General features: G+C 41.7%; 2 protein-coding genes and 1 pseudogene across 5 annotated transcripts; 1 reads left to right on the top strand and 2 right to left on the bottom strand.

Annotated features, from left to right (window-relative positions):
• Positions 1 to 20,747: 20,747 nt before the first annotated feature.
• On the bottom strand, positions 20,748 to 70,832 carry LOC147628196 (putative phospholipid-transporting ATPase 9). Of its 3 annotated transcripts, none has more exons than XM_086813246.1 (11): positions 69,870 to 70,832; positions 52,681 to 54,032; positions 52,401 to 52,511; positions 41,997 to 42,273; positions 41,808 to 41,896; positions 41,594 to 41,702; positions 41,289 to 41,498; positions 22,402 to 22,527; positions 22,097 to 22,195; positions 21,821 to 22,012; positions 20,748 to 21,728 (listed from the first exon to the last, which is right to left on the bottom strand). In XM_086813246.1, the coding sequence occupies exons 1-11, from the start codon at positions 70,302 to 70,304 to the stop codon at positions 21,030 to 21,032; spliced, it is 3,699 nt and encodes a 1,232-aa protein (XP_086669372.1). In that variant the 5' UTR covers positions 70,305 to 70,832; the 3' UTR covers positions 20,748 to 21,029. The 3 variants fall into 3 exon arrangements, with proteins under 3 accessions (XP_086669372.1, XP_086669371.1, XP_086669373.1); XM_086813245.1 differs by having other exon boundaries at positions 41,778 to 41,896; positions 69,870 to 70,831; XM_086813247.1 differs by lacking the exon at positions 69,870 to 70,832 and having other exon boundaries at positions 41,778 to 41,896; positions 52,681 to 53,883; positions 53,958 to 54,032.
• LOC147628197 (uncharacterized) lies at positions 55,118 to 59,931 on the bottom strand (annotated as a pseudogene).
• A 56,405-nt stretch (positions 70,833 to 127,237) lies between the features above and the next one.
• Positions 127,238 to 139,968, top strand: LOC147628198 (ERBB-3 BINDING PROTEIN 1-like). Of its 2 annotated transcripts, none has more exons than XM_086813250.1 (10): positions 127,238 to 127,416; positions 127,573 to 127,695; positions 127,948 to 128,032; positions 131,041 to 131,190; positions 131,438 to 131,591; positions 138,286 to 138,501; positions 138,681 to 138,817; positions 138,960 to 139,051; positions 139,156 to 139,335; positions 139,603 to 139,968. In XM_086813250.1, exons 2-10 carry the CDS (start codon positions 127,602 to 127,604, stop codon positions 139,674 to 139,676), a joined length of 1,182 nt encoding a protein of 393 aa, XP_086669376.1. In that variant the 5' UTR covers positions 127,238 to 127,416; positions 127,573 to 127,601; the 3' UTR covers positions 139,677 to 139,968. The 2 variants fall into 2 exon arrangements, with proteins under 2 accessions (XP_086669376.1, XP_086669377.1); XM_086813251.1 differs by having other exon boundaries at positions 127,267 to 127,466.
• Positions 139,969 to 144,179: the final 4,211 nt, after the last annotated feature.

Here is a 144,179-nt window from a genome sequence, read left to right on the forward strand (position 1 = left end):
CGAGAGGGAGCTTGTTGGAAAATTAATACCATAAAAACTGGTATTGACCAAACATGAATAGCATTTATACTTTGTACACAACTTAAACATTATTTCTTTCTTTCATAATCACAAAAATACAAAAAAAAAGTGAAAAACAAAAAACAGTAAGAGAAGAGAGCACTAATCATGACAAGTAGGCATGTACTTCATAGTCTTAGGCTAATCAACATGTGTAGAGCTTTCCTTGAGGATTTTTATATATTTATCATGATGCAACATCAAAGTCTTCTACAACAGCAGATACAAAGTACTTCACCAAGATCAAGAGTAAAAGGATAAGCAATGACTTCACAAGCTTCAAATTGAACAAGTGTACTCGAAACTCGCTCTTCATACATATCTCTTTTGAAAATTTATACTTCAATTGTACCCTTGAAGAGCATAATTGCATTGCACTTTTTGGTTTACCTTTCTCTTAGTAGCTTCCAAGATGAATATTAATGCTAGCATCTTTTCTTTTAAATCATCCTAGTCTTACGATTCTGTATCTAAAGATAAAGTATGCCAATTACTCCATTTTACATTTATTAAACTATCTTTAGCTATATACTAGCTATCTACGTAATGTGTGAGTGAAAAAGATGGTTGTTACATTATTTTTTTTTTCCAAAAACATGACCAAGAAGATAGCCATCGCCATGTGGAATCCTGGTAGGTCTTTGGAAAAATAGTAATAGTACCATAAGATCGATGCCTTGATTTCCCATAGGGTGGAACATTGTGTCTTAGCTTCACTAATAAACCATCATCGTCAGAGGCTCTTATCGGTTCTTGATATCCTTGGCGAGAGTCATTGGGCCATTGTTTTGGTCTGCACGGGGTGAAACGATAAGATTTTTGTGGGGGGGGAGCATGTTGAGTGTGCCGTCGAAGACTTCTATGACAATGCAGGTTGGCCACCACATATTTTGACTGGCCTAGGCACTAGAGAATTCATATTTCTCTTGTAATGGATTGTTTTACATGTGCGATTGCTACTTGTATATGAAAGGCACTCCATGGGATAATAAGGTTAGAGTTACTAGATAGGACAGGGTGTTTGCACTAGTGTGTAGGCAGTCTTGTATGCACTAGGACCTCATTTTTAACATTGGCCGGTCAAGTGTGAACACTATGAGCCAATTATAAAGGTCAAATTGTAACTCTAAATCCTCATTCTTGTATGCACTCTTGTATGCTCTCAAGTAAAGATAGTGCTCTATTCTTCTCTTAAACCTTGCCTATCTCTTGCCTTCACTACTTATGTGAGTGTGTGTGTGAGGAAGGGAGTGAGAGAGCTACATTTGAGGCATGGTGGTGGCGGCTTTATTGAGCTACTTTGGCGTGCTTCCATTGATGTAGCTACCACGAGGAGTCCTGATTCAAGCAAACGAGTGGAGGTAAGTGAGAGTTGCCTCATTAATTCATTGCATATTTCCCTTGGCATATTGAGTTTGGGTTTGGGTTGGAGTCTAGGCTCCCTGAGACATGAGGAGAAGAGTCCCATTGAGTGGCCGAAATGCCCGACAAGGCTATAACGCTTTTCTACACATGGGAAATACAAAATCAACACTAAAAGTTAAGATCAAGAAGCCTTGCATGTGAGCGGCAAGTACCTTGGTATTGCACCAAGCTCTACTTGTTGGGAGCACACTTGGTCTTGCGCTAGTGTGGTGCACTAGTTGCGGGGACTTTGATCAAATCAAAACACTAAAAAATGGGGAGAATATGTGAGTTGTGTCATAGCAAGGATCTAAATCACATAAGAATAAAGGCAATTAAAAATCTAACGATTTCATGATCACATTAAAGCACACATGTGGCATACGACATGTTGGCTTTGATGATCCAACTCATCTATGCCTACTGTATGGAATATATGGAATGCATCCTTCACCTCAATGGGAAACTCAATGTGGACAACCTGATTAACTTTAATGGTAAGTAATTGGCCAATTCTTGAAGTATTGTCTTGAAATATGGTATCAATGAAAAAAATGATATTAATATTGAAAGAATGAAGCATGAGAGGGCCGGAGGAGACGCTTAGTTGAGGATACTACCGAGATAATTATAAGACTGAGTGAGAAGGCATGAGGTATGGAGGAAGTCTAACAAGGTCCCAACCACAATATTAATATTGAAAGAATGAGGCATGAGAGGGCCAGAGGAGACACTTAGCTGAGGATACTACCAAGACACATGTAAGACCCAGTGAGAAGGCATGAGGTCTAGAGGAAGCCAATGCGAGGTCCCGACCGCGTCACCTGTAAGTTCTACAATGAGGCATGAGAGCTAGAGGAAGAGTTTTGCATTGAGGATATTACCAAGATACCTATGAGACCAAGTGAGAAGGCATGAGGTCCGGAGGAAGCCCAGTTTTGAAGATCCCTACTGGGTCGCCTATAAGTCCCGAATAAAGAGGTATGAAAGATAGAGGAGAAAACTTAGTGAGATACCTGCCAAGATGCCCATAAGACCCAGTAGTAAGAAGGCATGAGGTCTGGAGGTAAAGCTCATTGAGGTCCCTACCGGTTTGCCTATAAGGAAGAGGAACAAACAAAATATAAACCAAAACGGAAATGTTAAAAGCATAAGAAAATGATGTAATAATTTCTACGATGCAATTACTTGTTGGATGTTGTAATTTCAGGATCTAAGGGAGGACTCACTTTGTGGACTTCTACAAACAAAATATAAACCAAAACGGAAATGTTAAAAGCATAAGAAAATGATGTAATAATTTCTACAATGCATTTACTTGTTGGGATGTTGTAATTTCAGGATCTAAGGGAGGACTCACTTTGTGGACTTCGAGAGATAAACCTGACTTTCTAGACACATGGAGTAGAAGCAAGTGGCTATATCAACATAGACGGTAGCACACTTAAGTGCTCATGGATAAGATTCTTCATCAGCATATACTTGTGGACTCTTCATCATATTGGTGGAAATTATCTTCCCACCATCACCTTGGTTTACCATCAGTTTTTGTGGTTCTACATGGTATATTGTATAACTTGAAATGGCTTGCATTGTACCTTCTGGCAGCTACTTATTCACGTAATTTCATGATCTACTTGGCATTGATAAGAGATAGTATAACCCCAACTAAACAAAGGGGAAGATAGGTGTTGAGGTGTGTACACCCCCTAGCATTTTGACATTATCTTGGGTGTGAACACCCCTAGCACTAGTAGCATTAGCTATGGGATTTGGTTATTAAAAGATGTCATATCAAGAAGTGGTTACAAGAGGGCTAGTGGGGAGTTAGGATCTTGTGGAGTTTATGGGAGCCTAATAGTCACATGGGTAGCCCAATAGTCACATGGCTGGATAGCTATATAAATCCCCCCTTATATGCAAATTGTGCATGATTCTAGCACACACAATACATATGATTCTTATATACACAATACACAATATATTAGACATGATTCTTGGATACACAAAATGTGATAAATGGAATTGGAATACACTATGATGTTTTGCTTGTATCTTTATCTTGTGTCTTTTATCTTTTTTTTGATGTCACGAGATTTGGATGGAAGCAATTCTTTATGCTACCTATGTGCTGATGAACACATGCCTCACTAAAGCTTTGAAAACCATCAATCCTTATAAAGCTTAGTTTAATAGAAAACCTAAGGTTGAACACATATGTGCCTTTTGGTTGTTTGGCATATGCACATGTGCCTTCTCATATCCAAACTAAGCTTGATGTGACAAGGTAGTGAAATACATTTTTATTGGCTATAGTGTAGAAAGAAAAGATTACTATCTCTAAAACCCTCTAACAATGAAAACCATTATCAGTAGGGATGTTCTTTTTATTGAGGATTTTTTCTATCATATGATGGAATTCAATAAACATACTTATGCAAATTCCCCAGACATGTTTGACGGTTTGTTACCAGTGCCACTATCTGTTGATACTCATTAGATTTTGCCTATTGATCCTCGTTTTGTTGTAAGGGAAAACGATACACCAACTTATCATTCAGTAGTAGGAAGATGAAGCTAATTCTGAAAGATTAATCTAGGCTTATGCTTAAATGGGTTAGAAGAACCTTGTAGGATCGCAAATTGTATGTACCTTTTTGATGTACCTTTTTGAAGAGTAAAACCTAACCGGTGAACCAAATATGGTTTTAAAACCATCTCTTTAGCAAATATTATAGAGTATTCATTTCTTAGTTCTCTACATGATGTAGATGAACCTGAGTCTTTTGAAGATGCTCCAAAAGATCCAATTGGGTTGAAGCCATGCAAGATGAAATTAAAGTCATTCAAAAAAATGGCACTTGGGACTTAAAAAAGTGGTAAGTTTGGTGGATCTACCTCTTGGTAAGAAATAAATTGGTACTAATAAGTGGGTTTACAAAGTCAAGAGAAAGGGACGAGTGGATAGTTTCAAGGCTAGACTTGTTGTAGAGGTTATGCCCACCACCAGAAAGAGACTGATTATGATGAAATCTTTGCCTTCGCTTCTTGTATGACCACTATTAGATTTGTTATTACTTTGATAACCCACCATGGATGGAAAGTGCACCAAATTGGACATCAAAACAATATTCTTGAATGGTGACTTGCAAGAAAAAGTTTTTGTAAGTCAACTAGCTTAATTTTTTCAAGCCGATCAAGAATAGAAGGTATGTAAGCTTAAGAAAGCTTCATATGGTTTGAAACAAGCCCCTATGGCTTGATTCCAAAAGATTTATACCTACTTGATTGAACAAGGATCTCAAAATAATCCTACAAAAATCACTTAATATGTTAAAAAGAATAAGTTGGATTTACTTGTTATCATTCTTTATGTTGATAACATGTTGTTGGAACCAAAGAGGATTCTATTACAGCTTTCAAGGTTGACCTCACCTTAAATTTTGAGATATAAGATCTTGGTATTTTGCACTGCTACTTAGGCATGAATTTTATACAACAAGATACATTAAGGCATTGCTTAAAAGGTTTAATATCAAAAGTTACAAACCAATCTCTACACCAATGGAACCTAGTGTAAAGCTCTGCCTACAGGATCCCAAAGAACCATTCAACATAACCACTTATGATCAAGATGTTGGATGCTTTATATATTTGTGCAGCTCACGGCCAGACATTTAGTTTAGTGTGTCACAGCTTTCAAAGTTTATGCATTGCCCAAGCACTCAGGCAGTTAAACGTATCTTTACATACTTACAAGGTTCTCAAGACCTTGGATTGTTCTATACCACGGGGATGATTTAGAACTCTACATGAATTTTTGATTCTGATTGGGTAGGTGATTATGATACATGACAATCCACATCTAGATACTACTTCTTTCCTAGAAACTCATGTATCTCCTAGCTAAGTAAGAAGCAACCAACTGTGGTAACTTCATCTTGTGAAGCTGAATATAGAGAAACATTCAGTGTGACAATTGAGTGTGTATGGTTGAGAAGAATGATGGAGGATCTTTGTGTCTCAACAGACACCCATACTCTATATCTCCTAGATAGTCAAAGTGCAATCATGTTTTTCATGCTAAGACCAAGCACATTGAAGTGAACTACCACTATGTTAGAGATACTCCATGTAGGTTAGATCAATTAGATCTATTATAGTACACATGACAAAGTGGTAGATCTTTTAAATCACTAAAGCCTTATCACGTGAAAAGTTTAAGGCCTTCCGCAAAGCTTTGAGCGTCATCCCTTTGAGAGACTAATCTTCAATCTATGTGTATCTCACATTTGTACTATATAGGGGTTTGTTAGATATTTATGGTAGTACTACTGTAAGGTTCTTCCTCAGCCCCTAAACATGTATAAGTTCTCCTTTCAGTCCCCTATGATCATCCCCTTTTTCAGAATGCAAGAAGGCATTATTTTCCCTTGTTTTTGGCCTAGAGAGAGAAAATATTCTAGAGAGGTAACAAAAATTTGAAATATTTTTGGATAAGTATTTTCTTCTAGTCAATAGAAAGTGATCCCCTGAAATAGAATTTTAATCAGAAATTTCTAAGTTGCATTAGATTTGGACAATGGGTGAACCAAGGAGTCTCCTAGTTCAAAGTTCTAAGCCTTATTAAATTATTTTGAATTTAAAAATGTGATATCCTTATCCATTAAGGTTCAAAAATAGAATTAAAATAAAAATAAAAATTTTTAAAATTATCCATAAGAAAATAGTAAAGAAAGGCTCACATGAGGTGAAGATTCAATAATCATGAGTTTCAGATATTTAAAGGAGACTTTTGGGAGGCCATGTGACACCTCAGGGGGGTGGGAGGAGGCCATTAATGAGGCACCTAAAATTCTCATCATTTTTCTATTTTTTAATTCAAAAAAATCAGATATTTCATCTCTCCTCTTCCAAACTAGATCAAAAAAGTGGGCCTAACTAGTCTAAAACTTGTCCAAATTGGATCAAACTAAAGCTAGAAGCCTTTAGATCCTAGTTGGGCTTGGTTGGTGGCATCCCTCACCTACATATAGAACCCCATTCCTTTGTATTTTCATCTTAGTATATTAACATGCTAGTGTAATTCTCATTTTAGTGTATTTCCTTCATCCCTCTACCTTGCCTCTCCATTGTGAAGCTTTGGTGCTTCATTAATCCTCTTCTTCTCTTAAAGATTACCCTCTTCTCTTGGTGGCCAAGCCTCTTCCTTGAGGATTACACATCTCCTTAAAGAATCAAGCCAAAATCAAGGGTAAGCCTAACCAATGATGTTTACTCTCTTCTTTTAATGTTAATCTTCTTCCCAACCTCTCTACATGCTTGGGAAGCATTCTATTTCATGGTTTCTTCTTAAAACCATGCCTTTCTTGATTTATGTTGTTTAAATGAAGTAATGTGAATCTCCTATGCTTAAATGTATTGTTTTTTATTTGTAATCACTCTTTTTGAAAGAATACTCACTTTTATGGTTAAATCCTTCTTGGAAGGATAAATCTTAATTCTAATCTTATTTTCTTACCCTAAACTCTAAGCCTATCAAGCTAGAGATGAAGGTTAAATATTTTTATGTTTATTAACCTATTTGGAATGAGGTTAATTCATTTAAGCTTGTTTTTATGATAAGAAATCTTATAATTATTCATTTGATGAAAGAGAGCTTATGATAACATTCATATATTTATTTTCATATGGAAGTTATATTTGAATATTTTTAAAAATAAACAAGATTCTTAGATGTTTAGGTTTATGCATTAAAAAAAATTATATTAAAAGAGGAAGTCCCACCATATTTTTATGTAATTATGTTTATGCATAAATTTAATAATGCAAAAAGAGGAATTTTCATGATATTCTATGCATAAACATTTTAAATGCTAAAAGAAGGTTTTTCGTTACATTTTTTGAATATACATTCATAGTATGTGTATGCATAAATATCTAGATGTTAAAAAGAGAAATTTTTGTTATATTTTAAATATGTATATTCATGATATGTAGATACATTAATATTTTTGTTTATCAAAGAAGAATTTTCATCGTATCTTTGAATAGGAATATGCATTAATTTTGGTATCAAAAAGAGAATGTTTCATCATATTTCTATGTAGATAATTATGGCATGTTGATGCCTAGGTTCAAATGGAGAAGAGAATATTTAAGAATATTTCTATGTGAATATTTTAATAAAATGATGTATGCATATTTATTAAAGGATAATTTAGAAAAAGAAATATCCTTGTTAAATTCCATTATCACGACTAGAATTATTCATAGTTCTTTTATATCCAACGTAGAATGAATTTTCATATTATTGGATGTTTATCTTTACGATTAGAAATCATAGTTATTTTATGAGATAAATGGAGAAATATCTTCAGAAAATAGATCTAGGAATAAATTCAAGTAATTCGGTGCTAGACCATGACCATTTGAGAAAGGTGGGTCAATAAGATACCTGCCCATATCTTGAATCGTAAATTAAGCCAAGACTTGTCACCATTCCCATTTCTTCAGTACGAAGAAGGGATAAACATCTGATTTAGAGAATTTTCCCTAAGACCCGAAATCATCTAGAAATAAGTTAGAAATTCATTTGTAATTGATGGATCACCCAAGATATGAGATTCATGATTTTCATTGAGGAAGTCTAGGTTTTGAAAAAAGGGTCTTGTGGAACCAGTACTAGAGATGTTTTCTCATAAAATGGCTTTTCGTGAGATGAAAACAAGCTCAATGGAAAAATCCTACTTGCATAGAAACTCTATTTTTGTAAAGGACTGTCTTACGCCAGAATGATGGAGGAAGCATTTGGTTTATTGTTTAATCTAAGGAGAGTTTACGTTGCAACAGCCGGTGGGGAGTCATCAAAGGATGTCTCTCGCCCGGCAAAGCTTGCCAAGGTCTTCACTAGCCTTGGTACAGTTAAAAATGGTATGCTTCCGGTATGATGGGCAAGGGCCGATGAAACGGTCCCTAAGTGAAGTGCTAGGACACCTAAGGAGGATCCTAGAGGGTTCTGACCAGGCGATGCTCGGGCTCGCGGTTGCCGAGGACACCCATGCGTATGTCGAGGGAGATCATGGATTGGCAAAAAATTTACTTAAATAAACTGGAAACTATAAAATTGGATCTCGTTGGTTGACTAGCCGATCTTCAACGGAGAGTCCGGATGACACTTGATTGGAAAACAATGGAACTAGAATACTGAGAATTATGATGGAAACACTGTGGTTTTATTTCAATTATGTCTTGAAAATAGTTGAATCAGAGAAAGGCAATGTCATATTGGGTGCGTAAGTGGTGTGTTTACTTAATATTTTTGCATGAATGCCGACTAGGGGGCCTGGGAACTCTTTTCCCTAGTACTTGAGACAAAACACAACCAAATTTTTTTATAGAGGGATCCCACCAATACAGAAGTTGGGTGGTTGGCTGACCCATGGGCCGGTTGGGATTAGGCTGGATCGGTGGATTCCTACAATAAAGTTCAGTTATGTTCAAGTTACGATAGTTGAAGTAAGTCACAGGGTAATTCTTATTCTATGGGAAAGAATCAACGGCTCTGCAGTCACAGGGTAATTCATGTTCTATGGGAAATAATCAACGACTGTGCCTTACTTGAGGGGAAAAAAGCGACGATCTCTATGAGCCAAGTGTAAGTCCCTCCTTGATTCGGCCATGTGACCCGTGGGTTCGGTCAAAATACAAAGGATAGTTAAGGCTCTTGACCTCGTTAGATAAATTTTTGTTTTAGAAGATTTTCTTGGAGGAATCGCCTATGCTTTCTGGGTGAGGAAAGTTTTCCCGATTTCGGTTTTGGAAAAACCGTCGGCCTAATCCCTTGCCCGGACATTCGTGGGCGAGGCCCCGAATGGGAAGCTCTGCCCTCGCAAGAGGTTGCTACTTCTGCTCTGCTAGCATTCCAAAGTTCGATGTGCAATGAGGACAGGGGTCTCACAACTACAGTGAGGCCATGTGCTAATGCCATGGGTATTTTTATCCCACCAGATTTTTCTCCACATGGCCATCGAGGTATGACCAAATACCTTAGGATTAGCTAGTATATAAACAACCTCATCCATTGTTTAGGGTTGCTATTTCTCCTTTGTACTTACAGAGAGCTTCATCTCTCTCCCCTTTAAGCTAGATATTCCCTCTCACACTCTACATCCTTGTGTTCTTGTTAGCATTGTGTGTGTGTGTGTGTGTGTGTTCAGTTCTATTGTGAGCTAACAAGAAAGAGTAAATGTACCTTCTTTACTGTTGACAAGGTTAAGTATCTTGGTCATGTGGTTTCAAGGGAATGGTTAACTCTAGATCATGCTAAGATCTAAGTTGTGATTAATTAGCCTACTCCCAAGCTAATGAGGGACATACAAGGCTTCTTGGTATTAACAAGATGGTGTAGAATTTTTGTAAAAGACTATTCCAACATAGCCGCACCGCTTACTTCTTAAATTAAGAAAGAGCTGCCATTCTAATGGATACCAGAATGTCAAAGTAGTTTTGATACTTGCTTGTCAACCTATATTAAAGCTTCCAAACTTCAACAAACCATTTGAGGTGGTGAGATTGATGCTAGTGATTTGTTATTGGTGCTTTCTTAATGCCATCTAGTTACATCTGAATCTCTATAGCTACCCTATCCATGATTGATGCTAGTGATTTGTTATTGGTGCTTTCTTAATGCCATCTAGTTACATATGAATCTCTAAAGCTACCCTATCCATGATTAGGAGCTCTTAATTATTTATGACTCATCTACTTAAGCTCAAGAGACATTTCTTGCTAGGACATACATTCCAATTAACTATTCATCATAAGATGTGAATCTTCTTTTAGCCCATTCTTAACATCAAATAGAGCAGATGGATCAAACGACTTCAAGAATTTGCTTTTGAAATTAAATTCCATTTTGGTAAGAAAAATGTACTATAGCTATGCTCTTAGCTATCAAGATTTTACAAATTAAGGGTCAACCTTATTAAGATTCCCAATTTTTGTCAAGGATCTAAAGCTTGAAGGCTTTACCTTGGAGAATGGATGCCTATTTTATTATAGAAGATATGCATTCATCATAATGAGGAGATTAGAAAGAATATTCTCTCTAATAGCAAGGATCTAAAGCTTGAAGGCTTTACCTTGGAGAATGGATGCCTATTTTATTATAGAAGGTATGCATTCATCATAATGAGGAGATTAGAAAGAATATTCTCTCTAAGGCACATGATAACCCTTTAGTAGGACACCGAGGTTATGCAAAGACTTATGCTTCTATTAAAGAGGGATGTACTAAATTATGTAAAGTCATATCTCTATCAAAGTTGGAAGAGTTAATCTTCCAAGGAAGCTTCATCCCTTGGAGATTCCTTAGATAAAGTGGAAATGTGTCAGTATTTACTTCATCACTGGGCTCCTAACTCTGTAACTTTTTGGGACATAAACCTTTTCGGAATAGATTAATTTGAGAGATTTTGGTTAGTTAACACTTGCATGTAGAAGCCCATACTTTGGAATAGATTACTTTGAGAGATTTTGGTAGAGTGGAAACACTTGTCTCTAGAAGATGCTACTTTGGAATAGATTACTTTGAGAGATTTTGGTAGAGTGGAAACACTTGTCTCTAGAAGATGCTACTTGGGAAAAGGCTGATGATATCCATCGCGCTTATCTCCATTTCTTGAGCTTAGCACAACTTTTCTTTTTAGGGGAGAAGGATGCAAGGTCCTCTCTCTACGAAATAGATATTATCATTTAGGGGACAAGGATACAAGGTCCGCCCCTCTTAGAAATAGATATTATCAATTATTTTTTAACACAAGATACTTGTGTTGTAAAAATTAGACTTGAGAATTTTTACTAAGAAACAAGCTAGAAAATTTCTTAAGCTAAGCATTATAGGGGAATATGATAATAATTCGAGGTGAAAATAGATCATACCAGTTATTTTTTAAATTTTACAGGACAACGGTAGTGTGAAATATTGGAAAAAACATTACTCAATAATCAACTAGAAAAAATCTTAAGCAGAGCATTTATAAAGAGTCATGTGATGATAAATCTTGATTTTAAGCAAGGCAAGGTGGATTAGGGATTTATCCAAGAAAAATAATAAATTATCTTAAAATTAGAACAAAAAAGGTTCTCTTGGGAATTTCAATAAAGGTAAAATTTTGGCCAATGTAATCTTAGCTATTTAGATCTTATTAATAAGGGGCTAGCCTAAGAGGAATGCTTACCCATTCTCAACCATGTGTCCCTATACCTCATTCTAGGATGGGAGGGATGCTTCTTCCCTCACCTCTTGCCTTCCTTATTCTATAGGAAGCCACCACACCCATCCCCTCACTTCTTGCTCTCCTCATTCTATGGGAAGCTACCACAACCCTCCCCTACCTAATTAAGCTTATCTAGATACTTCCCTTTCCTCCTCCCTGGCTGAAAATTTTGCCTACTTCCCTCTCTCCTACTGTGAGCTTTCAATAACTACTAAAACTCTCCTCGACTAGTACTATCTCCTTCACTCCTTGGTCCTTTTGGAGCCATTATTCAAGTAATGGCACGACTTTCTTCTCTCCCAAAGTGAAGTTTTGTGTGTTGTTATAAGTAAAAATTTTAATTTTTAGTTAATTTTTACATATTATTCATTAATCATGCTTTCTCTAGAATTTGATTGTGCCACTAATGTGAGTTGTAAATTGTAGTAGAGTGCCTAGGGATGCTAGTTATTATAGTTTTCTCAATCTTCTCTCTATCTTCCTCTCAATTTTTAATTAAGAAACTTTTCATAAAATGAATAAAGTAAAGTTAATTTAGTAGATTAAAATTATGCTTAAGGATTACAATATTATGAGAAATAGAATTGTGTGAAATTTGTGCCATAATGAATCTCTTGGTCATGCTAGACTGCTTTTGAAAATCCCCCCCACAAAGATTTTTCCTTTTCTTATGATTTCATAATTAATAAGTATCTTAATAATCTCTCTAATTATCTATTTTCTAGTTTTTATTCATGGAAAGATTAGAGATTGATCTAGTTCTCCCCTTCTCCGAAAGAATAGAGTATTCAATGGTTTATATTGCTAAATTTATAGGATAGTATCATCAATTAGGTTAGGTTAAGTTTTATATTCTCTTTTTTATACAGAAAAGATGTGTTTTCATGTGAATGAGTTGGGATCGAGTGAGGCCAATTTATCCTTGTATCGAGCATAGTGCGAGTTTGGTTTTTCTATGATTGTATTATGAGTGTAGCAAGAGCTTCTAGTAAAAGGGTTGGTGTGTGTGAGTTAAAGGATTTGTCTTCTCTTAAACTTAAGATTCGTTATTTCTTCTAACCTTAAGTTATGATGTCGAGAAATTTTATTTTGAATGTAAAGGCTTCTCTTTTAAAGATGAATAACTGTATAGGTGAATTAAAAAGAAAAGAAAATAATTATGTCAAAACTCTATGTGAATGTCTTTTTCAATGATGATTGTGATGATAATGTAAAGATTATTAAAGTTTCAAAATATTAAAAATAATATCTTTGCACAATTGTTATCTCAATGAAACTATATTGAATCTAACAATAAGAAATGAAACCAAAGTTGACTGATGACATTGACCAATGTAGCATGGAAAGAAGCGAGTCTAGAGTCTAACCAACTCTAACTTTGGTCCTTCCGCTTAGCATGGCTGAGGTTAGGACAAATGGCCAAGACGGTGCATCGAGTCACTGTTGAGAGTCGTTCATGCAAAGCGACCCCTAGGTGTCAAGCTCCCTAGCTGGGTCAACCCCATAACCCATGTGTCATGGAGTAAAAATAAAAATAAGAGAAGCAAGGAGGCTGACGTACTAGCCCACAATTGGGTGGACCAAATGATTCTAGTGCTTTTCTTTTCCAATACGAATAAAGTTAAAAGTATTTGTAAGAACCTTGCATGAGCATGATGTACAAAATATAGCATACTTACATTAATGTTGGTTTGATTTTCTACTTAATTGTATTCTCTTATGCTGAAGAATGAATGAAATAAATGATATCTATGTTTTTGAAATTGTTTCCATGCGGATTCTTGTGCTATGAGCTACCCCTTGGGCTCAATAATTGAATTCTCGAACCCAAATAGAAGCAACCCACGCATGCCAAGTGGTCGAGGATCTAAAGACAAGTGGATCAAGGCCCCACAATAAAGATATCAAGAAGTTTTATAATATATTTACTTATTAATATAATAATATTTCTCATAAAATTAATTATTATCAAAAGAAAAAATAAAATATTAAAAAATAACAATTTGGTATGCACTCCAAAGTAGCTAGATACATTTTAGATTTCCAAAGAATCATATAGAGATCTAAAATGATACTTTAACTAGACATTAATCCTAGAATTGATTAGAGACCAATATGCAAGAGCAAATTTAGAGATGGATGATAATGGAGTGTTTCTTGACATTTGGTAGTCACTTAATTGTTTGTATTGACGTAAATACAAGGCAAATGCAAATATTTACTTGTCCTTTCTTTTTATAGCATTCCAAATTCAATTCAAAGGAGAAGGAAAAGAGAAAGAAGAGCTATTAAGCCAGTCAAAATCCAATCTAATCCACCCAACCATGCCAATCTTCCACTCGGTACTCCTATTTTTGGACCCTTCCCCTTTTAATAGCCTATTGGCCCTTTTCATGTGCTCGGCCACTATTATTAGTGCCTAGCCACCCTTGAGTCCATTACCAGTCATATTGGCTCCCCTAAATCCTGCGTGTGCCTTGTCCAAAAAAATGATTGAGCTCTCTAGGCTCCCAGAACTCCTGCCTTAAGAACTATTGTTGTCCGTGACATTACTCCTGCCTTAAGAGGAGTTTTCATCCTTGAAAACAAAATTCGAAACCTTCGTCTAAGTGTGCTTACCTTTTCTCAAGTAGAACCTTCTTCTGGTCTATCCTTCCACTTCACTAAATACTCCTGTTGTACACAGAGTGTCGAGTCCTTTTCTCTTGCAAATCTAAGACTTTTTTTGGTACATGTGGTAAGGATGGGGGTTCGATAAGTTCTACTAGAATCTCTTGACTGACGAGATTATCATCATCACCCAATTTCTTTTTCAGTCTACTCGCGTGAAAAACTGGATGAACTTTAGAGCTTTCTGGTAAAGCTAACTTATCAGCAACACTACTTACTTTGTTAAGTATTGTGAATGGACCACAATTCCTTGGAGATGGCTTCGGACTTCTCCCCGTTTTCAACGATTCGGAGTGTTCAGGAAACCTTTAAAAACACTTTGTCACCTTCTTCAAAGATGATTTGTCTACGATCTTTGTCTGCATAATGTTAAGCACGGTCCTATGCTCACTTAGCATTATCTTTGGTAATTTTTATCATCTCCTGGAGATCTTGAAGAAAACCTTTAACGTTTTGTATATTTTCTTTCTCAATTCCAACGGCCACTAGGGCTCGTAGTTGAAAACCATACATCAACATGAATGGGCTAAATCATGTTGTTGAATGTTTGGCACTGTTATAAGCGAATTCCAATAGGGGTAAATATTCTTCTCAATTGGTTTGCTTTTTGCTTACATATGCTCTTAGCATGTCTTCCAGGACTTGGTTGACTCTCTCGGTTTGACCATCTCTTTGTGGATAATCAATCGTACTCATACTTAGCATGGTGTCCAATCTCTTGAACACAACATGCCAAAAATGACTATTGAACTTTGTATCTCTATCACTAACTATATCGGCTAGTAACCCATATAGTCGATAGATATTCTCAATCAATAGTCGTGCTAACTCAAGCGTACTCACTGTCATTTTTGTCGGAATAAACTGAAACATTTTTGTCAACCTATCCATAACTATCCAAATTGAATCATGGCCTCTATTTGTTTTAGGTAATCCAACTATAAAGTCCATTGAGATGCTCTCCCACTTGCCATTTGGGATCTCTAGTGCACTTAGTAAACCACCTAATTTTAGGAGTTTTGCTTTATTGACCTGGCACTTTTGGCATTTTAAGACACAGTCCTGGACATCCTTACTTAAATCATGTCTCCTTGAGGCATCTCTCGTCGAGACTTACCGCCGCTAGTGGAAGTGTCTATAATGAGGCTATCTTTATTTATCGTCGAGGGATCCCTCTTCTCTACAACACTTCACACGTGGGCATAATGTGGATCATCAATGCACTTCCCCTTAAGTGATTCCAGAAAATCACTCTTAATTTGAGTAAAACTCAACTCGTTAACCACAGGCATGTGACTCAGTGAATCAACTATCACATTGTAACGTCCTTTTCTATATCTGAGTTGAAAGTCAAACTCCTGGAGCAACTCTGCTCATCGAAGTTTATGTCCTTTCAACTCTCCTTTGACTAGATAGCCATTTGATGCTCTCATGATCAAAGACTATCTCGAATCTAGTACCATATAAATAATTCCTCCACTTCTTTAAGGCGTGAATTATAACATATAACTCCCTTTCATAAGTTGAATAATTTTGTTGAGCTTTTTCCAACTTTTTCCTTTCAAATGCAATAGGTTTTCCTCCCTTGTAAGAGAACTGCACGTACTACATCGTTACTTGCATCCGTCTCTAGCACAAAGGGTTGATTCGGATCAACCACTTTTAGAATGGAAGCGATAGCGATAGCTACCTTACATTTTTCAAAACTTCTTTGCTGGGAATCCCCCCATACGAAGATCTTTCCCTTTCCTTTAAGCTGATTCGTCATCGAAATAGCTATCTTAGCATAATCTCGAATATACTTTCTATAGAATCCAAACAAACTAAGAAAAATTTACAATTCTTCTAAGTTTGTGGGATGTTGCCATTTCAATATGGCTTCAACTTTCGCTAGATCCATACGAATGCCATCTTCTAAGATTATGTGTCCCAAGTATTGGATTTCTTTTATGAAAAATTTGCTCTCTTTGGCATAAAGTGAATGCTTCCTGAGTAATTCAAATACTTCCCATAAGTGTTCGAGATGTTCTTTCTTTATGCGATTATAGATCAAGATATCGTCTAGGAAAACCACGATAAATTTTCCTAAATAAGGTTTCAAGACACCATCCATGAGCGTCATGAATGTGGCCAGAGCATTAGTCAAACCGAAGGACATGACTAAAAACTCGTAGTGACTGAACTTAGTTCGAAAAGCAATCTTTTGGACATCTGCTTCCCAAATTCTCACTTGATAATATCCGGATCATAAATTGATTTTCGTAAAGTACTTTTTCCCTTAGAGTTGATCAAACAACTCATCTATTCGTAGCAAAGGGTACTTATTCTTAATCGTGATTGCATTCAAACCATGGTACGCATAGTCTCATAGACCCATCTTTTTTCTTCACCAATAGAATCGGTGAAGTCCAAGGCGACGCATTTGGTCGAATGAATCCATGTTTAAGGTATTCCGTTAACTGTCGCTCTACTTCTTGTGCTTCCTTTAAACTAAGCCGATAAGGAGGCTCATTTACTGGCTTTAAGCCAGGTACAACATTGATCGAGTGCTCAATGTCTCAGACAAGTGGTAATCCTTCCAATAATTCATTTGAAAACACATCTTTAAATTGTTGTAACAATTTCTTTAAGGATTCATTAACCTTTTTATTATTAACATGCTTTGCTTGAAAACAAGTCATGTAAACACTTTTCTCACTTAAACCACATGTTTTCACATGCGAAAAAATAAAAAATATCATCACTCAAGAGTCATGTAACACAAAAAGATATATTCTACTTTATTAGCTTTTACAGTTTGATTGAGTTCCATAGAGCCATCTACTTAAAAATCAAAAGAATTATGCAAATAACTTCTAGACAAAGGTGGACCAATGTTATATAACTACTCTCCACCTAAAATAATATCAACTTGAGTGATATGCATAACCTGAAAATCCAAATGCATCTCATGACCTTGAATGACCAATGGGACATCGCAAACTATTGTATCCCATACATCTTTAGCATAACCGCCGTTCATCAAAGAAACCACGTACTTATGGTCACTCAAACTTTCCGACAACTTTAATTTCTTAACTAAAGTACAGTTCAAGAAATTGTGCATGGCACTATCATCTATCATAACTTGTACCTTGTGACCCTTGAAGTGACCATGCATACGAACCAACTCATCTGGTCCATACGTAGCACCCACATCGATGATGTGACACAACACTCATGCGTAGAATCAACATGGCAAACTTGAACCTCTTTAAACTTACGAGAAGTCTCAAGAGGGAGCACCTAAATAGTGTGCACGTGCTTTTCTTTACTTTGATCACCCTGATTCTTCTCATTCTCTTTAAGTTTAGGACATTGTAGTTTTCTATGACCTTTTCCCATACAATGAAAACATAAATTTCCTTTTTTAGCTTTTTCGAAATCCTCATGCTTCAAAAATCTATGTAGTCTCTTAGGCTCCTTAGATTGGTCATTCTTTTGGTTAGGTCCCTTCATTTTATTTTGGCCTTGAACACGTTACATGTCCATTAGACAATATCGTTGTTGAAAATCTGGACAAACTTAATTGCTTCTTCTAAAGTTCTTGGCTCAATAAATTCGTGAATCTTTTGAAAGTCGTCCATTCCTTTCAGCTTGAGACTGATTTCTCGATAATTGGAGATGTACTGAGTCAACGTGAGATTTCTCATCTCACAATTGTTCCATGTTTCCCAATTACAATCCATCTCATTCTCAGGCAAAAATTCTTTCATGAACACATCTTCAAATTCAGCCCACGCAGTAGGTCGAGTTCCAGACTCTCCCAGGCTGATCCACCACTTATATGCTTTACCTCCTAGAGTTAAGCTCACTTCAAGCACGCATATCTCCTCTGGAGTTCGACGCAATCGATGCAAATCCTACCACTTTTGTAAAAAAAGTGTTGACCGCATCCTTATTGTGTTTCTTCTCCTCCCTACTAAAAGTCGGAGGTTTTAGATCTTTTAGAATGGCAGTAGCATCTCTAGGTTGAGACGTACGGACATTCATGTTGCCCCTTGGGCGGGTACTACTGGCATCCCTCCCACTGAAGTACTCACGATGGTGGAAGCTTGCATATTATTCTTTATAATTCCTGTAGAGAAAGAAGTATCTTATAGTACTTAGCCTCAATGTCCAAAGTACGGGACACTAGAGCCTTAAATTGTTTAGTACTGACATCGTGGCATCGGGATCAAACATTGCCTTCCCCGTGTCCAACAAACGACTAGGACCACCACTTCCAAACTCATTAGGGTTATTAGATTCCATATGGACCCTATAAATGTGATGCAAGAGAATGAACACAAGAACCGACCTCAAGTCTAAGCTCTTGGAAATCAATCGCAATTATTAGCTCGAAGTAAAGTTATCGGTGCGATGCTGGAGTCTGAAAGTCGATGTTGAAAAGGACCTTCAAATCTTTGTAAGAAGAACCCCAAGGCTCCACAAGGACAACCTTTAAGTCTCAAGGATTCAAATCCTTGAAAGAATTAGTAAGACTCCACTTTAAAGCTTCACCGCCTCCAAGTTCCAAAGGTTTAAGCCTTTGAAAGACTTATTCTTTTAAAGAATTTGATTTTAAAAAAAAGAAAACTTTAAACTATTCATTCTATTGCTACCTTGGGTTATGAAGGACGTACATACGCTGGCCGACAGCTATGTGGCCCTGGCTTAGCTACGCTGTGAAGGAAGAAATACGACGACCCTTACGAAGTCATAAGATGGTCTCAATTGTTGCGACAGTCGACCAACGCTTCGCCTTTCTCCTTCTTGTAGTTAAGGCTCTTACGCATGCAAGGAATACGAAAAAAGATTCCCAAAGCTCTGATACCAATATTAAGCCGGACCCTCCTCATTTAATAACATATTGGCCCTTTTCACGTGCCCAACCATATTATTATTAGTGCCCGACCACCCTCCATTATCGGTCATATTGGCTCTCTAGACTCCCAAAACTACCGTTGTCTCGTGACATTCTCTAATACCAATATTAAGCCAATCGAAATCCCAAAGGACTGAGAGCTCTGATTTAATCCACCCAACCACGCCAATCTTCCACTCAAGAGTCCTATTTTGGACCCTTCCTCTTTTAATAGTCTATTGGTCCTTTTCACATACCTAACCACTATTATTAGTGCCCAGCCACCCTTGAGTACATTACCGGTCATACTGGCTCGCCTAAACCCCACTCGTGTCTTGTCCGAACAGTTGAGCTCTCTAAGCTCCCAAAACTACTGTGGTCATTGACAAAAGCAAGCCACACAGTTGACGGAATGACGAAATTAATACGTGCAATCGAAACAACTTGCCTCGTATACCCTACATGTAAAGCTTTAGATACTAGACAAGCTTTCTAAAGTTAGATATAAATTATGCATGGAAACGGCAATCATCTAGGTGAGATACAAAGTGTATTATTGAATTGGAAGAGATTATCAAGTGTGCTTGCATGGAGAGAACTTCAAAATCAAAAAGGATTCCAATAATATGGCACCAAAATATTTTATGCATTTCGATTAAATATATTTTGTGAGATTTTCAAGAATAAGAGTGATTAATGCTTGAAAAAGTCAATGAAATGAAGACCCCCTCATACCCTCTCTATTTAAGGCAATGAAATGACGCCCCCCCATAAAATTCCTATTTGCATGCATTCACCCTTCCATATCCTCTATTTAAGGCAATGAACCGATGACCTCCCATACACTTTCTATTTGCATGCATTCACCCATATCCTTTCTATTTAAAGTCCCACAATTCTTTATAAAAAGCCTCAAAGGGCATTCAACGAGTAGAGGGAGGGAGAGAGAGAAGGAGAGGGGGGTGGAGGTAGGAGTAGGGGGAGCTCATGTAACTAAGGTTGTGTTAGTGGCATTTAATTAATACACCTACAAATAGTAAATTATACACCTACATACATACACGTACAAAGGATTCCAATATATTTAGAACAACTTATTTAAGTGCAACACCTTAACGTAAGAACTGATGATCTTTACGTAAGAATTGATGATTCACTGTAATATATATTCACTTCTGAACTCCACAGGAGTCCCAAGGTGGATTCATCGTCAGCAGTAGACCTGCAATACAGCGAACGGTTACAGTAGCCCACGCTATCATACTAAACTCCATAGGCACCCAAGCCTTCCAATGGTGTTTGGCGATAGAGAACGAGAGGATGTGAGAACTAGAAGGTTGCTGGAGGGCTAAAAGACATATGATGGATATCATGAGAAGACCTCAGAGAAGGAGAGGATTTGATCACACGAATCATGGTGAGTGCCTGCTATTTGGTGAGGTACATAATTTTCATAATTTTGCAGATCTTTTGATTATCCAAAAAATGACGATACAAATGAATAAATTGCCACAGTCTGCAGTGCTTTCAACAAGTTAGCAAAACATTAGATTACAACAGCATGGCCATCAATGCTCAACATGCTCAAAACTTATCTGGTGGCAGAAATAGTTGCCCTTTCCAGATGTAGAGACATCCATACCAACCACCAAGATGATACTCATCACGTTACAAACCTGTTCTCAGGAGCTGTTCAAGATTAATTTTCAGTGAAGTACTGCTTAGACATCTTAAGGCTCGAGCAGATTCAGTGTCAATGGGCTAACCTTCCCACTTGAAACTGGGTGCCGACTTTTAGGCTTTTGACTTTCTTTCTTCTTATCATGTTGTTGATGTTTTCGATGCGCTCTGGCTGTGATACCTACAGTCACCTGAAACGTGTTGTTTGCCATGACTCTTTTCAACCAAGTTGGGTCTTTGTCCTTCTGCTGATGGGAGAACTCCTGAATTATTTGATCATCTATGGGGAAGAATGTGTTTTGGAAGGCTTTATACAGAAAAGATGGAACAAGGGCTGCCGCAGTGACTAGGAGTACAAGGAGCCAATATGATGGCGATGGGGCACACGCTTCAATGAACACTCTGTAAGCTGTTGTTGAAAGGGTGGGAGGAATATAGCCATATACCACCAGAAATAAGTACCAAAGGAGAATGCTGCCCCAAATGCAAACATGTTGAACCCACGTGAAATACTTGGTAAAAAGTGCAAGCTGGCAGTTGACAATCCACACAACACATGTATATAATGTCGCTCCCAATACTTCCAGGCCTGAAACTTGGCCACCCTTACGGAATGCCTGTTGCTTCAGGATATTTATGGTAAAAAAGAAGACTACAATAGAGCTAACTACTCCATTTGCCATCCATCCAAGAATTCGAACCCAGCTGAAATGCAAGTTCTTTATTCCTTGCTGATATAAATGTGGAAACTGCAACAAAAAAGTACCCCACACACTTGCCTTACAAATTGAAATCCTTCTAAAAACTGCACAACAGCAGCAAGAGAGCTAGTACTGCTTACCTGTAGCTTCAACCGTGCAGCAATGTCCTGCTCAAGCACACCCAAAGCAATTACTGGAAGGGATGTAAAGAGTACGTTGAACAGGGTCATGTACCAGTCATTGTATGCTGCTTGTCCTGAGAAAGCTGCATAGGCTTCATAGTAAAAGAGAGTGAAGCCAAACTGTATGTTTTTGTAGAAGAAATAACAGATCTGAAGAAAAACAAGTATTTAGTCCACTAAGGCATACATTATGATCATTACAAGGCTTAGTTGCTGCACAGAATGACATTGTACCATGTGTGCAATCCGTTTGTAGCACCAGCTGCCATGTACTAGCAGCAAACGCTCCAAGTAGCAAAATTGTGCTATGGCAAAATCACTTGCCATTGTTGCCTGGAATGTATCAAATTTAGAGAGAAAAACAACCGAGGTAAGAATCTGATTCTGAAGCGCACATTGGATAAAAGGTGAGCAAACAAAGCATCTGATAAATCAAGCTTAGTTGCTCAAGAAAGTTCCATGCGGCAAAGGCAACCTTTACCAGAGCTATGGAACGAGACAGTACATAATAGCAATGACAACCAACAATCAGAGCTCACCTGCATGCCCTCAACTCCACAGATGCCCACACCAACATGTGCCTCTTGTATCATACCCACGTCATTTGCACCATCCCCAATACCTAGTGTAATGCCTCCTGTACTTCTCTTAACCAGATAAGTTATCTGCAGCGAATTCTTGCCGTAAGTTGCATAAAAAATGTAGCTATCAATATAAAATATGTATAAGAACACACTTGAAAGAACCAGCACTAGACCATTCACAACCAAGCTAACAATTGTCTGCAAGTAACTGAATCTTGCAAGAAATAAGACAAAATCCCGAGGTAGAGGAAGTGGATAGAGACCATGGAGGTGGAAAATGCACTGCAAGTTTGGAGTAGTGCCACAACAAGTGCAATCATGGAAATGGACTTTTTTTGCACAAACACTAGCCACATATGAAGCGCTTGAAGCACATGCTTGAAGATACCAAGTGCATGGAGTGCCATCGACACAATGCAAAAGCTAGATACAGTGGAGAGCATTCTCAAAGATCACAGGGCTGGGACTGGAGCAAACTTATCTGTATGTGTAAATATATTATGGTACTTGTTCAAAGATTTGTCTTCAGAGGAGCGCATGCATACTTGTTTTCAAAGGTGTGCGTGAGTGAAAGCTCAAGTGATGGGTGAACCATACCTGAATGCCAAATCTGGCGATTGAGTAGTTGGCTGGTATGCTAACCCATGGGCTGAAAAGGGTTAGGCTCAATCCATGGATTTGCGCGGTTGTGTGTGTGCATAAATGAAAAACAACGGAGGAGTAGAAAAGTTGACCATAGAAATAAATAGTGACAGAAATTGTCTGATTAACCTGAGGTATCCCCTAGAATTCTTGATAAGGGACTTCTCCAGTTGAGCCTCAGGGAACTCTGGGATAGCTACTCATCGTGGAAATTTCCTCGAGTGAGTCACTCTGCCCCTATAGAATATTTCCATTGCCCTATAGCCTAGAGTTAGGGACTACGGGTCACAAGCGGTTTTTGAATTTTGAAAAATGAAATGTACAGTGTTGTCATTGGGTTTCTTTCTCAAATGGCTCATCAGATGATGAGGCCCACGCTATCCGAGGACCTTGGGCTTTCTATGGAGAACGACATGATAACATTTTCTTTCAGTACCTTGCTTCTAAAAATTTCCAGGCTCAAGTGGATGTTGCAAGACGTTTCCAGGACCTATACTTTCCCACCCTAGCAAAGCAGGGACTTGGTCTCAAGTGGTGGGCAAGACAACGAGTCCTTGCCTGTGAACAAGAAGGCCATTCGAAAACTCCAACACGTCCGCTCTTAGGATCATGAGGGGATAAGATCTGAGCACCTATCACATGCTGCCAACACCCTTGCTTCCCTCTTGGCTTACATGTTTAACAGGGCACTCGTGGAAGGCTTTCCCCACACTTGGTCCTCACACATCATCTCACCCATACACTATGAAGCCCAATAACTACAGGACCATCATGATCTGCCATACCTTGGCCAAGCAATATGGATCCATGCTGGAGACAGAGCTCAGCTCATTAGCAGAGAGAGAGTGGGGCATAGAGCACAAGGCTAGGCAGGGTTCGGGTGGACCTTCTCCACGCTTGATCACATCTTCACACTCTAGAGCCTCATTGAGCAGGCCAAAACTAATGGCCGACGCCTCTATTGTTGTTTTGTGGATTTCCACAAAGCCTTTGATACTATGCCACATGATCACCTACTACAGCACCTACAGGCATCCCTAGCAGGCATACTTGTGTCTGTTCTCTTATATGCTGATGATATAGTGCTTATTGCAGACTCACAGCAGGGACTACAGAACATGGATGCCCTACAGACTTTTGCAGAGGGACTTGTCGGTTAACCTTGGGAAGACCAAGGTCATGGTCTTCTATACTTCCCCTAGTGTGAAGAAACATACAGAGAGATCAGCTACATGGGCAGGGGTGGAGGCAGCAGACTCATATGTCTACTTGGGGGTCACTTTCACGAGCTCCGGCAACCGCTTCTCCATGAGATAGGCATCATAGGACAGATTGACTAAGGGATACACTGCACTTGCCAACCTCAAGAGACAGTACCAGCAGACACACTTCCAGGAGCCAAGGACGAAGGGCTGGCTTTTTGACGCACTAGTGACTCCGGCGATGATATATGCATCCCCATTCTGGGCACCTGTTTTATCAGCAGCAGATTGGCAATGCTTAGAGCGTCCACAGATTTTCATGCTAGCCAAATTGATACACAGCAAACCATCTGTCCCTCACCATATCATTCGAGCAGAGTTCGCTACAGCACCTGTGGTGGTAGAGACCTTACTCCACTGGAGTGTCACATACTGGCGACGGATTTGTCACGGTTACCATACCTAGCACTACAGTCTTCTCGGGCGATAGCGGAGAGAGGGGTGCATCCATCCTGGTATGCTTCTGTCCTCACATGGTTCACCACAAACAGGCTACAAATGAGCTCACTACCCCCATTTCATAATGACCCAAACAGGCTACAAATGAGCTGACTACCCCCATTTCATAATGACCCAAACCCCCCCTACACGAGGCTCACATATGTGGATAGGATTCAAGATACATGGATTACCCGAGGGGAGCCCCTACCACCCCAAGATGCAATACTACACTGACCATTTTCTGAGGCTTAGAGAGGATGGATTCATACAGACGCCAGGGTACCTGGATGTTTTTATGTCACATGGATAGCACAGTATTAGCACTTGGTCAGCTCCAGGTCTCATCCTATAGGCTCAAGATTGAGGTTGGCAAAGCAGCAGGGACCCCTAGAGAGAGGGGACTCTGTACATTGTGCCATGGAGGAGTAGAGTCTGAGGAGCATTATATTTGTCAGTGCCCGGTGTATTATGAGATTAAGGGGAAATTCCACTGCCTATTCAGAGAGAGGTTTGGGCCATTATCTCGGGTTGTGGAGTATCCAGATCAGCATTGTCTCGGACTCTTCCTATTGCAGATCCACGCACAGAGAGTTACTATTCAGAGATCCTCGACCCCAGCACCCATCTCAGTCTACCATCACCCGCCCACGTGAGGAGGACACTCAGACAGATGAGGCCACCACAGTAGCGATGAGGGGCCCACCATCTCGCCCCTCAACTGGAGTTACCGTGCCTCATGCCACACCACTTCGACAAGCCAATCAGCCTCACCCTCCTGGACCTCGAGCACCCCAAGCTCACCAGCCCCAGATTGATGAGATCCTCGCCTGCCACCGAGCATCTGTAGCTGCTACCTCATCCCAATTTCTCCTCGGCCCTACAGATCTAGGGGCCTTACTCATCCCCTTGCCGATGCTAGACATCCTTTATGGACCCCTACCGCACATCGATGGATAGCTCCCTCTCCACACTCACACCCCTGTATCCTCTACACTTACTTTTGTATCCACGATGATGAGGATGGTAATCCTCCATGATGATGATGACAATGATGATCCATACATATTACATTCACCTAGGGATTAGTGATAGTTTTTTTTGTTATGTTGTCTTTTTTTTCCATGATGAGATTCCATGGCCTTTTGTCTCATAGATCCGTTAGGTCTTTTGCAAGGCATTAATATATATCTTCGGGAAGGTTTAGTGGCCACAAAGAAGGAGATGGGGAAAGGATGGGCCGCAGTGGTTATTCAAGAAGTACAGAAAGAATGCATAGAAGTGGTGAGAAAACACCCCACACCCACCCCCTTCTTACATGATAACTTGGAAGAGGAGAAGAGGAAGAAGGTCCACGCTCTTGTGAGGGTGACAGGACTAAAGGAGCAAGAATCCCCCAAGGCTCACACTCTAGCCCTATGCGAGACCCCTTATGTGGACACATGGCGTGTGGGTCGGGACACCTTAGGGACGAGGGGTCTGTGGGACCATACACTTGGAGCTGGCAGTTTGGAACTGCAATGGGACACTATGGTCTAACATTGGGGGACTTAGGGAAGCTTTTACAAAGAGGCACGTTATCTTCTCCACCACAGAGACCCACCAGAGCCCGGAGAGAGGGCTACCACATATTTCAGGCTATGAGTGGGCATCCTCCTCTATCGAGAGGAGACACGCACACGTGATGGGGTACGCAGGTCTGGCGGAGTGACGGTACTATTCGGGACACATCTACAGCCCATCATCACCATTGTCTGCACGGACACAAAGGCACGTTTATGTGGGTGAGGCTACAGGTCACACTGGAGAGATGTATACACATTGCAGTATGTTACTTCCCACCTAGGAAGTCCTCACAAAGGAGGGATAGCAGTTTTATCCCCTCCATGTAGACATCATTGAGTTCTCACGCTTGGGTGAAGTTCTTCTTTTAGGGGACTTCAACGCCAGAACTCGGAGCAAGCAGGCATCTGTATTGACCAAGAGGAGCCGACCATGCAAGAGATAGACTCGGAGGAGATTGGCATTCAGTGGGCATCACAGGACAGAGGGGACATTACAGCATCAGGGATGCTTCCCACATGGTTGACACTCGAATATAGTGGATCACCTAATGGGATCTCCAGCTTTAGCCATATCCATACATGCCTTCACCATCCCCACTCGTCCCCTTCCACCATTATACGGACTTGACTTACTCTGACCATCTCTACCGACATATGTAAAACACAACCTCCCACTAGCCGACCTCACCTCTCAGCTCACCACAATCTTACACACCTCCGCCATAGCTGCATTTCCATCCACCAGCCGATCCACCGCCAGACCCTACCGGCACCATGCCCCAGAACGATTGGTATGACGAGGAATGCCGCACAACACGTGAGCGTCTCCTGCGTGAGGTTGCAACTAGCTAAGCCTGAGAGCAAGAAGCTCAAAGGATTAACCAATACACAACTACACGTAGGAAACACATATGCACGATCCTTGTACGAAGTACCAAACCTTGCATTGCGAATTTCCGAAAAGCACTTGGGCAGCCCAGTGGAGATTGCACACTCATATGTGTACTTGGGAGTCACTTTTACTAGACCGGTCTTCTCGATGAGCCATGTTGCAGAGGCTAGACTGATGCGAGCATATGCTTCTCTCGCTCTCATGGAGAGACAGCACTTCCAAGCCCATTTCCAACAGCTGAGGACCAAGATGTGGCTATTTGACACCTTGGTCACTCAAGTATTGATGTATGGAGCACTCTTTTGGGCACCTGATCTTACAGCTGCCAAATGGCTGAAGATAGAGAGGCCTCAAATCATGATGCTCTCCCGTATGATACGCAGAAAACCATCAGTCCCACATGCTATCATCCTGGTAGAGTTTGGTGCAGTAACCGTGGTAGTAGTGGCACTCTTCCTAACAGTCACATACATTCATAGGATCACTGCTATGCCCCCCAGGAGACTCCTGAGGCTTGCCCTGCAACCCCCCCAGCAGCTAGCAGCAAACACGTGTCATGGTATAACCAAGTATGCACTTCACGAGGCAGGGACTCAGGATGGATCGCCTCCCCCCACTCCGGTAGGACCCGGACTCCCCATTCATCGGGCTCTCTCAGGATGACAAGAGGCCCCCTCCTCCTACGGGGGGGTTAGCTCCATAGGTTGTATGATGATGATGGTCCCACTTTGTATCATATGGCTCGGATTTGACATTCCCAGCTCATAGCTCTATTCTTCCTTTTCTTTCGTACCATGATGAGATTACATGGACACTATTGTATCACTTCTGGTCCCATAGACCCATTGGGTCTTTTGAAGACGTTTAAACTCTCTCTCTCTCTCTCTCTCTCCTAGCAGATCTGCAGAGGCTTCTCCAAGCTACGCCCATCTCCTCCTACCGAGGGGTTCCCTCCATAGGCTGTATGATGATGATGGCCCCATTTTGTATCATATGGCTCGGATTTGACATTTCTACCTCATAGCTCTAGTTTTTGTTTTCTTTTGTACTGTGATGCAATTACATGGACACTGTTGTATCACTTTTGGCCTCATAGACCCATTGGGTCTTTTGAAGACGTTTAATCTCTCTCTCTCTCTCTCTCTCTCTCTCTCTCTCTCTCTCTCTATGTGGATGGATGTACACCTATCACATGGGATACGTTGTGCCATTGGACAAATCCGAACCTCATCACACCAGCTGCGGATTGAGACAGGGCGATATGTGCATCAGATCGTGGATGACCGCATTTGTCAGCTATGCTACCAGGAGGTAGAGACAGAGGAACACTACATTTGCCGATGTACAGTCTATTATGAGATCCGAGGGAGATATCACTACCTCTTCCGAGAGGGTTTTGGGCCGTTTACGCAGGGTCATGGAGTTTGAGGATCAGAGATGCCTGGGATTGTTTCTACTTGAGCTCATGAGACACAGAGAGACCCTCTTGGCAGACAGGAGACCGAGCCATGATGTACCTAGACAGAGGACCCTGACAATTTTCTTCGGCACCAGCACCAGCAATCCAGCCCACACACCTCCTGATACCCCCTCCATTGGGCCATCAGAGCACCGACCACGCTCCCAGGGAGTCACCACTGATAGAGAAGTTATCTTATGTCGTGCTTGTCGGCCACGCCCACCGGGATCCCGACCACGGCATCCTCACCATCGCCAGATCAGAGCCATTATTGCTCGGTATCGGAGGCGCCTACCTCGCTTCTATGACCTCTCCATTCTAGACAGCCCCATGGCGGAGATACTTGATCTAAGGAGAGGGCAACACTTCAACTGATTAGCATACATGGATCTACCTGATATACATTTTTCAGTATTTTCTACTCAGTATCATTTGGGAGTCTTACAGTTCTGTTCTTATAACTGTAGGACAATCAGTTTTATTGTACTTTTTAGTCTCATTTAGTTGTTCTCTTTGATGAGACACCAACTTCAGATGTACTCTCAGTTTTGGGCTCATAGGCCACTATGGCCTCTTAGAGACGTTAATATATCATTTCATTTCATTTCTCTCCCCTTGTATCACCCATGCTAGATATCCTAGATGGCCCTTTACCCACCCTGGGGAGATGATCATACTAGCTCTGATGATGATGTTTTTTCATGGCAGTTTCTAGGCAGCTCTTTCATTAGTCAATTACATTTTCAGTTTCAGTGTCATTTTCTCTTTGTTTGGTTCCATGGCAAGATATAACATGGACTATGATGTAATCTTTTGGTCTCATAGGCCCTATGGGTCTTTTGAAGACGACTAATATAACCCTCTTTTGATGTGGGGCATATACAGGCTATATGAGCAGGTCTTTGGGAGAGTCCGATGCCCAGGAGGCTTGTCTGACACAATTGCTAGCACCATTGGTGTGAAGCAAGGGTGCCCGCTCTCCCTCACGCTCTTTGGGCTCTATATTGATGAGGTGGTCGACTACATCACACAGGGAGGAGGCTCCGGGGTTGAGCTATCAGGTATTACTGTCCATGTTATGCTTTATGCTGATGACATCGTCCTGGTATCCGACACGCAAGTTGGGCTTCAAAGACACCTTGTGGCTCTTGATGACTTCTACGCACAGCAGGGTCTCATAGTGAACCTTGGGAAAACCAAGGTTATGATCTTCCACACCTCACCCGCAGTCAGGAGCCACACTACTCTCACATTAGCAGGAGGGCGGGTCGAGGTGGTGAGCTCTTATGTTTACCTTCGCATCACATTTACTAGCTCAGTTGGACGCTTCTCCATGGCTCAGGCAGTCCGAGACAGAGTGACCCGGGGGTATGCAGCTCTTGCTGGCCTTGAGCGTCAGTGTCATCAGGCACACTTTCACGAACCCCGCACGAAGGGGTGGCTCTTTGATACATAGGTGACACCAGCCTTGATGTATGCAGCAACGGTTTAGGCACCAGGGCTTGTAGCCTCCACATGGGTACAGCTTGAGAGACCACATATCTTGATGCTCTCGAGGATGATACGCAGCAAACCATCCGTCCCGCACGACATTGTTCGAGCCGAGTTTGCTGCACCACCTATGGCAGTGGAGGCATTGTTCCAGACGGTCTCCTTTATATACAGGATGAGGGAGATGCCCACAGAGAGATTATCCTGCCGAGCTTTTGAGGCATCCAAACAGCTGGCCGAGGCTGGACACACTGGATCTTGGTATGCACAGATGCTACAGTGGTTCTCACATCAAGGGATAGACAGAGTGATGAGACGGGACATCATGGTTTGCTCCACGGGGTTACCTCTCTCTCAATGAGAGGAACAGAGTGATGAGACAGGACATATGGCAGCGCTACATACAGGAGACATGGACAGCACCAGAGAGCCCATTACCACCGAAGATGCTGTATTACAGAGATCACTTTATGAGCATCTCAAGGGATGGGTTTATACAGCGACCGCGGTATATGGATGTATACATGCAACACAGCTCTCGCGTTGCTATTGGATAGATACGAGTCTCATCACATCAGCTAGAGATAGAGGCTGGGAGAGCGGCACGGGTTCCCAGAGCCGAGCGGATATGCAGATTGTGCCGCGAGGAGGTGGAGACTGAGGATCACTTTGTATGTAGATGTAGAGCCCACCACGGAGTCAAAGATAGATATGCAGGATTGTTTGAGGAGCACTCTTCACTACATCAGTTGATGGAGGCCTCGGACCAGCGACAGCTTGGCAGACTACTACTAGAGCTTCATAGTTCTCGAGAGAGACTCCTCCAGACACCCGCTCCCACTAGGGGTGGGAGACAGTCCCAGCTCACAGATTTCTTCCAGAGAGCTATGCCAGTGCCAGCTGATGTACCACGTGGGGTGACCGCACAGAGATCAGAGGAATTGAAAGCCAGGAGGAGACCTAGACAGACTGGACACAGACCACCCCGACTCCGTCACCGAGAGATAGCAGCTATCCGGATGAGACACCAGATGGAGACATAGGAGAGGCTAGCTCGCTTTCATTCAGACTCAGGGTACATGTTCACGCCACTCACACCCTCAGCATCGGCAATGTATGATATCTTATATCCCTCTTATGGCACTGGATGGAGTTAGACATAGATCTGCATAGCATGCTTGTACTACCCCTTCAGCATACAGAGATGCATCTTGCCTTAGCACTCCATCCACATCCCCACCCCCCTTTATATTGTTTGTATATGGGCTCCACCGATCCATGATGATTCACAGTTGTATCCAGACACATGCACACTTTTTCTTTTCTTTCTTTTCCTTTTCTTTCTTTTCCTTTTCTTTCTTTTCCTTTTCTTCCGATGACCGGAAGAACACAGTTGTATTCTTTTTTGTCTCATAGGCCGACTTTGGCCTCTCGTAGACGTTAATATCTCTCTCTCTCTCTCTCTCTCTCTCTCTCTCTCTCTCTACACACACACACACACACACACTCTTCTCAACAACATAAAAACTAAACACAGTATAATGGCCACCTAGTTATCATTCCTTCATGGAGTCAATAAGAGGCAAGATCAGATAGCCATTGCTTACGAAAGGTTGTCCCACAACCCTCGATTATCTAGAGTATGTGTTATGAAAATGTGTGAGATAGCCTTTTTATTTCAAGATCCTGAAAACGCTTTACGTAGGAAACTAGGAGAGATCGAACCTCAAATAGATTTGTTCTTAATATAGACATAATCTCTCAAGCTTATGGAAAAATTAACGCTGATAAAAAGAGTTTATTTTGAGAAACCAACGCTTGACTCTGGACGAGTATTTTAGAAGACTCAATTATTTGAGCCTATAACTTCCGCATCATAAGTTTACTTACAACGATAGGGGAAATGAACTTGCCTTGGTATGGATGCAATACTGACAAATCATTAAGGTAAGAGACCAGAACTCGGATCTTTCCAATCACTTGGGAGTACGGAACTTGACATTAAGAAAATACACTAGTTACAAGTAGACATTTCGATATATAAATGGGTTGTGAATGGTTGCAAACTTTTAATTATGGCTCTGGACCAGTCTCTTACCCTTGAGCAACTGCCAGGCATTTGCCTCTGCTCATATATTCCAGATAGATTTAGATTTCATACCATATTATACCTCTAATGTATTGTTAGCTATGATTATGGAAAGCTAGATCTCCTAGAAGAGTATAGAATAGCCGGACAGAGTTTTCTTCCTTTGCACAAATATCTCAATCATCCCAGTTCGTATCTCCCATAAAAATCGTTTGTAAATGAATGTCCCTATCAATGTTCCCGACTATTCAGAACAGGGAATTAAGCTCCAATTGATGTAATAAGAGTTTTTACTAAATAAAGAAATTTTTCAAGGGGTTTCTTATATCAAAGTCTTGTATTACTAAATTAATTCTCAAGCAAGAGGAGATGCCTTGTGGTCCCCATCAGGTTGATATATCCTCCATAGAAATCTTGGATAATTACGTCAAGGAAGCTCTCCAAAAGGCTCAGCCAGGACCTTTTAAAGAGGGAAAAAATATGGAAGAGACAATGGAGGCTTGGATTGATTCTATGAACGAGTATTTTGATGTGGCCGGTGATAAAAAAAAGAAGTACATTGGCTCTTGCCCGAGTGAAGGTCATAGGAAATGCCAGAATTGGATGGAAGAACTATTGGGAATCCAACTACTTAGACCAGAATCACTTGTCTTGGGAGGTTATGAAGGGATATCTTCATCAAATATTTTGCCCTCTGGGCTTTCAAAAAGACAAGATGAATAAATTTTTGGAGTTGTCCCAAAAGGGGAAAAGTCTATAGAAGAGTACCATAAAGCATTTGTGGGACTTCTCCGATTTGCTCCTACAGTATATAAGATCACTCTTCCCAATTGGTTTGTTCGGAAACTTATTCCGCCTTGGATCGCTTGGTCAAGAATGCAAAAGCTTCCTCGATCTCTGAAGCTGTAACCATGGTGGAAGGCATTTCCGGTGGAAGCCACTCAGAGAAATGAGATCTCCCTTCAGCTTCAGCAAAGAGGCCCCTTGTCTCAGGAAATGCACCCAATCCTCCCATGCCTAAGCAGAACCATGGACCAAGTCAAAGTCAAAGTCCAGAGTCACGAAGAACTGGACTAGGAGGGAGACCTTTCTCTAAAGCAATTGGATCAAGAGGAAAGGCTTTCTCTCAAGCGCCTGCCATGGATATGCTTTTTCAACTTCTAGGCAGCGTGGCAAACTAATAGATGTTTCAAATGTCAACAGCACGGCCCTCAGATCAAGGATTGCCCAAATCAATCAAAACCTACTATTTCTATTGAGAGCAATCAAGGACCTCCTCCTAAAATTCCAGGGGAAGAGCCCATACTCAATAAGCCGCTCCCAAAGCTATCTCCATTGCAGATGAGATAAAGAAATAGAGAGGCTGGATTCACACCGCACTAGAGCACCGAGGACAAAACCAATAGTTCTCGGTGATTCAAACACCCGCAAATTATCAAGGTAAGGATTTCAAGCTTCTACTCCATTCTGTAGTACCCATTCATTCATGCTGCCCTGGATGCCTGCGAAAATTTAGTTTTAGATCAAAGGCAAGCCGCAAGGAAAACCAATGCAAGTGGAATTGGCTAGTGGGAAACTTCTTTTCACTCGCCATAAAACAGACACGATTCAATTCTTGCTAGATGGGAACTCTACCGAATGCAAATTCAAGGTCTTACCCTTAGGATTGTATGATGGAATACTTAGAATGGACTGGCTCACTCAGAACCAAGCCAATATCCATTGTCGCAAGGGAACTATTTCCTTTCTAGATATTAGCAAAAAAAAAGGTGCAGGGGTTTGGAACATCAGGATCTCCATCACTATAGTCAGTAAAGGCTGCCAAATTGCTGAAAGGGCTTAGAAAGAAACAAACAATATATTTGTCAAACTAAATCCAATAGACATAGAGGCAAATACCAAGGAGCCAAAATGGTTGAGTATGCAAATGTATTTCCAGAAGAATTAATGCTCATGATGTACACCATGAAATAGAGATTATGCCTGGAGCCCAACCTACAACCAAGCGAGCTTATAAAATGGTTGTTTCTAAAACAATAGAACTCAAGGAGAAATTAAGGCAACAATTGGAACAAGGATTCATACATCGTAGTATGTCACCATGGGGAGCACCAAGTCTCTTTCAGAAGAAAAAGCAATAGAACTCAACTCTTGGAATAAGGATTCATACATCCTAGTATGTCACCATGGGGAGCACCAATTCTCTTTCAGAAGAAAAGGGATGGGACGCTTAGGTTATATATTGATTATAGGGGATTGAATCAATTGACCATCAAGAACAAATACCATATCCCTAGGGTTGATGAACTTCTTGACCAACTACATGGTTCTCATATGTTGACCAAGATTGATGTGAAAGAGTTTGATTTTGAGATCAAATATAGACCACGAAAGGAGAACATGGTTGCATATGCACTCAATAGGAAGTTTCCTTACTTGAGTGACAATAATTTCTTTTCCTTTGCTGAATAAGTGAGAGACAAGATCTCTCAAGATAGTTTCTTCATACCCATCATCCCCTTACTCATGGAAGAGAGTGAAATGAGGACATGTCCACTCTTGAAGAGGGAGACAATGTAACATCCCTTCCCAAGGGTACCCCAAATGTGTGAAATGAAATGAAATGATATATTAACGTCTTCAGAAGGCCAAAATGACCTATGAGACCAAAAAGGTTACAACAATTGGTGGATCTGATACAATGTCTGTGTAAGAAAAGCTAAAAACAACTAAACAACTGACTGAAACTGAAACAACTATGAGGAAAAGTACGGTACTAGGAGCTCCTAATGGATAACATCTGGGAGGAAAACTCCAGCAACAAAGGTAAGCATCATACACATCACTATCCAAAGATGTCTCTCATCGGTCGATGGCGGATATCCTCAATGTCCTCCATGGTGAGTACTCTGACTGGACGTCTCCCATGCCGTGCCAGTATGGTCCTGATCCTCTGTTGTAGTCTCCGCCGGTGTCGAGATGGGTCTCTCATCTTGGGGCGCCTGGACCGCCCCAGCTCTATAGCCCAATCAATCAGTGTACCTCTAGTGCGGCTATACTCTGGGGCTAGCTGCAATGCCTGCTGGCCTGACTGCTCAATCTCTGGTCGAAAGAAGTCTATAATCTGCCTCTGTAGGTGTCTCTCCCTCTCTGATCCCCTCCCTCTCAAGAGACCCTCTCTATGTCTACGCAGCTCCAGCAGGTATAATCCGAGGCATCTCTGATCCTGGTATCTCATGACTCTAGAAAGTGGTCCGAAACCCTCTCTAAACAGGCAGAGAAAACGGCCTCGTATCTGATAATATACTGGACAGTGACATATGTAATGTAACTCTGTCTCTGACTCCATCTGGCACAGGGCAGGGCGAACAGCGAAGAGGGCAGGGCAGGGCAGGGCAGGGCAGGGCAAGGCGGCGCAGGGGCGAAGGGGCGAAGGGCGGCAAAAAAGAGAGAGAGAGAGAGAGAGAGAGAGAGATGCAAGCGAAGAGAGAGATTCAGGCAGCGAAGAGAGAGAAAGATGAAAGGGGCACAGAGATGGAAGTAGCGAAGAGAGAGAGAGAGAGAGAGAGAGAGAGAGAGAGAGAGAGAGAGAGAGGGAGAGGGAGGCGGGGTGGGTGGGAAGAGGGAGGCGGGCGAACAGCGAAGAAGCGAAGAGAGAGAGGGAGAGGGGTAAATAAAGATCTTTTGCAATTAACATTTCTAGAGAGAAAATATTTGTCCAGAGAGAGAGTCTGGTCTAGACAAAATATTCAATTGAAAAAAAAATCTTTATTTGGTTGAACTCGTGTATAAGCTTGGTTTTAAATTTGAGCTTCATTTGACCCATATTTTTATGAAATTTTATGAAATCTTATCTTCTTAAATATTTGAGGACTCCTAGAAAAGACGGGATTTAATTCCAAACTCCCAAACCTTGAATAGTAGAAATTGTGCATAATTGTAAAAAAGAGGATAATAATAAATTTTTATGCAAATTTTATATTAGAGAAAAATAATAAATTTTTGGGAAATCATGGATGCAAGCCTCTCACAAAGTTTCACAACAACCAATGGCCACCCCAAACTCTGGGAATAAGTCTTGGTATGGTGTGCACATACCTTGCATGAGATCTAGTTAACAAGGGCTCTAGTACCTACTCGAGCCACCATTTTAACCTATAAAAAGGCCCCTTTCCCTCCTCCATTCTCATGAGTTTTCCTCTTGGGTTTTGAGGTACAATTAGCTCTTCTTTTGATGCACAAGCCCATGCTTGGAATTGGGAATAAGGTCTAGTCTCTTTCCAACATTAAGAGGTGCACAGTTTTAAGGTTCTGAGCAGACTTCTACGCCCTAAAGTAGGCATATATTTCTCATCAAAGGAGGGAAATTCTTCACTGGAATTTTCCAATTCAAAAAGGAAGAATGGGGGAATTCTCATAGGAAAAATGACCCAAGTCCACTACTTCCAATAAAGGTGCATAAAGAGCAATTTGGAGAAAAATACAAAGAAAAAAAGGTTAGATTTGACTTACCTAAGCTTGAACTTGGTATAGCAAACTAGAATCGAGCTTAGGTAAGGTAAGTCAAATCTAACCTTTTCTTCTTTGTATTTTTCTCCAAATTTCTCTTTATGCACCTTTATTGGAAGTAGTGGAGTTGGGTCATTTTTCCCTATGAGAATTCTCCCATTCTTCCTTTCTGTTTACAATAAATGGAAGTTTTGCTATCTAAATAAATTATGGTCCCCTATACTTTCCTTCTTTAAAGATTTCTTTTTCATGAAATATTTTTCTAGATTGACCTCAGCCTAAGGTTTCGATAGATGCCTTTAATTTTATAGCTAGATTCTCTTTTACCCTTTTGAGTTAGAGGTTGGATATTTTTGAAGTGGAAAATTTTTTCCCTTATCATGAACGTTAAAAGAATTGGTAATAAGTTTAAATCCTAATATGAATGAATATTTTAGGAGACAATTATCTTGGGGCTTAGAATTAGAGTGAAATTGAAATAAAGGTTAAAGTGAAAACCCAATAGTCTTTAGGTACATGTGCACTTAGTGGCACATAGTTTTTATCTAATGAGGGCTATTAAATGACTATATTTGGGTGGTCAAAGTTATATATTTAAGATAGTATAATCATGTTTGTACCCTTTACTTTGGGTTAGCTTAAGCGCACCGCCCCCCAACCAAAAAAAAAGCCCGAAACTTAGGTCTAATACCCTAATAAATGAGAAGGATAAACGACGATTGTGTGCATAAGAAGGTTGAGAGTGGTGCCTTAATTTCTTTGAGATGCTCTTTTCCGTGGGGCGCTCCATACGAGGGCAGACGGCCGCGATTTTCTCCCCACATTCTCGGTGAGGTGAGTTCTTGCGATCCTAGAGAGGAGCTGCTTGCCTCTCTATCTTGCCTATCTGTATAAGAACAAGCACAAACACACACTTCCTCACACACACACCTTCAAGCCTTCAAGGAAGTTCAAGTCTCTTGAGTCTTTGCTCATTGCTCAAGCCTCAAGCTTCAAGCGGCAAGCCACACACACAAAAGCACTCTAGTCTCTCTCCCTCAAGCCTCTTCCTACTTCCAAGCCTCACACAAGCACTCTAGTCTCTACTCTCTCTACTATCTAGTCTCTCTCCCTCAAGCCTCTTCCAACTTCCAAGCCTCTCACACAAGCGCTCTAGTCTTTAGTCTCTCTTCCTCAAGCCTCTCTCCCTCTCTCAGGCAAACTTCAACCATGGCATCCTCCTCACGTGGTGGGGCTTCCCGTAGAAGGACGACGGGATAGACATGGTGGGAGGAGGTTAACTACACCCCATCCCCGCTCATGGAGGCGATCGGTTCTCGGCCATGGGCATGCAAGCTTTGCCCGTACCTGCAAACGGGTGCCGCCAACAAAGTGCAAGCCCACGTCTTGCATGAGAGTGGTCATGAGGTGCATTTTGCACGAACGGCACGCCCGAAAAGAGACGGGAACTTCTCAACAAGCTTGCCATCTACGAGACAGTCGAAGCGGCAAGAAGGACACCACAAGTGGCCGTGGATCCCATGACAATGGGGAGATGAACTCAAGCCTCTACGATGGAGTCATGTGGTGGATTGGGATCATGCACGCCATCACTTTCACCATCGAGTCGGAATGTTGCTCCATCCATCATGCTGGCACCCTCCATCTCCACGGCCTCTCAACCCTTGCGCGGCCCATGGTGACAATCTACACTTGGGGAGAATTGGAACCCCAAGTTCAAGGAGGAGGTGGATATGGCGGTGGTCTGCTGCTTCTTCCACGACCACATTGTCTCTCAAGCAGCTAGGTAAGTGCAATCAATCATCGCCAATTTATCATTCATGTTTTCATCATACTAGTCCCCTTCTCATTAGTAAATTGCTTTCTTGAATAGGTCGGAATACTTCCAAGGTCGTGGTTAAGAAGATTGGGGAGTATGGCTCAACCTATACGCCCCCCTCATCCGAGAGCTTACGCACTACATTACTCAAGAAGGAGAAGCGCATTGGAGAGCAAGTGGCCAACAACACAAAGCGGTAATGGGAGAGGAACGGAGTCTCCCTCATTGTGGATGGATGTAACGACACCCGCAAGAGGAGTATTCATGGCGCAGATGTGCTTGCGGCGGAGTGGACTACCACCATGGAGATCATTGGCTCCGAGAATGTAGTGGGCTTTGTTGCAAATGGGGAGCCTTCGAATAGGGCGGCGGGAGCTATCCTCCAAGGTATGTATGGACATGTCACGGTGTCCTTTTGTATGGCTCATTGCCTAAACAACCTCCTCAAGGACATAGGAGCATTGTCATGGATCAGCCCACTCATTTTGGAGGCCAACACCATGGTCTCCTTTGTCCTCAACCACCAACGACTTCGGCATGAGTTCAACAAGAGGTCCTCTCTCTCTCTCCTCAAATATTCCAACACCCGGTTTGCCTACAACTTCCTCATGTTGGGCCGGTTGAAGGATTGTAGCAATGTTTTGAGGGGGCTTTTCCTTAGCGACAAGTTTGTTGACATGCAAGAGTCCCGTACAAACACCAACCGAGAGTGTAGGTTACGGGCGGATGACGCCTCTTGGTGGGAGAGTGTGAAGACCACAGATACTATGGTGAGACCCTTAGTCCACCTATTGAGGATTGTAGACACTATGCAACCATGCATAGGCAAGGTCTACAAGGCCATGGATCGCATGATAGAGAAGTTGAAAGACTTCGTACCTGACGAAGACAAATACGAGGAGATCCATGCATTGTGTCTAGGAAGGTGGAATTCTTACTACTCTCCATTGCATGCAGCAGCTTATGTGGTCGACCTAGAATTCCATGGCAACAAGCAGGAGAGCGACCGGGAGGTGAGCGCTAGGTGGAGGATCATCTTGGACCGTCTTGTGCCTGATGCATTGATTAGGCGCAAGATTAGGGACCAGCTTTCCATGTACAGATCATTTCATGGCTCCTATAGTTGTCATGATGCACAGATTGACCGCTCCAAAGTTGGTGCCACTCTATGGTGGGAGGACTTTGGTTCGGATGGACCGGAGCTACGGCAGTTGGCCATGCGCATACTTAGCCAAGCCGTTAACTCCTCTTGCTTGGAGCAACTTTGGAACACCTACAGCCACGTTGCCTCTAGAAAGAGGAACCAACTCGGGGTAGAGCATGCCAATGACCTTGTCTTTGTCAGCGCGAACTTGCGAATGCTTTGCAATAGCGTAACCAAGAAGAAAAATCCCTTCACCGAATGGGAGATGAGTCAACAAGAAGAGCAACAAGAGGATGAGGTGCAACAACAGCATGCCAGTGAGGATGAGCTTGATGTTCCTTTGGCACAAGCTACCCATGACCATGAGGCGAGCACTTCACGTGGATGATCATTCATGGATCATGATTCATGGGCCTTACTACTTAGCTCTAGGCTTTAGCACTTTTTAGTCTTTCCATGCTTTAGCCTTTTTAAGTTTTTTGTCCTTCCATGTATTGTGCCTCCTTAAGGCTTAGTCCCGACTCTTGAGTCATGGCACATTTTGTATCTACTTAATTATTAATACAATCAACCATCAACGCCTTCTCTTTGATCGGCGTATGACTCAAAAGCTTACCATTTTGGTGTAAATTTGTGCTCATTTTGATGTACTTCCAAAGTAGAATAAGTGTAGAGTAGAAAAACTTTTTAAAAAAAGTTTTTTTTAAGTGTCATTCCCTCCCCCGTCTCCATTCCCTACTTATGGCCGTCCCCCATCCCGTTTTCGTCCCCCAACCCTTGTGACTATGTCAAAAACAGTTAATTTCATCTTATGCTAATTTAGTAAGGCCTCAAAAGCTACACTTCTTGCCAAAATTATCTATGTTTAAGATATAGGAACCTCTGGATCCACAAAGACACAGAGGTTTGTGTTCTACCTCCAACTAATGGTGGGTCCAACAGGAGGGCTACATGCCTAGTCCTGAAAGAACGGCTCCTCGAGCCATACTGCTTCATTATGGCCTTCATAAACATGTAAAACATCCTGTAGCCTTCTTGCCCACAGCCTAATAAACGCCTAAATCTACACAGAACTAGAATTAAAACCTTCTAGTGGCTTCCACGGCAATTACACATGGAATCCCTTATGCATATTATGGTAACCCCAACTCTAGTCTTATGATAACAAAAGATCCGGAATTACAAAAAAGAACGCTTCCAGCGCTTCTTCCCAACCTGTTTCAATTTGTGCTTAATGATTCAAACATATTTTAAATACATACATTGCATCCAGATCAATGGACCACCTGGTCTATTGCTTCTTCAACCAACAGCAATATTTTGTGTTCTCATGACTAGCAGGCAGATACTATCAAATATATAAGACAAAAAAGCACAGGAACTTACACGCATACTTTCACTTGAATGTTTCTCCCAGTTAGCCAATTATAAACATGTAGGACTATATTCGACTCCCTGGTAAAAGGTTCTTACTCCTTTACAAGAGCTTAGCTTTTACGTTTTTAAAAAAAAAATCATTCAAGGCCACTCACCATGGCCTTCTGTTTTGGAGATACCCTGCAGCAAATGACAGAGCCACAGTGGATGGCTAATCCCATTAGATCGCCTTCAAGATCCGTCCCCAAAGCAAAATTCAGTGCCTTGCCATCAATGACCAATGCAAATGCTGCATCATTGTTTTCCTCATCTTCAAGCTGTTGCTTAGCAGAAATGATTTGTTGTTTTGTGTTCTCTTGGGAGATCTTCACAACCACCAAACTTTTGGTTGTTATAACTTTGCATCCATTAACAGAAGACATAACACAGGCACTGAAACATCATGGTTATATGGCCTTACCTTGCTGATAAGCTCCTTGTCTCCAGAGGCCTCTGCGCTTTTCACCTCATCATTGTGCAATGAGATGATTATCTGGGTCATATCTTGGCGCAGTAGGCTGCACGCGAAGCTGTCAGATCCAGAAGTATTTTGTTAGCAAAAGGTTCGGTCCCTGCAACAGAACCAGAACAGCATGCTTAAGCACCTTCCTGGTACTTTAAGAATCAGCACAAACCCAATATTGATGGCCGTCTCCAATTTGTCCCCTGTCAAGACCCAAATTTTGATTCCAGCTTGAGAGAGCTTGTCTATGCACTGGGGAACCTATAAAGAAGTACAAGAACACATCTGTTGATTACAACTTATCACTGTATCATTACAATGTATTGTCATAGCCAATGTTAACTTTCCGTTCATAACATACCCCTTTCTGCAATTTGTCTTCCACAGCTGTTGACCCAACCAGTATCAAGTCCTTCTCTATGAGTTCAGATGCTTCATCTAGCTTTACATCTCTGTCTGCACCAACATAAGTTTTTGCTTTAATAAATTCAGCACTCCAAGACTCATATTCTGAAGCATCTAGTTTCCGGTATGCAAGAGCCAAAGTCCTAAGTCCAGCATCAGCATACTGGGCAAGATGCGCTCTGGTAGCTTCCTCGTATTTCCTCCCACCCTTCTCTAGTCTTTCAAATATTACACTGAAATGACATCAAAGCACTATAAAAAATAAGTGGAGAAAAATAAGTGGAGAATAGCCATGAGAACCAAGCATGTATGCAAAACTAGAGATTTTGTCTACCAGGTTAGTTAACATAATCCATCATAAATAAGTCAAAATTTTCAAAACTGAGCATCAATGGTCTATATAAATTTTCTGGTCTGGATTTCAAACCCCAAAAAGAGTAACGAGGAGGTAGATACACTTCATAAGGTCTTCTACTACAGTTATTTTGCAATCCATGTTTGAAGGCTTTTTGCACGTGTGAACCTTTGACACTTCACTTCACATATGGCTGATACGCTGTTCCATAGATATGGAAGGCCCTGCTTAGAGGAGACCTTAACTTCGAGATATATCTTGATAGATTGGGGAGTCTGTAAGAAACCTTAAACTCAAGTACATGGATTATATATGAACAATGATCTTCTTCTTCTCCATAGTGCTTGGCTTGTGTCCACCACAGAGTGCACTCTTCTTGAGAAATCCAGGAAGCCATTTATGTGCAGTCTTTTTCAAAAATCTCCCTTGCATATGACTCAAACAATCAAGAGAGGCACATGATCACCTTTCAGTAACCTAGAAACACGTCCATACTGACACATACCTGCATAACTTAACTCCATAGAGGTTCACGTCATACCTGTGGGAGCTTGGAGGAATGGTTTTATGTCAATTGCAAAAGGAGAAAATGCCAAACCTGTTACCCGGGAATGGGGGTTATATCCTTAACAACATTCTAGAGGAATCTAAACCTAACCTCACAACAAGTTTCCTCCAAAAGATGACCTTTTGTGACTTCTACCCCACCCTTTCAATGACACGAACCCATTACGAACCACCTTGGAAACAGGCATATGTAGCTTTGTGCTACCTAAGGTGAGGAACGAGATCACTGGCACAATATGAACAATTTCAAGAGAAGGTCCTTCCATTAGTAATGAAAATATTTTCAACCCTCTAGTGAGATGAGAGTCTAGAAAGGGGGGAATTCCATGGCTGGGGGCTCTCAGAAGGAGGTCACACTAGTGGACGTGGGGAGAAACCAGAATTGGGACCTGTAGTGCCAAGCAATCCCACCCTCGCATCTAAGCAAAAAAGGGCCGGGCCCCATGTCACATGCATCCCACACTTGGATGCCACGTGGCCATATCTTTATGGCAGGTGCATTTCTTAGTGGTAACTAGCCCTTTGTGAGCCCTTGTCCACAAGGTCATGGTCAGGTGTGCACGTCCCACACATGAAGCCAGTGCATGTCCTGCATGTCTATATAACCCTCCTCTGGAATGATGTAGAGGTGTACCACGCATTTGTTAGACTTCCAGCCAGATGCATGGGCATGAGTCTAGGTCAAAAGATAGGCCTTGTAGAAGGCTATCTTATGAATGGACACCCCTGTTAAGCTTATCCAAGAACCACGAAGGAGGCCATGGATATGAAGGCTAGCCATAGGCCAAGCCTAGGCCTTAAGCCACCCCTACAGAGCCCATGGGACACTGTTAGCCAGCAAGGGCTGCCCAAAACCTCACACGTGTGAAAGTTGTTGGGTTTTATGGGTTTTATGCTGTGTATGCACCCAGAGGAGTGCTAGTGATCATCAGTAGATTACTGGGGCACTTTTTACTTCAGTTAGTGGAGGTTTTTTCCCCCAGTTTTAGCTTAGTTTCACTTATTATGGCTTATAAGTGATTTGGTCCACATGGCACACTTTATGGCCGGACCATGTGAACACAACTTTTAGGTCACATCTTTATGTGACTATTGTACTTCAATTTTTATCACTCTCAATACATGTGTAGTCGTGTTCCTCTCTCTGTCTCTCACGCCTCTTGCTGAAGTACCTTCCAAACCCTAACCCTAATAGCTGAACTCCTTCATTTGGTATCAAAGTAGGTTAGCCTAGCTGTCCGCACAGGCCATAGCCATCAGTTCGCCTGTTTCCAATTCAGCTGCAGCTGCTCAGTCAGTCGCCATCAACTGCCCGTACACTTAGTCGCCTACAGCTGCAGCCACGTACAGGTAGTCGCCTTCAGCCGTACACTCCGTACATGCACCTGTCCTGTTCCGTACTCTGCTCCGTACATTAGTCAACCAGCTACTGTTCTGTACACAACACCGTGCACGTTCGCTATCAGCTATCGTCTTCAGCTGTTTGTACAACCAGTCGCCTGCTTTGCTCCGTACACAGTCGCCTAGTACCCGTACAGTACTTGCAGGCGACCTACACTCGCCGTCAGGAGCTGCTCGCCCAGCTCCGTGTTGGGGTAAAGGCATTATGCCCACCCTTATAGTGTGTACAAGCCCATAAGTTATAGTACATAGTACACTTAGTACTTTTAATGTACTAAGTGCACTATGTGTACTAGTGCAATATACATGTGTGATAGGGGAGTCACACACTCATCTTGATGAGTTGACTTATCCCCACAACTCTCTCTCTCTCCCTTGTTTTCTCTGTGTATGTCTCTCACATGAAACCTAACCCTAATTAACTCTCCCATTCAACTGGTATCAGAGCCCTGGTTTTAGGGTTTTGTTCTCAAGGGTGCAGAGCTGGAAATCCGCGTAGAAGAGCTGCAAAACGACCTCATGTGCTGTACGGACTCCTGTGTGCTGCTGTGCAGACCTGGTAACCCTGGTTGCCTCGCTTCTTCAGCCAAGTCGTAGGCAGCGTGAGCAGCTTGCAACAGGCGTTGGTCGCTAGTCGGCTGGCTACTAGGCATGAGCAAAGCATTCAAACACGGCAACGTTGAGTCGGCGGCAACAAACAACGTTGAATCGGCGGCAACAAACAACGTTGAGTCGGCGGCACCACAACGCTGTTGACACTGCGGCTACTCCTCGCTGGCCTGCCTCGCATGCGCTTATCCGCCCAATGTTCACACAGCCTTACGCCTTGTGGACCAGCGAAGCCTAGGCTGCCTAGCGCAGGTAGCCAACAGCTAGGCAGAGGCGGCGAAGGCAGCAACGCATTGGGCGTAGAGGAGGCCTGCGCGAGAAGGACGTGTGCGCCCGAGCTTTGAAAGTGAGCCGTAGCTGCGAATGAAAAAGTAGCCTTGCCATTGCTGGAACCAGCGAACTTCGTACACAGACGGTCTCTCGACACGACCACGTGCTCTCTTTTTTGGCTTCACAAAGACCCCACGCCTGCGACCAGCCCAAACCCGACTACAAAGGTCTGCACAGATTTTAGCAGCATCAGCAAACCCCCCTTTCCTGCAACAAAAAAATCAAAAAATTACCTGAGGTATTTGCTTCAATTTTTAGGAATTTGCATGTCCAATTTGCAATTGAGCAGGTACAATCATCAATTGAGCAAGTCAGGTGCCGAATTGCTCAATTTTTGAGCAAAATTGGCAAAATTGGGTGACATTGGTCACAATCAGGATCAATTTGCAGGAAATTGGATGTCAAAATTTGGGACTTTTGATGTATTTGTGCAATTGGGCATTCATACATGCTGTATGATGTGAGAAATTGCACATTCAGGCAAAATTGCAGCAAATTGCAGTGCAAATCAAGGGGCTTTTGTGCCGATTGGGTTGATTTGCATGCAGGCACTCGCATTTGATGCTTTGGGCAATGTGTTGATGCCTGTCAAGCACTCAATGTGCCTGTAAATCAAGGAGCTTTCATGTATTGGATGTATATGTGGCCAGGGGGAAGCATTATAAAGACTCTGGATGCCTTCATGTGCGTCAATGTACCATGTATGATCAGCAATTGATCTTAAATCAAGGGGCTTTTCAAGATCGTATGCTTGTTGAGCTTGGCAAAGCAGCAGGCAAGACATTTATGCCTTGAATCCTCAGAAATCAGCTTGCAGTCAAGGGGCTTTTGCCCAATTTCTGTTCGGGACTGTTGTATGCAGTGTTCGGGACTGTAAAAGTCTGATTTTCACTCAATTGGACAGCCAGGAGAGCATTTATTGCTACTGTACCTGCTGGTACAGATTTGGTACAGCTTTGTACAAGTTTTGGCATGGCTGTACACTGATTTGAGTGAGGAAAAGGTTCAATTTCAGCTGCTGTACTTGCCGGTACAGGTTTGGTACATCATTGGTGAGCACTTGGTACTGTTGTACAGTACTTCGGAAGGGCAACAAAGCACATTTAAGGTGCTGTGCTAAATCTGCAGCAACCAGATTTTGGTGATTTTATCACATACAGTGGGAGAAAATGGGAAGATATGGATGAGCTGGCAAGATCTACTATCATGTTGTCTGTGTCAGACTCTTTACTTTTCAACATTCGTGAAGAGAAGACAGCTTGGGGAATGTGGCAGAGATTGCAGGACTTGTATGCCCAGCAAAGTGCCTCAAGCAAAGTGTATTGGTTGAAGAAACTCATAGGTCTTCAAATGAAGGAAGGGGCGTCTATGACAGCCCATCTAAATGAGTTTAATGGTATTGTTAGCCAGGTCATTAATCAAAAGTTGGCAATGGACGATGAGTTCAAAGCCACTTTTCTCTTATGCACTTTGCCAGAGAGTTGGGACACATTCAGGACAGCCACTAGCAATTCGAATGCTATGCTGTCATATGCAGATGTTGAGGGTGCTCTTCTTCAAGAAGAGATGAACAGGAAAAACAACTCTGTTGGAAAGTCCAATGCAATGAATGCACATGGGAGATCCCAGCAAAGGGGTAAAAGCCAAGAACGGGGAAGGAGCAAGTCCCGCTCCAAAAAGGACTTGGAATGCCATTATTGTGGCAAGAAGGGACACATCAAAAAGCAATGCTACAAATGGAAAAATGATCAAAAGGAAAAGGGAAAAGGCAAAGACAAAGACAAAGATGAAGCCAAAGATGTAAAGCCAAAGGACAAAAGTGGAGTCAAGATTGAAGAAATCAATGTGTCATATGCACGTGACAGTGAGGATGAGGTCCTATTCACGTCTTCACTCGATGCCCATTCACTTCTTACAGGAGATGGTCATGGTATGCACTCATGGATCATTGATTCAGGTGCCTCCTTTCATGTCACAGGTTGCAGAGACTTGTTTGTCAGGTATACTGCTGGCAATGAAGGAGTAGTTTATTTGGGTGACAACCATGCATGCAAGATTCTTGGCAGAGGTGATGTGAGGCTTGTGTTTTCAGATGGCTCACAGCTTATGCTCCATGATGTCAGGCATGTGCTTGAGATCAAGAAGAACCTGCTTTCTACTGGACAGCTTGATGATGCTGATTATGTTACCACATTTGGTCGTGGAAAGTGGAAGATTAGTAAGGGCTCACTTGTTGTTGCCAGAGGCTCTAAGGTGGACACTCTTTACTTCATGCATGCAGGTGTTTGTCACCATGCTAATGTAAATGCAACCGAGCTGCCGAAAATCTCTATGTGGCATAGCCGGTTGGGACACATGAGTGTCAAAGGAATGGAGCAATTGTCTCGTTTTGGTTACTTGCCTTCTCTAAAGTTTTCAAGTTTTCAGTTTTGTCAGCATTGTATATATGGTAGGCAACTACAGTGCCCCCACAAGAAAGCTCTTGGACAGAAAGATGCTCAGTTAGAGCTTGTGCATACTGATGTATGTGAGATGCCTCAGCTTTCTTTGGGAAAGGGCAAAATACTTTGTGTCTTTTATATGCCACACGCAAGGTGTGGGTTTATCCTCTTCGTTTGAAGAGTGATACATTCTCAGTGTTTGAGAAGTTTGTTGCTCTTGTTGAGAATCAAACTGGCAAAACACTGAAGGCTTTGCGTTCCGACAATGGTGGAGAGTATATGTCCAAACAGTTTCAGGACTTTTGTGATGCTAAAGGCATCAAGAGGGAGCTCTCTACTCCTTATGATCCTCCACAAAACGGGACAGCAGAGAGGATGAACAGGACCATTCAGGAGAAGGTCCGTTCTATGTTGTCACATGCTGCGTTACCTCATGGTTTTTGGGCTGAAGCTGTTATGACAGCCGTTCATCTTATAAACACGTCACCTAACACGAGGCTTGGTGGGAAAGTGCCAGAGGAAGTATGGACAAGGAAGCCTCCGTCATACAAGCACTTGAGAGTGTTTGGTTGCGTTGCGTACGTGCAAATACACAGGGAAATGCGCACCAAACTTGATCCTAAGTCTCACAAATGCATATTCCTAGGATATGGTGACAAAGGTGAAATGGGGTATAGACTTTGGGATCCCGTGAATAGAAAGATTATACGCAGCAATGATGTCATTTTTGATGAAACATGCATGTATAAGGAGCCTGCAAGGCAACAGGAGCCTAGCAGAGTCATCTTTGATGATGATGGACATCATGGACAACAACAAAGGGCTGTAAATCAGCCATTACAGCAGCAAAACCAGCCCTTAAATGGTGTTGAAAATGGTCCAAATGGACAGCCAGAGATGGCAAAAAATATCCCTATGGATATGCCACAGTTAGAGGAAATACCGGGCATGATATTTCAGCCTTATGGCATGGAACAGGAGCCACCAATGGGTGATATGCAGGCTGGACAGCAACCTGCAAATGATGGTCATTGGATACGGAGGTCCACAAGACCCTCCAGAGCCCCTGACAGGTTTGTTCAAGGGGTTGACTACTTGATGCTCACTGACTGTGGGGAGCCCTCATGTTATAAGGAGGCTTTACAGAGGGCAGACAAGGCTCTTTGGGAGCGTGCCATGAAGTCAGAGATGGATTCTCTGCACAAAAATGGAACATGGAAGTTGGTGCATTTACCTGCAGGCAAGAAGGTTTTGCCATGCAAGTGGGTTTACAAGCTCAAAGTTGCACCAGAGGCAAAGCCAAGATACAAAGCCAGGTTAGTGGCTAAGGGCTTCAAGCAGGAATATGGTGTGGACTTTGATGAGATCTTCTCTCCAGTGGTAAAAATGACCACACTTAGAGCTGTATTAGCTTTGGTTGCTCATGATGATCTGGATTTGATTCAGATGGATGTGAAGACTGCTTTTCTTCACGGTGATCTGCATGAGGAGATATATATGCAACAACCAGAGGGTTATGCAGTGAATGGAAAGGAGAAGCTTGTATGCAAGCTGAAAAAGAGTCTTTATGGGCTCAAACAGACACCAAGGGAATGGTATCATAAATTTGATACATTCATGAAATCCCAGGATTTCAGGAGAAGTGACATAGATCACTGCTTGTACACCAAGAAAGCTTTGGATGGCAGTCTATTGATCCTCATCTTGTATGTTGATGATATGTTGATTGCCCGGAAATCTCGTAAAGAGATGGATGCCTTGAAGAAGAGGCTGCATCAAACCTTTGATATGAAGGATTTGGGTGATGTAAAATCACATTTTGGGTATGCGGATACTTCGGGACAGAAATCAGCATGTGTTGTATTTGTCTCAGAAGGAATACATTGGCAAAGTTTTGCAAAGGTTCAATATGGACGAGGGGACGAAGACTAGTACTCCTTTGCCTCCATATGTGAAACTCAGTGCTATGGACAGCCCACAGTCAGATAGTGGCAGGGCTGATATGGCCAAGATTCCGTATGCTTCAGCTTGTGGCAGTCTCATGTATGCCATGGTTGCTACTAGGCCGGACATTGCATTTGCAGTGGGAGTGGTTTCTAGATACATGGCCAACCTTGGCAAGAAGCATTGGGAAGCAATGAAAGGTGTCATGAGATACCTGAAGGGCACACAGGATATGTGCATTTGCTTTGGCAAACAGGATGCATTAGTGCATGGTTACACGGATTCGGATTATGCCGGTCATCCAGATAACCGGAAGTCTACTACCGGTTATGTGTTTACATTCACAAGAGGTGCTGTGTCATGGATATCCAGGATGCAGAAGTGCACTGCCTTATCTACTACAGAGGCCGAGTATATTGCAGCCACAGAGGCTTGCAAGGAGGCATTATGGCTATCTCGGTTAGTGGCTGATTTGGGTTATACAGGGGATATTCCATTGTTGCATTGTGACAGTCAGAGTGCCATCCAGTTGGCAAAGAACCCTATCTTTCATGCAAAGACGAAGCATGTGGATGTGAAGTATCACTTCATCAGAGAGGTGATAGAGAACAAGCAAATTCAGCTTGTTAAGATTCATACGGATGACAACCCGGCTGATCTGTTGACAAAGAGTTTGCCTCCGGAGCGGTTTGCTCATTGCAGACACTTGATGGGCATTGGATGAGGCCAGTTTCAGCCTTGATATGGCCTTGTATATTATCATGTACATGCTGATTTTTCTTTTCCTTTACTTAAGGGCACTTTGCCTTTAAGTGGGAGGTTGTTGGGGTAAAGGCATTATGCCCACCCTTATAGTGTGTACAAGCCCATAAGTTATAGTACATAGTACACTTAGTACTTTTAATGTACTAAGTGCACTGTGTGTACTAGTGCAATATACATGTGTGATAGGGGAGTCACACACTCATCTTGATGAGTTGACTTATCCCCACAACTCTCTCTCTCTCCCTTGTTTTCTCTGTGTATGTCTCTCACATGAAACCTAACCCTAATTAACTCTCCCATTCACTCCGAACAGTACCTGCTGCCAACCTGTCAACTGCTGTTTCCGTACAGTACCTGCTGCATGTACCTGCACTGTACAGTCGCCGTACATCCGCCGTGCTATCAACCTGTACCTGCACTGTACCGTACACTAGTTCCGTACAATCTACAGCCGCCTGTACCTGCAAAATCACATTTGTGGTAAGCTTTACAAGTTCTGAAATTTAGGCATTTTCTCTGTGAAAATTTTCTGGCAGATACAGGCAGATTTTCTTGCAAAGAAATCTCTACAGATTTTTTGCAAGGTTTTGGGTCCAGTAACTTTGGGCATTTTTGGGCATTTTGGCACTGTGTAAGCCATTTTTGCTGCTCTACTCAGTCAGTGGTGCATAGTGTTGCACATTCAGAGGATTGAGAGTGCAAGCATATTTGGGTTAGCTGTATTCAGTAGAGTACAGTTGCTTTCAGGGTGTCCAATGTCTCCCTTGAAATCAATCATGGAGGAATAGAAGTGCAAATGGGCTATCAGAATAACATTGATAATGACAGCCCTAGCATGAAAAGGAACACATACATTGTCCCATCTTTTGAACATTACCAATTTCTCCAGGAGCTAATCAACAATGTCTTTCCCAGAAACATCTGTTCCCATAGGACATTCAAAATGTCCGAACAGCTTGCCTTTATTAGCAACCTAGCATCCCCATCTTGATACATCAAAAGTGTCATCCTCTGAGAGACTGATAATCTGATGTTTTTGAATATTGCACTTGGATCCAGAGACATCAGCAAAACATTGGACTAGAGCCAAGACACTCCTCGCATTCTCCTTTGAGGCCTCCAAAAAAAAAAAAAAGAACCGTCTACAAAGCATTGGATTCTCAGTTGCTCTCTGTCATTGATCTGGAGACCATTCACCTGATTGTCTGGCATAGCCAACCCAAGGGCAGACAGAAGAGGATGGGAAAGTTACAGCAAACAATAAAGGGGACAACAACCTTGTCTCACATATCTTTTCACTGTGAACGAGCCAACTAGACACTGGCAGGCTTAGGTCCTCCGAAAACTCAAGGAAGAACTCCACTGTGAAAGCATCTCAACCTCCGCAATTATCGTTGCCCATCTGTTTAAGAGATTGTAGGCACTCATCCTCTGAGATATCTTGTTCCACCCACCTAGCTTGCTCATCATCTACTACCTTTGAGGGGAGATTCTCCAGCATCCCCAGAACTCTGCCTCAAATCTTTCTCTGGAGTCGTCCTCTTTGAGACTCAAAATTCCCCTGAAATAAGACACCCATTTTGCTGCCAACTCCTTAGGATCAGTAATAGTACTTCTAGAAGCATTAACAATCCTAGAAATGTTATCATGTTCCCTTTTATTCTTTAAAGCCTTGAAGAAAACTCTTGAGGGTGGTTGGATCTACATATTTTTCTAGAAAGCACCCTGCCAAGCCAACCTGAGCTTTCCTACATCTCATCGCATTTGGGCGTGCAATTTGCATATTCCTCCATCTCTTGTGTTGATAAAGCTCTGACTTGTCTAGCTTAAATGAGTGGATCCCATTTTTCCTGAAGGTCATCCAGCTCTACTCTTCTCTCCCTTTCCCAAATCCCTAAAACTTTTGAACTTTTAACTCTATTAACATAAAAAATTGGAGTCAAGTTACCTGTCAGCACCCTTGCAATAAAGAAAAATATTATCTTCTTCATCCTTGACCACAACTGACATGCACTTTCTAGCACTGCTGAACTCCAAAAATTCAAGTAGTTTATACTCCCTGCATTCAAAGGAAAAAAGACTATCATTTTTAAAAAAACACGACACAAGTCTTCCTGTGACTCCATGCATATAGTCATATGAAGTGCATAATCACTATCAGCACATGCAAGCACCTAATGTAGGCTTCCTAGCTTCAATAGGCCTTAGGAAAGCAGGATGCAGCTTACCTTGTAACCCTCTCACTAGATGCCAGATCAGGTTCTTTCACCAACACACTTGACTGTGTACGCTTGTTGAACTCAAAGCCCAGTTCTCGAGCAGCCACCACAAAAGCTCCTTCATCTGGAGACTCCGCCTCATAACTAATCTGTCCAGTTTCTTCATCTTCCTCTGGAATAGCGGTATGGCATATTGCTAAAATACGAAAAAAGTGTTGAATGTCAGATGCATTCTTTTCTTGTATCCAGCGGTTGTTCATTAATCGCTCATCCTTGAAGTTGAATCCTTTGACATGAGGCTTTTCAGGAGTAGCATCCTCCTCAATCTCACTGTTCGTAGTTTGATCAACGTCTTCCTGTAGAGGTATACTCTTCCCTTGCCTTTGAGCTGCAGCAATTTCAACCTCTGTTACACCCTGACCATAAGAAACACCAGCTATAGAGCACTTGACAAACTCCATCTGATTGCATGTCAAGGTTCCTGTCTTGTCAGATAGGATGGTATCTACTTGACCGAGTTCCTCATTCAAATTTGATGTTCGTGCACGTGCAGGTGTATCTGTCTCTTCATAATACATTTTGAGATCTTGGTTTATAAACATCGCCTGTGCAACCTTGACTATCTCAATAGAGACATATAAGGAAATTGGTATGAGGTAGCCATACAGAATAAGGGCAGTAACCAGATGTAACAGAGCTGCAATGACAGATTCCCTTGGATTGAAGAAAGCATTGGTATCATCTGGCCTCAAATACCACCAGTGAGGCGTTTGCCAACGTGTAATGATGCCAAAAAATACTGAGCCAACTGCAGATATAAGGAACAAAACAGTGAAGAGGAAGTAAATAATAAGATCCATTCTTTTCTCAATGCCACTTCTCTTTGATGGTGGGGGCGTGGCATTTTGCATTACTTTTGTATCATGACCACTGAAGATCACAGCTCCGTAGATGTATTCTGTGTTCCTTAGCTTTGAGTCCCGCAAGAGAACCTGTTGTGGCCCTAAGGGTTCTTCATGATCAGCAATCAGCAGCTTGCCAATGAAGCTGTACAGCTGTGGGTTGGGATCCTCACAAATGACCTTTGCATAGAATGATTCAAACTTTTCATCTTCGTCTAAATCCATTGTGCATTCTAATGCTCTCTTCAATTTCAAGTTGGTTTCACCATCAAGGTTCATGGTTTCTACATAACATATCCCATCTTCAAAGCTGGAAGATAGTAGTAAAAGGTCAGCTGGAAAAAAGTTGTCCTTCTCAACTTTCACAACATCTCCGACCCTCACCTTTTTCCATCCTGTGGGAGCAAACATTCCACCCCCTTGGTGTACAAGTACCTTTCGGTTATTGACCTCCTTGTCCTGCACGTTCATGTAAATGACAGAATCTCAAATGCTCTCTATAAATCAAATAGACCATCAGCCAGATAAATTAACAGTTTGAAAACCAAAACACGACATTCAAATACAATACCAACTATTGAGGTAGTCTTTATGTATATGCTTGTTTATAAAAGGTGATGGAAGGTAAATCTATCTTTACAGACAACAAAACTAGAGCTGCAGAACAAATTCAATTGAAAACAAAAAGAAAAAGTATGAGCACGCGACCATCCCACTAACTGCTTACAAATAGAGAAAACAAACTGCATGACTAGAAAAAGATCATTCTTGCACAACCAATAAATGGAAAATGTCAATGGCGAAGTTGTGTGTGTGTGCACACAAGCACATGTGTGCAGGCATGTGTGTGTGTTAAGGAAGAGAGAGAGGGGAGGAGAGGCTGATCACGTACAAAACTGTCCACGGAAATCTCATCATGAAATACCAAGAACATGAACATGAAACATGAGAGGAGCATCAGCCCCCAATAGATGGTATACCACTGTCCAAAATATCATGCATGAGGCTAGTGAGTATGGGGTCCCCCTCAGCTACGTCACATGGAAAGGCAGCTCGATGGCGTTGGAGCATGTCCTGAATCTAGAGCTGATGTGTGAGGATTACTGTTATTACTTAGTATTTCATCCACTATCTGTGTATTTAAGACTGAAACTGAAAGTAGACTTAAACACAGATGTTTGATTGATTGATTGAAATTGTGATACAACAGGCTCCTTATATAGGAGTCTAAGAGACACGAATGAAAAGACACATCCCATGACCAATAGTCATGACTCTAGGCGAAGAGACACATCCTTTGGACGAATAGCTGCAACCATTGGGTGAAGAGTTGCAACCCTAGAGCGAAGGGGTGTGACCAGTCGTCGAAGGAGTGTGGCTCTTGATGAAGAGGCATGTCTCTAGAGCGAATAGTCGTGACCTTCTGAGTGTAGGGGTCCTCTGTAATCATGTCACTTCAATATCTGTAACCATGAGGAGATTGTGTATAATGAACTAAGTCACAATCGTGACATTCCCTCCCATTTAAAATAAAACCCATGTGATTAAATGAGAGTCGGTCGTCTGCCAAAGAATTCTTGGAGGAGTTGAGGATATTGTTGCATTTCTTCATCTGTCTGCCAAGTAGAATCTGACTCATCCAAGTCCATCCACTTAACAAGAAATTCTGTAGTAATCTTCCGTCTTGTTTCTTTCTGACGAACGTCAAGAATCTTCTCAGGAACAAGAATAATGTGATCATCTTCAATCTCAGGAACATAAGAAGATAACTCCGGAATAGATGAATCTCCTTGTATGTATTCCTTGAGCCAAGAGATGTGAAATGTCGGATGAATTTTTCCCCAAGATGGTGGAAGATCCAACTTATAACTGACAACTGAAATCTTCTTTATAACTTTAAATGGACCATAGAAACGCGGTCGCAACTTCGGAAAGACTGACTTTACTGTCTTATATCGATGCGGTGCAACATAAAGCAAAACCAAGTCACCTTCTTGAAACTCAGTATGCCTTCTGTGCTTATTCGCATACTTTTGATATTTCTGCTGAACATGAACCAGTCTGTCTCGAACTTGCACAAGAATATCTTGCATTTCTTGAATCAACTGATCTGCTAATGCCACCTTGTGTTGAAGAACAAAGTTTGTGGGCACAAGCGGAGTGTGACCATATGCTGCTTGAAAAGGAGTCATTCCAGTGACTGAATGCGGAGAATTGTTGTAAGCAAACTCCACAAGAGACAAATATTCTTCCCAAGAAGCTAATCTTGTCTGAATATAATGTCTAAGCATTTCTTCCAAAATTTGATTTACTCTTTCTGTCTGTCCATCTGTCTGAGGATGATAAGCAGAACTGAACAAGAGATTTGAATAAGGAAGTCCAAAAATGTCCAGTAAACTTCGGATCTCTGTCAGAAACAATAGATCTTGGCAATCCATGAATTCTGAAAATATGCTGTACGAACAACGCTGCAAGATCTGGAGCAGAAACTGTCTTCTTGCAAGGAATAAAATGTGCCATTTTGGAAAACCGATCAACCACTACTAAAATTTGAGCATTGCCTTTCTGCGAACACGGCAAAGTAGTGATGAAATCCATGCTTATGCTTTCCCATCTTTCCTGAGGAACTGGCAAAGGCTGAAGCAATCCTTGAGGAAGTTGTCGTGAAGCTTTCATAATTTGACAAGAGTGACAAGCTTTAACAAACTTAATAACATCCTATTGCATCTGAGGGCAAAAGTATGTTGCTGATAACAGACGATATGTCTTGTTAATTCCAGGATGAGCTGCAAAGGGTACTTCATGATGCTCTTGATAAGGAGTTTCCGCAAAGATGCATTGTGAGGAACACAAATGCGATCTAAGTAATAAAGTAAATCATCTGCAATTGTATATGCGGCAAACATATTCATTTCTGCAACAGTAGGATGAAGAGATTTGAGAGCTCGAAAGACATCTCCAAAGTCTCTATCTGTCAAATACTCATGCTTAAAACATGCAGGAATCTCCATCTGCACATTTGAGATAGCAAAGTTTGTAGCTCGAGGCATGCGGCTCAAAGCATCTGCTACCACATTCTGTAATCCAGGAACATAGAGTATCGCCATGTGAAAATTCGCCAAAAATTCAACCCATCGTCCTTGACGAGGATTCATCACTGGCTGAGTAAAGATGTAAGTCAAAGACTGATGATCTGTCTTAACCACTGAATCTGCACCAAGAAGATAATGCTTCCACGTTCTATAAGCATGAACAATTGCCAAAAATTCCTTGTCATAAACGGGATATCGCATTTGAATAGCCGAAAATTTATGACTATCAAAAGCAATAACACGATCATTCTGCATAAGAACGCCTCCAGATGCTCTATCCGAAGCATCGGTCATGACGTCAAACGGCTGAGTTGGATCGGCAATAGCCAAAACAGGCGTAGTTGTCAACGCATGCTTAAGATCATTAAAGGACTTTTCAGCTTCAAGTGACCATTGCAATTTATCTAACTTTGTGAGGGCCGTCAAAGGAGCATCAATCTCTGAGAACTTGTGAACCTTGGTGTGGTAAAAATTTGCTAATCCCAAGAAAGATCGCACATCTGAAATTGTAAGTGGCAAAGGCCAATCAACAATGACCTTTATCTTCTTAGGATCAACTGCAATACCATGTCCAGAGATGATGTGTCCACGATATTCCACATGATCTTTGAAAAACTGACTCTTCTTCTTGTTGATGTACAAGACATTCGTACGGAGTACGTCGAAGACAATCTGCAAATGTTGCTTGTGATCTGCTAAAGTCTACTGAAGACCAAAATGTCATCCAGATAACCGATGACAAACTTATCCAAGTAAGGACCAAAGATGTCATTCATCAAAGTCATGAAAGTAGCTGGGGCATTGGTTAACCCAAAAGGAATGACCAAAAATTCATAATGTCCATACTTTGTTCTGAAAGCTGTCTTATACTCATCTCCAATTCGAATCCTGATTTGATGATAGCCTGACTTCAGATCAATCTTCGAAAATATCTTCGCACCAAGCAACTGATCAAAGAGCTCATCGATGCGGGGCAAGGGAAACTTATTCTTGATTGTCTGCTTATTAAGGGCACGATAATCAATGCAAAGTCGCATAGATCCATTCTTCTTCTTGACCAATAAAACTAGAGCACCAAAAGGACTTTTGCTTGGACGTATATGACCTTTATCCAACAACTCTGCCAATTGTCTCTGAATTTCTTGAGATTCTGAATAAGAAACTCGATAAGGAGCTCGAACTGGCGGTGGTTGTCCAGGAATTAGATCAATCGTATGATCTACAGAATGTCGAGGAGGCAATGTCGTTGGCAGCTCGTCAGGAAATAAATCCTTATAAGGTTGAAAGAAGGGCTGTTGTAAATAAGAAATATCTGATGGCGAGGATTCCGATTGGTCAACTGTATTGTCTTCTGCTTCTCGCAACATAACTAAGGCAGAAGTGCTGTCGCGTTTACGCACTAAGCGTTTGACTTGCATAGCAGAAACCACAGTAATCGGCTTAGAATTAAACAACCCTCGTAATTCCATTTCTCGATGATTATGATAAAGTCGAATGGAATGATCTCGAAAGCTGATCAAAGGATCATACTCATATAACCAAGACTGTCCAAGGATCATGTCATAGTGTGACAAAGGCATAATAGAGAAATTCAGTTGATCCTGATAGTCCTGAATCTGAAAATGCAACTGCTGAATCCGTTTACTGCAATGTAGGAAAGAACCATCTGCAAGTTCCACTTGGAAAACTTCCGCACTCTGCTGAGTAGGTAATCGCAACTTGCTGACGAGAGTAGTTCCCACAAAATTAGTCGAGCATCCACTATCAACAAGAACATTGATAGGATGCTGGCCAATAAATCCCAATAAGCTCAAAACTTGATTGGAAAGGTTAACAGGCACTGAAGTATGGTTGTGGGCATTCAGCATTAAAGCACTGACAACTTTAGAAACTCCCACTGCATGAACCACCTGCTTGCCTTTTTCTGGCGCAGAAGGATGATGAGGATGTCCATGTTCACCTTCTGGGAAACATTCCATGTTGGAATTCTGGCGAGAATTACGCTTTGGGCACTCATACCACCTGTGTGGTCCATTGCAAATTGTGCAAAGACCTGAAGGGTTGGCTTGAGAGGTTGAAGGTGCCGATGTAGAGGCTTGCTGACCTGCTGAGGTATCGCGGCGAAAATTGCGGCGATTGTTGGGTCGGCAATCTTGCCAGTTGCGTCCTCGATTCTGATTGTTGTTGGAAGAGGATCCTGTTTGGGAGACTGCTGCCTGACCTGAAAATCTAGGCCGAAAGGGCTGTTGCCGAGTAGATTGCTGACCAGAGGATTGGGAATAGTGAGACTCAGGTTGAGATAAATTTCCTCTGCGATTGTGCTGGGAGAAACGAGCACTGTTTGAGGACCGATTGCCAAAGAAGGATGTCCTGGGTTGTCGTCGTAGATCTCCAAGGCGCTCTACGTAGGCAATAGCAGCATCTATGGTGAGAGGGTTGAACTTCTGCACATCTTCCTGTAAGTTGGGTGCAAGCCCATCGATGAAGCTGTGTAGCTTGTCAGCGGGGCCGAGGCTCTCAATTTCCAGAGTTAAACGTTGGAACTCTGTGATATAGGCGGCTGAGGATCCTGTTTGCCTCAGGCAGCGGAGAGCAGACTGGGCATGGTAGACCGCACTGGCAGGTTCAAAGGCCTTGCGGAGGGCGCGCCGGAATTTATCCCAAGTAGGAGTGTGTTTACCGTCTGCAACACGTCGTTGCCACCATAGAAGTGCTGTATCCTTGAGTAGGGAACTGGCTAAAGCCACCTTCTTGCTTTCGACCAAATCGGTATTGGTCAAATATACCTCCATTTTGAATATCCATTGGTCAAGCACGCGCTTGTCGCGGCGACCATTATAAGGGGCAGACAGTTTGACATCGAGTTTCTTTTTTTTGTGCAACATTAAATATTTTATAAAGAAGTTGGAGTTCTGCATTGTTTACCTCGGCAGTTGGATCTGGTTCATCTTCATTTTCTGCTACCGAAGTCTCTGAAGAAGATGGTTGTGGATCACTGGCTGGTGTGCGCGCTGGATGGGGCCGCTGCAACTGGTCGAGCCGTCTGCTGCTGCTAATGGTAGATAGACTTGTCGAAAAAGTCTGCTGAAGTGTCTCCATCTGCTCGCGTAATAATGTAATGGCCTGCATTTGCTCGTCTTGTTGCTGGCCCTCTTCCTCTGAGATAGATGGCATGTTGGATCTACTAGAGGGAGTAGCGCAGAGAAGCTGGTGAAATATGTGGTACTGCTGGAGGAGAGAGTGACAGTGAATCGTCTCCCAATTCTGCTAAGAAATCGGAGCCTAACTCCGAAGGCTCGAAGTCTTCCACCTCGTCGAGAGGAGGTGTCTCTGCAGGGGTTAAGGGAGTGTAATCTGGCAGAATGAGCTCGCTGTATACTCGAACCAAGGGCTGGAGCGAGATGATCCGGTTCACTGCATCCACACGGCACTCGTCCAGGAAATATGCAAGATGTGGGTACCGTCCCAAAATAAACTCGTAATGAGCAAGATGGTGTGCTGGACACGTCAAGTAAATATGCTAGATCACCCACGCCTGGAACTGAGTGGCGTGGCGGTGACTGACGTATAATAAAAAGTCCAGGGGACCTGGTACATAAACTGGAGCCGGAACAGGTTCTGCAACAGGTTCGGGTAATGGGACGGGCTCCGGTGTGGGTGTCTCGCGAGGATTTTCGGGCAATATGGCTTCCGGGACCTCGTCTATGTACGAGATGTAAGGCGCGGGCTGATTGCTGTTGGGTTCCATTGGACACCTGGTTGAGAAGGGGAGTGTGTGCCAGAGTGGAGAGAAGTCCCTGGCATGGCAGCGTGGGAGAGGAGCGCACCTTGTGTGGAACAGCGTGCGAGAGAAGCGAATGGGCTGGCCGGCGGATGAATTCGTTGCGCTGGCCCCATTCGCTCTTTTATATTTATTTTTTTTTTTAATGCGTTGGTCGGCTGGTTTCCTTGCGCTGGTCGCTGGCGGGTGTCCTTGCGCTGGTCGGCGGCGGCAGGTTTCCTTGCGCTGGCGGCCGTGGGATGCTGGCGCCCGACTGCTTACGTGGCTTGTCGAAGCCACGTGTATTAAAAAAAAAAGGCTTAAGTGTATAAGTCTTAAATCATAAGGCTTTTTGTTAATGTGAATCGTTACGTTTTTTTTCTTTGTTGAAAAGTTGACGCTTCGCCGACTGGAAGGATGCGCCGCTTCGAAGGCTGGATCACATCGCCGACCGGCAGCCACTCTTAGCAATCAAGAGGCACGCTGGCAGCAAACAAGGCGAAGAGAGGGGGGGGGCTCCAAATTCAGCAGCGAAGGGGTGCCATGCGAAGAGGTGCCATCTCTTGGTGCCATCGTTCGTGTGAAGGGATGCGAACCCATGCACGAAAGGGCACAACCCGATGAAGAGGCTCACGAAGGGCTACCAGCAGGAAATCTCTGCACGCTCACCAGGTACGCCACACACACATCTGTGCATCTGTCTTCTATATGTGAATTGAGAAAGAAGGTTTAGGTTACCTCATACTCGTAGATGCAGGTTCCATCTTTCTTCTGCTTCCATACAACGCCGGGTAGGGGAGTAGAGCGGAGAGGGTGAGAGGCTCACAACCGTAGGCCCGGGAAAAAAAATTTTGCTCTGATACCACTGTGAGGATTACTGTTATTACTTAGTATTTCATCCACTATCTGTGTATTTAAGACTGAAACTGAAAGTAGACTTAAACACAGATGTTTGATTGATTGATTGAAATTGTGATACAACAGGCTCCTTATATAGGAGTCTAAGAGACACGAATGAAAAGACACATCCCATGACCAATAGTCATGACTCTAGGCGAAGAGACGCATCCTTTGGACGAATAGCTGCAACCATTGGGTGAAGAGTTGCAACCCTAGAGCGAAGGGGTGTGACCAGTCGTCGAAGGAGTGTGGCTCTTGATGAAGAGGCATGTCTCTAGAGCGAATAGTCGTGACCTTCTGAGTGTAGGGGTCCTCTGTAATCATGTCACTTCAATATCTGTAACCATGAGGAGACTGTGTATAATGAACTAAGTCACAATCGTGACATGATGAGGGGATCGTGGCCGATGTTCCGGGGGACCTGGGGCATCAGGCACGCTGGAATGCAGAGGCGCAGTCCGGGGCAACTCCTCTCAGTGAGGTGGGTCCCGAGCAGATCCAGGTGGGTCCACGAGATCCATTTTCTGGGTGTCCTCCTCCTGGGTCCGGAGAAAGCTAGTGAAGGTTGGCTGGTGAGGGAGGGGTTGCAGTGGCAGGGCCCGAAGCTCACTCAAGAAAGTGTCCCCGTGTCTGCGGAGCTCAAGCAAGAAGAGCCCTAGGCAACGCTGGTCCCGCAAGTCAATGTGTCATGTGCAAGACATGTGCAGGGCTGCTCTCAGAGCTAATCCTGAAGGGCAACAAGATAAAGAGATAGGTTAGAACCAGATCAAGAGAATGGGTTGCTGTTTTTGGCAACCAAATGACTAGTGGTGGACGAGGTGCTGTCAGCCAGCGCATGAGTGAGCGGAGGACCGGCAGTTGGCTAGTCCACTAGTTTATTCCAAGGCCTATAAAAGGCAATGTTGCTCATCATTTTTATTCATTCAATCCTTCTTGGATTGGATCACTAGATTAGGGCTTAGATTAGGTATTTTACTACCTTTTCAAGGCAGCCAAGGGCTGCAAGATTGTACATCCTTTTTGTACCATATGAATATACTGAATACTTAGTTATCTCTCTCTCTCTTCTCTATCCTCTGTATGCGTTTTGCATCAAGTTGTTCCAAGATGGCGTTTAGGCTGAAAGAAGACTCTCGGAGCTTCTCCATGTGACATTGGTATCAGAGCTTCAAGCTGGTTCTGAGATATTGTTGCTACCGATGTCCCACCCACCCTTCCTACATCACGCATGAATGAAACCATCGCCCGTGTCTTCATCTTTTGATGGTGTGGGAAATAGGCAACATTGTCTTAGCATGAGGCTCAGTAAGGCTAAATATTGATTCAGTCCCAGATGAGGGTGCACAGGTCCAAGGTACAGGAAAGTGCTCAGGTATGAGGCCCAAGGAAAAGAACACAAGTCATGGAAGAATTCCCAAGAGGTTGGTTGGTGGTGTTCCACAAAACCCAAGGGAATAGCAATCCTGTGAGTTAAGTGCCACTTGGGGCACACCAAGAAAGGCGTTCAGGCAACGGTTCCACGGGAGGATGATCCTCCAAGGGGTGGAGTGAGAGCGCCAAACTCGATACTCAAGAAAGAAGACTAGAGAAAGTGTTCAAGGACAAGGCATGAATGGAAAGGAGACTGGATGGAACAGATGCACGGATCTTCATCTGAGTTGGAGTGGATTTGGAGTCTGGGCCGGGTTTTCAATGAAAAGGTTGCCAAGAAGGGAAGGATGACAAGTTGGGACTTCGTGAATAGACAACGGGATGATGACAGTCATCCAAGAACAGAGATTTGGAATTCCATCATCAAGTTTAGCAGAGGGGGATGTCATGTGCAAGACATGCACTGGCTAATCCCAAGTCTAATCCTAAAGGGCAACAAGATAAAGAACTAGATAGAACTAATTTGGAGCTGATTGTGGAGCTATAGCAACTAAGGTATGGGCAGAAAGGCGATGGGACTACCCAGGAAGCTATCGGCCAGTGTGCAAGAGGAAGGACATATGTCGGCTACAGCAAGTCAGGTATGCTGTCCAGGGGACTTGGCCGATAGCAAGTCAGCCAGCCCACCAAGGCATTCAAGGCCTATAAATAGGCAAAGCTTGGCTCATTGTCACTCATTCAACCTCTCATAGGCTGGGTCATAGAATAGGCATAGATTAGGGTTTCTACCTTTTCATGAAGGCAACCAAGGGTTGCAAGATTGTTTATCTTTTTGTACATTGTAATATACTGAATAATCAACTATCTCTCTCTCTCTCTTCTCTATCTTCTCCTTGCGTTTTGCATCAGCATGTTCCAAGATGATGTTTCCGGCTGAAAGAAGACTCCCAAAGCTTCCACATGTTACATTGGTATCAGAGCAATAAGGCTTAGCAAGGCTAAACACTAATTCAATCGGAAGTCCTAGATGAAGGTGCGCAGGTCCAATGTACAGGAAAGTGCACAGGTACAAGGCCCAAAGAAAGGAACACCAAACATGGAAGCAATTCCCAAGAGGTTGGTTGGTGGTGCTCCACAAAACCCAAGGGAATGGCAATCCTGTGAGTCGGGTGCAACTTGGGGCACACCAGGAAAGGCTTTCAGGCAACAGTTCCACGGGAGGATGATCCTCCAAGGGGTGGAGTGAGAGCGCCAGACTCGATACTCACGAAAGAAGACCAGAGACAATGTTCAAGAATCACGTCATCAAGTTTAGTAGAGGGGGATGTCATGTGCACAGCTATTCTCAAAGCTAATCCTAAAGGGCAACAAGATAAAGAGTTAGGTTAGAACCAGATCAGGAGTATGGGTTGCTATTTTTGGCAAGCAAACGACTCGTGGTGAACAAGAGGTGTTGTCGGCCAGCACATGAGTGAGCAGAGGACCTATCGGCTACAGCAAGAAAAACATGGTTTTGTCCAGGACCTGGCCGAGCAACAGTCGGCTAGTCCACTAGTTTATTCCAAGACCTATAAAACGCAATGTTGCTCATTGTTTTTATTCATTCAATCCTTCTTGGATCGGATCACTAGACTAGGGCTTATATTAGGTAGTTTACTACCTTTCCAAGGCAGCCAAGGGCTGCAAGATTGTACATCCTTCTTGTACCATATGAATAAACTCAATACTCAGCTATCTCTCTCTCTCTCTTCTCTATCCTTTGTATGCATTTTGCATCAAGTTGTTCCAAGATGGTGTTTAGGGCTGAAAGAAGACTCCCAGAGCTTCCGCATGTGACAATGATCCTAGAGAGTGGGCCAAATCCCTCATGGAACCCTCCCGTGGTGGCCATACTGGGCAGCGACATGTGTAATGCTCCTCTGTGTCAACCTCTGCATGGCATAATAGGCAAATCCTCTCCTCCTTGGGTCTCCGTATGAGTGTCTCCACTCTAAGGCATAATAGACGAAACCCACTCCCAGGCCAAATCCCTCATGGAACAGACAGTGAACCCTCCCGTGGTGGCCATACTGGGCAACGACATATGTAATGCTCCTCTGTTTCAACCTCTGTGTGGCATAATAGGCAAATCCTCCCCTCCTTGGGTCTTCGTATGAGCTCCCGGGCTCTAAAGACACGCTCAACTCTACCTATCTCCACTCTGAGGTGGTGGGAGGAAACCCGTACTCGCCAATCACAATCCACGTGGCATGGGACATGTGAACAGTCAGGTAGCACACGTACTGGATGAATCCATCCTCAATGAGCCTGAGGAAGTAATATCTATAGAAGTGCATCTTCGGTGGGAGCTCCAAAGGTGTGATCCATGTGCAGTGGGTGTAGATGCTGAGAAGATCTAACCGGATAACCTGGTTGGTGTCCTCATGAGAGAGAGAGAGCTCCAAGCCTCCACATACAACTATACGCAGCCCTGTACTATTGGAAGTTTAATCCCTCCCTACCTAGTATACCGAGAGCAAAAGAATAGAGCTCGGCAAAGATAGAGGTACCTAAGAACCTTGTTCATATGTGAGGAACTTTAACAAGTTCAGCAATTAAGAAACTTTATAAAGGCAAATTAAGAAACTTGAAAGGAGGAACATTTCAAAAACTAAGTGGACCATATGTCTAAAGTGCGGTATGTTCCATACACAAATAAAACGAACAGGGTAAAAACATGTCCCACAATGATACAATTGAGCCTCTACAGCAAACATTCTGAAGTTACAAAATTATTGCAGCTATGAATTGCTAATGTTCCATCCAGGCTGCCTTACACGAGGAAGCATTTCTTATATCATGCAAAATTCTTGATCAAGGCCAATCCCCACAGCTTATAGTAACTGCACACAATGCCTAGCCAGATTGGACAAAACACAGAATTTGCCACAGTCAAAGATTTCAATAGTGTGACAGCAAAGGCTCAAAGCAAAAAATATTCAGCCTTGATCGAGACGGAGAATTCACTTTCAGAGATGCAAGACTAGCATCATATTAGTGTGGAGTTCAGTAACTCGTGGTTCCAAGTTCTCACTGCCTCTTGTAGGAAGTACATTATCCACAATGGAAAGATAATAATATGACTGTCCTTGTGTCCTTCCCGATGCCTGATTCAATACAAGAGAACATGGAGGTATGCTAGAAACATTGGGATGCTCGAGCAATGGTACTATCGTGTACAGTCAGTCCGGTGAGTTAAAAAAAGACATGGGTACAAGATATGTAAGCTTCATGAAGATTCAAAATCAACACCTTAGGCAGTTTGACACAAAGTATCAGCAAAGCTGGCATTGAAAAAGAAAAGGCTCAATTATATCACTTTAAAGGGACCATTTAAAGGTCACTTTCAGTCTCAAGATCCCAAGCCATCAGTGGGTGAATCCAAGCAAACTTGAGGAGTATCATTTCAGTATGATCCTGAGTTTGTCTATCCCTAGGCATAACTTGCATCAATAGTTGATAAAGAAAGGCAAGGAATCTTCCAAATGATAGCATTATATACCTTCATAAGGTCAGAAAAATCTGAACTTACGAATTGAGAGATTTGAGAAAGAAATAACAGTGAAGAAGGGCAAAAAAGAAATAATAGTGAAGAAGGGCAAAGACAAAAACAAAGCACTTGAAAGATCAAAAATAAATAAACTAAAATAAGCTACTAAGGAGAGGAAATCAAACTCGAGGGAGAGAGACTTCAAGATTGTCGTTTTGATAGGCAACTTCCAAGATATACTCCTATCCCTTTTTACCAATTGTCTGCAGCCAACGCTTACAAGTTGCTCTTACCGCCCCCATGGATTGACGATCATGCAAATCGCCTCTAGCATATGTCACAATGTCTTGCTTGGTGGAAAGCTGCATTAAAAAGAATTTGGAAGAGCGGATTCCCCCTCAAGGAATGACTTTCTATGGAGATGTTTGGTTGGGGTATTCCCAGTGGGAACTCTTTAGACACGAAGGCATATTGCCACTACATCTTGTAGGTGGTACTCCCATCCTAGAAAAACAGCGCGTCTCCTTCTTTGGAATTGCTTCACTCTCGGGGTTTTCTTGATGATTTGTCCGATTACCTCCAGGCTCGTTTTCTTGGGAGGCGTTTTGAGCAAATGTTTTGGCTTTTTGGTTGCCTTTCTCCTCCACTACCAAATTATACAAACTTCCTTAACTGGACTAGATTCTGGCATCGTGAACCATCTACCATGCTCGGAATCAACTCCTCTTCTCTGGTGAAGATATTCAGCTCTTTGCTTACTTTCAAATAGCCCTTTTACAATCCCTCCGAGATTCTCATGAAATTGGAGGGCTTTTCTTCCAACAACTATAAATGTTTTCCCACCATTTATGAACTAAGTAGGAGCTACCTCTGGGACATCTATGAATGTACATTGTTTTTTCTAATGAGGGTGGTTTCACTATAAAAAAAAGGTGTATGCATGCCCGTCCACAACAAACAAAAAAAAGTGTGTGCGTGACCTACCATCAGTTATACCTACTACCATTGCAGTTTCGCCTTCTCCTGCTGTTGTTTCCATCCGGTATGTAATCAATATGAAGAGTGATTTGCTGTCGTGACTATCCGCCTACTCACTTGTCATCGCATGTACTTGCTTGCTCGTCTAAACCTGTTGTAGCCTATTTCCTATCATTCCTCCTTCGCTTCCCCTCATCCTGCAATTTGCAAACCGCAACGCCCATGTGTGCGCGTGCACAGCTCCGTGTGTGTGCATGTGTGTGTGTGTGTGTGTGTGTGTGTGTGTGTGCGTGTGTGTGTGTGTGTGAGACAACCTGTCTGTGTGAGTTTTTCTTTCCATCATGGTACAACCTACGCCTACTTATCATAGACAGGATTCTTCTGGCGAGCCCAAACGCAGACAATTATAATCTGAGTTGCAACCTCGACAATCCGAAATTGCAACAATTTTGTGACACTCTTGAGGAAGGATTTGTGGACATTCAACGAGCCTAGGATGCTCCTATGCCGGATTATCGTTTGAGAATCTTGGGCCATGATCTCTTCGATCCGATAACGAAATTATCACAAAAAGTAATAATTATTTTTTTCCTTAGTAAAATGTCTTCTCCAGCAAAAGTTGGTCAATGGATAAGAGCCATGCTTGGGGGATGCTTCATGGGAGGGGTTTACTTTGCAACGCGAGGTTTTTAAGAGGTGATTCTCACTGAATCCAAGTACAAACAAATGCTATTGGAAAAGTTGCCTTTGTTCTTTGGACAACAAATGATGCATGTTTACCCTTGGTTGCCTACTAAAGATTTTATCAAGCATAGATACCATGTGTGGGTAGGAATGGTAGATCTCTGAGTGTATATGTGCCCTGCATTGTCTTTTTTTACTGAATCACCGGGTAAGGTTGTATACCCTCCCAAATCTTCTAGCAATGTAAATAGATTATGTATTCTTTAAGATATAGACAAACCAACCCCTGACAGGGTAGCAATGGATGTTGAAATGCAAGGAATCCCGACACAAGAATTTTCTTTAAGATTAAATAGCGAAACCTTGAAGGTGATTATGTATTCTTTAAGATTAAATAGCGAAACCTTGCAAAAAGTTTGGACACATGCAATCGAAATGTCCGTCGCTTCTATTACAAGCGCCTGTTGCGGCCATGCCCTCTCCACAAGCTGCTCCTATGACTTCAGTGCAAACTCAAAAGAAGAAGAATGTTACGCAATTACCGCCGCATACAAGCTTGCATAAAGGGAAAGCGAAAGTTGCCACAACAAGCTCTCATGTGGTAAATGGAAAAGAAACAGACAAACTTGATTCTGATGCATGACAAACTCCCAAAAAAAAAACTCCTAGTCAAAGGCCTCTCCATTGGACAAAGGGAGCTTCTACATCTTGATCAACTACAAGAATGCCTAACACTTAAGGCAAGATTTCAAGAGTAGGTAGGATGTGTGCTACATTAGTGAAGGGTGATTCTTTGTTTGCTCATGGCACACAAACCCCATTGCATTGAAATATAGTTGATGTTCAAGATGCAAAATGCTCTTTACATGGTGGCATAAGCAGTTAGGCTACCTTGCAAGTTGAGATATAGCCTCTCTTTTCACTCATATTATAAATATATTCATACCAATCAAGTGCTTTACTTACAATATACAAAGCCTCTGTGATGCAAATAAATGGAGGCTTTTTTGGTCATATTTAAACACTATACATCCCCATGTGGTTTGTTTACAAGAACATAAGCAGCACAGTTTTGCTGGAAGACAAGGAGTCTTCTCTAGATATCATATTTTCTATGTGAGAACCCAAGCGTTTTCTGACACTCTTATGATGGTTAAGCATGAGTTGCAGTGATCCAAATGATCGTTGGCTTGTGATGCAATGTATGATTGCAGGAGAGCTATATAAATTTGCAAGTGTTTGTGCATCACAAACTTCTACACATAGTGCTGCGATGTGGCGCTCCTTATGAACATATCCATGGATTTCAAATGCTTTTATTATAGAGGATTTCAATAATTTGCCCGACTTTCATAGAAAACCTCTCACCGCTCTTACATAATGCATTCGGAAAAGCAAGTTGGGCTCAAACAATGACTTCTTTAGATACATGTGATTTGTGGAGACAACTCATGCCACGTCAGAAGGGTTATACTTTCTATTATAATGCTTTTACGCATTACTGGGCATGCTTACACAGATGGTATCATTCACCGGTATGGCTTGGCCTGTGCTTTGGCATGGCTGACAATGACTGTTCATTACCTAACAAAAGGCTACTTATGATCAACAACAGTGATTTGTCACATGCTCATTTCGTTGATTTGGTACATTCAGCTGCACATCCCCTTGCGATGCATTACAAGAGGATATAGATGTTGCTTGGTTCAATTTTGTACAGCAAATGCAGCACAATGGCAGATGGTATATGGGGGAGAACAGAAGACAAGTGTGCAGTGTAAGAGTACACTGAAATTAGCCAGCTTAGAGAGCTGAATAACGATGAACAGCAGTTGTTAATAGAAGCTAAAAATTGCCTCCTCTGCCATAATAATAATCACAAGCTTAATAAATGGCAAAATAGGGAGAGACAGAAGCCACTACTTGATAAGGTTGCTCGTCAAAATCTTTTATCAAATAAACTTAACATGTAGTGGACTTGCCTGCAAGAATCGGTGCCAATCTTCGAGAGCCTCCTTTGCCATACTCACTCCCACAACAAAGACAAGGGGTGAAATCAGACTTGAGGCCGAGAAAGGAGAAACCGGAGTCAAGGAAAGGGCGGCTGTGAAGAGGAAGTAGATGTTGGCCACGCGCCGGAACTGCTCAAAGAGAGCCTTGGGAAAGAAGGTCACCAGGTTGTATTTGGTGGTGGACACCCAGTTGGAAGGGTAACGCACATGATGTTCATCCTGCCTGCTGATCAGCACAACTCGAGAGAAGCCCTCGCCTCCTATGGATGAAGAAGCTTCATCCTCTCCATGTGAACGCCTGGCACATGAGTATGCGTAAAGATTGCTCCAACTCATTCTCCTCTGCCTTGATTCTGCCATGTCTATTGGTTGCAAACTGAGTTTGCATGTTCCCTTAGTAGTCATTGGCTCAAGAGCTTAGCTTTGACAGACGATGGACCAAAGAAGTCCTAGCCTCTTTGCCACCGCTCTTCTATACATGATGCTTCTGAACACTGCCTGCTCCCTGCTGCTGCAGACAAAAACCCTGCTTGGTGCAAAGAATTAATAAACCCTAGTTCTTCTAATGTAGATCCGAATTCTCACAGCTCTGATGCCAATGACGCGCTTCCGTGATGTGTTTCGCTTCCTTGAAGAATAAAAGGCAGTGGCAGCTTCTCCGAGCGACGCGGGAAAAGGGAGAGAGAGAGAGAGAGAGAGAGAGACTTTCAATTATGTCGCCATAGCCAAAACGCTTCTATCATGCGAGTCTGGAGAAAGGGAATCGAAGCAATGCGTGAGGACAGAGGGAAGAATGAAGTAAAAGCTGGAGACACCATAGCCGCAGGGGTCGGAGGTCGGAGACCAGTGTGCAAGGCTTGCAGGCTACAGCTGCCTAGGTGGCAGGCCCGGAAAGGGTACGCATTGAAGCGTGGCTCCGTGTATGTGTGAGCATGTTATGCTGGCTACGAGCCGTCGGCACGTGCAGCGCGTGGACGTATTTCGTCATTTCCGTCGGCACGTGCAGCGCGTGGACGTATTTCGTCATTTTGATCCTTTGGCCAACTTAAGGTTGAAGGCTAAACATATTTTGGGAGCGTTAAAAACTTGTAAAAATATTTATTGGCCTACGATGAAAAACTTGGCCGTCAAAAATTACATGTAATGGACAAGGGTGCCCATCAAAACACGGGAAAAAAATAAAAAGAAAACAATCTTGTCTTGGAAGCTTTAGGCAACCCTACTTGGCACCTTTCACACAACTAGAACATTTAGACAACCATGATATATTAGACTATAAGACGCAATACATTGCTTTTTACGAGAAAACTTACAATTCACTACCACCAATAGCAAGAGGCCTGGAGAATTGTTTGAAAAAAAGAAAGGAAACTAGATTGTAAACCAATAACTCTTTACAAACACCAAAACCAAATTAGCAAATATGGTATATGTGCGTGTGCATTGCCTCTTCTTGGAGACATTGGTATGAAGTCGTCACCTTCCAATATTTCCCTCTTCAACTCTACAAACCGTTCAGTACAAACACGTCTTGCAAATCTCCTTTTGTAGATCAGTCAAGCGAACCTTGTTTTTACCCGTATAGAGCATACAACTCCTACTAATTTCGTTGGCGGTGTTGTTATGGGCATAAAAGCAAAAGTGGGATTTGTGGAGATCCTTCATACAATATCCAATCATACCTTCAAAGGTATGTATGCGATTTGCTTTAATACATGACAAGGCCTCCAATGGGTTTGCAAAGATCATATGCCAAGTAGAACTTGTTCTCCTATTGTAATTAAAGATGTGACCATCGATTTGACCACCATTTGAAAATGGAGGTGGTGAAGCGTCCCCTTTCTCTATGGAAAATAACCTTTTGATGCATTCTAATTTGACAGAGCTTGTATTGGTTCCTAGAACGATAAGACCATGTCCCATTACCAGCCACCCCTACAACCTTATGTTAGGGTTGAGAAACCTAGGGCAATGTGAGAAATTTGTTATTCATCAAATCGGTAGAGAATGCCGACTTTTTCTTTTTATTGGACACTTTGGTACACACACATATAAAGAATGTACAAATATTAGATAAATTATAGGAGTGAATAAAAGAGAACAAATACACGCACTTATAAAGAAGGTACAAAAATTTAAATTGATTAAAAGAGGATTTGATTTTGTTGTTTATCACCATGGTTGTGAAGGAGGACTTGTTACAAGACCAAGGTACATGGAGAATTGATTCATCCACAAATTTATAAATAACAAAAATAAACCATAGCTACCATAACATAACTCAAAAGCATAAAATCAAAGAACATGCATGTAGCTCCACTTCCACGACATGAGTATTTTGAGAATTGTATTCAATAAATAGCCCAAGGAGCTATTAATAGTTGTGCATACAGAATTGGGCTTGCTTTTCCACTTTTACAAAAATAGCTCAAGCACTAGAGCTTGTTGACACTCTAAGTATAAATAATCAAAACTCTTCTAGCATATGTGCTAGGAATATAGCAACGCCATACACAAGCGTGCATAACTAATTTGTACAAACATTTGGCACGTGGCCAATAAAAATAACCTTGTGCTCATTTGCACATATAATAACCTTGCGCACATTCTCACATTCCATTAAGGTGATTTTTGCACACATTAAAAGTTGTGTAGAAGCAAATGCTACAACAACAACATAATGCTCAAAGCTATCGATGTTATAACCGGCAATGTAAACTCAGAGGTCCGAACATGGCTTCTCATTTTTTCTCTCTCCATGGGTTTTTCCCCATTTTTCGGAGGTGTGGCTGCCAGCTATCCCCGGTGCCTCTAAGCCATGTTCAGTCAATGAACCTCCGAGTGTGTTTGTGGTATTCCATGTTCATAAGAACCTCTGAGCCATGCATGATCAGCCCGCACTCATCATCAAATCACAAATAATAATAGGAAATAATATGATATAGACAAGATCCCTTATGTGCAACACACGCACTACTCATCACCTATTTCTATAAACATATCCCAATTAATTGCCCTTCACACACTACAATTAATCCTAATATGAAATGTCATATATTCACCACTTGTTTCATTGTGATGAGAGTATCGTTATACACATCATCTAGCATGGTGTGAGTTACTACTTGTTACACTCCAATGAGCATAGTGTGAGTATCGTTATACACATCATCTAGCATGGTGTGAGTTACTACTTGTTACACTCCAATGAGCATGGCACATCAGTTACATAACCACTTGTTCACTACTACGACCGTGTGTAATTGTTTAGCATAGTCCACTTGTTTCACTTTGACCACAATACAGTTGTCAAGCATGGCACTACTTGTTACATCTCAACAATATACACCCGTCGAGCATGGTCTCAAGCTATGACAATACCACCAGGTTATCAATATTTAATGTGAAGTCACCTACGATACCAATTCACTAGGATGGCACACTAGCGTTCGAGCATCCCCGTACAACTAAAGGGTGGACATTATGTAACATCCCTCCTACTTGGATAAGCAACTAACCTCATGTGCGTGTTTGCTTATTGTGCGAACAAGGAGATCAATTGTCATATACTATATAAATTCAAGTATCTTTTCTAATTATAACAAAAGACATTGTATCAAAGACTTCTATGTGTAATAAATTCTAGTGTCCCATACCACCAAAATTTATCCCACACAGATCTAGAGATAAGTATGCATCGGAATCCTTCACACATAATTAATCTTGTGTCCCATACCACAAGACTAATACATAGTGAAAAATTCATAAAGTATAGTTTAAGAAGGAAGGGCCAATTCCTTCAAGAAGTTCTACTTTTGATGCATAAAAACTCTTATTAAAATTGACCAAAAACAGTTAAATAATCAAATGAAATAAATATGCTACCTCAAGAGTAAGAGTAGTCATTGTGGTAGTCTTGTTCTTCATTCTTCATCGTCGATCATATTGAGTCCTGGTGAAATAAACTTTGACTTCCGTGGACAATTTGATGTGATATGTCCAATCTGGTTACACCTGTAACACTTCTTTGAATCATGTTTATTAGCTTTTTGTGAATCATCTATCTTAGTGTCAATACCTGTGTTATGGCCATTAAAAGATGTATCAATTGATTTCACAGAGGGTTTAGGCTTCAAAAATGTTGATGTTGAGGTTTGGTGTACCAATGGTTTCTTAGGAAAACCATTTTTCTTTTCACAATTTATGGCTAATGAAATAAACGAGCTAAGAAAATGTGGTCAAAACATATTCACCTCTGATCGAATTGTAGGTTTCAAACATGCTATCAACTTTCTTCTTTGATCCTTACCTTCTCAATTACCTGTATTTGTAATAAAGTTTGCCAAAACCTATCCACATAAGCCGATATATTCTCTTTGTCAAGCTGTCTGAATATAGACCATCGTTGTCAAGCCTTAGCTTTATATTGTGAAGCTAGGAAATCTTTCTTAATGAGTTTCTGAAATCTTTTCCAATATTTTAGTTTGTGCTTGTTGGTTCTAATGACATTCCACCAATGGTTCACAACTGACTACTAGCACATTTGATTTTGTCTTTCTTAGAGAACTTCTCCCCTGAAAAGCAATCATCTAGTTGATTGAGCTAAGCAAGTATGGTGCAAGCATCCTTTTTGCCATCAAAATTTTAAAAATTAAAAGCTTTGCGGTTAATCTTCGTTTCTTTTGTAGACTCTTAAGCTCTAAGAGTAGCTTGTACGGTTCTCTGTATTTGATCACTATCGAAATCTAAAGATGTAGTATTGACACGTCTATGCCTCTTTTTGTAGGATAATCGGTCTCCTAAATCCATCCTCAACTTCTTCTCAACAAGAAGCTGATTTTGAAGTGACCAAAGCTGTTCTTGAATGGTTGGGGTAGAGGATATGTTGCCATTGTAGAAGAATGAAGCAAAATAATATGGTAGTGCAGAATTAAAATAGAAAAAGTAATAAACTTATCTGCGTCCCATATATTCGAAAGAATTCTTATTGATGCACTCGAAGTCGATGGTATTCAACGAATAATAATAATCCAATAACGCCTTGGTGTCGACAATAAATCCAAATAATAACTCATTGAAGAAGTCCTCAAAAGAGTGAACAATGTTGAAGAAGATAACCAAGATAATAATTTGTTGATGCCGAAATAAGGCCAATAATAACTTGTTGAAAAGGTATATATTTTGTAGAAGAACCTGCGTCAAAGTTTTTACCCACTTGCTGAGAAATAATGCCGAAAATATTTGTTACAAGAGGCTTTCAATATTCAAAAAAGAAAGAGAGCCTTTTTTTAAAAAATTTAATGTGAATTTTTTGTAATCCGAAAAATCTTAATTTGTTTTCTTTTTTAAAATTTGAGCTCTTTCTCTTTGAATCCCCTTTTTAAAACCTTTTAAAGATAAGCTTTACTAGCTTTACTAGTGGGGTGAGACGCGTCTCCGCTGATGGGATGAGCTAAGCACACCATTAAAAAAGACAACTTCGTGATGAGGACACAACCCATCCCCCATCCTCCAGACATGAGAGGTTTGGGTACCATAGAGTCATGGACATCTCTCTCTCTCTCTCTCTCTCTCTCTCTCTCTCACATGTTTATACATGCACACAAAATCTCTTTGCATATACATACACACATACATCCATACTCTAGGAACTAGCACACATATAAACATATATAACATATATACATATACACATATATCTACAATGTCTATCCATATATATTTACGTACACACACATATATGCCTAAATACAGATACACGTATATATGTTCACATATATATATATATATATATATATATGCCTAAATACAGATACACGTATATATGTTCACATATATATATATATACATTATATATACGCATTCATACCTATACATCCATATGTACCCATGCATAGAACCAATCAAGTATACATATATGTATATGTATTTTCAACTTATCCTTATGTAAATGCATATATTTGGACATATATGTGTACATGGTACTCACATACACTACCTATACATATGAACGACATCTATCTATCTTACACAGACCACCTATACATATGAACAACATCTATCTATCTCTAGGCATACATAAATATAAACATAGCATACCTATACCTACACACACACACACACACACACACACACACTTATTTACACACAGCTATACCCGTACCTAGTGGCATGACCCATCCCTAACGCGCAAGAGTATCCTTGTATGCATAAAAACAGAAGGCTCGTCACATGAGGACCATTTTGGGCCTCATGGTCCTCAACTTGCCAACCTACATATATGCACACCATACTTACCACATATATCCATGTAGAAGCTCCTAAAGCACTTACATTTCCTTGAATAAAGCACCAAAGTTAGCATAAAGATATACATCTGGAATTCCAACCAAAATAGTGTTAATAATCTTAACACACCTGAGCAAGCATTAAAACAATCTTCAGACAATTGGATTATCTCTCCTTGGAAGCCTAAACTCCTCGCCTCCATATGTTCAAAAAAGATAATAACATTTAGCTATTGCAAGATTTAATTTATACCGAGAAGAAGCAAAAAAAAAAAACCTTACAAAACTCATTCGATGGATCACCATTTGAGATGAATGGCATTTCAATAGGTTTGTATAGATAGCAAAGCGTAATATTCTATAATGTCCAGTGCCTATGCATCGAAAATATTGTTTTTGGGCTTGGACACTACATGAATTTGATTGTATATGAAATTTTGCAAGTTTTTGTGGATGCATAAAAATCTGGAAGACTCAAGTGGTCATTAGGATTTTTTTAGATTGTGCACTAATAATTGGCTTTTGAGTTTTGAAAAGGATCAATATGAAACTTACATTATCTTGTAATTATTTTCTAATGTGTCTTTATCTTAGCTTCTTGTATAAGAGACCTTTACAAAAGAGGGCCACATATAGGGTGTTTTTAACTTAAAAAACACTCATAAGATTTTTTATGGGTTGTTTTAGCTTATGCAAGTGACCTATAAAAAAGAAATCTACATATATGGCATTTTTTACTTAAAAAGCACTTAGAAGGTTTATTATGTGCTAAAAGCTACAAGGCTTCCAAGGCCTCCTCTTAGCATTTTCATGCTTTTCAAAGCAGCCTCGATTGATGCGCACACAGTTTTTGTTGCCATATATATAGGCAATGATGTGTGTGAACACACTTAGGACCGCCGGGGCACTTTTTCCCTCTTTAGGAGGTTTTTTCCCCGGCTTGTATATACGCCCATCCTTCTAGGGCTAACTTATCTTTGTACATTGACACAATCTAATACACTTTGTGTTGTGTGCATTCTTGCTTCTTCTTCTCCAAGCTTTGTGTGCTTTCCTGCAACCCTAATTCCAACAATTGGTATCAGAGCAGGCATCGGCTCCCAGGGCAACACCGCCAGCACCCTCCGACTCACGTTCTCCGATTGAGGTGAGTTTTCACGAGCGCTTGCAGGTCCCTATACTCTGCAAATTAGCCCGTAGGGCTGTGCGTTCTCAGAATTTGCATCTGAGGTCGTTTCGGGCTCCGTTTTTGCATTTTAAGTTCTGCACAGGTGTTTTCGTCATTTTCTGCAGAAATTTCGACAGTGCAGTTTTCTGCAAAACAGGCATACGTACTCTATTGTGGACCGTGCTACATAGCACGAGTTGTTTTCTGTTCAATCTTTGCTTCATTACAGGCAGCTTTTACATCAGTTTCAGTCAGTGGCCATGGCTGATAACAGCAATGATGTATTTCGCATGTTGTCTGCTGAAGACAAACTGGATGGAGATAGCAACTACCCACTTTGGGCATACATGATGCAGCATGTTTTGGTTACAAAAGGAGTGTGGAACATTGTGCAGGGTATAGATGTACGTCCAGGTTCTGTGGATGTAGGATCTGTTGAGGATGTTGCAGGTTCTAGCAGCTCTACTGTTGCTGCTGTTTTACCCACTGCTGAACAAGCTCGTTGGGATGGTAAAGATGCACAAGCTCATGCCTTGATTGCACTTTCTGTCAAATGTAACATCACCCCACATATTCGTTCAGCTAAAACAGCAAAACAGGCTTGGGATATTCTAGCTGGTTTGTATGCAGGTCGTAACGAGGCAAAAATCGCTTACCTGCGTAAAGAGCTAGAATTGAAGATTATGCAAGAAGATGATGACATGAATGTTTTTCTTGCTGAGATTAAAGATCTCAAAGAGCAGTTGATTTCTGCAGGTGAGATTATTCCTGATCATTCTCTTGTGCAGACTGTTCTTGATGCTTTACCTGAGACATATCAGACTTTTGCTTCCACGTGGAGACTTCTTAATGAGGACAGACCTGATGCTGTCAAGTATGATACTTTAGTCAACAAGCTCTTGCAAGAAGCGCAGTCCAGGCAAAATAGGGCCAGGCAGCGTGCAGTTGATCAAGCATTTATTGCTGCCCAGCAACAACAGAGAAGAAGTGGTAAGGCAGCCCCTTCCACTGTTTCTTCTCCTATTAGTAGGTCTGCAACTTCTTCTCCTTCCACAGGTAGCAACAATAAGTCTGAGAAGGCTCTTGATAAAGGCAAGAAAAAGACCAGGTGCAACTATTGTAAGGCAAATGATCATGTCATTAAGAATTGCCCTAAGCTAAAGGCTAAAGAGGCAAAGAAGAAAGAGTCAAATGCAGCCACAATAGCGGATGCTTCTACAAATGTAGATTCTGCAAATGTTGTGCAGGATACAGAATGGGCGTTTAGCGTGTATTGCCTGTATGACCCATCTGTACATGATGCATGTTTGGCAGTTTCTGTTGACTCTCATGTTTGGTATTTTGACAGTGGTGCTACAAAGCACATTACCTCGCATCGTGATATGTTCACTTCTCTTGAGGCTGTCCCTAATGGGAATACTGTCACATGTGCCAATAATGCTTCTTACCCAGTGAAGGGCATTGGTAAAATTATGCTTACTGCTACAAATGGCAGCGCTTTCACACTTTCAGATGCTTTGTATGTGCTAGGGATAAAGAAGAATCTATTGTCTGTCTCTGCGCTTGCTAAACTTGGATTTGTAATCAAATTTGTGGATGACAGATGTACTGTTCATGATTTGACTTCTGGTGATACGATTATTGTATCTGGCACCTTGTTTCGTGGGCTGTATAGGCTCAATTCTTATGACAAGTGTGTGAAAGATTCAGCAAATGCAGTTTCTGATGAAAAGGCAGTTTCAGATGCAAAACTATGGCATGCTCGTTTTGGTCATCTGAACTTTGCTAGTTTGCTGCGTTTGCAGAAATTTGATATGGTTGCTTCATTGCCCCCTCTTGAGGCACCATTGAAACATGTTTGTGAAGGCTGTATTTTGGGCAAAATGCAGCGTTCTGCGTTTCCAAAGGATGGTTCTGTGCGGGCCACTCGCAAATTGCAGCTTGTACATAGTGATGTATGTGGGCCTATGCAAACTCCGTCATTTGGTAAACACTTGTACTTCGTGACTTTCATTGATGATTACTCAAGGCATGCATGGGTATATCCACTGAAGGCAAAGTCCGAAGTGTTTTTGTGCTTCAAACAGTTTTTTCTTATGGCTGAAAATGTATCCAATTGTACTGTGGGCACCCTCCGTACTGATCGAGGGGAGTACATGTCTGAAGAGTTTGATGCATTTCTGGCTAGTCGTGGGATAAAACACCAATGTACAGTGCCGTATACCCCTCAGCAAAATGGTGTTGCTGAGAGGAAGAATAGGTCACTTATGGAGATGGCACGATGTATGGTCAAGAGCCAAGCTTTGCCACATGCGTTTTGGCTTGAGGCTGTCATGTGTGCTGCATATGTACTCAACAGGTGTCCCACTAAGGCCTTGCAGTCTATTACTCCATACGAAGCTTGGCATGGCAGGAAGCCTTCTATTGGTCACTTGCGTGTCTTTGGTTGCTTGGCCTATGCTTTAGTGCCTGTGCAACAACGCAGAAAATTGGATGATAAGGCTATCAAATGCATTTTTGTTGGTTATAGTGCTGAGAGCAAGGGTTACAGATTGTATCATCCGCAGTCAAAGCGTATCTTGATTAGTCGAGATGTTGTTTTTGTGGAAGATGCTGTGCAGCCCTTGTTATCATGTACCAAAGAGACAGGTGTAAGCTCACGAGATGTATTTGATACGTTGTTGCCTCTCTTTACAGGTGGGAATTCAAATGTAAGTCCTAATGAGGCAAATATTCAGCCTATGCAGATTTCAAACGACATCATACATCAGCCTATTTCTGATGCAGATTTACAGGATGTAATTCATGAGGATAGGGCTGAAAATGAGCAGGCTAGAGGTATGCCTAAATGGCTGGTACAAACCTTGCGTGATAGTAAGATTGATGCACCTATTACTAGTCGTACTCGTTCAGGTTTTCAGCATGCCTCTTATGCATCAGATTGTTATGCTTTGGCTGTGTCTAGTATGTGTGAAGAGGAAGAACCTCTTTCATTTGATGAGGCACAAAATTCAAAAAATTGGTTGGCTGCAATGCAAAGTGAATATGATGCTATAATGAAGAATGGTACATGGTCTTTGTGTGATTTGCCTATTGGTAAAAAGGCCATTGGATGTAAGTGGGTTTTTAAATTGAAACGAAAGCCAGATGGTAGTGTTGATCGCTATAAGGCTAGACTTGTTGCAAAGGGTTATGCTCAAGAAAAGGGCATTGATTTTTATGAGACCTTTGCTCCCACTTGTCGTATGACTACCATTCGTAGCATTTGTGCATTGGCAGCTCATAATGGTTGGAATGTACATCAGTTGGACATAAAGACTGCGTTCTTGAATGGAGATTTGCATGAGGAGGTGTATGTATCGCAGCCTCGTGGTTTTGTTCAAAGAGGGTAGGAAAACAAAGTGTGCAGGTTGAAAAAGGCTTTATATGGTTTAAAGCAAGCTCCACGAGCTTGGTATGAAAAGATACATGCATATTTGACTGCACATGGGTTTCAGAATAGTCCAACAGAAAGCACTTTGTATGTTAAACGTGTGGATGGTGTACATCTAATCATTGCTCTCTATGTCGATGACATGCTGCTCACAGGACCAAATGAGAGTCATATTGCTGATTTTAAGGCTGATTTGAATGCCTCTTTTGAAATGTCAGATTTGGGGCATTTGCATCATTATTTGGGGATACAATTTAAGCAATGTGATGGAGGTATTGCTTTGTGTCAGACAAAGTATATTGAGACATTGTTGCGGAGATTTGGCCTTGAAGACTGCAAGCCTATTGCTACTCCAATGGAGACAGGTTTGAAGTTGAGTCTTCATGATGCTGGAGATCACTTTGATGTCACACTCTATCAGACAGCTGTTGGTTGCCTCATTTATGTATGCATTACGAGGCCGGACATTCAGTTTGCAGTCTCACAGGTGAGCAGGTTTATGCATAGCCCAGGGTCTCAGCATTGGAAGGCAGTTAAACGCATCTTTCGCTACTTGAGTGGCACCATACATCTTGGGTTATTTTATCCCAAGGGGGGATCGTTGCCGCCAGATTTACATGCTTTTTCGGACTCAGATTGGGCTGGTTGCTATGACACAAGAGTGTCCACAAGTGGTTTTTGTTTCATGCTTGGTAGCTCATGCATATCTTGGTTGAGCAAGAAGAAACCTACTGTGGCCACTTCTAGTTGTGAAGCTGAGTACAGGGTAGCTTTCACAGCTACGGTTGAGTGTGTGTGGCTCAGACGGCTTATGGTGCTGACTTGGGTGTTGGACAGGAGTCTGCCACCTCTATCTTCACTGACAGTCAGAGCGCATTGGCAGTTGCGAAAAACCCAGTTTTTCATGCTCGCACAAAGCACATTGAGGTGCATTATCACTATGTCAGGAAGAGACTCTCAGCAGGAGAGATCAGCTTGGCCTATGTGCCAACACAGGACAACCTCGCCGATCTTTTCACAAAGGCGCTTCCTCGTGAGAAGTTCGAAGCTTTCCGCAAAGCTTTGGGCTTGCTCCCCTTTGTGGATTGATCTACTTCGGGCATGGCACTCCCCTATACATGAGTGCCAGCTCTCGTTCACACCATCACTCCCAGGGGGGATTTGTTGCCATATATATAGGCAGTGATGTGTGTGAACACACTTAGGACCGCCGGGGCACTTTTTCCCTCTTTAGGAGGTTTTTTCCCCCGGCTTGTATATACACCCATCCTTCTAGGGCTAACTTATCTTTGTACATTGACACAATCTAATACACTTTGTGTTGTGTGCATTCTTGCTTCTTCTTCTCCAAGCTTTGTGTGCTTTCCTGCAACCCTAATTCCAACAGTTTTGAGCTAGCATTAGTTTAGTAATTGAGCCACAAAAGTGGCTTAAGGATTACTTGAGATTTTTGAAGAAATGGAAAGACAAATTAACTTAAAATTGTGTAAAGCTACTAGCAATAATCTAGGTTCCAAAAAATAAAGATATTCCCTAAAAGAAAAAAAAATCAAAAATCAAAAATATATTTTATTGACATAAAACACAAAAGCTACATAAAAAGCTAGTTTTCATACTGTAATACACATGTGCTCTCTAATAGTTTGATTATTAGAGATGTTGTTGCTTGTCCTTCCCGAAACGACAGGTCTACAATTGAACCATGAAAATTAAATAGATTATGGTAAACAATGATGACTATATTATAGCGAACGTCAAGAAAGATACCTTCAATATCTTGTCCATCACCATAAATAAATGTAAATGATCTGATTTCCACATCCATGCTAAGCAATATACTTGTGATATCAAATCAAGATTTTGAGGCCACTCTCTCTCTCTCTCTCTCTCTCTCTCTCTCTCTCTCTCTCTCTCTCTCTCTCTATATATATATATATATATATATATATATATATATATATATATATATATATATATATATATATATATATATATATATGGGACGTTCGTTATTTCAAGTAAAGCAAGAAAATATACAAAGCCATTGTAAATGGAAGCAAGTCAGAAGCTAAACATTTGCTTATCCAAATGTTTGAAAAAACAAACATGAACTCATCGAGCCGCTACAGCCATATCAACAATTTAAACCATCCCTTGAACAATAGATGGATCACTCCATATTTTACATCTATATAGTGGCTTTACCTTAATGTTAGTCATTTAATCTATATAATGTAAGTATATTTATATATATAAATTCAAAATTACCGGACAAGAGATAAATTGAAGAAAATTTACCATCCAACTCCTATTAAACTTCATGTCTTCACATCACAATAAAATAGTTTTCATTCTAAAAGAAACATCAATCAACTTAAAAGCATGCACACTTAGAGAAAGACAACATAAGATAGCACATGCCACATCTTTGGTTGCAAGCATTCTCCTTTCAAATGCTTGCTTGATTACAATACATGCCACATCTAAGAATGTGGTCTTTGCCATTTATAGGCTGCAATGTCAATAGCTCACTCTCAACCTTTTGGCTATAGATTACATTTATATTCTTCTACATGCCATTTGCAATACCCCTTTATAGACAACATTGGTTGTGTAGACTTCTTTTGAACCTTCTATGTTGCTTTCATGTTCCATAGTTTCCCTTACACACACTTTCATTGCATCAAATGATCTAACACGTGACATAGCAACATACGACTGTCCATGTGTGAATACTTGTGTGACCAAATAAAGTCCTAATACACTTAAAGTTTATCCTTGGGACTTATTTATTGATATACCAAAAGCTATCCTCACAGGAAACTATCTCCTTCTCATGTCAAAAGGTAATTCAAGCATAGTTGGTATGAATGTTATCCTGGGAATAAAAACCTTGTCTCCAATGTTTGTACCTGTAAATAATTTTTACTTCTATCACCTTTGAGTGAAACTGTTTGCATATCAGTCTGGTACCATTGCAAAGCCCCTATCGAGGGTCCAAATTGCAGAGCAGCATGATAGGAGCATTCATCTTTAGAAGCAAGCATATCGACCATCTAAATTCAAACTATTCAAGTACTCAATTAGATACATTATTCTGTCATTCTTAAATGAAAAAATTGTGTTTGCACTGAGGTATTCTCTTTTGGGACCAAGTAATGCACTCAAGGCTAGTTCATTGATCTCATTAACCTCTAGATTTCATGGTGTAATAATAGCATGGTCTTTCAAGAAGCATGCATAGTCCTCCACTCTTTGAACATCTTTGTACACCCATTCAACCAAACTCAAAAGGGAGTTTCCATGGATCAACATTCTTGGTGGAATTACCACTCTACCTTGATTGTTTCGATCGTCTAAAGAGCCATCTCCAATTTGTAAAGTCCATTTGACAAATTCAAGTGTCTGTACAATCAAATGCACTCTGTCTGACCTGCATGTTTTGGGTGAGCTTTAAAACATTCACATATCTCCAAATATATAATCGGTATAACCTTGTATCAACAATATCCCCACGCCCTTTGCCACAACTGGTAAGATTTGCCTGAAGTCACCACCAAAGAGTATAATTTTCCCACTAAACACAATATCACTTTGCATAATATCTTTTAATGTCCTGTCCAATGCTTCATAGATATATCGATGCATCATTAGAGCCTCATCCCAAATGATCAACCTTGCAAGCTTCGACACCTCAGCCAATGGGCTATTACCTTTGATACCATACGTGCTAGAAGTATTCAAAACCAATGGGATTTTGAAACTTGAGTGTGTTGTACAACCATTTGCTAGTAAAAATGCAGCAATTCCAGACGATGCACATGCCAAAGCAACTTGATTCTCTCCATGTAATCGAGATAGCAAGGCATTATAAAGATATGTCTTGCCTGATCCACCTAGTCCACCAAGGAAAAAAACACCACCATTGTTCAAAGCAACAGCCTCAAGGATAGTATCAAATGCTCTTAATTGACAACCATTTAGACTTCTTTCCATGGATATACAAGTTCTTATCCGTGAACAATTACGGCGAGACACGCGTATTGTATCCAAAATTTATAGTCGATAAACTTGGCTTAAACTTAGATATATGCAGCTCCTAAGCATCTTTTGCTTCCTTCGAAAAACAAAATAAGAAATACTAAGAAGATCGAGAGAACAAAATAGAAATAGAGATGTAAATAATTTGAGAAAATAGAAGCTTCATAAATATCACCAGAGTGAGCCGGATCTAGAAAGTTGCAATACAATTTGCTCCTTCAGCAAAAGCATCATTAGTGTCACAAAAATATTTAGGCATCTACCCTAGTCTCCAACATATGGCTCATCTTTTTCATTATAGCATTGAGTCAATTAATAGATACCTTTAGACTCAATACCTCTAAGCCTAATGTACGTACTTGCTCTTTTAGAGAATTGACTTGTTCTTTATATTCCCTATTACATCCACCCACACGTTCCCCAATTTCAACATGCATATTTTCCATAAAAGACATCATGTCTAGTTGGTTAGCCTCTAAGCGACCACTAACGAACACGATGGAAATGATGAGTTAACTCATCTCTTAGGGTATCTCCCCTTTGGATGCCACTTCCACGGATCTCATCCCAAAGAGCATCTAAGTACTCCTTGCAACAAGCAACGTCATTTTTCTTAGTGCGCTCGCATATGTCCACAATAGTTTGTAGTCGTTTGGAGCTTGGTTGTCCAGATGGAGTAGTGTTTGATCGAGCAAGGTGTTTTGCCGCTCGAACATTCATCAACTCAAGCGGGGTACACAAAGCTACTTCGGCATTGGAAGCATCATTCGCGGACCACCAAGGCATTGGAGCCATCGTTATCATTCTAGATCTCCATTTATTGAAATCCAAAGTGAATATCGTAAGGCTCTATAAACATCTCTTTATATCTTTGTCAACATATAACATAACCCTAATTGTATACCAGCACTATATACAAGTAGATACCTCATCAATAGGAATAAGTACACAATGATAACTCTTAGCTTAGCAATACATATAACTATCTTTGTAAAGAAAGGTCTTTACTTTTTAAGAACATTTCTCTGCTATTCTTACCTTAGACAACCAAGCATATCATATCAATATTATAAACTACACTTATGTGCACACACAAAAGTATTAGATGTGGCAAAGATCACAATTACACAAACAATATTAAAAACACCCATAACATACAAAGAGATATACAAAGTATTTTAATGTGCAATCTCTTCTCTCACTCTCTCTCTCTCTCTCTCTCTCTCTCTCTCTTTGCTAACCAAGCATATCAACATAAAGAAAATCTCTTTATCTATGCATCACATATTAACTCCAAACTCAAAAAAAGATAGAGACAAAAGCGGAACAATAAAACTAACCTCAAGTTGAGGAGAGAATGGTATTTGAAACCACCAACTTTGATGTTATCCTCCTTGTGCTTGCCTCTACACAATCACACACAAACATTAAAACAATTATAACTCTTATGGTCTCTCTATTTTTCTCACCCTTTCCTAGCTACGTTTCACACCAAATACACATAAAAAAAGGTCATAGTAGCTATATGTAGACATCAATCAATAATCTTCAAGATTATTACATTATCTTTACCAATTTTCTTAACGGAATGCACTTCAGTATTTCCCTAAAAATGAAGCGCTTTTCCTCGGAACTACTGTATCTGCTACCCACAATGTAAAAGCCATCTACTAATCCCAATGCCTCTTTGATTAACAGAAGCTTAAGATTCTCATCTAGCCTATAAGTGTCTAAGACTATATAAATATAGAGTGGATTGGGATCATCCCATCCATCAAATCCAAGAACCTCCCATTTTGGGCTAGGTTGGTATCCAACAAAAACTAATTCTAGCATCTCCTCAAAGAAGATTATATTTGACAATTTATTATTGTCTAGGTCAACTTTAGAATGTCCAATGTCATGTTCTGCATAAAAAATAATCAAACTATACATCAATAGAGCAGTTATGAAAAGAATGAGACAGACAAATACAATATTTTATTTGAAAAAAACATACATATAAGTAAGTTGATGCATGACTACTATGTGCAAGTGTATGAATCATAATTGTAACTACTGTATACGTGTGCATGGGTGTAAGAATCATGATTGTAACTAATATGCATGCGCATGGGCGTAAACAATATAATTGTAACTACTATGCATGCGCATGGGTGTAAACAATATAATTGTAACTACTATGTGTGTGTACATGTGTGTTTTAATTTGTACATATGGGTGCTTTCCCCTTTAGTGTGTGTATATGTGTGTTTGAATAAATACATGTAAGTCTTTAAATTTTTCTCCATGGATGTGTGTGTGTGTGCATGTGTGTGCATGAAAGAGAGCACTTCTTCATTATTTACAACATGTGTGTGTGTGTGTGTGTGTGTGTGTGTGTGTGTGTGAGAGAGAGAGAGAGAGAGAGAGAGAGAGAGAGAGCACTTCTTCATTATTTGCAACATATGTGTTCTTATCTTTTTCTTGATGAATCATAATTGTAACTACTGTATGCGCGCACATGGGTGTAAGAATCATGATTGTAACTACCATATGCATGCGCATGGGTGTAAATAGCATAATTGTAACTACTATGTGTGTGTACATGTGTGTTTCAATTTGTACATATGGGTGCTTTCCCCTTTAGTGTGTGTACATTTGTGTTTGAATAAATACATGTAAGTCTTTATATTTTTCTCCATGGATGTGTGTGTGTGTGTGTGTGTGTGTGTGTGTGTGTGTGTGAGAGAGAGAGAGAGAGAGAGAGAGAGAGAGAGAGAGAGAGATACAGAGAAAAATGACACACAATATTTATTTTCAAATTAACTTATGCTTAGGGATCATCTCTATCACACTAGGGATTGTCTTTTATTTCATAAAAATCAATCAACCCTAGGCTTTCTTTAATATTCATCAACGCAATATTTTTATCTAAATCATTTGAATCTAAACATATAATAATTATAAAAATATCATTTTATCCAAACCAAGGTACCCTAGGAAAAAAGCGACGCTCAAATTTAGTAGCAGCCAACTCCACCCTTTCCTCAAAGGAAAGAGTACTCATATGCTCAAAAAATATGAGTCACCTCTTCCATCTTTATCAAATATACATACATAATTGTAACTACCATGTGTATTTGAATTTATACATTTGGGTGCCTTACCCCTTTGTGTGTGGAATAAAACATTATAAAAAACTCACATTTTTATTAACTTCGTTTAGAATCTTGACATACGGTCTTCTAAGACATGTTGTGATCCTTTTCTTATCGTGACCGTAAAGTCGCATTCCAAAAGTAAGAGTAATCATCGTGTGATCCTCCCTGTGGTGTATGGCTTGTTCACCATATATAGTAGGGCTTGATGATCTACAAAAAATACAAACTTATTGGCCAACAAGTACTATTTGTATTTCTTAACAGCATATATCATGGACAACCCTTTATGTTTAGTAGTGGTGTAGTTGATTTCTACATCTTTTGATTGTCGACTAACAAAGCAAATCGGGTAATCCAATTTGAATTCCCCAGGTTGCACCAATACGCATCCTATAGCAAAATTTGATGCATCGATGTGCACATGGAATACAAGGTCCCAGTTGTGTGGTCTCAAAATCGGTGCACTAGCTAGTGCTTGCTTCAACTGATCGTATGCTTTTTGGCACTCTTCAATCCATTCAAAGACTATCAGCAGTCTATATAATGGCCTGACAATTTCAGCATAGAATATGATGAATCTTTGATAGTACCCAACATGCCCCATAAACCATTGTATACCCTTGTAGTTTGTTGGTGGGGGTAATTCCAGAATCAACTTCACTTTGCTCTCATCGGTGGAAATACCATTCTTACATAACGTGGTCTAATATAACATTATGCTTGACCCAAAATTGACATTTTAAAGGGTTTAAGGATATGCAATATAATCGACATCTCTCAAACACCTTCTTTAAACAAGCCAGATATTTAGCCTATCGTGAGTGTATACAATGAGTACCTCAAGCCACTTTTGCAAGTAGTCCTTGTTGAAAGCTGTGCACATCAATTGTTGGAAAGTTGCAAGGGCATTAGTCAAAAGGCATAACCTTATAAGTATAGGTTCCCCACATTATGTTAAATGTTGTCTTGTGTTGGCCCTCTAGTGCAATGGACAATTCATTGTAGCTTGAAAAACCGTCAGGCTTCTTCACCTACTACCCATTCTAATACATGCTCCATATATGGTAATGGGTAATGGTTTTTCCTGGTATCTGCATTGACCTTTTTGAGATCAACACACACTCTTAGTTTTCCATTCTTCTTTAGCACGTTCATGATTGGCGATACCCAATCTGTGTGCTCAATCTTGTAGATGAAATCAGTAGCTTTGAGTTTATCAATTTCCTCCTTTACAATAGTTGCGTATTTGGGATTCATTTGGTAAGGTTTCTACCTAGATGGTCTGGATTCCTCCATGATCGGAATAGTGTGTTAACCACTTCGGATGATGGTACACCTTTCATTTCTGTGTACTTCCAAGCAAATCAATCATTGAACTCCTTCAAGAGATCGAAGAGTTCTGCAGCAGTAGTCAAGTCATTAGCAATGTTGTTAATCCCATTTGGATTAACAACATGATCCTCAATTGAGGACATTAATAAGTGTCATGCAAAGGCACTATAAAGGTTGTACATTATGAGATATTGGCCACCCAAGGCCTAGTTAGTAAGTTTTGGGCACCTAAGTGTGAATAAGGGCCAATTGTATATCAGGCATTTTCTAATAAAATGAAAAGGACACAATCCCCTTTGTGCTATTGAGAGCTCTCCCCTTGTGACTTGAGAGAGAGTGAGGAGTGAGAGCATTTTAGCATTGTGCCTCTTTCATGCTTGTGTGTCTATGTTTGTATGAGAGAGTGAGAGAGAGTGTGATTGGTCTATGTGATGGTGTGAGCTGATAGTGTGGAGGTAGAGCTTGGAGTTTGGAGCTTGACAAGCAAGCCTGGAGGCCTCAAGGGACTCGAGATCGAAGCATTGGTAAGTACCCCACGATGGTTGTGTTCTATTGCTCATCCATTAGGTGAATGTGTAGAGTTCCCTCTTGGAGGTGTGGAAGTCCATAACATTTTTGGCGTCGCTACCAGGTAAACACCTTTGTTTCTTCTATACTCTTTGAGTTTCAGCTCCCATTGCATAGTATTCATTATTGCCTTTGCATTGTGGTAGTGCATTGTGTGGAAATGAAGAGCTAAGGTGTGTGTGGTTGAGAAAAAAAAGTTATAGTTTTTGAAGCTGTGAATGTTGTGGAGAGTAGTTTAGGAAAGGATTTATTGGTTACTCTTGTTAATTTTGAAGTTAGCATCATGAAAAACACCAACGTGAAGAAGCAGGTTGGGTGTTGTTTTCTTCTTTTTTCAAAAAAATTCATAAAAAACAAAAACATAAGGGACCATTGATTGAGCCAGGAAGTTGCATTTCACTCCTTAGCACTGGCACAATATAATTTTTATCATTTGGATAAGTATTATGCACCCAAAACCACAAATTACCGACTCGAAAAATTCCACGTGAAAGTGAAGGAAAGTTGTTCATGCCGTGAACCATTTCCTTGTAGTCTCACATCGCGAATCGCTCATGAAATCAGTGCTCAGATTTTTGCCAGAAATCACGGGATTACATTCCAAAAATAGAAACCCTTATCCTGACACCTCTGACACGGTGCAACCCGTCCAAAAATTCGATCACGTGAAAGTATAGTAAACTTTCACGGCGTGAACCATTTCTAAAGTGGTTCACAGCGTGAAACACTTACTGTTTCATGACGTGAAAGAAATCTTGTTGTTTCACGTGAAAGCCAAATTGACAGATTGACAATACTAAGGCTGTGAGGGTCGGCTAAGGAAAGGGAATTTGACTAAAAGAAGGAATTTAGCCCTACGGAGGAATATTGTTGGGCACGTGAAAGTGCAAGAAAACCATTCATGACGTGAACCATTTTTTTGCAATTTCACGACGTGAAACGAGTCCTGCTGTTTCACGACGTGAAATATTCTATGCTAATTCATGCCTCCTGAACATAGCAATAGAATTAGAAATTGAATCAATTTGGGTTGATTAATAGCTTATCAAATCATACATACATGCACTTAAGATCTAGAAAACTCATCGGAGACGATCTTACGCCTGATGATAGTGCATCAAATCATCCAGGAACTTCCTACGTGGGGATCAGAACATTCCGCAAAGCACACACTTGAGTGTTTTGAGAAACCTGACCACCGCAGAACCCAGTAGTGAAGAATCCATGGAAGAATAAGATACATTAGGTCTGGGGAAGAAGATAAACCACACTCCCCAACCAAGTCTAGTGGAATCATTGATATCGCCCAGGGATTTTTCGATCTCCAAACTAGTCATGATGAAGAAGTGAAATCTGAGGGCATGGGTTCGTCAACTAGCAGTGGACTCGGTCCAAGACAAGAAGTGCCATTCCAAGCATTGAATTCTAGGCTGTCAAATACTGGCACCCCTCGAATTAGACGAGACATGGAAAGTGCAGCTAGAATGGGTCAAATATTCTTTCCCACCACTGAGGAAGTGGAATTGGACCTCCAACGAAGTGAGGTAAAATGACAACTTTGAGAATTGAGCTTAAGGAAACAAGAGCTTGATACAGGAGACAAGAAGTGTTAAACCACTCCAATCATGATGAGGAAAAGAACCTGAAATTGCTACATGTAGAAGTGATGGAGAAATTTCGAACTTGGAACCCATCAATGAGGAATCCAGAATGGAGGAAGGGTTTACAACCATAGAAGAAGAGGGTAACATAGCTAACTTGGATGTAGAAGTAGAGGACCGACTCTATACCAAGAAGGATATTGAGCTAATGATTAATCATCCTACATTCTTACAAGACATGGAGCTCTTAATTACACAAAGATGGTGACTAACAGGGAATTCCACCAGGGTACCACAGCTGGACCAGTTCATGAACCCGAGATACCTAGAAGGGCCAATACAGGTAGGGGGGACGAGGTCTAGGAAGGGGGGGGAAGCAATTCCCCAGAGGCCTAGAAACGATCCAGCCATGGACCTTACTGTGGCCACAAGGGCAGACTTGTTAAATATGGCAGCAGAGATGGGTAGGGGGATGGTTAGGGAACTAGGCTCTACTCTAGAACCCCGACCTTACCAAATGAAAACCCGTATCATTTCAAAACTTGTCCAAAAGTTCTATGGGGATGGGGATCCTATCCAACATGTAGAGATTTTTGAATCTACATGTGAAACCTGCAGACCGGTCAATGACGTGACCATGATACATGCCTTCTCGCTGACCTTAGAGAGAAAAGCTCATCAGTGGTTCTGAACCCTTAAGCCTGAGGACAAGGTTAACTTCACAAGGTTAAAGAATGTTTTTGTGCCCAGTTTTACCCGCAGTGGTGGTGACAGATGGATGTTGGAATTAGGGTTGCAGGAAAGCACACAAAGCTTGGAGAAGAAGAAGCAAGAATGCACACAACACAAAAGTGTATTAGATTGTGTCAATGTACAAAAGATGAGTTAGCCCTAGAAGGATGGGCGTATATACAAGCCGAGGGAAAAAACCTCCTAAAGAGGGAAAAAGTGCCCCGGCGGTCCTAAGTGTGTTCACACACATCACTGCCTATATATATATGGCAACAAATCCCCCATGGGAGTGATGGTGTGAACGAGAGCTGGCACTCATGTATAGGGGAGTGCCATGCCCGAAGTAGATCAGTCCACAAAGGAGAGCAAGCCCAAAGCTTTGCGGAAAGCTTCGAACTTCTCACGAGGAAGCGCCTTTGTGAAAAGATCGGCGAGGTTGTCCTGTGTTGGCACATAGGCCAAGCTGATCTCTCCTGCTGAGAGTCTCTCCCTGACATAGTGATAATGCACCTCAATGTGCTTTGTGTGAGCATGAAAAACTGGGTTTCTCGCAACTACCAATGCGCTCTGACTGTCAGTGTAGATAGAGGTGGCAGACTCCTGTCCAACACCCAGATCAGCCATAAGCCGTCTGAGCCACACACACTCAACCGTAGCTGTGAAAGCTGCCTTGTACTCAACTTCACAACTCGAAGTGGCCACAGTAGGTTGCTTCTTGCTCAACCAAGATATGCATGAGCTACCGAGCATGAAACAAAAACCACTTGTGGACACTCTTGTGTCATAGCAACCAGCCCAATCTGAGTCCGAAAAAGCATGCAAATCTGGCGGCAACGATCCCCCCTTGGGATAAAACAACCCAAGATGTATGGTGCCACTCAAGTAGCGAAAGATGCGTTTAACTGCCTTCCAATGCTGAGACCCTGGGCTATGCATAAACCTGCTCACCTGTGAGACTGCAAACTGAATGTCCGGCCTCGTAATGCATACATAAATGAGGCAACCAACAGCTATCTGATAGAGTGTGACATCAAAGTGATCTCCAGCATCATGAAGACTCAACTTCAAACCTGTCTCCATTGGAGTAGCAATAGGCTTGCAGTCTTCAAGGCCAAATCTCCGCAACAATGTCTCAATATACTTTGTCTGACACAAAGCAATACCTCCATCACACTGTTTAAATTGTATCCCCAAATAATGATGCAAATGCCCCAAATCTGACATCTCAAAAGAGGCATTCAAATTAGCCTTAAAATCAGCAATATGACTCTCATTTGGTCCTATGAGCAGCATGTCATCGACATAGAGAGAAATGATTAGATGTACATCATCCACATGTTTAACATACAAAGTGCTTTCTGTTGGACTATTCTGAAAACCATGTGCAGTCAAATATGCATGTATCTTTTCATACCAAGCTCGTGGAGCTTGCTTTAAACCATATAAAGCCTTTTTCAACTTGCACACTTTGTTTTCCTGCCCTCTGAACAAAACCACGAGGCTGCGATACATACACCTCCTCATGCAAATCTCCATTCAAGAACGCAACTTTATGTCCAACTGATGTACATTCCAACCATTATGAGCTGCCAATGCACAAATGCTACGAATGGTAGTCATACGACAAGTGGGAGCAAAGGTCTCATCAAAATCAATGCCCTTTTCTTGAGCATAACCCTTTGCAACAAGTCTAGCCTTATAGCGATCAACACTGCCATCTGGCTTTCGTTTCAACTTAAAAACCCACTTACATCCAATGGCCTTTTTACCAATAGGTAAATCACACAAAGACCATGTACCATTCTTCATTATAGCATCATATTCACTTTGCATTATTATTGCAGCTAACCAATTTTCTGATTTTTGTGCCTCATCAAATGAAAGAGGTTCTTCCTCTCCACACATACTAGACACAGCCAAAGCATAACAATCTGATGCATAAGAGGCATGCTGAAAACCTAAACGAGTACGACTAGATATAGGTGCATCAATTTTACTATCACGTAAGGTTTGCACCAGCCATTTAGGCATACCTCTAGCCTGCTCATTTTCAGCCCTATCCTCAGAAATTACATCCTGTAAATCTGCATCAGAAATAGGCTGATCTATGATGTCTTTTGAAATTTGCATAGGCTGAATATTTGCCTCATTAGGACTTACATTTGAATTCCCACCTGTAAACAGAGGCAACAATGTATCAAATACATCGCGTGAGCTCACACCTATCTCTTTGGTACATGATAACAAAGGCTGCATAGCATCTTCCACAAAAACAACATCTCGACTAATCAAGATACGCTTTGACTGCGGATGATACAATCTGTAACCCTTGCTCTCAGCACTGTAACCAACAAAAATGCATTTGACAGCCTTATCATCCAATTTTCTGCATTGTTGCACAGGCACTAAAGCATAGGCCAAGCAACCAAAGACACGCAAGTGACCAATAGAAGGCTTCCTGCCATGCCAAGCTTCGTATGGAGTAATAGACTGCAAGGCCTTAGTGGGACACTTGTTGAGTACATATGCAGCACACATGATAGCCTCAAGCCAAAACGCATGAAGCAAAGCTTGGCTCTTGACCATACATCGTGCCATCTCCATAAGTGACCTATTCTTCCTCTCAGCAACACCATTTTGCTGAGGGGTATACGGCACTGTACATTGGTGTTTTATCCCACGACTAGCCAGAAATGCATCAAACTCTTTAGACATGTACTCCCCCCCTCGATCAGAACGGAGGGTGCCCACAGTACAATTGGATACATTTTTAACCATAAGCATAAACTGTTTGAAGCACAAGAACACTTCGGACTTTGCCTTCAGTGGATATACCCATGCATGCCTTGAGTAATCATCAATGAAAGTCACGAAGTACAAGTGTTTACCAAATGATGGAGTTTGCATAGGCCCACATACATCACTATGTACAAGCTGTAATTTGCGAGTGGCCCGCACAGAACCATCCTTTGGAAACGCAAAACGCTGCATTTTGCCCAAAATACAACCTTCACAAACATGTTTCAATGGTGCCTCAAGAGGGGGCAATGAAGCAACCATATCAAATTTTTGCAAACGCAGCAAACTAGCAAAGTTCAGATGACCAAAACGAGCATGCCATAGTTTTGCATCTGAAACTACCTTTTCATCAGAAACTGCATTTGCTGAATCTTCCACACACTTGTCATAAGAATTGAGCCTATATAGCCCACGAAACAAGATGCTAGATACAATAATCGTATCACTAGAAGTCAAATCATGAACAGTACATTTGTCATCCACAAATTTGACTACAAGTCCAAGTCTAGCAAGCACAGAGATAGACAGTAGATTCTTCTTTATCCCTGGCACATACAAAGCATCTGAAAGTGTGAAAGCGCTGCCATTTGCAGCAGTAAGCATAATTTTACCAATGCCCTTCACTGGGTAAGAAGCATTATTGGCACATGTGACAGTATTCCCATTAGGGACAGCCTCAAGAGAAGTGAACATATCACGATGCGAGGTAATGTGCTTTGTAGCACCACTGTCAAAATACCATACATGAGAGTCAACAGAAACTGCCAAACATGCATCATGTACAGATGGGTCATACTGGAAATACACGCTAAACGCCCATTCTGTATCCTGCACAACATTTGCAGAATCTGCATTTGTAGAAGCATTCGCTATTGTGGCTGCATTTGACTCTTTCTTCTTTGCCTCTTTAGCCTTTAGCTTAGGGCAATTCTTAATGACATGATCATTTGCCTTACAATAGTTGCACCAGGTCTTTTTCTTGCCTTTATCAAGAGCCTTCTCAGACTTATTGTTACTACCTGTGGAAGGAGAAGAAGTTGCAGACCTACTAATAGGAGAAGAAACAGTGGAAGGGACTGCCTTACCACTTCTTCTCTGCTACTGCTGAGCAGCAATAAATGCTTGATCAACTGCACGCTGCCTGGCCCTGTTTTGCCTGGACTGCGCTTCTTGCAAGAGCTTGTTGACTAAAGTATCATACTTGACAGCATCAGGTCTGTTCTCATTAAGAAGTCTCCACGTGGAAGCAAAAGTCTGATATGTCTCAGGTAAAGCATCAAGAACAGTTTGCACAAGAGAATGATCAAGAATAATCTCACCTGCAGAAATCAACTGTTCTTTGAGATCTTTAATCTGAGCAAGAAAAACATTCATGTCATCATCTTCTTGCATAATCTTCAATTCTAGCTCTTTACGCAGGTAAGCGATTTTTGCCTCGTTACGACCTGCATACAAACCAGCTAGAATATCCCAAGCCTGTTTTGTTGTTTTAGCTGAACGAATATGTGGGGTGATGTTACGTTTGACAGAAAGTGCAATCAAGGCATGAGCCTGCGTATCTTTACCATCCCAACGAGCTTGTTCAGCAGTGGGTAAAACAGCAGCAATAGTAGAGCTGCTAGAACCTGCAACATCCTCAACAGATCCTACATCCACAGAACCTGGACGTACATCCATACCCTGCACAATGTTCCACACTCCTTTTGCAACCAAAACATGCTGCATCATGTATGCCCAAAGTGGGTAGTTGCTGTCTCCATCCAATTTGTCATATGCGAAATACATCATTGTTGTTATCAACCATGGCCACTGACTGAAACTATTGCAAAAGCTACCTGTAATGAAGCAAAGACTGAATAGAAAACAACTCGTGCTATGTAGCATGGTCCACAATAGAGTACGTATGCCTGTTTTACAGAAAACTGCACTGTCGAAATTTCTGCAGAAAATGACGAAAACACCTGTGCCAGAACTTGAAATGCAAAAACGGAGCCCGAAACGACCTCAAACGTGATTTCTGAGAACGCCAAGCCCTACGGCTTAATTTGCAAGGTATAGGGACCTGGAAGCGCTCGTGAAAGCTTATCTCAATCAGAGAACGTGAGTCAAAGGGTGCTGGCGGCGTAGCCCTGGGAGCCGATGCCTGCTCTGATACCAATTGTTGGAATTAGGGTTGCAGGAAAGCACACAAAGCTTGGAGAAGAAGAAGCAAGAATGCATACAACACAAAAGTGTATTAGATTGTGTCAATGTACAAAAGATGAGTTAGCCCTAGAAGGATGGGCGTATATACAAGCCGGGGGAAAAAACCTCCTAAAGAGGGAAAAAGTGCCCCGACGGTCCTAAGTGTGTTCACACACATCACTACCTATATATATATGGCAACAATGGAGCCTTGTGGCACAACTACATAACATCAAACAAAAGGAAGATGAGTTGATGAGAGACTGTCTCTTGCCTTGAAGCACTTAAATTCAAGATGCAAACTTCGGGAAAGATTGACAGATGATTAATTGTTACCTTGTTTCAGGAGAGGGGTTAGAGACCATAAAATGCATGATTACCTGGTACTAGCCCGGCTAGCTACTCTTGATGCATGCTGCAAATTGGCAATCGAATATGAAGATAATATGTTAGAATTGCCAGAACCTGAAGATGTCAAAACATCTCCAGCAACCACCACGACTTCGCGTGTCTCGAGTCACCAAGAAATTGGAACTCGAAGTAAGCAAGTCGGACATATGACTGTGGATGAGCTCAACAATGCCATATTAGAAAAATTAAAGGCCAGGGTAGGAAGAGAGACGTCGGGGCATGGGCATAGTCACCTTTACCCCCACAGGGAATTGGTGTGGTGCTCCATGTGCAGACTAAATCATACCACCACCGAATGTCCACAGTTAAGGGCAGGACCATTACTTTATTGTGCTCACTGTGTAAAATTGGAAAATCATGACCACATCAATGTGTAGATTTCCAAGGTTTCAAAATGTGGCACAACTACCAGCCAAACAGAGCCCCATTGGCTTTGTCGACACCACCCATGCAGATCACTACTGCTGTTGGAAAACCCAACTCTTCCTACTTACCTAGGGGGATGTTCCGGGTACAAGACGCTTTGCCCTTGCCACCACCAGCTCTATCGCCACAACCACCACAGGCTAAGATCAATCAAGTAGTGAATGAAGAGCCATCAGAAGATGTTAAGCTGCTGTGGGAATTAGAACTTAGCGGCGGGGAATACTACGAGGACATGGGTGAGGTCATGCTAGAATACTATGTCCTACAGAATAATACGCCAGTACCTGTGTTTAAACCATGGTACATGGAAAGGGCAAGGAAATAAACTCAAATTTGACAAGAGGACCTTTACAATGCTATGGCTGCGGTGGGACACATCAAGTAGCCGAGTGCCCAAACAAGAATATGAATCATACACACCAACCACAACAAGTGGCGACCATGCGTAATGACATGCTAGTGCTCACCTGCACTAAATGTGGAATTGATCATTTGGTCAAAGATTGTCCCTACCGAGCAAGTGGTTTTTCTTCTATTGCTAATAAGGCCACCATCCGTACCATTCGTGTAAAATTTGGGGATGATCACACCGCTCAATGTCCTAACACGAGCTCAAGCTTAATTAGGAGATAAGGGAAGAAACTGGGTGGATGCGACTATTTCCAGATCTGGCCCCGTAGGAGAAGAGTGAAGAAATTAGGAAAGGGGGACACGGGTTACAATCCAAGATGGATCCGAAGAAGATACAATAGATACCGGATCCACACACTCAAAGGAAGAAGGAAGCTAGAAGATGCCAAGGCCTTAGTCGAAGAGTACCAACAACTTCATGAAACTAAGCCAAGGGCCAGTTGAGTAAGGGATACCATCTATCCACGAGATGAACTACCCCGGAATAGGGTCTTGAACATGCCAACCCTGATTTCAGAAGAAACAGAAGAGGACTCCCAAACAAACACAATGTCTAGAATGTTTGAGGAAAATGAGTTGGGGGGATCTATTCATTCCTTCCCCATGGAAGAATACGAGACACCTATATGGGAAGAACCCTCTATATCCAAGGAACCCAGGGATATAGGAAGCCTCGCGAGGGCTGTACTATCCACACCTGTCCAGATGCCCTCGGGGCAACTGTTATGCAATTCACCCACCTTATGGACAGATGTAAAAGAATGGGTCGAGGGAGGTATAAGGCTAGCCAATAATATAGATGAGACTCTGCCACCCCTGGCAGAAAGAACCTTGAAGCATACAAAGGAGACCCGAGTTGTTAAGATACCAGTTAACCAACTGTGATGCTACTATAAAAGTGACGACATAAACGCTACCATAAAAGTAACCAATTGGGTCGAGGGAGGTATAAGGCTAGCCAATAATATAGATGAGACTCTGCCACCCCTGGCAAAAAGAACCTTGAAGCATACAAAGGAAACCCGAGTCGTTAAGATACCAGTTAACCAACTAGGATGCTACTATAAAAGTGACGACATGAACGCTACCATTCTGATTCATCATAATGGATACCAGGCATTGGTTATCCTAGATGGTGGGGCAGGGGTTAGCATCATTACCAAACGTTGCTGGGAAAACTGGGGGAAACCTGATCTAAAAAAAGCAGATTTAATCGTCAAAATGGCTGATGGAACATCTTCGAGACCCATTGGCCTCTTGGAGAATGTTAAATTTATACTTTTTACATTTTGCTATCGTCATACATTTGTGGTCATGGACTTCCTACGCCAACCTGATACATATGACATAATATTAGGACGACCTTTCATGAGAGAATCCAAATTGGTGCATGATTGGGCTTTGGATCATGTGTATGTACGTAGGGACTCACAAATCTTGAAGATTGATCTAAGAGCATGGAAAGCACACCCCATGGAAGGGCAATTGTTCGGTAATGACTCGGTCATCACAACAACAATGAAGCGAACCACATCCCTACAGATATGCCAACCTACAGAGGGGAAACCAAGGATGGGGAGGAAACGAGAATGCATGCGTCACTACCTCCCCTGGATTTTAGTGAAAATTGGATGCGTGTGTTGGCTACCATTGATGTAATGCAACCCAAGGGACCCCAGTATTTGGAATCTGGAACCGTCCCCACAACTTCTATCTGCATGATTAATTGGCAAACCATGGATGAGGAATCAAGAGGGGAAACATCAAGTACATAAGGTACTGTGGCACGAAGCCATATCAGTGTCCAACGCCTCAGGCGATTTGACGGAGACAGAAACGGTACCTAGCCCGACAAAACACCCTACTGTGGAGCAGACCTACGGATGCTTAATGGTTGAGATACCTTGAGGCTACAAAGGTACATGATCAATTCTCAAAGGACTGGGGCGAGGAGTTGAGCAAAATATCATTGGAAGGGAGGCAATAAGAGAAAATCACTCTTCAAGAAACCGATACACCCAAGCTTACAAAAGCGAGACACCAAAAACGCAACAAAGCCTTAGCAGGCAGAGCGTGAGGCCAAGAAGATCATGGCAAAAGCCAAAAAGGACAATGAGGACAAAACAGACGTGCTTTCAGTACCCGACCATTTCAAGAACTATACAGTAGATGATCGGAGAGTGGTCCGGCTAACAGCCCCCACTAGGGTAAAAGAGGAAGGGCTATCGGCATCATACGATGGTCCGATAGAAGTTAAGGAGGTTAATATTGCGGGACCAAGGGAAGAAGCATGGCCCGTATACATTGCTAGAGATTTGACTTCTGTAGAGGAATAATAACTCATTGCTCTCCTCAAGGAATATAAGGATTGTTTCGCCTGGAATTGCAAGGAAATGAAAGGGGTACCGCTGGAGGTGGTACAACATACAATTCCAATCACGGAAGGCTCAAGACCAACTAGGCAGAAACCATACCAGATGAATCCAAAGTATGCAGCAATTGTAAAGGAGGAAATTGATAAGCTCATCTGCTGACTTTATCTATGAGATCAAGCATATGGAGATTGGTTGTCACCTATTGTGATAGTGCCTAAAAAGAATGAGAAACTGAGAGTATGTATCGATCTTAAAAAAGTAAATGCGGCCACTCGGAAGGACTGTTACCCATTACCTTATACTGAACATGTCTTGGAAAGAGTGGCTTCTGGGAGGGAAGTGTATAGCTTCTTGGATGGGTTTTCCGGGTACAATCAGGTGTCCATAGCACCAAAATATCAACATAAGACAACCTTCAACACAATGCGGGGGACATTTGCTTACAAAGATTGCCGTTCGGTCTCACAAATGCCCTGGCGACCTTTCAACAATTGATGTGCACAGCTTTTAAGGACTACTTGCAAAAGTGGTTGGAAGTGTTTATTGATAATCTATGTGCACATTCTCGATGGGAAGATCATTTGACCTGCTTAAGGAAACTATTTGAATATTGCCGATTATATCGGATATCATTAAACCCCTTGAAGTGCCAATTTTGGGTCAAGCATGGTGTGATACTGGGACACATAGTCTCAAAAAATAGTATATCCACTGATGATAGCAAGGTCAAACTAATCTTGGAGCTACCACTGCCTAACAACTACAAAGGAGTGCAAAGGTTTATGGGTCATGTGGGGTATTATCAATGCTTCATCATATTTTATGTTGAGATAGCCAAACCCTTGTACAAACTTCTCATTGTCTTTGAGTGGACCGAGGAGTGTCAAGAGGCTTATGATCATCTGAAGCAAACCTTGGCAAGCGCACGTATTTTGCAACCCCCCAGTTGGGATCTCATATTTCACGTACACATCGATGCGTGAAATTTTGCTATTCGTTGCGTGCTAGCCCAATCTGGTGAGTTCAAATTAGACTATCTAGTTTGCTTTGCTAGTCATCACCAGAGTTGAATGATGCAAAGGTGAACTACACCACTACAGAGAGAGAAGGATTGGCCATGATCTACGCAGTCAAGAAATATCGACATTATCTCTTGTCCAACAAATTCATATTTTTTGTAGACCATCAAGCCTTGCTATATCTAGTGAATAAACCTTGCACACTAAAGGAAGAATCACCCGTTGGCTCAGCTATTTTTTTTTTGGAATTTGACTTTATTGTCACAGTAAGGAAGGGAACACATCATGTGTTAGCCGACCACCTGTCCAGAATTCCAAATGGAGAATTAGCAACAACTGATGTCGATGATGACCTTTCTGATGCTTGTTTATCCAAGTTGGATATGGTACCTGAGTGGAGAGCGAAGAGATCTCGGAGTATCTAGCTTATGGTTTTCCGTAGGACATACCCTTGAACAAGGATAAGATGCAACGGCTTATCAAGCTTGCAGCACCATATCAATTGATTTCCAGAGAACTATATAGACTAGGCAAAGCCAATGTGCTCAGACGGTGTATAAGAGAGGATGAATTCGTGACCGTACTAGAAGAATCTCATTAAGGGATAGCAGGCGGGCATTTTGTTGGAGATATTATAGCTTGGAAGGTGCTTCAAGCTGGACTCTAGTGGCCTACGTTATTCGAGGACACCATAGAGTTCGTCAAAAGATGCGAGGAATGCCAATGTTTCGCTATTCCACAACAAAGAGACAAGATGCCACTAACCCCCATCATCTCGTAAGGCAGCCATTTGAGAAATGGGGGATAGATTTTGTGGGGCCGATTAGTCCAGTGGCACATCCATCCCAAGCCCGCTGCATAATTGTGGCCACAGACTATTTTACGAAGTGGGTGGAAGCCAGAGCTTCGAAGAAAGCTGATGCGTGAATAACTGCAAAATTTGTATATGAGCAAATCATAAAGGCTCGGCTGCCCATTAGAATTAGTAAGTGATCGTGGCTCACATTTCATCAATGAGGTGATTAATCATTTGCTTGTAGGATTCTTAGTAATCCATCGAAAATCATCACCTTACTACCCACAAACCAATGGTCAAGTGGAAAGTATAACAAGACTTTGTGTACCATCTTGACAAAAACATTGGAAGCAAATCAACAGATTGGGAGCATAAGCTGACAGCAGTTCTTCGGGCCTACGGCACATCATATAAGATAGCGACAAGATATACTCCTTTTCGTCTAGCTTATGGTGTTGAAGCGGTTATGCTCATGGAATACCTAGTCCCAAGCTTAAGGATTGCTGTACAGGAGCATCTAACTGAGATTGCATTAGCTGAAAGGCTAATTGACTTCGAAAAACTGGATGAGACCCAATTGATAGCATCACATGGGCTCATGGTCAAAAAGTTATGCAGGAAACACTGGTTTGATAGAAACCACAAGCAAAAAGAACTAAAAAACGGGGAACCTTGTCCTCATGTATGGTGTGGCAAAAGCCAAGAAAAAGAAACTTAAATACCGAGGCCTGGGACCATTCCGAATATTGAAAATCACACCTCAAGGGTCTGTCCGAGTAGAAACAATTGACGGCATCCAAATGGAGGGCTATGTCAATGGAGGGCTATGTCAATTGACGGCATCCAAATGGAGGGCTATGTCAATGAAGGGCTACAACAAGACCACCTCTTAAAATAACAAAACCAATTCGCAAAAAGAAAAAATCCAGCAAGCGCAAGACAAAGCTAAGACTAGGCAAGTCAAAGCTAAAATGCAGAAAGGCCTGATTCATGTCAACATGACGTCCGTAACCCTTGTGGATGAAGGAGATCTAAATATGATACTTGGATAGCCTTAGGGAGACCACACCTTGAACACACAAATGCGCAAGTTCGTAGTGTGCACCTAACAACCACAATATTTCCATCATTAATATCCATTGGTCAGAAAGGTGTTTGTGATGCCTGTAGTTAGGTACAATGGAAGAAGAGATGATCCTAAGACAATCATGGATCTGTTCCAACAAGTGCAATATCCAATGGTGGGAAGAAAGAACAGCATCGCTGAGCATCATTGAGAAGGTCATGTCCATGCCATTATCAACCTCGGTAAATCAAAGGAAACAAATCACTACAAAGGCAACACCTCTCAGAAAACAGAATCTGCACCCATTGTGTTGAATTTGCCCACATACAAGGGCACACATAAATGGGTGCTCAAGAATTAACTCAAGGATCAACTAGAGAGGAAGGAGACAATGAGTAATAAATGTATTTATGGGAAAACACAATTCAAAAGTCGGCCCGTGCCACCACCTTCTAAGTGGCATAACTCTAAGCACTTGCAAAGGCCTCATGACTGTCATCAAGAATGGGTCCAAAAGGACCTACTACAAGCACAAGGCTACTATCAAGGCAATACAGTAATATGGGTACCCAAACCAAAGTCCAATGGCCAAAACCACAACAGGTTCGAATCAATATACAATGAAATGTGAGGGCTTGCAGCATCAACTCCCCGATAAAGCCAACACCACACCTACTCTTGAGTGGAGGATAAAGAAAATTAAGCCAACTGAGTTGAGCATGACTAAGGCAACAAGAATACCTACTCTGAATACAGAATGGAACAAGACATATGAAGGTAGAGGCAAATATGTTCCGAATGATAGCCATACAGCAACAAAAACACAACCAAACATAGCAACAAAAATATGGGTGGAAGGAACAATAAGAAGCTCCCAAATAGAATCAAAAAGACTACATCAACAAATGCCCAAAAGTACCAAGGTGAACCCTTGGTTTTCATGGTAAAAATAAAAGGGACAAGGTAAGCAATGCATCATCATATGCATGTGTGAGTATTTGAGCACGAAATATAAAAATTGGATCTTATCAACTCGACGTGAAACTGCAGGAAAATGGTTCACGCCGTGAACCACCCTACAGTCGTTCACGCTATGAACCATTCTTTGGTGTTTCACGTCGTGAAAGAGTGCGAAGAAGTTCACGCCGTGAAACGGTAAGAACTGCGCCAGCCAATTATAAAATGACACGTGGCTTCTTCATTAAGCATAGCCGCCCTGTCTGACAGCTACGCTATAAAATCAAATTTTTGTCTTCTTTTCATCACTTTGATTTGTATGATTTCGTGTCTTATTCTTCTCGATCACCCTTCATGCTTCATGTGCTTGCTTCCGACTTCCTTCAACCACCTACCCAAGCTCATTGAGGTGGGAGCTTAACTTTTTACGTTTTCTTTTTCTTTTCTTTCCTTGTCTCTATCTTTTGTTCATGATAATGTCAATGGATTGTGTAAGTCTAAAATATCTTTTTCGAGTCAATTGATTGAATGCTTGCCAATGAATGCATATAAATCCATTGAATGCATTTCAATAAATAAAAAATGAAAAACGCTCCATCCTGAACATGTGCACACAATGAATAAAATCTCCAACTGTAGATTCAAGTTTGCAGTTTCACGAATTTATGTCTCACATCTAGTCCTTCACGCGTCTGACAATTCACATCTTAGACTTTCACATCATATGTTTCACGTCTTCGTCCCTCACGTCTGCTAATTCACGTCCTAGACTTTCATGTCTTAGTCCTTCACGTCTTAGTCCTTGACATCTTAGTCCTTCACGTCTTGGAATTTCATGCCTTAGACATTCACGTCATATGTTTCACGTCTGCTAATTCACATCTTGGACTTTCATGTCTTAGACTTTCACGTCTACTAATTCACGTCTTGGACTTTCACGTCTGCTAATTCGCGTCTTGTACTTTCACGTCATATGTTTCACGTCTTGGACTTTCACATCTTGTTCATTCACGTCTGGTCCTTCACGTCTGCTAATTCATGTCCTGGACTTTCACGTCTTGTACTTTCACGTCATATGTTTCACGTCTTAGACTTTCACGCCTTCATCATTCACGTCTGACAATTCACGTCATGGTCTTTCACGTCTTGGAGCAGGCAAAAGAGCAACTTCAAAAAGAGATAGCCCATACACAAAGCCTCACAACTATGCATTCCAGGCAAATAAAGGAGTGCCAAGATAGTGCAAAGACCAATGAAGATATGTTTCAACAACAAATAGAGCTTCTAACAACCCAACTCAAGGAAGAACAAGAAAGAGTGTAAGGTATGCAACAAGAAAGAGAATAGGCAAACAAAGCGCATATGTAGAAAAGATCAAGGCCCTCAACGAAACCATCAGCACCAACCAAGCGAGGCGCAAAGGAATCAAGAGACCATCTTACAACTGATAGTACAATTACAAGACGCACAAAGATTTGCAGCACAATAGCTTAATCAGATTACTGAGGCACAAGAAACAACCATCTCCAACTAACTCAACAATGCCAATGCTCGCATGCAGGATCTGGCTTGCCAACTCGCTGCACATGAAAGGAGTCTATGCCCAGAACCGCAGATGATCTGCGTACCCTCCTTGAGCGCACCTCGGAATTGGGACAGCTGTGCCAGTAACTCCTCGGGCCCCTCCTCACACTCTTACCTTGTTTTTATCTACACTAACACTCTCATTACTTCAGTATGATATCAACTTAGCTGAAGATATAGGCCTAGGTGAATTAACCCTAATTAAACAAAATACTGAAAGGGATGCTGACCCAACAATCATTATGGGCTTTTTAAAGAGGGGACCTTATATTAACTAACCCTTAAGACATCTTCTTCTATCCCTTGCACCCCATAGTGCTAAACCTCCGTAGTTGGTGTCGCGTGCTACAAAATTCTGACATCTTGGATAACAGTGTCGACAAACTCGATCTGTTTGTTCCAGATGGCATACCAGAGACGCCAGCCAACTACTACAAGGTGGTTGCAAATTCTTATCAATGGGTAATTAGTCATGGGTGGCTATAAGTATACAATACTCACCAACATTTGAATCTTTGTGAGTCCACATTATATCACCCTGTCGGAATCCTTAAACTCTATACTAATACCCACAAGCATTTAGAGGCTATCACCAATGTAAGATATAATTTTGATGCCTCACATAAATTACCTGGATATTGATAATGAAGAAATTCCTAAAATTCAGAACTTTTTTAAAGCTCATAAGCCTAGCCACCCACCCCCTAGCACTAGTCAAGGTGAAGAAGAAGGTCCCTTTTTAGTTTCCAAATACACTTACCCTGTCTATTCTAATATCGCTAGTAGGCTTCTCAATCCTTATCCTAGTGCGCTGCCTACTACATCTTCCCAAGCTGACTGTATCTATTCTTCTTTCTCTCCACCAGAATTAGATTTTCCCACTAACACTCTCGCCCCCGAGGAGGTATTGGCACCTATCCCATCTCCACCATGACAACCTCAGCAGGAGGTACGTGATCTGACTCCACATGATAATATTGCGCCCTTCACTGAAAGAAATTTCTTGGATTTTTTGACAGCTGCAGAGTATGAGGAGTTTATTCAAGCAGGCAATCCACTTTTAAAGCCGAAGCTCATGTTCCAAGTATTGATATGCAGATTACTCCATTCGATCCTACCTGACAAATCATGCCAGAAGCATACTCTGCAATCACACCCACAAGGCAACATTATGTTCCATATCCTCTCCGTGCCTCACGTCTCGACTTAGAGGAATTACTTCCCTTGGGTAGGAGAAGGAACATTGTGGGCAAATGTCGCAAAACACACAAGGCTCACTGACCCTCACTTAGCCGACTTGCTGGAAATTCAACTTGTCACATTCATGATCAGCTATTGTTATAGAAGATGGATATTGTGGTGGTAGAACAAGAGGCGGTAATGGCATTATATCTTGCATCCTAAACATTCCCCTAGGTAAATAGGACACATTTGGCTACCTTGCAGCCACATTGGGTTGCATTGGTGGTGCTGGTAAAGCTAATGGCACTCTGGGTGCTGGCAATTGTGCTAAAGGTTAGATCCTCGGGTATCTTCACATGGCAGTATCGTGGTTTCCTAGTCTTTGACAATGAGCACAATAGAGCAACTCTCTCGGTCTTAGGTGAGGACATTTAGTGCTTGTATGATTTTGTCTACAGATTGAGCACCAAATTAACTCTCTCTGTGGTGGGTAGAGATGGACATTCCCTGATGCTTCCCTCCCATCCCTTTTTTTAAAGCTCTTCCAAGATTGCATTACTGAGTTCTTCAACTGTCATGTTGCCAACTTGCTTGTTCTTGGGTCCCGCATCTTGATGGCTAGAGACTCGTTACATTGCTACTACCGAAGCTGCATTGGCATCTTTTGGTTTGCGGTAGTTCAAGCATGCTATCTTCATACTCAATAGCCGACTCAGCAAGTATCTAGAGTAGTCGGCCAGGCTAATCATGCATCTTGTGATCTCGTACTCCTCTTCGGAAACAGGGTAATAATTGATCTCATCATTTAGCCTTTCCCTTGATTTCATCTTGAGTTTAGGTGCTTGAGTCAAGAAACATAATCCCTCATGGATTCATTTTCTTTTTGCTCAATGTTATATGGAGTTGAGCCATAGGACTCCATCTATCACCACTTCGAGCAAAGCTTGGTGTGAACACATTCTTAAGCTGAGCGAAATTGACTTTGTCCTAAGGCTTTCTTTAAGGTTCGACACCACTACTGGGCTTTCCCTTCTAGAGTTAGAGAAAAGGCATGGATCATGGTCACATCGTTTACTAGCCCACATTTTTCACATGTTGACTTAAAAATCTCTAGGTGTTGGATTGGATCCCCATCTCTTGAGAACTTTTGCATGAGTTTCGAAATGATGGGTCGCTTCATCTGAGATGGTTTGGATTCAAGGGCAGTGCCTAGTTCCCTAACCATACCTTTGTCCATTTTCGCGATCATATTCAACAGATCCACCCTTGTGGCCGTATTTAGATCTATGTGGGGATCCACTATTGGCCTTTGAGGAGCTATCCCCCTCTACCTAGACATCGTCCTCTACATGCATAGGTCCTTTTATCCAATCCGAGTCTACGGCTAGGTCTCGGAAATTCCTCATCACCTGGCTCATCATTGGCGGCCTCAGCCCACCTTTGTTGAATTAAGAGTTCTATCCTCTACAAGAATGTAGGTTTATTAATCATTTCATGTATCTCCTCCCTTGTGTAGAGCCGATCCTCTTCTCCTACTACAGATGCCCTAGGTAGATCACTCACTTCTTCTTGCATTTAGAGGTCTTCCTCATCCTTGGGTTTCTCATTTATGGGTTCTAGGGGTGGTATCCCTCCTTCTGTTAGTCCCATCCCCATATTATTCGTGGCATTCCTAGAGGTCTTCCTCATCCTTGGGTTTCTCATTTATGGGTTCTAGGGGTGGTATCCCTCCTTCTGTTAGTCCCATCCCCATATTATTCGTGGCATTCCTAGATGTTTGTGCTTCCTTGCCACATAATAGAAGTAAATTATCAATTTCCTTTCATCCATTGCCATTCTACACGTATCAAGCTCTTGCTTTTTTAAGCTCAGAAGTTGCAATTGGCACTCTGCTTCAGCCATTTTAATGTTAACCTCCACTTCCTCAGATGTGGGGAAGAAGATTTGACCTGGTTTGACAGCATTCTCATTGTCTTGCCTAACCCCAGGACTCATTCCATTGAGTCTCAAGGTGTTAGTATTCCTGGGCGGCTATAGGTGTTGGTAAGTCTGGTTTTGGACCATGTCCCGCACTTGTTGACGGACCCTTGTCCGTCGATTGAGCTTCATTATCTGTGTCGAGTTGGAAACCAAAGAATCCCTTGGCCATATCAAAGATTCCACTGGACTTCGTAGGAGAAGCGGAATTCCCTTCCTCTCTAAGTCTAGAGAACCTTAGTCCTTCTTCCATGGATTCTTCGCTACTAGTTTATGCAGTGGTCAGATTTCTCCAAGCTACAACACTCAATTAAGTGCTTGCTGAGCGGCCTAAACAAACACCTTTTTGGTAGGAAGATCTTGCGTAATTGGATACACTGTCATCAGGGCTAGGGTTGTCTCTAATAAGTTTTCCTGACCTCAAGTGCATGAGAATACAGTTCAGTAGTCCAATTCACTACTCCAACTGTTATGCTCGGTTTTTAGTTGGACTGATGTTTCACGCGTGAACTGTGTCTCGTGTTGTAAAATGGCAGCTCTACCTCTCATGTGAAATGCAAATGCATTTCACATCATGAAATGCTTACCCTGCTTTTTCACGGAATGTATTTCACATCATGAATAACTTGTGTTTCATGGCTTGCAATTTCAAGCTAGATTTGTAGTAACCTGGGTTGGGGAGATTACTATAGTGCAATTATGTCTCTCTCTTGCCTCGGATTTGACAATCCTTCAATATGTGAACTTGGCCTGTTTCACATCGTGAAATAGCAAACTGTGTTTCACGTTGTGAAATGCACTTTACACTTTCATGAGATAAGGTTTTTCCGTTTCCTTTTGTCAGTTATGTCAGGATAAGATACACTAGCTTTAGTAAGGCAATCCCAAGATTTTTGACAAAAAGGCAGGTAGGATTTCACGTCGTGAAATGCTTTCGTGCACTTTAACACATCTATCAGTGGAGCCTCACCTGTGCTTTCTTTTCTTAATACTGCTCTCCATCTTTGGGTTTCCACTCACACTTTCTTTTCTTGAGCAGTGCTCTCACTTCCATCTTTGGGTTTCACTACTTGGTCTTCTTCCTAGACCAATGGTCTTCTTGTTCATCCTCTTTAGGGTTTCTTTCAGGTCCTTCTAGCACTCTTGCACTCATTCCTTGCCTTGCTTACCACCTTCTTATGGTTTCTTTCTAGTAGCTATTTCTTCCTTTCTTCTTGTTATATAATCAACCCTATCTGGATTGCTCCTAGCCATTCCTACTAGATGGTGTGGGTTCTTGTGCATTGTCTGTATCACTCTTTGTGCTTCTTTGATGACAAGCTCTTAGTGACCTGTTGGTAGACCCTCTATTGTCTCCCACACATTGTTTAGGCCTTTGCTTTGCTAGAATGGGTAGTATGTCCTTATGTGTCCAAGTGTATTGCAATAGTAGTATGTCAATCCTACTCCTCTTAGTCTAAACCTTCCACCTCCTCCTCATCCAAAATAACAAGTATTATGTGTTGTTCTAGGGTGGTGGTGGTGGTGCTACTTGATTCATATCAGGTAATTGAAGTTGTATTTGCTTCCTTTCTTATGCCCTTGGGTTCCTAGCGTTACTCTTTGCTTGCTAACTATAGTTACCTACTTAATTATTAGAGTTTCCAAATAAAGTAATGCTAATGTAATCCCCTAATATACTGTTGGCTCAAGGTGATTGTTGTTAGAGGTATATTAGTTAGAGGTCTATGTTAGATATCCGTAATGCCGCTACGGGCATTACCACAAGAGGGGACGGCCTCTGGCTCACCACCCAGCCATAGAGGAAGAATGAGGATTGCCCCTCATCCCCCAGGCTATATAGTGTGTGGCCTGCCGTCCACACTAGCCTGGCCACCCATGACTCCGCATGGGCGTCCTCTCCCACTAAACCCCGGACATGGCCATCCGGTCTACAGCCGTCAGTCATCACAGGCATTACAGCCTACGTGACATTACCCCTCCTTAAGAAGAGTTTTCGTCCTCGAAAACAAACTGGGAAAACCTTTTGGAAATTGCACTACGGCGTTCCCAGGTAGCTACCTCCTCATCCCTATCTGTCCATTTACTCCTGGTACACTTTATGTCGGGTTTGTCTGTCACGATACTGTAGAATCTTTTCAGGTTCATGTGGTATCTTTGGTGGCTCTATCAAGTCCACCAAAATCTCTGGAGAAACTGCGTTCTCTAACCCGTGAACTGATTTCTTCAGTTTACTGACATGGAAGACAGGATGGACTTGAGAACTCTCCGATAACTCAAGTTTATATGCTACATCCCCAATCTTCTTAAGGATTTTAAAAGGACCACAATATCTCGGAGAAAGTTTATCACACTTTCCCGTTTTCATGGTTTCTAATTGCGCAGGAACCTTGAGGAATACAAAGTCACCTTCTGCAAAGGTCACCTTTCTTCGTCCTTTATCCGCATAAGTTTTAGCGCGATCCTGAGCGCTACGAATGCTCTCACGTGCGGCTCTGAGCATATCATTCATATCTTCAAGGAAATCCTTGACAGATTGAATCTTCTCCTTTTCTAGGCCTACAGCCATCGAAGATCTCGGGGCTGGAATCCATACATTAACATGAATGGTGTAAATCCAGCCGTTGAGTGTTTGGAGCTGTTATAGGCAAACTCCAATAAGGGCAAGTACTCTTCCCAATTAGATTGCTTCTTACTAACATAAGAACGCAACATATCCTCTAGAATTTGGTTAACTCTTTCAGTTTGACCATCAGACTCCGGATGATCTGCCGTACTCATACTCAGAGTAGTATCCAACTTTTTGAAGATTTCCCTCCAAAAATGACTGTTGAACTTTCTATCTCTATCCGACACTATATCTGCGGGCAGGCCATATAGCTTGTAGAGATGTTCAATAAAGAGTTTTGCCAACTCTGGCATTTTAACAGTTTTCTTCGTGGCAATAAACTTTGCCATTTTAGTTAACCTGTCCACTACCACCCACACCGAGTCATTCCCTCAACTCGTCTTGGAATGAAGGGATGTAATGCATGAAAAATATGAGTAATCACCATGTAAACATGATGCCTAAGTGTGTTTAGTCTCTCACCAAGAGAATGGAAATAGCCTTCCACAAGCCAAGAGAGAAGCCATGAGGCCCAATAGTAGACCTTCCCAAAGCTGTCCAGAAATTACAGCATGTATACTTCTTTGTGTTGAGTTTGAGAGAGTTGATGGATTTAGAGTTGATGAAGCTATGAGTGCTCCTGGAATCCACAAGAATATGTGCAACCCTCCCATTGATGGTCCCCACCAACCTTAGTGTGCTTGGGTTCTTGCAACCCGCCAACAACTCTTGTGAGATAGAGCATATGCAAGCTGAAATTTCTGCATTGGTAGGCATGTCTCCGTCCACAAGGCTTTCCTTAACTCCACCTCCCGGATCAAACGGAAACTCACCATCCTCCGTGATGAAAGAATGGTCTTCAAGTGACTCCTCATGTGCTTCTTCATTGCAATCCTCCCATTCCTCAATGTCATGAGAGTCATCCTTGTTCTCTTCCTCATCCATGAGGATCATAGTGGCCACAATCTTCTTTGATTTGCACACATGCCCGGGTGACCACCTCTCTTTGCACTTGAAACATAGCCCTTTGCTTCTCAACTCCTCAATCTTTGGATCATCCATTCTTTGAGTCTTCTTGAAGGGTTGAAAGGGCTTCTTCTTCATGAAGTCACTACTCTTTTTGGCATCAAATTGATGTATCCCATTCTTTGGCTGTCCACCCCCAAATGATGTAGGAGTTCTTGGATTAGAGGATGGTAATGTAGAGGTAGGACCTTTCCCAAAATTGTAAGAAGTAGTGGTTGGTTTGAGTGTGTCTTTGGTGAAGTTCATGGGCTGAGACCTCTTGTACTTTGGCTCATAGAGTTCGGCTAACCTCATAGCTTCTTTGAGAGAGCTAGGCCTTTGAGCCGACACATCCGCCTTGATGAAGTGTTCAAGCCCATGCACAAACTTTTTCATCTTCATGTCTTCACTCAAGCCTTCCACGTACATTGAAAGCTTCAAAAATCTCTTGATGTAACCTCTCACCATCATCCCCTTTTGAGAAAGCTCATACCATTCTTCATGGTATCAGTCGAGCACTAAGGGTGAAATGTGAAGGCCAAGTTCATCTCCCGCTTCAATCCTTCCCAAGTTGATGGCGTGTTCCCTTGTTTGACCAAGTGCCTCCACCATTGATGAGCATAATCTTCAAGATGTAAGGAGGAAAATTGTACCATATCACGCTCACTTTTTGGGTAAAGTTGGAAATAGGTGTCAAGCTTGGTAGCCCACTCCTCCAACTCTTGCGGAGATGACCCGTCACCTTTGAACTTTGATAGTGAGATTTTGTCTTTGACATCCTTGGAAGATATGTGGGATGGGTTATCATGTTGGGTAGAGGGCTTGAATCTTTGCATCTTCGAGTATGACTCCATAAATTGTGCAAAGTCTTTGTAATCCCTCTTGATGATATTCGACAATTCCATCCACTTCTCGTGAGCATCCCTTTGTCTTTGGGCAAAGGACATTTGATTCCAATCGATTCCAATCGAGTGCAATCTCCTCATCATTCACAAAACACCTCATCCTCTTCCCTTGAATGCATTGCCCTAGAAAAGGTAGGACCCTTTGATGCATTGAGGTGAGACAAACCCGAATGAAAAGAAGGAGGAAACATGTCCTTGACAAGAGGTCTCCGTGCATCCGCCATGAATCCCAATGGATCCTCTTGTACGACCTTCATGGAATCCTCATTCAAGATGCCCTTGCCTTTTCTTTGCTCATAGTCACCATAATTCCCATGCTTTTCTTGTGCTTGAGACTTCCCAAACTTGTCCTCCATCACACCAATCCGTGAGGATAATGTTTCAAAATGAGAATCAAGCTTGGAGTCTAAGGTCTCCAACCGTTGTACAAGCATTTGCATGAGGGTGTCATGGTTAACTGCCGCTTGTGTCCCTTGAGAAATTTGATTATGTACATTGCCCCCATTGTCTTCATTGATGAATGCATCCCTTGCATCCATATTACCTTCCATGTCCTCATCACCAATGATCATTTCTTGCACAACATCCCCACCCTTGCGTGGTCTTCCCTTCGGCATAGTGAAGAAATGCAAGATGTTGGTAGAATGCCCAAATGATGTCGGAATTGGACAAAAGAAGGTTCTATGGGTAGGTAATGGTGTCTACTATCCTCCCAAATGAACACAGTAAGAATTAGGTGTGGGCAAGTACTCTCTGTTTTAGGGTTTGTGCGGGACAGCTGAAAGTAGTAATTTGGCTCTAAAACGTAAAATATATGTCGGAATTAGGATTTTGACGGCTCTATAGAAAGCTAACGGAAGATAGAACCTACCCCTAAAAGCATTTTGATTCAGTCAAAGTGGAAGTATATTCTGTTTGACTTTGACCAAAAAGTCAACATGACTACTTTGATCGAGATTGTGATATCCGATTAAGGGGTTCTATGGCTCATTTGAAAACTCTCAAGGAGTAGAATAGAGTCGTGTAATCACTCGGACCTAATCCCAAAAACCCTAGGACTGAATTAGGGTTTTGTAAAATCCCAGAAATTCCCAAAATTCGGTCCCAAAGCTCAATCCGGCTACAAATGATTGGTGTTTCTCCCCTTGGTAGTTGTGAATAACTCTTCAAGTGTATCCATGGGGTAAATCTCCAACCAATAAGCTTGTTTGGCTCCCTTGTTGGAAAAATTCCGCCAGAGTCTCCTTTGTAATTGGAACCAAATCTCAAATGAAAATGCAACTTCTCAAATCACAATGCAATACTCTTTGTATCCCACAATGTCATGAAAGATCATATGCACTCTTTGTCCATCAAAGCATTTGCAATATCCACACAATATGACGGAAAATGAGCCCCATTGTCCAAATGCATCCACAAAGTCGATGGTGAGGATTGTTGAGGACGCGCGTTGAAGCTTGCCGATCTCCCGGCCAAGCTCTTCTCACCCCTTCACCGAGTTTTCCTCCAAGGTGAAGGTTGAGGCCATTTCTTCACACCGGTGTACCTAATCCCCCTTTGTACCGCTTTACCATGGCAATCACGGCACAAAGAGTTCAAGCCATTCTCCCCTTGGCCTCTCCAACCAATGCCAAGGTACCCTCACACATTGCTAGATTCTATAGAAACTTGAAGTGGTAGCAATGGTGAGTATAGGTACAAAATGATGTGGATAATATCAAATGATAGAACAAGTTTGTTGGCTTACAAGTATTGAGCATGACTCATGCCCTTTTACAATTTAGAACTCATCAATAAAGCATGGACTCATGCCTCAATCCATCATCCAAAAGCTCCAACACAAACCAACAATTCACAATGCCCTCACCATGGCATTTGCATAAGCATTTGTTAACCACAATCAAGGCATTTGCAATTGCATTCCAACAATCCCTTTCACATCATATTGACAAATGCATGCTTCCAAAACTTATGCTCTCTTATGCCGATGTGTAAAACATAGCATTGGCATGGCTATGTATAGCATCCATAGTGTCCATATGGCATCAAGATGAGCATGAGGGACTCCAAAAACATTGCATAAGCTTGCTATTCCATCAATGGCATGCCAAATGAGACATAATGAAGAAAATCCCCCAAAATGTGATCTATGAATTGGCCAAGCTCATGTGGAATCAATTCCTTTCACCATTGCCATCAATAATGCATGGAGAAGCAATATTGGCATGTGAATGGTCAAGCTTTAATGGTTAATTTCTGAAAATTAGGGAAGTTTGAATGTGTCCAACCCTAATCCATTCCCAAGCTCCACCAAATGCTTCAAACTTGCAAGAAATTAATCAAACCACTCACCAATGTCATCCGGAAAGCTTCAATGGTAGAAAATGTTGAAGAAGCCTCTTGTTGAAGAAAAACGTAGCCTCTCTTTGCTCTGAAATTTGCAGCCAAAGAACACCTCCCATGTGCTTGAACATAGCTTGAAAATGTGCTCCAAACAATGGCTAAGAACCCTCTTGAATGGCTTCCATCTCATGAGGTAGTAGAGCTAGGCTTCACCTAGCTCTCCCTCACACGAATTCAGCGATTTTGAGGCGGCAGCCTGCTGCAGCCCGCCGTTTTTCTCTCTTGCTTTCCTCATGAAGTGAATAAGCTACCAATGATGCCTATCAAGTGTGTAAGAGCTTAGCAATGCAAGATTTCTCACAGCCATGGAAGAATGAACAAAAGCTCTCCAATCTTGAGAAAAAAATGTGAGTAAAGAGGTTCAAAAGATAGATCTCAGTGAGCTCTACAAAAACCCTAAGGTTTGACATCAAAACGGGTAAAGGAAGAGCATCCCATGGCTATGGAAAGCTTGAGGAAGAAGAAGATGATTACTAAACGTGATTAGTAGAAAAGTTAATTGCAATTAGTCACTTGCCCTAAGTTTTGGCCCGACTGCCCCAAATTTTTGGTCCAGAGGCCCAAAATTTGGTCCAAAAATGACAAAATTGGCCAAAATCACTCAAAATTCAAGCAATTTCCATGAAATGCTCACCATATCCATGAGATTAAGCAAGATTAGAGAAGATTTGTCAAGAATCACTCAAGGATTACAAGAAAATGAGAAAAAAAATTAAAAGAAACTCAAATTTTCAAGCAAATTTTCCCAACAACCCATGCATGCCCATGATCAAAATCAAGAGCTCTGATACCAATTGGAATGAAGGGATGTAATGCATGAAAAATATGAGTAATCACCATGTAAACATGATGCCTAAGTGTGTTTAGTCTCTCACCAAGAGAATGGAAATAGCCTTCCACAAGCCAAGAGAGAAGCCATGAGCTCCAAGAAACATAAGTTTCCATTTCTAAAAATGATCATCAAAAGTTACAACCATGGTCCAAGTCCCCTCTTTTATACATGGACTTGTCCCATTATTAACCCTATTGAATAAAGTTCCTACTTTATTACACGTCTTGGGTAAATCGGTAATGAAATCCATGGAAATGCTTTCCCATTTCCCCTGAGGAATCTCCAGCGGGATGGAGTAGTCCTCCAACCTTAAGACGTTCATGTTTATTGACCTGGCACTTACTGCATTTCAGCACATAAGTCTGGACGTCCTTAAACAAACTAGGCCAATAAAACTGTCTTTTTACTAGTGCATAGGTCTTCTGAATCCCAGGATGACCCGCACTTGGACTATCATGACTTTCTTTAAGAATGTGGGCCCGAAAGTCACCAATAGTTGGTACACATATTCTACCCTTGTAGAGTAAGTACCCGTCGTCAATGGAGTAATTAGCATATTTCTCCCCCCGACGAAGTTTATCACTCCCCTTTGAAGCCGTGGTAGTCAAAGGTGATGAAGGGCCTACGTCAGAGTTCTCCGACTCCAAACTATACCCAGAAGACACGGCTAGTCTCTCCGGACTAACTCTCGCTTCCCTTCCCGTCGGCCAGTCTCTCCGGACTAGCAACACGTGCCAACGAGGGAGGTGGTTGCGTCTGTGAAGAAGTGCGTATGCGTATAGCATGCCAAACCTCTGTAAAAGATGGATCGTGCTCATAAACCACGTAGTAACTCCAAGAAATCATTCTTGAAGACTGTGAAACTAAGTTCATTAATCTGTGGCATGCGACTAAGTGCATCTGCCACCACGTTATACTTACCTTTCTGGTAACGTATCTGAAGGTCAAACTCCTGTAGAGTCTCCGCCCATCGAGCTTTTCTACCCTTCAGTTCATTTTGACTTGAAAGCCATTTCAGACTTTCATGGTCCGTTCGGACCTCAAAAGTAGCACCATATAAATAGTGTCTCCACTTTTTCAGTGCATGAACTATCGCTAGTAACTCTCGCTCATAAGCCGAGTAGTTACGCTGTGCACGATCTAACTTTTTACTCTCAAATGCAATTAGGCGTTCCCTTTGCATAAGTACGGCCCCAATGGCCTCATTACTAGCGTCTGTTTCCAAAACAAACGGCTCATTTGGATCGACAATAGTCAAAATAGGTGCAGCTGCTACGGTCACCTTGAGCTTATCAAAGCTCTTCTATTGCGCTTCCCCCCAACTAATGTTTTTAGTTTTTGACCGTAACTGGTCAGTCAACGGGACTGCAATCTTCACGTAGTCCTTCACATAGTGTCATTAGAACCCCGACATGCCAAGGAAAATCTGCAGTTCCTCGAGATTCTTCGGCGCTGGCCATCTAAGAATAGCCTCTACTTTTTCTGGCTCCATCCGCATAACATCGGCGATATAATATGGCCAAGGTAGTGAATTTTTGTTTCAAAAAATTCACATTTGCTCTTCTTTGCAAATAGTTTGTGCTTCCGCAACAACTCGAACACGAGACGCAAATGCTCTATGTGTTCTTTTTTGTGTCTTACTGTACACAAGAATATCATCTAGGAAAACTACTACGAATTTTCCCAGATATGGACGTAAAATGCTGTCCATCAGCGTCATAAACGTCGCTGGAGCATTGGTTAGCCCAAATGGCATAACCAAAAACTCAAAATGCCCAAAACGGGTCCTAAATGCTGTCTTCGCAACATCTTCTGCTTTTATTCTAACCTGATGATACCGAGATCTCAGGTCTATTTTTGTAAAGTATCTCGATCCATAGAGTTGATCAAACAACTCATCCATGCATGGCATTGGATACTTGTTCTTAATCGTTATCTGATTAAGAGCCCTATAGTCTATGCATATCCGCATAGATCCGTCTTTCTTCTTTTTCAGAAGAATAGGCGATGCCCACGGACTTGAACTAGGACGAATGAAGCCTTTGTTCAAATATTCCGTTAATTGTTTTTCCACTTCTTGTGCCTTGGAGTGGCTTAATCTATAAGCAAGTTTGCTTATAGGTTTTGATCCTGGCATAACTTCGATGCCATGGTCTACTTCTCTAGATGGTGGTAAACCATCTAGCAAATCATCAGGAAAAACATCCTGAAATTCCTCTAATAAATTCATTAAAGTATCTACGTACTTTTTCTTTAATGTCTCATTCACCTTGGATTTTTTCTTGTTTGAATCACATGCATGCCAAACAGGGTTTTCAAACAGTGGGTCTCGTCCAAGGTTATTTTGTTTTCCTTGTTTGTCTATGCAAACATCAATTATTGTTTCATCTACGAAAACAGAATTCAAAAGAGGGTAACAAGCATATACCTCTGCTATCCGGTCTCTGCGGACCGCTGTACACAGCTCCATGGAGGAAATAAGTGGTGTGGCAGGGACAGTACGGTCGCCCTGCAGGGTAATGACTCTACCTCTGTGCTCAAAACATAGCGTATTATGTAAGTAATTCCGAGCTAGACTAGGGCCCAAGCCATACAGCCACTCCCTGCCTAGATATACGTCTGCTCTAGCTAAGTGCATGACCTGAAAGTCAAGCGGAGCCTCGTAGTCCTGCATAGATAATGGGACCCCCAATACTACGGTATTCCATACCGTTTTGTCATATCCGTTGGCTAGGCCAACAGTATATTCATGATCACTCCGGGTCTCAGTCAATCCCAACTTCTTGACTAACGAGTAGTTCAAGAAGTTGTGGCTAGCTCCATCATCAATAAAAACTGTGACTCTACGGCCACCTATGGTGCCATACATGCGCACCATGTCATGCGGACCTACAGTAGGCTGCCACATCGTTGGTGTCACTGAAGAAGCGTGATGCTCATCACAATGACACACTGTCACCTCTCTGAACTCTGCGGAACTGAGAGGGAGTCTCTGCACTGTATGCAACTGCCTAGAAGATTTACCATCTTTTTTGGGCTCGTTGCCACTCGTGCTGGCTTTAGGCTTTGGACACTCAGCCTTCGTGTGCCCTACTTCATTGCAATTAAAGCAGCGATTTTCCTTTCGTGCTTTAATATACTGCTCTTTCTTTTGGATTTCGCTGTCTCTTTTCTTCTTGGATGGTCGGGGTTTTTTAGACCAATGACCACCCTGTCCTTCCTGGTCTGTCCTATCCCCTTGTTTATCACTGCGGAACCCTTTTCTTTTGAGGCATGACCTCCTCTTTTCACTACCCTCGGCCCTGCTAGAACCACCACGTGCACTACGGCGCTTGATGTCATCAAACATCTATGCATATTTAATTGCTCTGATACCAGTGTTAGATATCCGTAACGCCGCTACGGGCGTTACCACAAGAGGGGACGGCCTCTGGCTCACCACCCAGCCATAGAGAAAGAATGAGGATTGCCCCTCATCCCCCAGGCTATATAGTGTGTGGCCTGCCGTCCACACTAGCCTGGCCGCCCATGACTCCGCATGGGCGTCCTCTCCCACTGAACCCCGGACATGGCCATCCGGTCTGCCGTCGATCATAGGCATTACAGCCTACGTGACAGTCTAACTTCTTATGGTCAACCTAGCAACTTTTCCACATCACTCTAGTGGTTTTCTTATCTTTCTTATATCTCTTTAGGGATGCATCCTTTGATATTTTAAAAGTCTAAAAATGGTCTAAACCATACTGGGCATACCAATTGGTCACTTTGCCACCTAGTGTTATTAGCAAAGAACTCTATCCTTTGAGCTAGTGGGGTAACTTCTTATGGGTCAACATTACAACTTGTCCATCAGTTGAGTGGTTTTCTCATCTTTTTAGCATCTCTTTAGGAATGCATCCTTCCATACTTCAAAAGTCTAAAAGTGGTCGAGACCATACTGGGCATTCCAGTTGGTCACTTTGCCACCAAGTGTTATTATAAATAACTGTATCCTTTGAGCTAACTGTGGGGCTTTATTTGCCAAAAATGTGGTCTCAAATGAGAACACATATACATTTGGATCTTCATCACTCTTTCCTCTACGCTTGTGGTATTTTAAACCATAGTGAATCTATTTGCTTCTAGTTCTAGATTGGCTTCTTCTTTCCTCGTGTTTTCTGTTCTAGCTCCTCTTCTCTTAGCTCTTGCTCTTCCTAAGCCTCTTGGTGCTCTTATTATGGGTCTTGATCCTCTTGACCTAGAAGTTGAGCTTCTAATTCAACTTCTCCTTTGATAATTCCTATAAAAGCGAGTGTTCTCTTGGCACATGTTTTGGGTAAGAAACGTACATCCCAACACCATCATCAGCATGACTTGGTTGTGTGTACTAGTAGCGTAGTGCTTTTGCTGAAGGTTCACCACTTTCTATGCAACCTCCATGAACACTATCCCCTTTAGATGTCATGCAACATTATTATAGCTTTAGGCATGCATACCATTGCACTCTAGACATGCTTATCATTGGAAACAAAAGACTCTCAACCATGCAAAAGAGACCTTAACATGAAGAAAACACAACACTTTCGGATACCTTCTTCTAGAGATAAGTCTATTATTTTCACTTCCTAGAGACTTTAAGTGCTTCCTTCCCTTACTCGACTATTATTTGCTCACCCGAGGTGCTACTTCGAGTAGGATCACCAAAAGTGTCATTGCTTGGTGGTTCTAACACTACCTAACTGACATCAGCTAGCCAAGCTATCCATCTCTCTACCTGGTTCCATAAGGTGACAATAAATATTATTCTAGTCTAAGTGACACATAGGGAAAGCATCGGGGCAAGCAATGTGAGTTGGAAAAGTATCAAGAGAGTGCTTCATTGGAATAGATAAGAGTGCAAAAAAGTCATGATCATGCAAGATTACTTTCATTAACATGACACAAGAGTGTCCGATTGGAACATACGAGTGTAAAAAAGTCACTATCATGCAAGATTGCTTTCATTAACATGACACAACAATATAGATAGCATGACATGAGCAACACGCCGACTCAAGCACAGTACAACATGATAATACAATAGTTTCTCATAGTCTTTCGGAACTACATTTTAAAGACACAACAATGCTCACAGAACTCCATGTATCTTCATATACATTACTCAAAGAACAACCTTGCATCAGAATATTGCTCAACATAACTTCTGCACATCTCTCCATACTCTCCCACTCTTCTACTTCTTACTACCCATTAGTACAAGACAGTTACAAAGGAGAACTACCGCTCTCTGATGGCTCTGTTTTATTATTGCTAAGTTGGTAAACCGTTGGGTAGCGGACTAGTTAGCCTATCAACATGGTACTTTGAGTACCCTTTTTGAATGTCTTCTAGCTATTCTTAGCTAGGTGTGGAAAAGCCCTTGTCCTTAGAGCCCCGAAAGATTCCAGAACCAAAGCATTCTGTTTGGGATCAAACTTGATGTGTTTGTACCTTAAGGCACCATGTGCAAGTATCTATGCTCAATGCTAGTTATCTTAAATCCAAGAGGGATTTAATCCAGGTGTGGAAAACAAATGCTACCTTGGTCTGGTTTAAACCTTTTCCCTTGCTTGGATGTAGAAAGCTTGCATTATGCCTCCTCTAATCCTCCTCTCATCAAGGTAAACAAGGCTAAATATCACTTAATACAAGTCCTAATCCATTAAAAAACTATAATTCATAGCTAATAGAATGTTAAATAAGATTAAAATAAGAGGCAAAGAGCTTAATCAAAGGTTAAACATCAAGAGCCAAGAGACAAGGGCAAACAAGTGATTCTCATTCCATTGCAAAGTGTCTTTTTATATAAAAAGACAAGGTTAGGGCTATCTCCCACCTAGCCCTAACCCTAATCCACCTAAGCCCACACTTGGGCACCATCTATGGCCCCTTTTTATACAAAAATGTAGGTTAGGGCTATCTCCCATCCATGGCCCCTTTTTGTACAAAAAGATAAGTTAGGGCTATCTCATTCCATTGCAAAGTGTCTTTTTATATAAAAAGATAGGGTTAGGGCTATCTCCCACCTAGCCCTAACCCTAATCCACCTATGCCTACACTTGGGCACCATTGTAAAGTTTTTTTTTTAATATAAAAAGATGGGGTTAGGGCTATCTTCCACCTAGCCCTAACCCTAATCCACCTATGCCCACACGGGCACCATCCATGGCCCCTTTCTGTCCACAGGTCCCAAAGACCATAGGCCTTTCTTAGCCATCTACAAGTATCTCGAGACGTAAAACGTTTCACTGTCTCTTGTGAAAATCCCACATGGGAGGTGGGTATGGTGATGCCCTAAAGTTGAATACAAACCCTACCTTTTGAATGAAACCACAACTCATGGTTTTAGTTTCTTTCAGTATCTCTTATTCATGCTTTAGTTCTTCTTGTGATCATTTCATTATCATTTTCTTAATCTTATTTATGAGTCTTAATTAAGTCATTTACAGTGGAATCTTTAATATGATGTGATTGATGCAAGATCAAATGGACACTTTACAAGGATAGAGACTTGTTTGGTTTGGTGTTTTTTTAGATTCCATAACTCCTCTTGAAAAGTGGGTCTTGTTAAGATCCACACTCTTTGATGTTGCTCGAAAACTACACCACTTATTGCACGATCTTAAAGAAAAGTTAAGGGTATAATAAATTGGATTCCACTTGATTCCATGGGTGGACAACATACTCAAGAACTTACAAAACACGGAACTCAAAAGGTATGTTATCAAATGACACACGTGCTTAGATTGGTGCTAGGTTGAAGGTTTAGAATTCTTACCAACACTTATTGATGTCCAAGACTTGTCCACCCCAATGAAGGATATGTTCTCGTTACCCAAAGAGCACCCTTGTATTCTCGGTTGCATAGGGTTGCCATTCACACACACACACACACACACACAAGTTTTGCAAGGGAGAGTGCAAAGGATCTCCAAACTAAAAAGGTATCTTAACTCTTTTACAGGGTTGATGAAGCTCACTAATGACTTACTAATGAGCCATTGAAGATAGATTTTCATTGATGTTGCTCGGTGTTACCCACTAGTTGAGGGGCTATAGCTCAAAGTCTAGTTCTAACAAACAATACACACTCTTTTCTAGCGTGGAGAAAGCTTACCAATGACTTACTAATGAGCCATCGAAGAGAGATTTTCATTGATGCTGCTCAGTGTTGCCCACAAGTTGAGGGGCTATAGCTCAGAGTCTAGTTTTAACAAACACGTCCAAGTGTTGGAGATGCAAACAATGCATGAAGGGATTTGAAGTCCTCCAAGACAAAAAGGTATCCCAACACCAAGAGTATTGTCTATATACTTTATCAATACTCACTCTTGGTTGCCTTCAAGAAACTTGACCGTTGAGCCGCTCCAAAAGCTTCACACATAAAGAGTTAGTCTATTGTAAATAACACATAAAGAGTTAGTCTATTGTAAATAACACATAAAGAGTTAGTCTATTGTAAATAACACATACCTAAAATTTCAGTCATGGTTAAACCCTCAATGCTTACTCCTCTCGGTTTAGGAGAAATTTTCCCGGCAAGCTCTCAACTATACTATGAATAATAAAAAAATAGAGAGTTAATTCACAAATTAAAGTGCTATTTTGATGTTGTAATTCAAGCATAGTTAAGTAGCTTAACATTTTAGAGGGAATAAGGAATGCAAGAGTTACAAATTGGAAGTGTTGAGTTGAGCCAAGAGGAGTGAGAAAATTCCCCCGCCTCACTCAAATTTGCTCTCCTTAAACCCAAACTCCTAGGCAACTAAGTGCCAGGTAGGGTAAATCAACCATGAGGAATCCACTAGTTAAAAAACTACACCAAAATCAAGTTATAAGCAGAAATAAAAAACCAATGTAAAAGATACACTAATTTTTAGCAATGTTCAAAGTGTAAGATTTCGATGTTTTAATGCAAGGGATTGCTCAAACCTTAGATCCACCCTCTGATTTTCAAATGCAGCACATATGAGGGAGACATGAGCAAAACAAGCTCTTGTATGTTCCATTTAAAAATCCACTCTTGGATTTTTCAAATGGAGCACACACAAGATAGATATAAACAAAACAAGTTCATTATAGAGCTTTACGCAACTTAGGTAGAGAACACAAAATAGTAAAATTTTAATTTATTTTTAATTAAGGGTAATTACTTTATGCAACAAATCAAACAATTAATGCATTTATATGAGCCTACTAATCTAAATGCAATGCTATACCTAATTAGTCCAATTGCTAAATAATTAGTCTAATTAATTTATACTAAGACTTGTAACTTACAAAGAGCTAAAATGAGCTAGAAGTCCTAAAACAAAGCTTAATCCTCACGTAATGCTTAATCCTATGCAAAATCTAACCACAATATACCACCAGAAAGCTACACACAAACTCAAAACCAAAACCAAAAACCGCAGCCTGAAAATATCTTATCCAAAACTTTATCTTCATTATCTCCATAGTAGGACTTAGAAATGGAAGTAAAACACTTGAGCACTCAAAGAACTACCAAGGGGCTAAGAAAGCAATAGTGCCTCCTTGGTAGCGGTGCCAATGTTAAGCCTAAGGGCCACAATCTCAAGGGACACTTGTGAGAGTGTTAACACACACAAGTTGCCTATCAAAAACCAAGAGAAGAGTAAAGAACTTACTTGTCATGTGGAGAATGATTGCAACTTGCTTCCCACGGGAGGCTCTCCAACCTTGCAGCAGCTAAGCACTACACAATAACACAATACTCACACCAATGATGGTTGCGGTATTCTCAAGCGATCTCTCGCTCACAACTTGTAACTATGGTGGTGGAGAAAAGAACCTGCAAGTCACACCCTAACACTCTCACTCTCTTACACTCTAGAGTAGAGAAGAGTCTATGAACAAGGAGTAGAGAAGAGCCTATGAACAAGATCTCTCACACCAAGGAAAGTCCATTTCTCATTTGTTGAGTTATCCTTTATAGAAAAGGTACAAGTAGTAGCAAAGAGTCTATGAACAAGAGCTCTCTATCGCACATAAGGTAAAGTTTGTTTCTCATTAGTTCAGTTATCTTTTATAGAAAAACGTATTAGTGGGCTCTTGGGTAGGGTAGCCATTATTTGACTTTTTGAACTAGTGTGCCCTAGGCTACTCTGTTAGTATACATGAGAATTTGATGTCAGTATTACATTTAGCTCAGTCATCATTATGAGCTCATTAGAACAGAAAAATGAATATTCTGAGTGTGAAAAGCCACATGGATGAATAAAATTATAAGTGATGCCAAATTAAATATTTTTTCATGTCTATCACTTGTAATCACTCCAACTTTGTCAAAAATTAGTAGTGGAAGCCATACACCTCATTAATTGTGGATTTCGGTTTGATCAGACATTATTACAAAGTACCAAAAATTATACATCTTGAAGCTTTGATCATGTAATAGTGTATGCTTCAATTGGACATTATTACAAAGTACCGAGAATTATATGTCTTGAAGCACAGACACTTGTAAACACTTTTGGTAAAAATATTATTGAGACGGGACCTACAAGAGTCAACGGAATCAATTTATATTGTTTACACTTTGATCTTTGGTGAAGAGGTTTATCATAGAGGAGTCCTTGAAATGGAGGTTTTTTTGGAGGAGACTACGATAGTGAGGTGGTGTCTTACAAATCAATGCTTCCTTATGACTTGTAATTGGAAATACAAGCAACAACATGAATCAATTTGGGATGCTCAAAATGCGTGACACACACACTGCAAGTGATGCCATCATTTTGGGATGCTCAAAATGTGCAAGACACAATGCAAGGGACACTACACCATTATAAAATGTGTGTGTGTGTGTGTGTGACATAGGGGATCTCAACAGGAATCCTTTGCACACACACCTCACTCCGGGGCCAGTCCAATTTCCAAAACCGAGGGCCTAGATTGTGTGTGTGTGTGTGTGTGAGAGAGAGAGAGAGAGAGAGAGAGAGAGAGAGAGAGAGGGGGTCTCAACCGTCCAAAACCGAAGGCCTAGGGCAAATAGGTTATGTGTGTGTGTGTGTGTGTGTGTATTTGAGAGAGAGAGAGGGGGTCTCAAAAACCGAAGGCCTAGGGCAAATAGGTTATGTGACGGTCCATTCACACTGCAAGCTAACGAACTCTGGCCTTGACGGTCATCGTCACTACCTCCCTAAAACCCTCCCATTTGCTTTCTATTTCTGTGCAGACTCGTGCAAGCTCAGGGAACTGTGTTTTCACCCCTAACCTTAAGGGTCTTTCATCTACAGTAAGCGCCATATTCGCCATCTGTCTTGTCTGTTTTTTCCCTGTCGTTCGGTACGCCTGGGAGGTTTTTCATCGCTATTTGCAGGCCATTTTTTGCCTTCCCACACTGCCTTATGGACATGGGTTTACATGGTTTTTCCTGTGCCGTGTTTTCCAGAGAGCTAGCTGGTCTTTTTAACCTCCGCAATGTCGGACGAAGAGACAAAAGAAGAGAAGGAGCTTGACCTTACGTCTCCAGACGTTGTCACCAAGTACAAGCTTGCAGCCGAAATCGCAAACAGTGAGTCCCTACTATTTTCATTTGAGCTTGACCGATTGCTTGCCGACATGAGTTGCTATGCACACATATCTGGATTATGACTAGAAAACCGCTCCAATCTGCACGTATTCTAAGTAGTATAACCCTATTTCATGACCGGATTATACTAATTTGTGCTTGCAGGAATCTGTCTTTACGTTATCTTGGCTTTTTTTGCTCGCAGCAGTGGACACAATTTCACACACCTGATTGTTTTTTTTAAATATTTTCCAGAGGCTTTGCAGGTTGTGCTTGCTGATTGTAAACCGGGGGTGAAGGTTGTTGACCTCTGTGAGAAGGGGGACTCTTATATCAGAGAGTAAGAGCCATGTGCTACATCTGAGGGTTTTCTAGCTTTGCCTTGTTCGGAGATTCTCATCTTTTAGCCTTGAATTTGTCGTTTGTGCTGTCTGATAATCTGATGGGCAATTGGATGGCGCCTGTGGTAATATCAACTTTTATTTGGCGTGGCAGTATGATGTATTCATTAACACTCAACCGACATTTATACAAATATGTGTCTAATACATGCTATGTGCACTGTACCAACATGCTGCATATGGTGCATTCATTGACACTCTAACAAGATGTTCGTGGATGCATGTGTGATATGCATGCATGTACGCACACATAACGTTACTTTGATGATGGTTCCAAACATGTATTTCAAACACTCACCACATGCCGATAAGCAGGTGACTAACTGTGTCCGCACAAAGGATGTATTTGCCATGGGATGGATGGCTTTTTTTGACATGGGATGGCTGGCTTTTGTAGATGTCAAATAGTCAATTTAGAGTGGCCAAGATGAGAGATCACCTGTTTGAAGGGTTGCTTGTGTGTTCTTGTTTAACTTTTTGTTGTTTTGTTTGTCTTGGTTGTATCCCTTGAAGTATAGCTGCTAGAATGAGCTGTTGGCATGGTCCCAACTTAGTTCCCACGTTTTCCCTGGAGGCAATAGGCTTACATGACTGCATCCAGATTTTCAGCGAATGTAGTGGTCAGAATGGTCGTCACTGGCAAGCTGGGAAAAGTTCCATCACATTCAGTATTTACATTCAAAATTGCACTGCCACATAGCCTGTTACTTCAGGCAGTTTCGAGCTCCATGTGACAGTTTAACGCCACTGATTGCGAAGCTGTCTCCAGTCTTACGCAGCCGTTTGCAACTATGTTGTGCTTGATTCTGCTCAGACACTAACTATTGTTTTCCCAGCCTGGTTCTCATGCCTCTCCAATAGGCAGCCTGTTGTCAACACTGACTGAACAATTCACATCCCAGTTTTCCAGTCAATGTCTGTCATTAATGCACGGAATCGATAAATTTTATGTTGGATGACTGGGGAAAGCCGCATTACATCAGTCATTTCAAACACTCACCACATGCCTCCGCACAGACGAAGAGGCAGGCTGTATTTGCCATGGGAGGGCTGGATGTCAAGTAGTCAATTTAGAATGACCGAGATGAGAGATCACCTATTCGAAGGGTTGCTTGTGTGTTCTTGTTTAACTTTTTGTTGTTTTGTTTGTCTTGGTTGTATCCCTCGAAGTATAGCTGCTAGAATGAGCTGTTGGCATGGTCCCAACCTAGAATAGGCTTACATGACTGCATCCAGATTTTCAGCGAACGTAGTGGTCAAAATGGTAATCATTGGCAAGCTGGGAAAAGTTACATCACATTCAGTATTTACTTTCAAAATTACATGGCCACGTAGCCTGTTACTTCAGGCAGTTTCGAGCTCCATTTGGCAATTTAACGTTGCTGAATTGCGAAGCTGTTTCCAGTCTTTCATAGCGGTTTGCAACTGTGTTTTGCTTGCTTCTACTCACACACTAACTATTGTTTTCCCAGCCCAGTTCTCATGCCTATAGTATAGGCAGCCTGTTGTCAACACTGACTGAACAATTCACATCCCAGTTTTCCAGTCAATGTCTGTCATTACCGCACGGAATTGATAAACTTTCTGTTGGATGACTGGTAGGCCATCCTCCATTGTCGCAGGAGGAGAGATATGCCTACAAGTTTGGCACATAGACGTTGCTTGAGCAATTGGAGTCCGAGGGTATGGCTATCAATTGGGGAGCAGCAATGAATGTGGTGATGTTAAGGATAACATGCTACGTTGCACACAAGAGAGAAAGAAGAGAATAAAGATGCATGCAAGAGTCAAGTTTGGAGAGTTGCACTTGGCCAACCCTATGAGGGTTAACTCCTTGATGTGAAGCCACTAGGGGCTTACTCCACCTCTTCCTGAGTCACCCAAGAAGAGATCCAAATGCTAGGTAGAGAGCAAGAGCTATAGAGAGCTCAACCTCTACTTCATGAAACTAGCATGCAAAAGGGACATGATAGATAGCAAAGAGAAGGTAGAGAAGAGGAGAAAGGAGAGCATTACCATCCCTACTTACATACATCAACCTACCAACACAAGGCTTAGGGCATGCAAGCAATTCACATCATAGACAACGAATGAAAGAGATTTGCAGAAAAACCTACAAAGTACTTGTAGAGAAGGACTCGTAGCCTCCACTACCAAGTGTGAAGAGCCAACACTCTCCATTTGAGCCCGTATGACTGCCCTCTGCATACCTATCAAGCGTGTCTCTATACTCGGCTTGGATCATCCACTACTCCTCCTCATCGAGACAAGTAGGTTTTGGCTTCCCCCCGTCATCATAGCAGGCATCCCATAGATGTGAACATCATTTTTATACTTTGCATCTTTGCATGGCTGTTTGCAGCCCTGTCACTGCTAGTTTGCATCTGTGTTCTGCAGCATATGTTCCCTCAATGTTGCAAGCTTGCAGTCATGCTATTATTGGCGCATGCAGGGCCTTTCAATAGACTAGCAAAGCTCATACTTTTCAAACAAAGGTTGAATGTATCCTCCCCCATCATTGATGGTGACAACCTTGGTAGTTATTTGCATGTTTATTCGTTGCTGTTCACATTTCGTTGGCTTAGTCAGCTTTCTTTCTTTGCTTCTGAATGCAAGTGTGCAATGTTGATGTTGACTTAATTGATATGACTGATACCACCATAACTACGTCCAGGGTATGCACATAAAAGGGCTACTTGCTTATGCCCTCAGCACCCCTGGGGTGATCGTGTAGTTTCTATGGGATGGGGGTGATGGGTCGGTCCATGGATGCTCGACTTTGTGTATAACTAGGTGGAGGCTTTGTTTAGGGTGGTGCATCTAGCTAGTCCTGTTTTTTACAGCCTTGCATTTGGTTGCAGTTGATCACTATATGGTTGATTACCTCTCAAAGAGTAGAGTTTGGGTTTGATTTCAACTCCTCCTTTCTGCTTTTCACTTTTGGCAGGCAAACCGGAAATGTCTACAAGAATGCTAAGAAGAAAATTGAAAGGGGGGTCGCTTTTCCTACTTGTGTATCGGTGAATAGTGTAGTTTGTCACTTCTCCCCTCTAGCGAGTGATGATGCTACAGTGTCAGAGAATGACATGGTGAAAATGTTAGTTTCTTAATCCTTGGTTTACTTTGCTGATTTTTAGGCCCTTAACATGGGGCAGGCTGGGATGGGCTTGATTGCATGTCTATCAACAGTCCACCCTGCCCGTTGTCAGATGTTCTTACATCATAGATGGGCAGGCCATATGTGTAAGGGCTCTTACAAGCTTTTGGGCAGAGTTTTAAATCTTTCTCAGAAGAATTATTGACTCATTTCTCATGCCCTGTTAAATGGGGTGGTTTTGTTTCAGTGATCTTGGCTGTCACATTGATGGATTTATAGCAGTTGTTGCTCATACACACGTATTGCAAGAAGGTCCTGTGGTTGGTAGAGCTGCTGATGTTATGGCGGCTGTCAACACTGCTGCAGAGGTTGCCCTTCGGCTCATCAGGCCTGGAAAAACGGTAAGTTGTCACTAAGCTCCAACTAGTAAGGTTATAGAGTAAGCTGACCAATGCGTGAGAACTCTGCTTGCTCATTGCGAAGTTCATCAACTGAAAGCAACTTGTCACCCTAGAACTTAACTAATACGTGTTGTGTTTTTGACTGCAAATGATTGCACAATAATCGGCCTGTAAATATCAGCTTGTGCATGTATGCTTTGCCTGGAACTGCAGTTCAGTTGGTTGATATCAAAAACATTGTGGGATTTGCAATCTTATTTAATTGGTGGTTTTTACACTGTTTCAAAAGCTTGCCAGAAATGGAATTTTGAAGTAAAGTTCCTGTTCCTGAAATTCCAGCCTGAGATCTTGAAAAGCCAATTGTGTCAAAAGTCTGGGTATGCACCGCGCTCTTGAGCTTGTCGGCTAATTGTGGGATTTTGAGCATTCCCATGGACAGTTGCAGAGTTTTATAGACTGTATAACTCTGTACATTTTCAAGCCAGTGTCACTACGTTTTATTTGCTATGGCTAGTTGTGGGCAACGAACAGGTGGCTCTCACTTAAACAATCTCTTTCCAAAGAGAAGAAACCCATCGACTACACAAACCTTCCAAATAAACTCAAGAGTAATGATCATGCCAGCAGCACACAGTGTGATGGCCAGGGCAACAAACAGTACTACATGAGTGATGCACCTGCAGATCCGCAGAGCCCAGGCGGCTAGACAACCTCTGTCAGGGATAGGCATTCCAGGGGTGCCGGACAGAGCAGCTGGGCACCAGACAGCAGGAGCTGGGTGCCAGACAACAGTAGGATGGCCACCAGACAGGTTGAGTATGTATGAGCCAACAAGTAGGGTGAGATTGAATTTATAGGGTTATTGAGATTAAAAAAAGCACTCTTGCATTAGCTTTGTGCTTTTCAAAAAGTTAGGGCTTAAAATTAAGCCCCCTCTCGTTTTAGCACAAAAAAAGCTTACTTGTGCTTTTTTTAACTCATGCTTTTCCCCATTTTATCATTCATGCCTCTTTTAGCCTTCCTTCCACATGGCCCACCACAATCACATGTGCACAACCAGCCTTTTATGCAGCCCTCCTTTGCTCGTTGTCCAGACTGCTTGCATGGCCTGCCCTAGGCTCCTACCCAGTCTAAAGCCTTACTTCTAGGTGTGTTCCATGTCAGATTGTTATGTACCTAATGCTAATCCTTGAGATTAGTGGCCTAATCCGGTAGGGTTAGGAGATCCGTGGGATTAGGAAAAGCAGGCTGATACAAGCGGCTAAGGCTCATGGTTAATAATACCAAGTATAGTGTCCGGACAATTATTCATAGCAGTAGTAGCCACTATATAAGTGAGACTTGGGTTATTATTGTTGACAGAGAGCTATTCACTCTGCGGTTTGTGATGGATCAGTATTAACGTTGGAAACATGATTGGATTCGAGGGATCACGGATAGTCATGTGGAAGGCCTTAATAGGCAGGCGTTGGTGGCATACAGGTGCTGATTGGCATGGTTCGTGGGATTGGAGCCTAGGCCTTTGGCCTGGGGGTGATTCGGGATGGAATTTACAGTTGGGTGGTGAGCTAGCTTACACCCCTTCTATTTGGTACTAATCTGGTTGTTTGTGTGGACTGGTGGATCTTATAGTTGTGGGTTAGGGATATTTTTATCCTTGTGCACATGGGAAAGGCTTTTAAGTGTTTTTTTTTTTGGTGGAAAACACATGGATTTGTGTTTTTTACTTAAAAAAGCGAGACTAAAACATACTTAACTTGGTGCTTGCTGAGAGGTCTTCCCGTGGATACACAAGGTTTCCAATTCTCATGTATAGAGTACATACAGGTAGGCGGTGCTTTTCTTTGCATATTCTCTCGTCTTTTCTCGCGTGAATGCATCGGTTTCTCTCTTTATATGCGAAACACTAGAAATAGTCACATAACTTATCTTGTGGTAGCAGCCTTCATTCTCCATTTTTTCTCTCTTACCCATGGCGGAACAGCTACATTTTTGGTGAGATTTCTATGAAGACTATCCACGTGGGTCTGGGGCTCATATGGAGGTTCAATGGGACATGGTAGAGGGGGTGTTGGAGAAAACTTACTTTGAGGGGAAGATCAAATTGCGGGCTCCGTTCCATGCTGATATTGAGCTTTTGTGGGGACTGGTGATAATCCTTCAGAGGGCAGTGGTTGGTTCAGCCACTACTGCACACAGGCGGTTTCAGAATCCGAGGGGTCTCCTTATGGGAGCAACCCTTATGGGGTGGAGAGAGTAGGTACACAAACCCACTACGTGGGTGGATTTCGAGACAGTTTTGAGATGAGCTCGATGCGGTGTTTGAGTTGTTGACTTAGATATGGAGAGCATGTCTTTGACACATGTTACAGGGTTTTTAGAGACATGCCAGATTTGAGCATGTGATGGGGGGTGTGTGTGGTATCTTCGGATACACATTTCGTGCCCTGTGTAGTATGAGAGGGGAGGACACATTTTTTAGTGTGTATCCTTGTGATTATAGGCTACCTGGTGGATACGTGCGGATGATAGCATGACACTAGATATCTAGATTTTTGCCGGCATGTTTGTCATGTTATCATGGTTGTCAAGATTGACACGAGGAATCCTTCTTACACTTTTAGGTTTAGGGATAAGTTCAGTTACTCTGGATAGTTTATATGTGATTTTGCTAGTTACCAATTAGAAAACTTTACATGAAGAAATTTCGTCAAGATTGACACTTCAATCACAACCCGTGTTTGTCATAGCCGAGTGCTAATGACTAGTTGCATAGTGATTATTTGTAGTTGCTGTTACTCTCGTGTATGATCATTTGATCTTGCGTGTTTTGACACTATTGATTAGAGAGCCTTGGTTTTACAATCTGGTCCCCAGGTATTATTTGTTGTTCAGAGGGATTATGGAGGAGATTGAGCACATTTTTGTTATAGTGCACGACAATCTTGGAGGTATTTTTTGAACATCCTTTGATAGAGGTTACCGCTTTATCCTGGGGTTTTAGTGGGGCTCTAGGTATGGTGGTAATTTTGAGGCTCACATGAGTGTAAGCCACGAGCATCATAAGTCTAGACTACGACTGGCACAAATACGGAAGCGTGTGCACAGAAAACCTTATCCCATACATAACATCGTAGCATAATACATAGCATCCGACAATACATCATCATACTTTGAAACCACTGAAACAACAATATGAAAGACTGCACAAAACACAGCACTAGGGGTTGAAGTTGGGCCAACCCCCCCGAGGTATCTTTATTACCAACAGAGTGTTCTAGTACAAGAGAACGGTTGGTAGAGAATATGATGAAAACAAATCAAACAATTGCCTGAGACTTCAATCTCAGGCTTCCTCGGGCACAACCACACTCTAGTACGTGATCACACCCTCTAGCAGTGGTGCTGTCCCAAATAACCAGCCATGAAAAACCTTGGCTTTGGCCACCCAAAGGTTCTACCCTTAGAGTTACAGGCTTCACGTAGGTTTAGATATTGTTTGCCTTCAAATTTGTCGCGAAGAACCTTACTGAATTTGGGCACTGTTTTCAGCCCACAAACATGCTGTACAGGTCACCCCAAGAGATGAGACGTGTGCCTTGTTGTTTGCCTTGAACCAAGAGCCTTCAGAGCATTAAATCTCAGCCCTAAAACCTGCTGTACAGCAGTCAACCAGTCTTGTAGAGAAGCTAGAAGGGGTCGCCTGCTTCAAGAGAGAGAGAGAGAGAGAAGAATCGCTTGTGCCTGTAGAAGCTAGGAAGGCAAGCCTTCAGCTATATGGCAGCCCTACAAGGAGTCGGCCAGCCCTCAAGAGCAACTTTGCATGCCCAACTGACACCTGCGAGAAGCCCACGGTGTTCCACCTCCAAAAACAGCTAGAAAGGGGGGCGCCTAGCTGATTTTGGCCTTCCCCTCCCAGAATAGCAACTCGTGGGATCTATTATGGCTTGATGGGCTGCCCACCTTGAGTAATGGCCAAGTTTCATTAAAAATTGGTCCTCTTGATGTGAACACTTTTAAAAATTGACCGCCCAAACTTAAGTGTATGTGAACACTATATAATTTGTGCGCCCAAATTTAAGTGTATGTGAACACCTGCACTCATAAACCTTAGTATAATAAAATATAAGCTGTAAATTGAGTTTGGGGTTACCACTTGCAAGACACATAAGACCACCACCTCAGTCCCAAACAGGTGTGCACACACGCGTCCACAGGGTTTCCAGGCGTCCCAAGAACCCATGGACAATCACAAGCAGAAATACTAGGCATTGTCCAAGCAGTCATGACAAGTCATTCATGCATGTCAGAACACACACAAATGCTCTATGCACAATATTTTGGACTCCATCTCCCAACTTATTTATCTTGTACGGAACCCGTCTCGGGCACCGCCCATACAGGTGTAAAGAATGCTCACCAAGGTGTCCACCCTTCCATGAGACTTCATCAGCATGCCATGAACTCTCACCAGGGTATTCACCCTTCCATGAAGCCCTTCCACATGTACTGAGTCATGCTAGGAACTCACACCAGGATATCAATCCTTGCATGGAGTCCTTCCACCTGTAACCAATCATGCCACGAGCTCACACCAGGATATCAATCCTTGCATGGAGTCCTTCCACCTGTAACCAATCATGCCAGGAGCTCACACCAAGATCTCAATCCTTCCATGGAGTCCTTCCACATGTACTAAACCATGGCTGGAACACACACCGGGGTCTATACCTACCCTTCCGTGGTGTTCCTCCACGTGTATAATCAGAGATATGACAACGATCAAGACCGATTCACAATTGATATCCGTCTCCGTGAGCGGAGAGTCGTGAATGAATCATGTGATGTGGTTGGTTCAACGAGTAGACCAGGTGTCGTACGGTAGATGAGGATGATGTCTTTATGGCATGTTGACCCTTAGCTTATAGTCGCTGCCTCTTTTCACCCGCATAAAGCTCTGGTGTGAAATAAGAGGCACCGAAACTAGGTATTACGGAAGAAGACATATTCAAAACCACCTGTTGCAAGAGAGTTAACTACTTCTTCAAGCATCGCCACTTGAAGTTTTGCCATCTCAGCATCAAAGATGCTTTTACCACTGCTGCTATCTTCCTGGTCTCCCCACTCCCGGGCATATCAACATCCCGATGTTTCCCCTAGTGCTCCTCATGATGATCAAGATCATCCATGAAGTCAATCCAGCCGAGTTTTCCATGAGGTAGAATAAAAGAGCTAGAAAAAAAGAGAAACACCGTCCTGCAAGTCTCAAGCAAGCATGTCTTTGTCTGGCTTGTGGCCTGTATATACTCCTAAACCTTGCCCGTTGGCAAAAGTTTGGCAATGGAAAGAAAGCCGTAGGCTAAGATCTTCCCTGGTGTGTGCTTTGGAGTATCAAGAAGAGACGCCCTTTTTAGGCTCTGGGAAGGTCAGAAAGGCCCAACGGTAAGATCCTCCCAGGAAATCACCTAAACCATAGGCCAAACACAAGGTTAGTACAAACAACATGGAAGGGTGCAGGCAAGCTTAATGTGTACTTATTGCATGGTGTAGGAGTATCAGTCTTGGGCGGAGACACATGGAAGTGGATTCTTACTATGGGGTGTTTTACTTTTGGTCTTCCCATATGAAGGAAAAGCCCCAATTTCGAAATAGTAAAATTGTAAATATTTGAATTTGCCATGACATAAATGAGTCTAAAACTGTATTGAAGTAGTTAATATAGAGTGTACAATGTACATACTGCAATGTTCACTGTACATCATAGTAATGTACATTCACCTAGGCCCCACACTGTACATCTCGTACAGGCCTGAAGCCACAGCATGTGCCACACTCAAGGTATAGGGCCCAGGACACCCCGTATAGCACAGGTGACAGGCTGTACAGCCATACAGGTCAGCAAAATCGAGTTTTGAGAATAAGGGCATCGTTACCTGATGCTGGAGGTGCATGCTCGCTGGATGCTGGTCAGCATGGGATTTGAGGTGAAATGCGAAGAAATGGGTGATAACGGTGAGAATGTAAAATTCCATTTAAAATAATAAAAATAAAAAACGAAAATGTATGAAACGCACATATCATACACATTTGAATCAAATGTTTTCTGGCCAATCGTTTGCATATGATTGGAACTATGCTTCTCACCCACCTTGACTTTCAGGAATTGCCTTTGCATTAGCTTGTACTCATGCTCTTCTGATACTACCCCGTATCTTTGGTCATCATGTTGGAAGCTTAGCTGGCAGCATCCCTTGAAAGATCATCATGCCTCAAATGGCTGCATTGAACCAGATAAATCCTAGTGTACACTTCGATACCATCCACTTTGCAAGTGTAGTCATGTGAAAGCACCAGTGCCACATCATGGCAAACTATTTTGCAATCCATTTGAGCGCCATAAATATGCCCTGTTTGTGACCTGCAGCAGAGCAGAAACATTAGATACTGCGGGTGAGGGAACTTTTAATTCTGTGAGTGATCCCCTTTTGGTTTGATATACACTAGTGTGAACGTTCATGGAGGACACTGCCCATTTTGTGTGTTGGATCTACACTTGTTCATGCGTACTGCTGCATGGTAGTGAAAAAAGACCAAGCTGGTTTGCATGGTAGTGAAAAAGGACTAAGCTGGTTTGCAAATTGATCAATACTGGCTATAGATTTTCAAGTTTATGACCTCAAAAGCTGTGTTTCAGAATAAAGAGGTGACAGAAGCTCTTCAAAAGGTTGCTGCTGCCTATGATTGCAAAGTTGTGGAGGGTGTATTGAGCCATCAAATGAAGCAGTTTGTGATTGATGCGAACAAAGTAATTCTTAGTGTCACCAACCCAGAAACGAGAGTTGATGATGCAGAATTTGAGGAGAATGAGGTCTATGCGGTAGATATAGTGATGAGCACTGGTGAAGGCAAGGTATTATAAGTCCATTTCTTCATCCCATGGTTGTAATTTACATTCTCCTCACTCTCTTGCTTTTTTATCTTGCTAGTTACAAGTGCTGAATGCTCATGCTGATAATTTCAAAGGGCGGCCAGTCGACCCAAAAAGCGCTTACATTTATTTTGTTTTTGGCCTTTTGATTTTGAGTGCAGCCAAAGCTGCTTGATGAAAAGCAAACCACAATCTACAAACGAGCCATCGACAAGAATTACCATCTCAAAATGAAGACTTCGAGATTTATATTCAGTGAAATTAACCAGAAGTTCTCCATCATGCCCTTTACGGCCAGGTACACCCCCTTTGAAAAGTCAAAAAATTAGGAAGGATGGTTCGTGTATGAATCTGGTGAATTTGCACTTGAAAATTGCACAGCCTCTTATCATCTAGTTGATGGTAGCTTTCGACAATACCTTTGCTTGTGACTTTGGCAGGTCTTTAGAAGAGAAGCGTGCCCGGCTAGGGCTGGTTGAGTGTGTGAATCATGAACTTCTTCAGCCCTACCCAGTTCTTCATGAAAAGCCAGGTTTTTGTTTGAGCTGCTTGTGCTCTTATCCTCAAGTCCACCTTTATATAGACTTGTTGCTGAATGCCATGGGTTTTACTAGCTTTGACGAATGGCACTTGCAGGTGATTTTGTGGCTCATTTGAAGTTCACGGTGCTTCTAATGCCCAATGGCTCAGACAAAGTAACTGGCTACCCTTTGCAAGAGATAAACACGAGCAAGGTTCTTGAAGATCCTGACATCAAGGCCTGGCTGGCTTTGGGAACCAAGGCAAAGAAGAAAGGCGGGGGAAAAAAGAAAAAAGGTAAACGCTTTCTTCTTGGAAGTTTGATTTACTTGGCAGCAGTAGGTGTTTAGCTTATTTTTTTGTGGGATTATATTATCTAGTGACATAGTGATCCAGTGGGTGTCCTCTGGTGGTATGCAACCAGGGAGCTTACTCTGGGATGCAAAATCTTTCACCACCAGAGTACATGCCCTTGAACTAGTTTCAACTGACTGCCATTGGGATGCATTTGGAGCTCAATTTAGATGGATACTTGCTTCATTGTCCTGTATCTGATACATGCAGGTAAAAAGGGGGATGGCCAAGAGGAGATGTCGGACGCAGCTATGGATGGGGCAGATGGTGCAGACACTTCTTGAGCTGTTTCCTCTTGTATCTTCATATACTCGTGATCATGAGGCGTGCTAGTTCTAGCAATACAAGAAATTTTGCCAGCCCCCTTTATATAAAAAAAAACCTTGGAGAGTCAATGTTCTTAGTGAAGGTAGTGATCTTTTCCAAGAAAAAGGGCCTGGAACTTAAACCTTTCTGTATTTGCAAGGCTGAGCTAGCTCGTCTCTGTCAATGCTTACAGCATGGCAGTAAGTGTATGAGTCAAGATTATCAGAATTTGTAGAGCTTGGTTTAATGTGATTGATGATATTCAGTTGCTGAGGCCTGTTCTGTATGCTCTGTCGGTACTCATGACCAGGCACACAAAGCGAAGGCAAGCCACTAAATGCTTTTCAAGTATATCTCTAAGGACACTATGTGAAAGTATCTATTGAAGTTTTAGTTCAAGTATTGATCTGAACAATGAATCTAACTCGTCAGCTCATAGAATGGTAGTAAGTAAAACCCACACTACTAATGGATGTAAGGAAGCAAGTCAGAGCTACGAGAGCGGGCAAAGAAAGCTTTGGTGGGTTGGTGGTTCTAGTGGTGCCAAGGTGGAGAAGCAGGTAGTTAGAACATGGACAATTTCAGGTGGAGGTGGAAAGATTGTAATAAATCGGATAGCTGGGGAAGAAACACAAGCTCTAAGAACATATGGGGTTCCTGATGAAGGCCACTGAACAATTAGCTGTGGGCAAGATCAGGTTGAGCTCTTTAATAGAGCTTGAAGGCTTTACACTTGCGTGTTAACCGCTTACAAATTCTTGTGAGCATAAGCACTCACACCAGAAGCAACACATTCAGAGTCGTCAGAGCTTCAATTATAATAACCTTCATCTTCTTCAGGGCGAATATCTACTAGTATGTGTGCAAGCATTATTTTTTCAAAAGTGTGCACTGTGAGCAAGCTTCATGAAATTCACTTGCTCTTTCTCCTGCTTTCTTCTAGCTGAATTTCTACTTGTATGCAGACTATTTGTGGACAGGCACATCAGGAAATTCATTTGTCACCCTATTGAATGTATGTTTCTAGGCCTGCCTTGGCTGGCTATACTGATCAGTTTTTATTGCTTAGAGAGATATAGGAATAAAGTTAATGCTAGAAAGATAAATTTAGATAGATCTCCTCTCCTCCTTTGGTCTCTCTCTCTCTCTCTCTCTCTCGTGTTATATGTATTGCTTCTGATATGATAGATCCTTTGAATCTTTTGTGTACGTCTCTCTCTCTCTCTCTCTCTCTCTCTCTCTCTCTCTCTCTCACACACACACACACACACACACACACACGCACGCACAGGCACACGCACGCACACGTGTTTGGAAAATTTATGGAGGACTTTGTGAACAGCTCTTTAGGGGCTTGCATTTACACTTCCAGTGAGCTTGTGGCTGTGGTCTTTGCGTGCATTCAAAATGTGTAGAACTGAGAAAATGCATTAATTTGAGATTACATTAACGTGCTTATTATGTCATAGCCTAGTCATTGAAATCACATATATTACGTTAGAAAATTGCACTAATATTTTCTTAGCAATCTACATTCACAAGGCACTAACATGTTGATGGTTCTTTGAGTGTTAACATGTAGAAACATAATAGTTTTTCGGAATGACATAAGTTTACGGTAAAAAAATTGATCGAAATTGCTCATGAGCACGGAAATATGAATGCTATTATTAGAAGTGCACTAGTTAGAATTTTGAGACTCATTGTCAAGAACAACGTAGATGCTCCGATCATTGAAATGCCACACAATTGTTGCATATTATGCTAATCAACACCATCCTTTAATAAGTTACTCATTTCTACTATAACTTCTCTTTTGTGCATGTGAGTGGGGGAAAAAAGGAAAAATACTGTTCACAAGGTATGGCATATATTTAGCACATTTCTGTCCTTAAATTATAGAGGGACGTGTCCTCACTTGTTTAGAAGATGCCATATTATCCATAGAAGAATCACCCCAAGAGAAGAGACAATCTTAAGTGTTTATATAAGTAAAATAACTAAAAAAAATGTAAAGTAAAAAATGAGTTAAATTTTTTAATATAAGTAAAATTTTAAATCATTTAAGAAATGCTATTATGGTTATATATGTAACAACCTTGAGCTTTTTTAATTTGAAGGTAGAAGAAGCCAAGTTTTGTTTATCCTCCAAGTCTTATGTAACTTTGTACTTATCGACACCCATGTTTTTTTAAAACAATTATCTCTAGGCTTTTAACCATCATGAGGAAAGTAGACATGATAGAAATATTACCTTTCGTGCTCGTTAGATTTTTCTTGTATTTGATTCATGCATTAGTGAAGCACTTTTATCCCTAATAACATTTATTTAAAAATTGATTTTAGTTAGTATATCTAAATCTACTCTTCAAATTTATAAAAAATAAAAAGGTTGCGTATGGCATGTGATATTAAGCAACTCTAAATAGGTTGTAGTATTTGAATGACCAACATTCTCCTTTGTGTTCGAAGCATCATTATCCAGATAGTCATCATGATTGAGTACCTATTATCAATTGAGATACTTTCATAATCTGTAATTATAACAAAAAGAATACTTTGAAAGGAGTAGAGATGACGATAAAAATGAAGATTGATGTATCGAATATATTACTAATCTTCTCTACATTATTATTATCGAATATATTACTAATCTTCTCTACATGAAGATTGATGTATCGAATATATTACTAATCTTCTCTACATTATTATTATCAATAAGTATCATGTATGGAATATCAACACTTGTATTATCATTTTATAGTTTAAAAATGATCAATGAAACCAAGGTTAAAGTATCAAATATTTATATGGTTGCATAAAATTCTCTAAGAATAAAATAATATTTGTAAGGAGATTTTTATGGTGAGCATTTTCTAGCGAGCGCTTTTTGGGAATCGAGCGAGCGGATTTCAAAAAGATGCCCTCCTCCCCCTCCATCAAGAGAGAGAGGGGCGAAGAGAGTTGGAGAGAGTTTCAAGATAATTATTTGAGAGGGAGAGGGTGAGAGAAAGCCAGAGGGAGTGAAAACAGAAAAACATGACAACATCACATCCTTTACATCGAGGTTATTGCTTCAAAGTGAAAATAAAACCAAGTTCATTCACGTACAACTTCCATATATAGAAATGTGAAAACCATCATCTTTACTAATATGGACCTCACTTGCTCTCTGAGGTGAAGGCACAAAGTAAGTGAACGACGTTCGTACCCTTCCGCACCTCCTCTAGCAAGACACGCTCAGACAATTCATCAATAAAACCATGGGTTCACTATATCACAATTAAGCCCACCACTTTGGCCTTCACTTGAGAAATAGCATCATCATTACCAAGAAGTGGAAAGGATGTGAGTCCTTTTCATGCTTGTGCACCATCTATGGCCTTCTGCTTGACCTCCACATTGGTGGCCTCTCTCTGGATATGCGTAGCAACAACTTCGATACTCATATTTGATGAGGCCGTCACAAACAATACGAAGGAGAGTTTAGGGTGGTATACTCTACTAATAAGGTTGGTGGCAATGGTGACTAGCAAAGTGCTTTGGAGCTTATCTCTATATTTATAATAGTGGAAGAGGTGTACTTTACTTTTACAACAAACAAAATATAAAACACATTTTCTTTTTTTTAATGTCAATAATAAAGGGATCTTTTTTCGAATTTCTACACCACAATAATAAAGGTATCTTTTGTACTTTTTTGGGGAAGAGCGAGTATGTATTATATTTTTTTTAATACATACAGTTTCAGATAAGGGGTTGTGTGTTTTGTGGAGCACCTTGATCCTCTCTCTTCTCTCGCTAGCTCGCCGTTCCCCTCTCATTTTCGTAAGATTTCAAACCGTTGAATGCTCATAATGTGAATACCATTTATCAATATATGACCACGTTCTACAATACCATACCTGCTTGAAAATGCACAATCCTTATCGAGAGAGGGGGAAGAGGGAGGGAGGGGGGAGAGAAAGATATTGCACAATCGAACCCTCTACAATGAGGTTGCTTCCATAGAGATTACAAAAGTTTAAAAATACTACAAGTCATTTGATAATCCATGCATTCAATTGTCTATATTAGGGCAGGTTCTCCTACGAGACAAGGCATTGTAAAGCTCAAGGTCCAATAGGATAGGTTGGTGGATGAACATATTCTCGTTCTAGCTCTAGCCTAGCACACGTAAATAAATAAAGTACTAAGTGCTTGCATGCAAGATACTGCTTCTTGATTCTCTATATGTAAAATCTGGACACGTTCAACATGGTTTGTCTTTCACATGTACATCATATTTTCCCACGTGTGCATTATCCCCGTGTGATTCGATCTTGGAAACTTTATACTTGTGCTCCAGTCTCTGCACTTCTTGTACTGCCGTAGCTTTCATTTTCAAAGTGGCCTTTATTTTTTTTACCACTTTCTCTGATATCGACGTGTGGTACTTAACTCTTATGCCATTTTGCATGCCTGAGCCACTTGCCTCTGTG

This window comes from Cibotium barometz, chromosome 19, assembly GCF_041138505.1.
Source record: "Cibotium barometz isolate CiBa-2024 chromosome 19, ASM4113850v1, whole genome shotgun sequence".
Taxonomy (NCBI): domain Eukaryota; kingdom Viridiplantae; phylum Streptophyta; class Polypodiopsida; order Cyatheales; family Cibotiaceae; genus Cibotium; species Cibotium barometz.

Coding starts and splice junctions, on each gene's coding strand:
- LOC147628196 (XM_086813245.1), bottom strand. CDS start 70,304: ATGACTACTAAGGGAACATGCAAACTCAGTTTGCAACCAATAGACATG. Junction 22,528..41,288: donor CTCCAAAACAGAAGGCCATG/GTGAGTGGCCTT, acceptor AATTCGCTGCAG/ATAACTTATCTGGTTAAGAG. Junction 21,729..21,820: donor CTGCACGGTTGAAGCTACAG/GTAAGCAGTACT, acceptor TTTTTGTTGCAG/TTTCCACATTTATATCAGCA.
- LOC147628198 (XM_086813250.1), top strand. CDS start 127,602: ATGTCGGACGAAGAGACAAAAGAAGAGAAGGAGCTTGACCTTACGTCT. Junction 138,502..138,680: donor TGAGCACTGGTGAAGGCAAG/GTATTATAAGTC, acceptor TTTTGAGTGCAG/CCAAAGCTGCTTGATGAAAA. Junction 139,052..139,155: donor AGTTCTTCATGAAAAGCCAG/GTTTTTGTTTGA, acceptor TGGCACTTGCAG/GTGATTTTGTGGCTCATTTG.